The sequence below is a fragment of the Eschscholzia californica genome, unplaced genomic scaffold (assembly GCF_041429995.1).
Source record: "Eschscholzia californica isolate CP2 unplaced genomic scaffold, dmEscCali1.0.p SCAF_5, whole genome shotgun sequence".
Lineage (NCBI taxonomy): Eukaryota > Viridiplantae > Streptophyta > Magnoliopsida > Ranunculales > Papaveraceae > Eschscholzia > Eschscholzia californica.
Genome location: NW_028238472.1, coordinates 38,210,098 through 38,335,430, shown reverse-complemented (window position 1 = coordinate 38,335,430; position 125,333 = coordinate 38,210,098). Strand labels below are relative to the sequence as shown.

At 36.3% G+C, this 125,333-nt stretch overlaps 5 protein-coding genes, 1 long non-coding RNA gene and 3 pseudogenes across 11 annotated transcripts; 4 read left to right on the top strand and 5 right to left on the bottom strand.

The window, feature by feature from the left end:
• Positions 1–11,891: 11,891 nt before the first annotated feature.
• On the top strand, positions 11,892–15,125 carry LOC147539045 (G-type lectin S-receptor-like serine/threonine-protein kinase SD2-5 pseudogene; annotated as a pseudogene). The gene is made up of 2 exons (XR_015225823.1): positions 11,892–12,046; positions 12,115–15,125. The product of XR_015225823.1 is annotated as a G-type lectin S-receptor-like serine/threonine-protein kinase SD2-5 pseudogene (transcript).
• A 13,404-nt stretch (positions 15,126–28,529) lies between these two features.
• On the top strand, positions 28,530–31,291 carry LOC147539044 (G-type lectin S-receptor-like serine/threonine-protein kinase SD2-5 pseudogene; annotated as a pseudogene).
• A 477-nt stretch (positions 31,292–31,768) lies between these two features.
• LOC147539043 (uncharacterized) lies at positions 31,769–33,007 on the bottom strand. Its single transcript, XM_086643059.1, has 2 exons — positions 32,065–33,007; positions 31,769–31,830 (listed from the first exon to the last, which is right to left on the bottom strand). Exons 1-2 carry the CDS (start codon positions 33,005–33,007, stop codon positions 31,769–31,771), a joined length of 1,005 nt encoding a protein of 334 aa, XP_086499185.1.
• Positions 33,008–45,823: 12,816 nt separating this feature from the next.
• LOC147539042 (G-type lectin S-receptor-like serine/threonine-protein kinase SD2-5 pseudogene) lies at positions 45,824–48,658 on the top strand (annotated as a pseudogene). Its single transcript, XR_015225410.1, has one exon. The product of XR_015225410.1 is annotated as a G-type lectin S-receptor-like serine/threonine-protein kinase SD2-5 pseudogene (transcript).
• Positions 48,659–49,543: 885 nt separating this feature from the next.
• Positions 49,544–69,791, bottom strand: LOC147539040 (uncharacterized). 4 transcript variants are annotated; one of them, XM_086641154.1, is made up of 8 exons: positions 69,622–69,791; positions 69,381–69,522; positions 68,022–68,286; positions 67,254–67,344; positions 66,885–66,951; positions 66,735–66,774; positions 57,080–57,196; positions 49,544–49,811 (listed from the first exon to the last, which is right to left on the bottom strand). In XM_086641154.1, the coding sequence occupies exons 3-8, from the start codon at positions 68,149–68,151 to the stop codon at positions 49,666–49,668; spliced, it is 591 nt and encodes a 196-aa protein (XP_086497280.1). In that variant the 5' UTR covers positions 68,152–68,286; positions 69,381–69,522; positions 69,622–69,791; the 3' UTR covers positions 49,544–49,665. The 4 variants fall into 4 exon arrangements, with proteins under 4 accessions (XP_086497280.1, XP_086497279.1, XP_086497281.1 ...); XM_086641153.1 differs by having other exon boundaries at positions 68,022–68,281; XM_086641155.1 differs by lacking the exon at positions 69,381–69,522.
• On the bottom strand, positions 58,358–60,210 carry LOC147539041 (uncharacterized). Its single transcript, XR_015225411.1, has 3 exons — positions 59,367–60,210; positions 59,172–59,245; positions 58,358–58,985 (listed from the first exon to the last, which is right to left on the bottom strand). It is a non-coding gene; the product is annotated as an uncharacterized LOC147539041 (long non-coding RNA).
• Positions 69,792–89,203: 19,412 nt separating the features above from the next.
• On the bottom strand, positions 89,204–89,933 carry LOC147539039 (uncharacterized). The gene is made up of 2 exons (XM_086642165.1): positions 89,633–89,933; positions 89,204–89,534 (listed from the first exon to the last, which is right to left on the bottom strand). The coding sequence occupies exons 1-2, from the start codon at positions 89,799–89,801 to the stop codon at positions 89,290–89,292; spliced, it is 414 nt and encodes a 137-aa protein (XP_086498291.1). The 5' UTR covers positions 89,802–89,933; the 3' UTR covers positions 89,204–89,289.
• Positions 89,934–103,941: 14,008 nt separating this feature from the next.
• On the top strand, positions 103,942–112,390 carry LOC147539038 (putative polygalacturonase At3g15720). Its single transcript, XM_086643466.1, has 9 exons — positions 103,942–104,047; positions 104,826–104,963; positions 105,097–105,255; positions 109,058–109,078; positions 109,523–109,730; positions 110,414–110,495; positions 111,589–111,697; positions 111,791–111,907; positions 112,085–112,390. Exons 1-9 carry the CDS (start codon positions 103,961–103,963, stop codon positions 112,301–112,303), a joined length of 1,140 nt encoding a protein of 379 aa, XP_086499592.1. The 5' UTR covers positions 103,942–103,960; the 3' UTR covers positions 112,304–112,390.
• Positions 112,391–112,950: 560 nt separating this feature from the next.
• LOC147539037 (uncharacterized) lies at positions 112,951–116,318 on the bottom strand. Its single transcript, XM_086643831.1, has 2 exons — positions 115,941–116,318; positions 112,951–115,641 (listed from the first exon to the last, which is right to left on the bottom strand). The coding sequence occupies exon 2, from the start codon at positions 114,589–114,591 to the stop codon at positions 113,107–113,109; it is 1,485 nt and encodes a 494-aa protein (XP_086499957.1). The 5' UTR covers positions 114,592–115,641; positions 115,941–116,318; the 3' UTR covers positions 112,951–113,106.
• Positions 116,319–125,333: the final 9,015 nt, after the last annotated feature.

Sequence of the window (125,333 nt, the reverse complement as noted above, 5' to 3'; positions counted from 1 at the left end):
CTATTAATGTCTTCTAGTTACAGTCGTAGTCTTAAGAATTAACGTAAGCATCATAACATAAATACATTAAATTAAGTAAACGAAGAAAATCCAACTAACTGTCGTTTTCTTATTCTTATTTTTCACATTACTCTTTTATGTTTTGAAATTATTCAACTCAACTACCTAACCTCTATCAAATTCAGTTTAACTGCCTAAACTCATACATGGGCGGACCCATCTGGAGACTAGACCGGGCTCTTCAGGGGTGGCCCTGGGCCAAAGCGAACAAAGCGTCGCTTCGGGCCACCGGTTTTTAGGGGCCACCAAGACATTAATTTTTGTAAGAAATATATAAGAAGTCCAACTCTCTAAAAAAAATTATAAGGGCCCCATTTAAAAAATGTTAAGTAAAAAGGGCCACCAAATTTGTTGATCTTTAAATGAAAGGTGGGCTCAAAGTTTGTTTGATTTATGGGAAAGCAGAGTAGAAAGTGTTGATTCAAAAACTGGTGGAGACAAGTGATGATTACGAGAAGCTTAACCCATTTAAAAAATGTTAAGTAAAAAGGGTCACCAAGACATTAGGTTTCAAGCTCCACAATTACGAGAAGCTTTAGAAGAATTGGTGGAGACAAGTGATGATTCAAAAACAATTTATGATGCCAAAAATATATTAAAACAAGACTTTGAAAATTTTGAATTCCTTTTGATCATGGTTATTTGGCATAATATACTGTTTGTGGTAAACTCTGTTAGCAAAACACTTCAAACTGAAGATATAGATATTGATGTTGCATTAAAGAAATGTGGAAATTGAATGAACTCATTCGTTATCTTGAAGATTATAGAGAAGTGAGATTTGAAGAAGGCATGGTTGAAGCTAAAGAGATTGTCATTAAAATGGGATCTGAAATAACATTTCGAGAAAAACGTATTATTCGAAGAAAAAAAACAGTTTGACGAGAATGCATGTGAAGATCCATCAATGTCACCTGAAGAAGCATTTAGAGTTAATTATTACATATACATATCAGATCAGACTCTTTCTTCATTTAAGAGCAGATTCGAGCAAACTAGAAATACAAAGAAATATTTCGTTTTCTGTTTGAGTTAAAAAAGTTAAACTCCCAAGATGATGGTGATTTGAGAGATTCATGTGTTCGTCTTGAAACTTTTTTCAAGCATAATGAGTCATATGACATAGACGGAATAGACTTATTTTCTGAACTGAAAGTGTTGAAGCGTCTTTTACCAGATGAGATCAAAAGACCAACTGAAGTGCTAGATTATTTGAAATATATGAAAGGTTGTTAACCGAACACATGGGTTTCTTATCGAATTACGTTAACGATTCCAGTTATTGTTGCCTTTCCAGAAAGAAGCTTTCCTAAGTTGAAGTTGATTAAGTCTTATATTCGATCTACTATGTCACAAGAAAGGTTAAACGGGTTAGCTATATTATCTGTTGAGAAGGATATAGCTGACAGTCTTGATTATTCGACAATTATTAGTGACTTTGAAGCGAAAAATTTAAGAAGAACAAAATTTCAGTGATTGTAATTATCAAAAAATTATTTTGTTATATAAATATGATGAAAATATTTTGCGGTACTTACGGTTTTCATGTAAATACATTTATACGTTTTACAATTTGATAGAAAGGGCCACATTTTCAGACCTCGCTTCGGGCCACCGAAAAGTCAGGGCCGTCCCTGGGGCTCTTGCCCTGTCTGGATTTCTTGTGTTAATTAGAATATAGTAACTGATATTTGCATTAATAGGTTTGATGTTCCGGTGGTATGGGGCGAAGTTTGTCATGTTTATGACCCAAGGTCGAATCTCTCCCTCTTCAGTATTTTTTTAGTTTTTTTTACCCACCAACTTTTCTGTTTCACCGAAAAACTTTTTTTTAATATTTTTACCCACCAACTTCCTTTCGAACAAATAATATCTTCCTTTTTAGTTTGTTCTCCCTAATATTTGATGTGTTTTAGGTTCCTTCTAGTCTCTTTAGGCTTGCCCCGACTAACTAAAAATCCTGGTTCCGCCCATGTATGTATATTATATATACATATCTTTTTTTTTTTCATCTCAAACCACACCAAAATCACTTCTCCTCTACTACTATTACTACTACTACTACTTCTTCTCCTTCTTCATCTAATCAAGTATTCAAGTTCTATTATCAATTATGTAAGGATATTTTAAAACAAAATTTTCTTTGGATTTATCAAGTTCGACACCGGAAGTTACAGACTCGACTTTGGCGTTATTTTCCATTCTAACATCATAATCTGTTATGACAATTGGGGTTTAATGTCATCAATACGAGTAATCAAGCAGAAGCAATATGAAATAAAGAACAACCAAGAACAGAACACATAGAGATTTACGTGGTTCGGTTGGTGAGACCTATTCCACGGCGACAACGGCGTGATGATTTCCACTATGATAAGCAAACAAGTTACACAAGAGATTTCGTGAGATTGTACAACTGATATCTCCTTAGGTTTAGTTTATATAGCCACTAAACCTTAATCCCACCGCCTCACCGACTCTCTTTCTAAATTCGAATTACACATGGATACGCTAACACTAATAACCGACATAAGCCTAGCTTCGCATTCCAGCTCTGTCTCGGAGTCCAGCTCTGCCTCGGAGCCCTGCTTCGCATACCAGCCATGTCTCGGTAATTGATGGGCTTAAAAGGTTACCCTAAATAGGTCTACACCCGCAAGTGCACAGGTGTCCAGTTGTAATTTCTCGGTAAGACCGGTTCGTTCCTCAGAGACTAAGTCAAACTTAATTTAATCTTAAAACTATTGTGATTTTCAAAAGTGGTTTGATTGGTAATATGATTCAAATAAAAAGAATAGCAAATATAACTCAAAAGAAAACAAATAAGTTGATATTCAGAAAAGGGGAACCTAGGGTTTTCGAATCCGTCCACATGATAATCCTAAAGACGATGTATTTGCCTTAGTCAACTAAGTTTTTTATTTTACTCGGGTTCTATCACATGAACGCTCTAGAATCCGGAAGATATTATCAGTAAAAGCAATAATAACTATAAAAGATATGGAGATTTTAATCTAAACACTAATTGGCTTGCATATAAATCAAAACGATAACATTCTCATTATGGACTTCATCTAAAACCCTAGATAGACAAGATTTAGCTACTCATGATAAAGGATGGAAGTTTAACTATATAGAATGTGGGAGAAAAGTAGAAAAATTGAGTTTCTTATTGATTTTGCAGCCAAACAGAGCCTTAAGGAAGTGATTTCCTTCTGTTTTTCCAAGAATTCTGCCAAACGCACCCTCTGGGAAAACGATTTTCTCGTCTTCCCGGAAATGGATTCTCCGTGAGAAAACTATTTTCTCATCTTCTTCAACTTTCTTTCTCTCTCTAACTTTCTGTAATCTCTCTCTCTACTATAACTATTCCTTTCTATCTTTCTATCTAATATAACTAAAAAGAATCAAATTATAGTAAGGAAATCATTCAAAATAGATAACTTGACACTCGGTTCTGTCTCTCTCTCTCTCTCTACAATCTCTCTCTCTCTCTCTCTCTCTCTCTCTCTCTGTTTTCAACCTCTTTCTCACTAAGAATAGAAAACAAAAAAGGAAAAGAAGAATCAAATAATAAAACCGAGATCATAAGTTAACATTCTAAACCAAAAACTCTCTGTTATTGTTCTATAAATCGTGATGATGATAATCCATCTCTCTCTCTCTATTGTTCTATCAACCCTCTTCTGTTTTCTTCTTCAAAACCGTCATCCAAATCTTCATCCAATCTCGGCTCAATCCGTTTCTCTCTCTATCTCTCTCTCGGGTCTCTCTCTCTCCTTCTTCTGTTTTAACCAGCTTTTTCTCTCTCTCTACAATCCTAACCACAATATTCTTCAATCCCTCTCTCTCGGGTCTCTCTTGATAATCTGTTTCGATTCCCTCCAAAATCTTCTTCAATCCTTCTCTCTCGGTTTCCCTCTCTAATTCTGTTTTGATTTGAGATGGGAGAAGATACGTACTGACTGATATATGGCTTGGAAAAGAAGGTCAACTCAGTGCTTCACGAAGTAGTATAATATGGTGCAATAACTCAGATCGCGTGAGCGAGAATAACTCCATCTGTTTGATGCACTCGGGCTCACGGAATTACACTGCTTCAGGAACACGGTATCGAAGACGTTAGAAATCCTGTAAACCGTCCCACCGTGACAGAATATGTCCCGCTAGCGATTTGGGCCGCTAGATCTTCTTCGCGTCTGCCTGCCACGTGTATCAGAGAACTCTATGTTGACCTGGTCTAATGATTTTGACTAAAACTTTGACTTCACCTAAATTGCTCTTCCGGACCCCGATTCGACTTCTGTTTTCTCCCACGGACTCGTGATGGACCCCTCTTCTCATTCGAGCATCAACATTATCCAAACTTACCATGCTACCCTTGTCACCAAATGACCAAAATGCCCTTCACATAAATTTCTCCTGATTTCGCCTGTTTTTTCACACTAAACTCCGTAAAAGACACCTGAGAAAGAAAATCAAGCAGTTCATCAGAGTAACGGCTCGATATGGACTAACTAGCTCCAATTAAGAGATTGAAATGAGGCATTTTCATGACTCATCAGTAATCAGCTCCGCTAACAGGTCTAAATCGCCGCCGAAAAGCGGGTTGGCGGGTCGTAGACCGAGTTCGATATCAACTCATATTCGAGTCACTTCCAACATAACCGACTCCAGCACCTCAACCTACTCCAACATTAGATTACTAAGTCATCTCGAATTTAATTTGCCAATTGATTCTAGACTTAGTCTACCAATTTCCAGATATGAATCCAAATATAGGGATGAAATACTTAGACACTATGTTGCAACATGGTTTCAACCAAAGAACCATAATTTTCCTAAAGACAATAATAGAAGACACTTCATGCAACTTCAAGAATGAAATGCTCGTTTCACTAAGAAAATACCGAGTTGCTCCACTGTAATGGCATGTTTGAGTCCATCTTGAGGTTTTGCCTTTTCGACAAAAAGAAGTTGGTACGTCTTGCTAAATTTTATCCATCAGATTTCAGTAGTCTTGACACTATACTACTTAGTTCTCAGCTTGACAATTACTTTTATGATATGAGGCAGAATGATGATTTCTCAAATTTTGATGGGATTGGAGCTCTTGCAAAAACATTTATTAAAACTAAGATAAATAAAACATATCATTTAGTTTGTTTGCTTATCACTTTAGCACTAACTTTTTCGGTTGCAACTGTCTCCATTTTTTCAGTTATGAAGCTAGTCAAGACACGCTTAAGAAATAAGATTAGTGATCCGTGGTTGAATGATAGTTTAGTACTCTTTATTGAAAAAGATGTTTGTAGTGAAATTGACAAGTAATCGATTATGCGAACATTTGAAAACATGAATTCACGTAGAAGTCAACTGTCATATAATAGTTGATGTTTTAATATAATTAATGAACCTAAATGTTTTGTTAATTATTGTGTTTGCAAAAAGAAATTATTGGGCATATAGTTTCGCACCCCTTAAGTGAAAATCTTGGACTCATCCCTGCGTCGCTTAAAAGATGACCCTACATCCCCATCTTCTGACCGATACCACTGATTTTGGTCTTGTGCTTCTTTTCAGGATACCTACTTATGGGCAAACTTATGGGTGTGGCAAATCCTTTAACACTTCACAAGTGACATTACTTGTACTTGAGAGTAAGAAATATGAAAGAGAAAAAAAAAGGATTGATCCATATTGGAGATTAAAATCAATAGTTTCCACTATATCCTACTCAAAGGGGCAAGCATCCAAGTCTCAAACATTCCAATACCCAGGGGTAGAGTGAGGATTTTGTTCGATGCAAGGCTGACTTAAGTGAATTTTTATCTAGAATGTTGCTTGTACAAGATGAAGATATTTTTTGCTCGATCACAATTGCTTCATACTTTTATCATTTTATATAATAAAAATATTTTTTCTACCATCGGACATACCGAAAGTTGAGAAGCGAAAAAGAAAAAAAAAATGGTGTGTCTGGGTTTACGACAAAAGACAAATTTTGAGACGTTGACTCTTTTGTGGTATAAAGTAATTGGAACTATGGTAGACATATGTCACTAATTTCGCTAAGAAGTAGATGATAGGCACGTAGTGGTGATTGAAATGTAATAGAAAAAATAAAGTACAAGACGAAAGAAAAATAAGAGAGAAAAAAATTGAGATTGGAGTCAGTCGACAATCTTTAGAGGCGACTCACAACATATAAACAAATAATAACGAGATCATAAAGTGGAGGAGAGATTAACTAGTAAGAAAAAAAAATATGACTTAGACACGCGATCACAAAATGGGAACTAACTCTTATAGAACTAAACAATCACACACAAGTAAAAAATGAAGAGATTGAATGCAATATTAGCGAATGCTCATCTCCTTTTGTTCGCCTTTTTCCTTAGATTCTCAGTTCCTTCCTTTTCCTTCAATCCTATGTCTTTTTTTGGCTCTTTTTTGTAAATGGTACCTAAAAAAAATGAAATTAAGAAACTAAAAAAATAAATAAAGCAAAAGCGCCTAAGAAGCAAATAACACTAAACTAATGACCAACAAAACAAACGTTATCCAAACTACTAAACCTATCCTCGACAGCGGCGCCAAAAACTTGATGCGCCCAAAAAGGTTGCAAACCCAAGCGGAGGTATCAAGTAGTAACCCGACAAAACCAAGGTCGATCCAAGGATAGGAAGGTAACTTGGATATCGAAGAGTCTTATCCACCGGTCTAGATATCACAAACTAACTTAGACTAAAACGAAAAAGAAACAAAGTAAAAGTGTTGGGGGGGGGGTTTGATCGAATGAGCAACAAAAGAAGAAAATAAGTAAAACTAAACTAAACAATCAAAGTAAACAGGCGAGAGAGATTCCAGAGAAGCATCGGAGGAACAAGAGTCGAGAGACAACAAATTAGTGAGAGAGGTGTCAAAATCAGAGAATCCATTATGATAAACCTATGACTATGTGTGTTCCGATCTAATGTGTCGAAGTAAAATCAAAGTTTGACTCCTAAAATTGATGTCTCTAAGCACTAGGTATATCTGGAGATCATACTTAGTCAAACAAACATCATAATCGGTTAAACACGAGTCGTCGAGGGTGTTGTCTAGTCGCCTAACTATGTGAATTGCATGACAAGACACATGAAAATATGACTTAGACTACCATCGACATCGAATACTTCACTTCATCTATTAACTATGTGAGGTGCATGACAAAACACATGAAAATATGATTGAAACGATAATTAAGATAAATGAACATCAATGGATAATCAAAATATTAAATCATATCAAACAAATGATGGGAAAATCCCCCTTTTTCGATGAGGCGCGTGGCTAAGATCATCGAAAAATATAAGTCTTTAGTTGCAGCTGATCTCCACTTAGCAAATTTTTGGATTCCCTTCAGAAGCGTAAAATAGGTGTCCCCGAGCAAAAATCAGAGTTCCCCATAGCATTCATCATCATCTTCTCCATTTATCACTCGAACCATATTAAAGCTCACTCAAGCTTTCTCTCTCTACAAGTTTCAACTCAGAACCAAACTAAACACCAAGGGTGGATAGACAATGATGAGGGGAGTAAAAATCCTATGGTTTCCGGCCAAGATTATGGCCAGAAAACCTAGGAATCCGGCCAAGATTATGGCCAGAAAACCTAGGAATCCGGCCAAAAAGAAAGCCAGGGTTCGGCCAAAAGTTGTTGTTCAAGGAAGTCTGGTCAGATCCGAGCCATCCCGAATTAGCAATGCGCGTCCCATGACCATCCCTTGCTCGTCCCGTGAAGAACCCATGCCAAGAGAAACCCGAGCTGCCTTGTTCGTCCCAAGCTTCCTTCTCAGCCCGAGTAGCTGGTTTCTTCGTCCCGAGCCTTGGAGATGACGAACACAGCAGCCCAAGTTGCCTTGTTAGCTGCTACCAAGATGCTCCATTCTCGTGGTTGACTGGCCGCTCCCGAGCTGCTGCTCAAACCGAGCCGGTCAAGCTTTGGCCGACACCTCCTCTCTCTTCAAACCAAGCTTGAAGCTAGAAGATCACCAAAAACTCTCAAGAACACCCAACCCTAACCTCTCAAAACTGGTTGTAGAAGATGATAAAAAAATGACCCAAAAAATACTTGGTATTTTTTTTCTTAACCAAACCCTAGGTCCCATGACTTAGTCAACTTATTTAGACTTTGTTTACTTGGACCAGTAAAGAGGAGTGCTCATAAAATCCTTTTTACTCTTGTTCTTCTTTGAGTTTTTGGAGTTGGGCTTTGATTTAGAAATCAAGGAGAGGTGCCTTCATCTTGTATCTCTATATCTCTAATTTCTTGAAAGGACCAAAATACCCTTGGCGTTCTTTTCTTTTGGTTTCACCCATATGTTCATGTGGGAGGAAAAAGTGATGTTATGCTCCGTTTTATTCCAAACGCATCCTTAGCTTCATGTGTTGTCACCTATCATGAAAACATGCATAAGTTATTAGAAATAGCACCCGAAACGAACTAATTAGTCTAAGTTAGGCGCATCAAATGTGACATTTTCATGTCACATCAATATGTTTTGAAACTATCTGAACCTGAGTTAGTCTTCAAATAGATCCAACCCTCCTATACCACTATGTTCGATCACTATTTATGAAAAAAAGAAACACCTATACGTTTATTGTGAAATAGCCCCACATGAGAGAATAAGTATTTAGCAACCAAGCATATAATGCCTAGATCCTCTCCACTCATTCCCAATTAATTTTGAGTTGGATGACCACAAACTTAACATGATATTAGACCTAGACGCACATGTGATTGGCTTAAAAACTACTCGTGTTCCACGTCACTCGGAAAGAAAAAAAACACGTGTTAGGCTGACATACGCCACACATGAAAGGGCATGTGAGAATAGTCTCACACGGGAGAAGAGGTATTTAGCAACCAAACATATAATGTCTAGGTCTTGAACACTCACTACCAATTGGTTTTGAGTTAGATAACCACAAACTCAACATTTAAACCACTATGTTAAATCACGATTTATGATAAATCGAGAGATAAAGTAAAGGACAATCACAATAACAACATTCGGTTACGGGGTCATTATTATGTTTGTTGATATTCATGTCCACACCATATTTCTTATGGGAAAAGAGGACATAAATATTAAAAACATGATTTGAGACTTTCCATTGTCAAAGTTGGACTATCTTCCCAGACCTGACATTTGTTGAACCTTGAGGCCATGTTTGGCGTGCGGGAATGGAATGTGATTCTCGAAAATCACATTCCAGATCATTGTTTAGCTTCCAGGAATAGTGTGGGTCCAGGAATGTGATACCCTCAAAAAGAGACAATAGCAAACCCAGGGGGAGGTGGGTTTGTGATTCCCATTCCCCCTGAATCACATATATTAATATTTATTGACATCCTTAACAAAATATTGAATTACCAATTTTTTTTTAGGATTTGGTATTAATAAGTACTATTTATGTTTATAACAAAATATTGAATTACCAATTCTTTTTTTGTGGGATTTGATATTAATAAGTACTATTTATGTTTATGAACAAAACTTAATTTTAGAAAAAATTTTATTTCGGTTTACGAACAAAATTTTATTTTAGATAAATTTTTATTAAGACATTTATTTATTATCTTTAAATTCTAAGCCTTTGATGTATCGTGTTATTATTTCATATCTACGAATTTGAAAAAATAATACTGATTTTAATATATAACAAAGTTGATGTGTATATTTTATGCTAAAAAAAAAGTTGATGTGTATTTTATGTAGTTTAAGTAGGGATAAAAGTGAACTTTTACAAATATTTACATTCCTATTCTTATACGAACCAAACACCTAATTAAGAATATGTCAGGAATCAAATTCCCATTTATGGTCAAACCAAACATCAAACTACAGTAATCTGATTCTCAGGGATCACGTTATGGGAATGTGATTCACAGGAATCACATTCCATTCCCGCTCGGCAAACATGGCCGGTCTTTTATTTGTTGATGATTTGGAGTAAAAGGGGCCGGTTGGATTTATCACGTAGGTTCTAACTTAGGTACTATATTAAGATTATCTGAGCAAAAATCAATTCGAATTAAGTGGAGAGATATACGTTTAATCATGAAACTTCTTAGTGTTGACAATTTCCACAACCAGAACCTACATCCACTCGGAAAACAATGAATGCTTATAGTTGAAGCCTCGATACATTGTTCATGACGATTGAGATTGTTCCATTATCAATGAATAGGTACACCTCCATGCATAAATTACATACAACATACTTACATTGATTGTTTTTGGCGTAAGACTGAAAAGACTAAAACATCTCTTGTCTTATTCGCCACCTAAGCAAGGGAGTGTACGAGGAGGTCTCTGCATCAGCGTCCTTGTCTTTTCTCATTAACCAAAATCAAATCCTTGACTTTACCTGGTCTTTTTATTTGATTTGGTCTTCTTATAGAGGGTGCTCGTAAAATTCCTTGTCTTCCTTCTTGTGACTTTTGGGATATGGGTTTCGGTGTTGATTTTTATTTAGAAACCAAGGGTGCCTGCATATTTGTTTTTACATCTTCTAATCTCCCGAAAGGTTCAAAATACCCCTCGACTTCTTTCTTCGAAAACTTAGCCATTTGAACTCCGATTTAACTGCCGACTTCGCCGTCGGTTTCACCATTGACTCTACTTTCCATTTGACCTCTGATTATGACCACGATGACCAAAGTACTTCTGGTACATAATGATCAAAATACCTTTGCGCTATCTTTCTTTTGGACGCATGAGATGAAAATGTGATGATTTGTTATTTTTATTCCGAATTACGTGCCTAACTTCATGTACGCCACCTACACAAGAAAAACACATAAATTGTTAGAAATAAAACTCCGGTACTAAACGTTGAATTAAACAATATCTGACTAATCCGTTTTATACTACTCGTGCCTTAGCTAACCAATAATGGATCATTTACTTAGTGGTCCATTTGAAACCTATAGAATAATGTCGTGTAGGCCAAGTAAGTGTCTTCCAATTACAATTTGAATTGCCCTTGGATGATGTCTTTTTTTATTGGTTAATAATATTTAACAATGTTGTGATTGGGTACTTTTTAACATCTAGAAATTGACTCAATCCTCCTAGTAGTTTTTCAAGTCAAATGAGTGCCCCCCACCACACAAGTGCAAATTGCCAAATGGGTTCCTAGAAAGGCACCCATCTTTTTGCTCTTAGCCATGCTCTTATTGATATTTTCATAGGATTTTAGGCTAAGCATACCAAAATGGAAGTATTGGGGTAGTAGTCTAAGGACACTCTGATTGGATATAATCCGTATAGTTCACATCAAACAGGAATTACCCCAGTCCAAATGCCCTTATACTAAAAGAGTAAAAGAGGACCAAACATAAAAAGAAGGTACACCTACGCGAAATTTAACAAAGGTCAACTTGGGTTGGACGAATAAACAAACATATACTAATATCGTTAATGGAATGTATTAGAAGATGAGAAACTTCCACTTTATGGAAGAGCAAACACTTGATAAAGTAGTGTTTGTTATACAGTTGGTTTGGGTAACTTGACCTTTCCTTATCTTCAGCCAACCTGGACTTAAAATCTTCCAACATCTCATTCATTCCAATCTCATCTACCATTCATAAAAATATAGACCAGTTTCATTTCAAATCCTATTTTGGATTTTACCCACCACCTAAAAAATCTTACCACATTATAACAACTCCTTTCTCTACTTTTTATCTTTTAAACCATCAAACACTCAAAAACCCACAATCACATATCAATTCTCCAGCTGTAAGAGAGTGAGAGGGAGATAGAGAGAGAGATCTCCTCATTCTTTATCTCTGTTTTGACATTACTTTTGAAACTATGAAAAAAGACCAAGGACCCAAAACCAATTTGTGTGTAAAACAAAGATTAAATCCATGTGATCTGTTTTCACTACTTGACTTTCTCTCTCCACCTCATTTCTAAGAGATGGTGAGGACCCATATTTTTGTTGCAAAGAACCCATATTTTTGTTTTTTTTTTTTTTTTTGTTGTTGAAGTAGAACCCATATTTTTGTTACTTCATGGTTCTCTCATTCTTGTTTAATTTTACTTGATTTTTTTTTGTGATACTTGGTATATATCAAAATTGAAGCATAGAAAGATATAGTTCAACAATTTCAGAATTCTTTTAGTTGTAAAATGTAAACTAAAAATCTTTTTCAGCCCTACAAGTTTGGGTTTTTCTCATCTTTGATTATAGATATGAATTTTAAAAATGGGTTCTTGGGATTATAGGAAATTGAATTTGCAGCTTCAAGTATCATAATTAGTCAATTTTGTGACTATTTTTCACCCCCTCCTTATTTTTTTCTTCAATTTTGATCCTTCTGAATTGCTTCTTCCAAATTTGGTTCACCTTCTGGTTCTTTACTTAGAGTAGTATAGCAATGAAACCTAGGTTTACCTTATGTCATATTGGATCTGTTTTCTTTATCCTTTTCTTTCTATCTGAAACCTGTATAGCAAGTGTTAGAAAAATAGGCCAGATTCATCTTGGTTTTCAAGGATCTCAAATGAATTGGGTTGACAATAATGGATTATTTTTGTTATCTAATAATTCAAATTATGCTTTTGGATTCACCACAACTTCTGAAGATGTTACTTTGTTTATGTTAGTTGTTGTTCATATTACAACTTCAAGAGTAATTTGGACTGCAAATATTGGTTACCCAATTCACAATTTTGATAAGTTTGTGTTTGATAAGAATGGAAATGTTTACTTTGAAAGTGGAGGAACCAAAGTTTGGTTCACAAATACTGCAGATAAAGGGGCAACTTCAATGGAGTTACAGAACACCGGCAATTTGGTGTTATGGAAAGATCGTTCGTTGATTTGGGAAAGCTTTAGTCATCCAACCGACACGCTTTTATCAGGTCAAGAGTTCAGAGACGGAATGAAACTTACGAGTGCTCCAAACTCTGGTAAGATTAGCTATTATCTTGAAATTCAGGCAGGAGATATGCTTCTTTATGCGGGTTTTGAATCTCCACAGCCTTACTGGTCTATTCGACAAGAGAATCGAAAAACTGTTAATCAAATCGGTGGAGATGTCGATTCAGCAACCTTGGAGTCTAATTCATGGAGGTTTTTTGATCGAAAAAAGGGTCTCATTTGGCAGTTTATCTTTTCATCAAATTCTAATAGTAATGCTACTTGGGCTGCTGTTTTAGGCAGGAACGGGTTAATTTCGTTCTATCACCTTCAACTTCAAGATGGAGTATCAAGTACTGCAGAGAGTACGAAGATACCTCAAGATTCGTGCAGCACGCCTGAGTCTTGTAATCCGTATTATGTTTGTAGTGGTGATAATCAGTGCCAGTGCCCTGCAGTTTTGAGCTCCTACCCGAATTGCGATCCTGGAGTTTTTCCTTCATGTAAGAACTCTATCGGTCAAATGCAGATGATAAATGTGAGTGATAGAGTCAATTATTTCGCTCTTCCATACGTTCATCCTGTTTCTAAATCTGATCTAACAGGTTGCAAGAATGCTTGCCTTGAGAATTGTTCGTGTCATGTGATATTCTTTGACACTAGTTCAGAAAATTGTTATATGTTTGATCAGATAGGAAGCCTGCAATATTCTAAACAAGGCAGCTTTATTTCTTATATTAAGGTTTCAGGGGATAATTATTCAGGACGAAAGGGAGAAGAGGGTGAAGATAAGCGGTTTCCATATGTGATTATCATAGTTATTGGAACGATAATAATTATAGCTGGTTTGATCTATATGGGATATCGATACCACAAGAAAAAGATGAGATTGCCTGATCAAGTACCAGACGATGACTTTGAAGAGGATAATTTCTTACTCAACTTGAGTGGAACTCCAGTTCGATTTAGCTTCAGAGAACTTGAAGAAGCGACTAACAACTTCACTGTGAAGCTTGGGCAAGGAGGGTTTGGATCAGTTTATCGAGGAGAGCTAAAAGACGGGTCTCAACTAGCTGTGAAGAAATTAGAAGGAGTCGGTCAAGGAACAAAAGAATTTCGAGCGGAAGTTAGCACCATTGGCAGTATCCACCATATCCATTTGGTTAAGCTCAAAGGCTTCTGTGCGGAAGGAACTCACCGCCTTCTTGTGTACGAGTTCATGTCAAATGGGTCGTTAGATAAATGGATTTTCAGGAAAAACACTGATGAGAGTTTCATGTTGGACTGGGAAACTAGATACAATATAGCTCTTGGTACCGCGAAAGGATTAGCTTATCTTCATGAAGACTGTGACTCGAAGATCGTTCATTGTGATATAAAACCCGAAAATGTACTCCTCGACGATAATTTCTTGGCTAAAGTCTCAGATTTCGGTTTAGCGAAGTTAATGACAAGAGAACAAAGTCATGTATTTACAACTCTAAGAGGGACAAGAGGTTACTTGGCCCCGGAATGGATCACAAACTATGCAATATCAGAGAAGAGCGATGTTTATAGTTTTGGGATGGTTTTACTTGAGATAATCGGTGGAAGAAAGAACTTTGATCAGTCAGAAAAATCTGAGAAAGCTCATTTCCCATCTTTCGCCTTAAAAATGGCGGAAGAGGGGAAACTGGTAGAGGTCATTGACCCGTGCTTGAAAATTACTGAAGATGATGAGAGGCTTTTTAACACGATTAAGGTTGCTTTGTGGTGTATACAAGAAGATATGTATTTACGACCTTCGATGAGTAAAGTTGTTCAAATGCTTGAAGGTATATGTATTATACCTCAGCCTCCAACAATATCTCAGATGGGTTATCGCCATTATTCAAGTGTTTATAAAGCGATAAGTGATGATGGAACCTCGTCTGGTCCTTCGGATTGTAATAGTGATGCTTATCTTTCAGCTGTTAGGTTATCGGGGCCTAGATAATACATGTTGCTTCTAAAATAGATTAAGATATTCTTCAACAAAAAAAAATAGATTAAGATATAAAAGGTTTTATAGTTTATCCTCCTTGTACCATGTTTAATTTTTCTTCGCTGTACACGGTCCGGTTTATTATAATCACATTTTTGGTGTCATTTGAACAATCCCATTTTTTTCACTCTCAGGCCTAGAAATAGATGCTCTACGAAAACACGTAGACCTAGAGGCTTTACGTTTTGGTGTTGTTTGAACAATCCCATTTCTTTCACTCTCAGGCCTAGAAATAGATGCTCTATGAAAACGCCTAGACCTAGAGGCTTTACGAGAACGCCTCGACATAAAGGCTCTACTTTGCTCGACGTGATGCGGGTTTGCTTCTCAGGTAATGTTCGTTGGAACTGGCTTCTCCTTGACCACCAACCACAATGCATCATGGCATTTTTGGTTGTGTTGCTTTTTTGGTTGTTTTGCTTGCACTCTACTTTTTTCCAAATACTTGGATTGTTAGCTTGTTGTAGATAACCTTTTGAAACTATAAGCCTAAAACACTATAGGACAGGCTTGGCTCTGCCACGCTCGAACTCCAAACCAAACTTCGAGTGTTTTTTTCTTCGTGAAGGTATGCTTGAATGAGATATTTTAGTATTTTTCGAATTGATGCCATCACCGAGTCCAAGTTTTTTGCCTGTATCGGGTACATGAAGAGCATCATCCAAGTCGAGACTCCGCCTTATATAAACTTGGGGTTTCTTGATCCATCAGTGAGATTCGTGAAAATAAAGAACTGAAAAAAGAAAAATCACTTCCCATCTTGTTAGTCTTTTCTTTACATTTGTTACACTTTCTTTATATGGTCAAATTTGAGGGTTTTAGAAGTTCTAATCAAAACCAAGCATCTCAAGATCCCAGCAATACTTGCCCAAAGTTCTTGATGTTATAATTAATTAATTACGCTGACAGTACTTTAACCCATGGATACAGAAGTATTAAACTCTTTTTTTTGTTGAAACACAGAAGTATTAAACTCGGCTTAAAAATAACTCTGGTTTTCCTAGTTCGAGTCCACAAGCGAATATGTTAAATGATGTGGTACAAGAAATACATGGTCAAGGGTAGTCAGAGACAACTACAAAACAGTGATCATAAACCCACGTAACGCTTTCCGACTGCAAGCGCGGTTTTTGATTAATATGTATAATATTCTAATGCTGGGTGTATATTCTGATTATTGTGGTAACTGTCTTTCCAATATATCTACTGTTATTTACAAAATTAAATGCTTACGGTTATCTTCTAAAGCGAGAGCGCACCATTAGTCGAATTTTTCGAATTTAGACTTAAGGTCCGTAATTTGACTTGGAATGTCAACAAAAGTATCTCCCGGATTATCATGCATATATAATTCTTAGCCTTTCAATATTACATGATTGCATGTGATGTGAATGCGGGAAACTAGTATGGCTATAAAAAGAGTTTCTTTTATTCTTGTTTTAAGCACGGATGGGTACAAATTTGTAATTAATTTCGATTTCAAGTTTATACGATCTGCAAATCGTTAGAGTCTTGTTATTAGAGTTTAGGGTCTATGAGGCCATTGAAGAAGCTCGAGGATGAGATCCAAAGGCGAGTGGAAGAAATCAATGGAGGTTCAAAGATGGCGATCTAAGACGAACCAAAGATGAAACAAGAAGAAACCAAAGGAGACTAGATCTTCTAGGTTAGAGGCCGTACTAGGATTCATGTCTGCTTGATTTACTTTCTCGTGCGCATTTACTTACTTATTTACGCTTTATGTCGTGGATGTTAGTTAGGCTAAATAGTTCACTATAACACATGCCAGACTAGCGTAAAAGTCCCTAAAAGTAATTTTGAATAAAATGCCTACCCAGACAAAGACACTCTTGGGACATTGCGAGTAGACTCATGGCAGGGGTCTACACGTCTAAATGGTTTTATTCAACGAGATTAGCAAAAGAGTTTTAGATACTCGAGGCAAAAGGATAGATTAGTCATTCATCAATGAAATCTGTCAACCGAGAGTCATAAGGGTATGATCAGTGAAGTAGTTCGCTCACCTGGAACGACGGAGTCGAGGGCAGGGCCCTAGTCCGCTTTACTCCGAAGAACTGGGATCTTGGAATAACGTTATTCAATCAGGGACGGTTTTATGTTGAATAATGTGGGAAAATTGTATTTTTCCAAAAACCATAACGAGTTTTAAAACTTTGCAATTCTTTTATGTAGTTTTAAGATGACACAAGGAAACGAGTTCAACATTGAGTCACACCTAAGGGAGGTGCTGATCCACTTCCTAGAATGAAAGAATGAATCGGAGAATGGTTCTCAGATTCAAAAGAAAAGTGTACTAGAAAACCCAATCCCAATGTTGACTCATACCGGGAAGGTCAAAAGCCTTTTGCAAGCAATCGTATGACATTCTCTTTGAAATAGTAAAGGATGCTAGCACGACCATTAAGACAAATTGAGGAAGAAGTTCCTACAAACGTCATAAATGGAGAGGTACGAGACCTCCAAGGCACTCTGAAAGTCGTCCTAAGAGAAGACAACAAAATTCATCTATCACCCAGTTCAATGTCGATTGAACAAAGATAGATAAGACCTTAGATGAGTCACTCAAATTGTTACGAACAACTGAGAATAATACACGGGAATATCAAATCTAAGAAATGTTCTTGAGATTTGGTAAAAAGAATCTAAGAAAGAGTTCTTGAGATTCAAAAGGGCAAAGGGTCAGTCAAGAGAGACAAACATTTGATCAAAGAAAAGGCAAGCAGTTGTCGAGTTCATGATCAAGAATGTTCCTCATTACTGTGAATGTTTTTAAACAATGGCTAGACCATTTAATAGGAACATACCCTTAGTACTTGGAAGATAAAAGGAACGGAATTATGAATTCCGGTTCTAGTATCTTTGTTAACAAAGTTAAGCAAGTATCGTAGAAACCCTTCATCAGGTATTTGAGACCGGATGTGCGGCTCAGTAGAGCTCAAGGGAATCACATACTTGACTAAAAGGAGTAAAGATCCAAGAGGGAGCAGAAGCAGTATTGCTAAGGATGCTGAAAGGGGTCGAAGTCTTCTTTTAGACACTAATCTAGCTTAGAACTTAATAATTATTATTTTGCTCTTCTAGAACATCTGATGTTTTAAACCAGTGGTAAATTAACTGATGGTTAACATTGATAATGGCTGAAATCAAGAGGTTGAAGCTCGTTAACTTCAGCATTGTCGCTTAGGTCTCAAGGACCAATCGACAAAGTCACCATTTTAAAAGGCATAGAGACTAGTAATCCATTAGGACTCATATTTGGTTATGCTAGCCTGTAAGTTTACTTGCAGAAACTAACAAGAGAAACTTCAATACGTACTCTGACAACTTCATGAAGTATGAAAACGTACAAATCATAAAGTATCAGTCGGAATGTTTGAAAGGTTCAAACAAAGTACAAACCGAAGTAAATAATCACTTTGGCAAGAGAGTTTAAGCCACCCGATTAAATTTAGAATGGTGAAAACTTGAGTCAAACACTTGAACCATCAAAGGAGTTGAGGAACAGTTTCCCAACTCACTCTATGGAATACAACCGAAGGATGGTGGATTTAGTTGGAATAATCGGACAATGCTATGCATGATTCGATTAATGATGGGTTTAAGCCAGTCTTCCAAATATTTTGGGATATATTCTATAAACAGTCGTTTTCTCACTTTACCTACTCCGTCTAAAGCTAATCATGTGTAAAAGTGTTTTACAAGGATACAAAAATTAGCTAAAAGTCTGGCGCAATTTCTTTAAGAAGAAATTTAGGCTTCTTTCACAAATAAACAAGAGAACAAAGTGTTTCTTGCTCATGATAGTATTCTTCTAATAATTAGCGTAACAAGGTACTAATTATTAGAAGAATAAGTGGGAGAAAAGTACAAGTCCAATTAATTTGACCATGAGAAAAGTCATGAGCAGTCATGAGGAACAATCATGTAAATTGTACAGGTCGATTAAGTTCGACCAAGAGCAACAAAACTGTTAAAAGACAGTTAACCGCGGTTCCTCAAGAAAGGAAATAAAAGGTAAAGATGGAATCTAAACACCTACCGCACAAAGCGAATGAAATTCGCAGGAGAAGTCTCAAGTAGTTGAGAGTATTCCAAATTGTTGTTCAAAAGCCCTTAAGGTCAAGAGTTTATCTCATAAAACTCATAAGATCAAGATTCTTTCTGAAGAGATAAAAGACCTGCGCAGAGACGGAAACCGACTCTAGATTTTGGCATCAAGACAAAACATTAAGGAATCCATATCTCATCAAGACAAGTAGTTGAGAGTATTCCAAATTGTTGTTCAAAAGCCCTTAAGGTCAAGAGTTTATCTCATAAAACTCAGAAGATCAAGATTCTTTCTAAAGAGATAAAAGACCTGCGCAGAGACGGAAACCGACTCTAGATTTTGGCATCAAGACACAACATTATGGAATCCATATCTCATCAAGACTTGTAGCTTGATAATTTAGTCAACGGAAGACCTAAATTAGTTTTTCAGAGAAGAAAACTGAGAAGGATGGAAACATGCGTGTTTCCAAACACTAGACAAGACGAATGAAATTCTTGTAGTCCAGTTATGTCTATACACATGCTTCAAGAATCCATCAGAGGATTAAAGCAAGTGAGAGTTGGAATCTTCGATTCATAGAGGTAATCAAAGAAGTTTGATTCCTGAGGAATGAAGAAATTCTTGAATCACGAAATTTCAAGAAGGTAAGTCGGAGTAACAAACTTTTCAGGTCCGTATGCAGAGTACATACAAGAAATTGAATACGACATAAAGATGTTGTAAAAAAGTTACTAACTGACTCAATAAGGGACCACACACAAAAGGATAAAATGCCATTTTGGGCATCAAAGGTCTATAACATAGATAAAAAATATGATAGAATTAAGAATCCTTGGTACGTCAAAGATTCTTGAAGTCCAAATTCGAAAGATCCATGACTCGGAACAGTTCATGAGAACTTCGACCCAAAAACTCATGACAGAGAGCATTGCAAGACTCGCGCCGATGAGAAAGAACGCATGAGAGAGACATTTATGTACAAAACATAGAAGTCGGTCATGTAGATATGATTAACATTTAGACATCCAGAGCACTGATGTCGACATACAAATTCGGATTGGAGAATCCGAAACACTACTTAGAGTATCCTAGGAGGCTATAGGATGAAGTTGTATAAAGTTGAACAAGTCATAATAGCAAACTTCCAGACATGGAAGGAAAGTAGACTAAAAGTGTTTAGGCCGGGAACTGTTGCAAATACTACATGAGAGTTAAAATCCGTAACTCTAGTAAAGATTACTAGAAATTATCAAGGTTGAAGATAGCAATCTTCAAATTAATTGATAATTAGCAAAGTTTAAAACGGACTACATCGGTAGTCAAACTAAACTGTCACCTAAGACAAAGTATGAGACTCATACACAAGTCTAAAGGCATAGGTACATTTAGAATAGACCTTGACAAGTAAATTGAGCGGGTAAAAATGAGTTTTACGGAAGAGGCTGAAATTTACAAACTCTCGTTATCGGAAATAAAGTTAATTATTTCACAGTTGTCTAAGTTTGGTTTAGTACTTAAACGACATGCCATATATAATAAAGCATTCCGAATAGGTTTGTCAGATACGTGATCTGATGAATGAAACCCTATTAAGTGAACTTGGAATATTTATTATCATCTCCCTAGTCCAGGTCGTTGCATGAACAACAACGATTAAGGAAGACTAGCACGGGATGTCGATGAGATAGCGCAGTTTCATGGGTTATAGAATAGGAGTATTCAATTCGACTACGTGGGTGTGTAAAAGGTTATACACTGGATAACCCTCGATATGAGAAGTACATCACTCGTGATGAACGCCAAAATACTAGTAAAGGTTACTATAAATTATCAAGGTTGAAGAGAGCAATCTTCAAACTAATTGGTAATTAGCAAAGTTTAAACGGACTACATCCGTAATCAAAATAAATTGTCACCTAAGACAAAGTATGAGACTCATACACAAGTCTACGGCATGAGGTATATTTTAAATAAACCTTGACAAGTAAATTGAGTGGGTAAAAATAGTTTTACGGAAGAGGCTCAAATTTACAAACTCTCGTTATCGGAAATAAGTTAGTTATTTCGCAGTCGTCTAAATTAGGTCTAGTATTTAAACGACAGTCCACGAATAATAAAACATTCTGAATAAGCTTGTCAGATACGTGATCTGATGAATGAAACCCTATTAAGTGAACTAGGGATAATTATTATCATCTCCCTAGTCCAGGTCGTTGCATGGACAACAACAACTAAGGAAGACTAGCGCGTGAGGTCGATGAGATAGCGCAGTTTCATGGGCTATAGAATATGAGTATTTGAATCGACTACGTGGGTGTATTATCATCAAAATAAATTGTCACTCGTGATGAACGCCAAAATACTTCTCATTGACAAAATTGGAGAGATTCCTCAAAACATGAGTGTTCCACTCATCTAGTGTAAGGAATGTCTGACTTTGGTTCCGTTAAACACCGCGCCGTAAAAGGAGGTTATAAAGGCGGATAACTGGGTAGGACACGATAGACATGAAATTAAGTGGGAGTACAAGAATGGATTGTGTCATCCTAATTACATTGGGTAAAAGTGTCTCAAGGCCACTTGATGAATTAACAACTGAAAATTCATGGCCACGCTCAAACGGATTAAATGTTAATCGTTTGTCTTTGCCAGTCGTACTTGATGAGACATGAAAATTTCCCTTCTGAATCTCTTAACGAAGGCTGGTTAGTCCAATTCGAGCAGTTACTCTGATGATTTGTTTGTTTCTCTTGTCTAGGTGTCTTCTATGGAATTAAGCGCGAAAAATAGCTAAAATCGAGACTAGGGGTATTTCGGTCATTTGGTGGTAAGGGTCTTCTGATAATTCTGACCAATGTTGATACTTGGATGAAAACTAGAGTTCAAGACGAACTCGTGGGCGAAGACGGAAGTCGAATCGGAGCACGGATGACAAAACTATAGTTAGTCAAAGTTTGGTTCAAAAATCAGTTAACCAAGTCAACTATAGGACAAGTGGCACAGATCTAATGGGAGAACGCGGTTCATCTGGACGTTTTTCGGGCTACCTTCGGTCAGTAAATGATATTCGGGATTTTCAATGAAGGATGGTTCTATGTGACGCGATGCATCATAGGAGGATACTCTCTTCCACAAAGAGCAGGATCCAGTGGCCGAAATCATTAGTGCACACGTTGTCCCATCTGAAGCTGTGTCTCAACTTATTGAACTGGCTCGAGAAACATAGAATCACTTCCACATTGACAGCAAGTCTTTCTCTTATTGGTGCCTAGATTTGAGGCAACTAATACCTTCCCTTTCTCTCTCTCTCTCGTCTTTATCTATGGGAATTATATTTTTACAGTTAGAGAGAGAGAGAGAGAGCTGAGAAAAAAGGGAAAGAAAGATTGATTGGAAATCTTAGAGATAGCTCTCGGATTTGGGTGATTGAGGATTTTCAAGATTGAAAGATTTTAGAAAGACAAAGGAGTCGGATATTTTATGTAGCCGGAACAGGGCAAGAGAGATTGATGGAAGATCATAGAGATTTCGGCTATCTGGATATCTTCTTGGAATTGGCAAGCAGGAGAGGGGTAATTGATTGAGAAAGAGAGATCGAATATTGTTGGTCTTCTTCTCGGGTATAAACATAAACAGTGAGCTGCCATTGAGAGGACATCTCATCTTTAGGGGATATTTCAAATCAACAACAGAGAAGGAAAGAAGACGAAGAGGGATAGAAAGAGAGAGATCTTGGAATGTCCATTATAGGAAGGAGGATAATGCTTCAGCTGGAGATTGGAGGAAAGAATCGTGTGGGCTGGAGAGAAGATATTTGAGAGAGAAAGAAGACTCAAGGTTATTAGTGGATACAGTAGAGAGAGAGGATAAATTCTCTCTTACAACACAGGAGTCGGTCTTCATCATCATGAGGGATCTTTTCTTGATATTAGAACAAGATATACAAAGAAGGCAACAAATTACAGAAGAGAGGGAAAGATATTCTTCTCGGGTATAAACAGGACAGAGAGAGCATCATCATTTTTCATCTCGGTTTGGGGGTCAAAGAGGACCATCTCTAAGCTCAACCAAATAGAAAGATTAGAGGAAGGGAGAGAGAGAGAGAGAGAGAGAGAGAGAGAGAAACACCATTATCTTCATCTACTTCTTTTCTTCTTCTTCTTATTCTGTAATTCTTTTAGTGAGAGAAAGAAATTATAAATTGAGAAAGAGTGATTTGTAGAGTGAAAAAGAGAGAAGAAACAGAAAACAATAGACATTTGATTTTCGGTTTTATTTATCTATCTTCTTTTCTTCCTCTTCTTCTTGTTGTTATGGTTCCTGTTGAGAAAGATAGAGAGATTGAAAAGAAAAAGAAAGAAGAAGTGAGAAAACAGTAGAGAGAGAAAGAGAGAAATCAGTTGAGGAAGACGAGAAAACTAGTGAGAAAATAATTTTCCCACAGGGAAATCGTTTCCGAGAAGATGAGAAAATCGATTTTCCTAAGGGTCTGTTTGTCTGTGAAACAGTAAAAAAGAAGGAAAACACTTCCCTTAGGGTCTGTTTGGTTGAAAAGCAGCAAGAAAAGTTAAATTCTTTTTTCTCTTATACTTCATATTTATTATTGTTAATCTCTTTAATCATGATTAGCTAAGATTCTCTATCTAGGGTTTTACTATGAAACCATATTTGACCTTTTTAGAAACATATTTTTGATCGATTGATTATCTCGATTGTGCTTGAAAGTTCGATTTGTTTTAATTCGTCAAATCGATTTTCTTTTCATTGTTTATACTTTTAAATTTGATATATCATGCTTAGGTTAGATTCTTTGATGATATATGCTTATTGATTGATAGACAATAGCTTAGAGATTTATTTTTCGAAATAAACAATAACATTGTTATACAGTATCGATTTTAAACGAAGACATCTCCCGGAATTAGGATAGTTCATTATCCGAAATTCTGAGTTATAGGAAAAGAGAATTGATTAGATATTGATTCTAAAAGTGATTTTATTGTGTGGATTCCAAAACCCTAGGCTTTCTCCCCCATTTGAGTTCATTTTCATTCCTGTTATTTTATTTTAATATTTTATCACCAAAACCAAAATCAATACCAAAAAAACCGTGATACTTCCAAGTCTTAGAATAGGTTTAACTAGTCTCTGAGGAACGTACCGGTCTTACCGGAACTATCAGGTTTTACTACTTGACGCCCGTATACTTGCGGGTGTACTTTTTTGGACTCATCAGTACTCGGATATCAAGAAAGTCAAAATGACATGACGTATTAGATGGGACACAAATTGGCACGAGAATCGAGAATTGCACTTGTTCTAAGTACAAGTGGGAGTCTGAAGGAGATGTCCTTCGCCCAAAGACTGAATGCGAGCAATTTGTCGAAAAGGACAATTGATGAAGAAGAACATCAAGTCCGGTTGATTTAGGGGTCGTAGTGTTTAGCTAGAAACCAACTACGATAGTCGAATTACGAAGTAATTCGCGTCTAACTTCGACTGGATCCTACAACGGGTTACACATAAGAATGACTATTTAATCGGATGATATGACTAGTGCGAGTGAGATGTATATTCATGGGAGAGTCCCATAAATATGTCTCATAGGCCTAAAACAAGTTTAGGCAAAGATAGCAAAAAGGCCCGAAAAAGGGGTTTTAGGCCTAGAGCCAAAAAGGGACTTTTTCGACTCGGATTGGCTGAAAATTGGAGGGTCAGTTCTCCTAATAGGGAAGATAAAATCGACCAATTTTGGCTGGGTTTGGACGTCACCTCCTCATGGAATTGAGAAAATATCAACAAGTTGTTATTTTCGACTATTTCGTTGATCTTATTCAAAACGGTGTTTTAGGAAACTAAATTAGAGGTGGACTCTTATTAGGGTTCTATATAATGACTCTTAGGGCAGTGAATAAGGCGTGGAATTTCTCTAAGAGCTTTCTTACTATACAACATCAAGTAGAGAAGAGAAAGTGAGCTAATTCTCAAAAGCTATCAACTAGTCATTCAAGAAGAAGTGTTCTTCTTATCAATCTACCATTGGAGTTCTAGCTAGCTTTCAAGGTGAGAGATTAAGTAGACCATTCGGTGTCCCAAGTAGAAGAGCTACAATTGGAGCTATTGGTCTTCTAAAGCGATTGGAAAGGTTCGAGGGAAACTAGCGATTAAGGTAATCTTCTAGACTCTTACGTAATCATTAGTTTAAGCATGATGATCTAGGGATCATACTAATGTTAGACATGAGATGTCTGAGATTCCGCTAAACGACCTTAGTAGACACCACCATAACCCAACATATACCTCACATGTTTGGTGGAGATGAACAAACTTATATAGTTAATTTACGTGATGAAATTGCCAATGGACTTATGCGATCTACTGCTTAATCGATCGACTCTGATAGAAGATAAAAGTCTAGAATCCGACAACAAGGTAGACATGTTCACTTTAACTACTCTATTCTAATTCGATTTGCGGTCTAGTAATTTGTTTTCATGTATTTATATTATATATTATTTGCTTTCGTGTATTTAAATTCTGCTCATTTTACATTACATATTATTGCTTTGTTTCGCTTCACTTTGAACTCTACTATACTACTCTACTATCTGTGGGTGGATAAGAAGTATTATGTTGACATTGACATGTTTTAATTTGTATATATTGGGTATTGGTTGTAATTGGATTTTACGAATGCTTATTTCTTTTGGTTGTCGTTTGTGTTTGTAGTATCTGAGCATTAAATTCCTTAAGCGAGCAGTGCGGATATGGAGGTGGTTCCGGGAGGTTTTTGTGGAGGCAACACAGTGAAATAACTTCATCAATTCAAGGTTATTTCAGATTCATCTTGATCTTCACCAAATGAGTCTCTTGGGGATGTTTCGAATTTCATTTTTTTTTTGTTTTTCTGGTAGTTGGTGTTGTGATAAGATAATTTTACAGGAAGTTAGGTTTCCTGTAACATTTATCTTAAAAGAAAAGAAACTTACTAGTGTTCATTTTTGGGAAAAGAATTTAAGTTTCTAGTTTGTGTAAGGAATGGTTCATCTACTCGTAAGGGTATAAATGTAAAAGATTAATTTTCAGACCTGATAATTCAGATTAAAAAACAAACATGCTAACTTGTCAAACGATTCAGCAAATTCAGTTCAGCAAATTCAGATTCAGCAAATTCAGTTCCAGACAAAAAAAAAGAAAAATAAACAACACCTAAGAAGTAAGATTATACCTTGAAACAACAGGTTTTCCTTCCATTATTGTCTATGAGTCCAATCATGAAGAAAACAGTATATAAGCGCACTAGCAGTATCGTACCATAATTGAGAAATTTGTACTTTCTGTCTCTAGAATTCTTTCCGAAATACTAACTGAAAACCATAAAAATCAACTTCAAACACCAAATACAGAGATTCAAAAAGCTAAAAATAAATTAAATTGACGATTTGATAGACAAAAATCGATTGAAACCCTAGAATTCAGCTCCCCGAACTATCGACTAGCTTTCCCACTTTCCCTCGTGAAAGTCTCTGAACTTATAAACTATGAAATTTTAAATCTTAGGGGTTCTTGAAAATCGATCTAGATACAAAGGTCAATTCAGGCATAAAAAATGAGAGAGGTTTTAGAATTGTCCTTCAAGCCTATTTCCAAACTTGCTATGGTGCCTAAAAGAAAAAAGATAACTTGTCTGTTTGACAAAGAAAAAACAAGAAATTAGACCTCAAACCCAATTTCCTGATTCATAAACTACATTGAACATACTTACGTTGATAGTGTTTTTGGTGTAAGACTGAAATTTTTCAGTCTAAAATACCTCTAATCTTATCTGCTAACAAAGCAAAGGAGTGTACGTGGAGATCCATATATCAACGCCCTTTTTCTTTTCTCATTTACCAAAATAAAACCCTTGACTTGGTCTTTTTTTATTTGACTTGGTCTTCTTAAAGAGGGTGCTTATAAAATCTATTGTCCTTCTTCTTTGGACTTTTGGGCTCTAAGTTTGGGGTTTGAATTTCGTTTACAAACCAAGGGGTGTCTTCATTTTATAATCTCTCCAAAGGGCAAAAATGACCCTCAATTTCTTTCTTCGATAACTAGTTTGTTTGAACTACAATTTTGCCGCCTACTTCGCTCTTGGGTTCACCATTGACTCTACTTTTCATTTGGCTCCCTGATTATGACCAAAATGATCGAAGTACTTCTGGTACATAATGACTAAAATACCCTTGCGATATCTATTTTCCGTTTCGAGCGCATGAGATGAAAATGTGATGATTTGTTATTTTATACCAAATTATGTGCTTCGGTTGATGTAAGCTATCTCCACAAGAAAAACACATAAATTATTTGAAATAAAATCCAAAAAGAACTAACTGTTCGAATTAAACAATCTAAACGTGGCATATTCACGCGACATCAAAGACTAATACTCTCTTCTTAGCCCACCAATAATTGATCATTTAGTTAGTGGTCCATTTGAAACCTATAGAATAATGTCGTGTAGGCCAAGTAACTGTCTTCCAACTACAATTTTTTTTTTGTTGAAATTTCCAACTACAATTTGAATTGTCTTTGAATCATGTCTTCTATTAACCATCCTTTTATTGATATTTTTACATGTCTTTGAAATTTCCAACTACAATTTGAAATGTCTTTGAATTGTCTTTGAATTGTCAATCCAATTTTTACAATGTTGTGATTGGGTACATTTTAACATCTAAAAATTGACTCAAACCTCATAGTTTTTCAAGTCAAATGAGTGCTCCCACCACAAAACTTGAAATTTCCAGATCAGTTCCTTGAAAGGCACCCATCGTTTTGCCCTTAACCATCCTTTTATTGATATTTTCGGTGGGTTTTAGAATAAGCAGACCCAAGTCGACCTATTGGATTTCAACAAAAAAAAAAATCAACGTATTAGAGCAGTCTAAGAGCATCTCCAATGCAAAACTCAAGAAAAACTCTAAAAATCCTATGTCTGTGATAAATGAATCTCTAAATGGTCTCTTTCCTATTTGTCCATTTAGAGACATTCTATTGCAAAACCTTCTCCAATGCAACACTCAAGAGGAACTCTAAAAAAACTAATTGATTTGCTTATGTGGCACTTAGAGATTCTTAAGAGGGCACTCTAAATTTAGAGTGCCCTCTTAAGGATCTCTAAAATAACTACTGCCTCCTCATTTTAGAGATTCAAGTTAAGTGTTGCATTGAAGATTGGTTTTGAAGAAAAACTCTAAAAAAACCTATGTGGCTCTCTCAGATTAAGAGTTTGAGTCTTGCATTGGAGATGCTCTAAGGGCAATTGAGCCGAACTTAGTCTTTGTTGTTGACATCAAACAGGAAATGTAAAATGTAAAATGTAAAATGTAAAAATGTAAAATGTAAAATGTAAAATGTAAAATGTAAAAATGAGTTCTTATGATTATAGGAAACTGAATTTGGAGCTTGAAGTATCATAATTAGTCAATTTTGTGACTATTTTTCACCACCTCCTTATTTTTTTCTTCAATTTTGATCCATCTCTGAATAGCTTCTTCCAAGTTTGGTTCACCTTCTGGTTCTGTTCTTAGTAGTATAGCAATGAAAACTAGGTTTACCTTATGTCATATTGGATCTGTTTTCTTTATCCTTCTCTTTCTATCTGAAACCTGTATAGCAAGTGTTAGACAAATTGGCCAGATTCATCTTGGTTTTCAAGGATCTCAAAAGAATTGGGTTGACAATTATGGATTATTTTTGTTATCTAATAATTCAAATTATGCTTTTGGATTCACCACAACTTCTGAAGATGTTACTTTGTTTATGTTAGTTGTTGTTCATATTTTAACTTCAAGAGTAATTTGGACTGCAAATATTGGCCACCCAGTTCAGAATTTTGATAAGTTTGTGTTTGATAAGAATGGAAATGTGTACCTAGAAAGTGGAGGAGTCAAAGTTTGGTCCACATATACTTCAGATAAAGGGGTAACTTCAATGGAGTTACAGAACACCGGCAATTTGGTGTTGATCGGGAAAGATCGTTCGTTGATTTGGGAAAGCTTTAGTCATCCAACCGACACACTTTTATCGGGTCAAGAGTTCAGAGACGGAATGAAACTTACGAGTGCTCCAAACTCTGGTAAGATTAGCTATTATCTTGAGATTCAGGCAGGAGATATGCTTCTTTATGCGGTTTTTGAATCTCCACAGCCTTACTGGTCTATTAGACAAGAGAATCGAAAAACTGTTAATCAAATCGGTGGATATGTCGATTCAGTAACCTTGGAGTCTAATTCATGGAGGTTTTTTTGATCGAAAAAAGGGTCTCATTTGGCAGTTTATCTTTTCATCAAATTCTAATAGTAATGCTACTTGGGCTGCGGTTTTAGGCAGGAACGGGTTAATTTCGTTCTATCACCTTCAAGATGGAGTATCGAGTACTGCAGAGAGTACAAAGATACCTCAAGATTCCTGCAGCACGCCTGAGTCTTGTAATCCGTATTATGTTTGTAGTGGTGATAATCAGTGCCAGTGCCCTGCAGTTTTGAGCTCCTACCCGAATTGCGATCCTGGAGTTTTTCCTTCATGTAAAAAATCTATTGGTCAAATGCAGATGATAAATGTGAGTGATAGAGTTAATTATTTCGCTCTTCCATACGTTCTTCCTGTTTCTAAATCTGATCTAACAGGTTGCAAGAATGCTTGCCTTGAGAATTGTTCGTGTCTTGTGATGTTCTTTGACACTAGTTCAGGAAAATGTTATATGTTTGATCAGATAGGAAGCCTGCAATATTCTAAACAAGGCTCAGTCAGCTTTATTTCTTATATTAAGGTTTCAGGGGATAATTATTCAGGACGAAAGGGAGAAGAGGGTGAAGATAAGGGATTTCCATATGTGATTATCATAGTTATTGGAACGATAATAATTATAGCTGGTTTGATCTATACGGGATATCGATACCACAAGAAAAAGATGAGATTGCCTGATCAAGTACCAGACGATGACTTTGAAGAGGATAATTTCTTACTCAACTTGAGTGGAACTCCAGTTCGATTTAGCTTCAGAGAACTTGAAGAAGCGACTAACAACTTCACTGTGAAGCTAGGGCAAGGAGGGTTTGGATCAGTTTATCGAGGAGAGCTAAAAGACGGGTCTCAACTAGCTGTGAAGAAATTAGAAGGAGTCGGTCAAGGAACAAAAGAATTTCGAGCGGAAGTTAGCACCATTGGCAGTATCCACCATATCCATTTGGTTAAGCTCAAAGGCTTCTGTGCGGAAGGAACTCACCGTCTTCTTGTGTACGAATTCATGTCAAATGGGTCGTTAGATAAATGGATTTTCAGGAAAAACATTGATGAGAGTTTCATGTTGGACTGGGAAACTAGATACAATATAGCTCTTGGTACCGCGAAAGGATTAGCTTATCTTCATGAAGACTGTGACTCCAAGATCGTTCATTGTGATATAAAACCCGAAAATGTACTCCTCGACGATAATTTCTTGGCTAAAGTCTCAGATTTCGGTTTAGCGAAGTTAATGACAAGAGAACAAAGTCATGTATTTACAACTCTAAGAGGGACAAGAGGTTACTTGGCCCCGGAATGGATCACAAACTATGCAATATCAGAGAAGAGCGATGTTTACAGTTTTGGGATGGTTTTACTTGAGATAATCGGCGGAAGAAAGAACTTTGATCAGTCAGAGAAATCTGAGAAAGCTCATTTCCCATCTTTCGCCTTAGAAATGGCGGAAGAGGGGAAACTAGTAGAGGTCATTGACCCGTGCTTGAAAATTACTGAAGATGATGAGAGGCTTTTTAACACGATTAAGGTTGCTTTGTGGTGTATACAAGAAGATATGTATTTACGACCTTCGATGAGTAAAGTTGTTCAAATGCTTGAAGGTATATGTATTCTACCTCAGCCTCCAACAATATCTCAGATGGGTTATCGCCATTATTCAAGTGTTTATAAAGCGATAAGTGATGATGGAACCTCGTCTGGTCCTTCGGATTGTAATAGTGATGCTTATCTTTCAGCTGTTAGGTTATCGGGGCCTAGATAATACATGTTGCTTCTAAAATAGATTAAGATATTCTTCAACAAAAAAAAATAGATTAAGATATAAAAGGTTTTATAGTTTATCCTCCTTGTACCATGTTTAAATTTTCTTCGCTGTACACGGTCCGGTTTATTATAATCACATTTTTGGTGTCATTTGAACAATCCCATTTTTTTCACTCTCAGGCCTAGAAATAGATGCTCTATGAAAACGCCTAGACCTGGAGGCTTTACGAGAACGCCTCGACATAAAGGCTCTACTTTGCTCGACCTGATGCGGGTTTGCTTCTCAGGTAATGTTCGTTAGAACTGGCTTCTCCTTGACTACCAACCACAATGCATCATGGCATTTTTGGTTGTGTTGCTTTTTTGGTTGTTTTGCTTGCACTATACTTTTTTCCAAATACTTGGATTTGTTAGCTTGTTGTAGATAACCTTTTAAAACTATAAGCCTAAAACACTACAGAAGGGGCTTGGCTCTGCCACGCTCGAACTCCAAACCAAACTTCGAGTGTTTTTTTCTTCGTGAAGGTATGCTTGAATGAGATATTTTAGTATTTTTCGAATTGATGCCATCACCGAGTCCAAGTTTTTTGCCTGTATCGGGTACATGAAGAGCATCATCCAAGTCGAGACTCCACCTTATATAAACTTGGGGTTTCTTGATCCATCAGTGAGATTCGTGAAAATAAAGAACTTTTTGCCTGTATCGGGTACATGAAGAGCATCATCCAAGTCGAGACTCCACCTTATATAAACTTGGGGTTTCTTGATCCATCAGTGAGATTCGTGAAAATAAAGAACTGAAAAAAGAAAAATCACTTCCCATCTTGTTAGTCTTTTCTTTACATTTGGTACACTTTCTTTATATGGTCAAATTTGAGGGTTTTAGAAGTTCTAATCCGAACGATATTTGATTTTGTAAACCCACTTACAACCAATGGGTTTCTTGCCAGGTGGCAAGGAAGTCAGAGACCAAGTATTATTAGTCTCGAGGGCTGAAATCTCTTTAGTCATCGCCTCACGCCATTCTGGAGAAGCAGATGCGATTTTGTAAGATTTAGGTTCTTCCGTAGTGATGACGGAAGTTAGAAAAGCCTTATGAGAAGGACTAAAACAGTCGAAACTGATATAGTCAACCAGTGGATAAGGAGTGCGCGAAGACGTCGTTTCTGAACTAGAAAGGATATAGTCAGCCAAATAAGCAGGCGGATTCCTAACACGAATAGGTCGTGTAGGATTATCAGATTCCTCGGCGGAAGAGCCAAGTGATGAAGTGTCACTGGTTGTAGAAGGTCGAGGAGAAGCGGAAGCAGGAATGTCTGGAGAAGATGCACTATCAGAAGAAGCTATAGGCACCTCTACAGGAGATGGTGAAGATAAATCTTTGCTCAAATCAGAGTGAGTCAGAGGCTCAACCAAAGTAGGAGGTGATGGCTCTATAAAAGGCATACGAGGAGAATCAACCGAAGCCGGGGGCGAAGACTCCGTCAAAGGTGGAGGTGGAAAAATTTTGGGTCGCGGTAGAGACCGGGAAGTGTGGGAAAAAGGCACGGGGTCGTCCATAATATTTAAAGGAGTAAAAGTTTGCGAGTCAGAGGAAATATCATTAATCGACTCAAAAGGGAATTTATTTTCAAAAAAAGTGACATTTCGAGAGTCATAGAGGGTTTTAGTCTCTAGGTCATAAATGGTGTAACCCTTCTTTCCATAAGGGTACCCGATAAAAATTCCTGGTTTAGCTCGCATATCAAATTTAGTAGTGACTTTGACATTATGAGCAAAGCACAGACACCCGAAAACACGGAGGGACGAGTAGTCTGGTGGAGTGTCGTATAAAACCTCATAAGGTGACTTCAATGATAAAATTGGAGTTGGCATCTGATTAATTAAGTAGGTTGCCGTTTTTAAACACTCACCCCAAAAACTAAGGGGGAGATTAGCTTGAAATCGCAAGGCACGAGCGACATCCAGTAAGTGTCTATGTTTGCGTTCAACGACCCCATTTTGTTGTGGAGTATGAACGCAACTGCGTTGGTGGATTATACCATTCGACTGAAACCAAGATTGTAAGTCCTTGGTGAGAAATTCAGTACCGTTGTCGGAACGAAAGGTCTGAATAGGGCATGTAGAGTGAGTTGCCGAATCAGAAGAGATGGACTTAATAGTCTTTTGATATTGTTTAATTGTGAAATTGAAGAAATATTCTAAATATTTCTTAGTCTCAGACTTGGACTGCATAAGAAATGTCCAAGTATATCTGGAATAGGCATCAACTAAGGTGAGAAAGTATCGCTTATTTGTGTGCGAAGGAACAGGAAAAGGTCCCCAAATGTCAGCATGAACTAATTGGAAAGGAAAGGTACTAACAGAAGTACTTTTATGAAAGGGCAATTTAGATTGCTTGGCCATAGGACAAATTGTGCAGTCATGCGAGTAATCAGAGCGGATGAAATCAAAACACTTAGATAAGTGTTTGAGACGATCTAAACTAGGATGTCCCAATCGTCTGTGCCAAATGTCAAGCGACTTATGTAGAGTAAGTGCTGTAGAGTTACGACGTAAAATATATAGGTCGCCAACCTCATCAGCCTGTCCAATCAGGCGGGTTGTCAAAACTTCCGTAAAGACACACTGGGAAGGTGAGAAAGTCGCAAGACAATTTAAAGATTTACATAATTGTCGTACAGAAATCAAATTAAACTTGAAACTAGGAATATGATAAACATTTTCGATATGTAAAGAGTCAGAAAAAACTATTTTACCGATATGTTTAACAGGAAGGGTACTCCCATCAGGAATTTGAACGTAAAGTGATGGAGGAGCAAGTTCGTACGAACTAAAACACTGTAATGAAAAACAGACGTGGTTCGAAGCACCGCTATCAATAATCCACGATGTAGGATGGATGGAGAGAATAGTTCCCGAAAAAAGTGTTATAGTTGTAGGGCTAGGGTCACCGATAGCTGTGGTGGGAAAAAGAAACATTCTCAAGGGAGGAGAAGGAAAGAAAATCCGGACTCGGCACAAAGTAGTTGAGAAACTCGAGAGAATAACTTTTAAGAATTTTGTAATGAAGTCACGACATACCGTAATGTTCGTAGCATCATTTTTGAAAAGAAAGTCGTAGTTAGGTAAACTAGAAAAGTCAAAAATGAAGAAAAATAGGGTCAACAAAAGTGATGTAGTTATGCTTGACAGGAAATGCATTGTCGAAAAAGCATAGAACGAGAAAGTACCGAAAATAGGCTTAAGAGGCAACAACTCATGTGATGTTGTCGTTATAGTCGACAAGAAGATCCTTATCAAAAAATTGTCAAATATTGACATAATGTGTGACAACAAAAACAATGTTGTTGTGTTTGAAGTCGACAAGAATATCATTGTCGGATATTGAATGAATAAAAGAGTCTCAAAAAAATGAGGCTAATAAACACTACCACGGTTCTGTACAAGACAGAAACGTGACAAAGTGTCTCAAAAAAATATCAGTGAAGGATAAACTCTGAAGGACACCAGAGAGATGACTGAAATGTGGTATTGGTAAACTTATTAGGGAATAGTTCGATTGAGCAAGATCCCGGACTAGGATGTAGTCGGCTTGGAATCGATGAGAGACCAAACCAGAAAAGATCTAATGATGGTCTGAAAAGTCTATCTAAGTCGCAAATCAGACCGGATTGATAGCTCTTGGTCAATGGTACTAAAATAATAAAGAGAGAAAGTAGAATTTTAGTGGTTGGTAAGAGAACCTTTAGTTCAGTTCACGATAAAGAAAATGGTTTCGAATCACCGTGAAGGGTCGGGATCCTTGTTCCAAGTCTCTGTGATAGGTTGTCACTGTTTTTTTTTTTTTTTTTTTTTTTTTTTTTTTTTTGAATTGTGATCGTGAATCAAGATAGAAACTAATCTCTGTGAATCAAGATGGAGTATGTGATTAGGTGAGTGTAACCATGATTATAGTGTATCTCTGTGAATCAGGGGTAATTTATGGTTGTTTCGTATCAACTAAACCAAAAAGAAAAATCAAACAACAAGAACAGTCAATGGCGCAAGAGAGGTAGAGAGAGACAGGTCTGCCAAGCTGCTAAGATTGTTCGGTCGGGTAAAAATTGAATTCACTGATCCAGACGTTGGTGAGTTGGATGAACGTCGGCTAGGGGTTGCAGTCGCCGGCAGCAGCAGGGAACCCTAATGTTCTCGGGAAGAAGAACAAAGTTGTTCGTGCCGGGTGGCTAATGTTATTGGACTACAGGAGTCTGATTTTCTTAAAAAAAAATCAGACCTATTCAGCCACAAGAGTCTAAGAACAAAGCTAAATCAGACCTAATTGGTCGAATAACAAAAATAAATCAGACCTAATTGGTTGGATTAGGTCTCCTGGATTGGTCGAATAACAAAGCTGAATCAGACCTAGTTGGTCAGATCCGGTGTAGTGTCTCAGATTTTGTCTAAAAAATAAACAAAATTGAAAATTAAATAAATAATGATGTTGAAATAGATAGGAAGACTGACCTTTGAGTGTCGATAAAAAAAAACGTAGAGATGACGAGAAGAATTCCAAAATAATGATCGAAGAAACAATGAAATCCTTAAGCTCGTGATACCATGTTAAATCAAGAATTCCGACACAACTAATAGAGAATCAAAGGTAATTTTATTGATAGTAATGAGCAAGTATTTATATGTTTGTACAAGGAGAAAACTTTACATGATTAGAAATACGGAAAAGGGAAATATATTACAAAGATGCTAAATTGGAAGGAAACTAAATAATGAAACAATTATCTTCATATATTGTAGTTGATTGATGGAAGAAGGGAGATATTCTTCCTTTATTCTTGATATTACTTCAATAGTTCTTGATGTTATAATTAATTAATTACGATGACAGTACTTTAACCCATCGATACAGAAGTATTAAACTCGGCTTAAAAATAACTCTGGTTTTCCTAGTTCGAGTCCACAAGCGAATATGTTAAATGATGTGGTACAAGAAATACATGGTCAAGGGCACTCAGAGACAACTACAAAACAGTGATCATAAACCCACATAACGCTTTCCGACTGCAAGCGCGGAAAGATTAGCACAAAATACATAAACAAATTTTAGGCAACAACATACCAATGATGAAGCAAGAGAGGTTTTTGATTAATATGTATAATATTCTAATGCTGGGTGTATATTCTGATTATTGTGGTAACTGTCTTTCCAATATATCTACTGTTATTTACAAAATTAAATGCTTACGGTTATCTTCTAAAGCGAGAGCGCAACATCAGTCGAATTTTTCAAATTTAGACTTAAGGTCCGTAATTTGACATGGAATGTCAACAAAAGTATCTCCCGGATTATCATGCATATATAATTCTTAGCCTTTCAATATTACATGATTGCATGTGATGTGAATGCGGGAAACTAGTATGGCTATAAAAAGAGTTTCTTTTATTCTTGTTTTAAGCACGGATGGGTACATATTTGTAATTAATTTTGATTTCAAGTTTATACGATCTGCAAATCGTTAGAGTCTTGTTATTAGAGTTTAGGGTCTATGAGGCCATTGAAGAAGCTCGAGGATGAGATCCAAAGGCGAGTGGGAGAAATCAATGGAGGTTCAAAGATGGCGATCTAAGACGAACCAAAGATGAAACAAGAAGAAACCAAAGGAGACTAGATCTTCTAGGTTAGGGGCCATACTAGGATCCATGTCTGCTTGATTTACTTTCTCGTGCGCATTTACTTACTTATTTACGCTTTATGTCGTGGATGTTAGTTAGGCTAAATAGTTCACTATAACACATGTCAGACTAGCGTAAAAGTCCCTAAAAGTAATTTTGAATAAAATGCCTAGCCAGACAAAGACACTCTTGGGACATTGCGGGTAGACTCATGGCAGGGGTCTACACGTCTAAATGGTTTTATTCAACGAGATTAGCAAAAGAGTTTTAGATACTCGAGGCAAAAGGATAGATTAGTCATTCATCAATGAAATCTATCAACCGAGAGTCATAAGGGTATGATCAGTGAAGTAGTTCGCTCACCTGAAACGACGGAGTCGAGGGCAGGGCCCTAGTCCGCTTTACTCAGAAGAACTGGGATCTTGGAGTAACGTTATTCAATCGGGGACGGTTTTATATTGAATAATGTGGGAAAATTGTATTTTTCCAAAAACCATAACGAGTTTTAAAACTTTGCAATTCTTTTATGTAGTTTTAAGATGACACAAGGAAACGAGTTCAACATTGAGTCACACCTAAGGGAGGTACTGATCCACTTCCTAGAATGGAAGAATGAATCGGAGAATGGTTCTCAGATTCAAAAGGAAAGTGTACTAGAAAACCCAATCCCAATGTTGACTCATACCGGGAAGGTCAAAAGCCATTTGCAAGCAATCGTATGACATTCTCTTTGAAAGAGTAATGGATGCTAGCACGACCATTAAGACAAATTGAGGAAGAAGTTCCTACAAACGTCATAAATGGAGAGGTACGAGACCTCCAAGGCACTCTGAAAGTCGTCCTAAGAGAAGACAACATAATTCATCTATCACCCAGTTCAATGTCGATTGAACAAAGATAGATAAGACCTTAGATGAGTCACTCAAATTGTTACGAACAACTGAGAATAATACACGAGAATATCAAATCTAAGAAATGTTCTTGAGATTTGGTAAAAAGAATCTAAGAAAGAGTTCTTGAGATTCAAAAGGGCAAAGGGTCAGTCAAGAGAGACAAACATTTGATCGAAGAAAAGGCAAGCAGTTGTCGAGTTCATGATCAAGAATGTTCCTCATTACTGTGAATGTTTTTAAACAATGACTAGACCATTTAATAGGAAAATACCCTTAGTACTTGGAAGATAAAAGGAACGAAATTATGAATTCCGGTTCTAGTATCTTTGTTAACAAAGTTAAGCAAGTATGGTAGAAACCCTTCATCAGGTATTTGAGACCGGATGTGCGGCTCAGTAGAGCTCAAGGGAATCACATACTTGACTAAAAGGAGTAAAGATCCAAGAGGGAGCAGAAGCAGTATTGCTAAGGATGCTGAAAGGGATCGAAGTCTTCTTTTAGACACTAATCTAGCTTAGAACTTAATAATTATTATTTTGCTCTTCTAAAACATCTGATGTTTTAAACCAGTGGTAAATTAACCGAAGGTTAACATTGATAATGGCTGAAATCAAGAGGTTGAAGCTCGTTAACTTCAGCATTGTCGCTTAGGTCTCAAGGACCAATCGACAAAGTCACCCTTTTAGAAGGCATAGAGACTAGTAATCCATTAGGACTCATATTTGGTTATGCTAGCCTGTAAGTTTACTTGCAGAAACTAACAAGAGAAACTTCAATACGTACTCTGACAACTTCATGAAGTATGGAAACGTACAAATACTAAAGTATCAGTCGGAATGTTTGAAAGGTTCAAACAAAGTACAAACCGAAGTAAATAATCACTTTGGCAAGAGAGTTTAAGCCACCCGATTAAATTTAGAATGGTGAAAACTTGAGTCAAACACTTGAACCATCAAAGGAGTTGAGGAACAGTTTCCCAACTCACTCCATGGAATACATCCGAAGGATGGTGGATATAGTTAGAATAATCGAACAATGCTATACATGATTCGATCAATGATGGGTTTAAGCCAGTCTTCCAAATATTTTGGGATATATTCTATAAACAGTCGTTTTCTCACTTTATCTACTCCGTCTAAAGCTAAGCATGTGTAAAAGTGTTTTACAAGGATACAAAAATTAGCTAAAAGTCTGGCGCAATTTCTTTAAGAAGAAATTTAGGCTTCTTTCACAAATAAACAAGAGAACAAAGTGTTTCTTGCTCATGATAGTATTCTTCTAGTAATTAGCGTAACAAGGTACTAATTATTAGAAGAATAAGTGGGAGAAAAGTACAAGTCCAATTAATTTGACCATGAGAAAAGTCATGAGCAGTCATGAGGAACAATCATGTACATTGTACAGGCCGATTAAGTTCGACCAAGAGCAACAAAACTATTAAAAGAAAGTTAACCGCGGTTCCTCAAGAAAGGAAATAAAAGGTAAAGATGGAATCTAAACACCTACCGCACAAAGCGAATGAAATTCGCAGGAGAAGTCTCAAGTAGTTGAGAGTATTCCAAATTGTTGTTTAAAAGCCCTTAAGGTCAAGAGTTTATCTCATAAAACTCAGAAGATCAAGATTCTTTCTGAAGAGATAAAAGACCTGTGCAGAGACGGAAACCGACTCTAGATTTTGGCATCAAGACAAAACATTATGGAATCCATATCTCATCAAGACCTGTAGCTTGATAATTTAGTCAACGGAAGACCTAAATTAGTTTTTCAGAGAAGAAAACTGAGATGGATGGAAATATTCGTGTTTCCAAACACTAGACAAGACGAATGAAATTCTTGTAGTCCAGTTATGTCTATACACATGCTTCAAGAATCCATCAGAGGATTAAAGTACGTGAGAGTTGGAATCTTCGATTCATAGAGGTAATCAAAGCAGTTTGATTCCTGAGGAATGAAGAAATTCTTGAATCACGAAATTTCAGGAAGGTAAGTCGGAGTAACAAACTTTTCAGGTTCGTATGCAGAGTACATACAAGAAATTGAGTACGACACAAAGATGTTGTAAAAAAATTATGAACTGACTCAATAAGGGACCACACACAAAAGGATAAAATGTCATTTTGGGCATCAAAGGTCTATAACATAGATCAAAAAGATGATAGAATTAAGAATCCTTGGTACGCCAAAGATTCTTGAAGTCCAAACTCGAAAGATCCATGACTCGGAGCAGTTCATGAGAACTTCAATCCAAAAACTCATGACAGAGAGCATTGCAAGACTCGCGCCGATGAGAAAGAACGCATGAGAGAGACATTTATGTACAAAACTTAGAAGTCGGTCATGTAGATATGATTAGCATTTAGACATCCAGAGCACTGATGTCGACATCCAAATTCGGATTGGAGAATCCGAAACACTACTTAGAGCATCCTAGGAGGCTATAGGATGAAGTTGTATAAAGTTGAAGAAGTCATAGTAGCAAACTTCCAGACATGGAAGGAAAGTAGACTAAAAGTGTTTAGGCCGGGAACTGTTGCAAATACTACATGAGAGTTAAAATCCTTAACTCTAGTAAAGGTTACTAGAAATTATCAAGGTTGAAGATAGCAATCTTCAAATTAATTGATAATTAGCAAAGTTTAAAACGGACTACATCGGTAGTCAAACTAAACTGTCACCTAAGACAAAGTATGAGACTCATACACAAGTCTAAAGGCATGGGGTACATTTAGAATAGACCTTGACAAGTAAATTGAGCGGGTAAAAATGAGTTTTACGGAAGAGGCTGAAATTTACAAACTCTCGTTATCGGAAATAAAGTTAATTATTTCACAGTTGTCTAAGTTTGGTTTAGTACTTAAGCGACAGTCCATAGATAATAAAGCATTCCCAATAGGTTTGTCAGATACGTGATCTGATGAATGAAACTCTATTAAGTGAACTTGGAATATTTATTATCATCTCCCTAGTCAGGTCGTTGCATGGACAACAACGATTAAGGAAGACTAGCACGAGATGTCGATGAGATAGCGCAGTTTCATGGGTTATAGAATAGGAGTATTCAATTCGACTACGTGGGTGTGTAAAAGGTTATACACTGGATAACCCTCGATATGAGAAGTACATCACTCGTGATGAACGCCAAAATACTTGTAAAGGTTACTAGAAATTATCAAAGTTGAAGAGAGCAATCTTCAAACTAATTGGTAATTAGCAAAGTTTAAACGGACTACATCCGTAATCAAAATAAATTGTCACCTAAGACAAAGTATGAGACTCATACACAAGTCTAAGGCATGAGGTATATTTTAAATAAACCTTGACAAGTAAATTGAGTGGGTAAAAATAGTTTTACGGAAGAGGCTCAAATTTACAAACTCTCGTTATCGGAAATAAGTTAGTTATTTCGCAGTCGTCTAAATTAGGTCTAGTATTTAAACGACAGTCCACGGATAATAAAACATTCCGAATAGGCTTGTCAGATACGTGATCTGATGAATGAAACCCTATTAAGTGAACTTGGAATAATTATTATCATCTCCCTAGTCCAGGTCGTTGCATGGACAACAACAACTAAGGATGACTAGCGCGTGAGGTCGATGAGATAGCGCAGTTTCATGGGCTATAGAATATGAGTATTCAAATCGACTACGTGGGTGTATTATCATCAAAATAAATTGTCACTCGTGATGAACGCCAAAATACTTCTCATTGACAAAATTGGAGAGATTCCTCAAAACATGAGTGTTCCACTCATCTAGTGTAAGGAATGTCTGACTTTGGTTTCGTTAAACACCGCGCCGTAAAAGGAGGTTATAAAGGCGGATAACTGGGAAGGACACGATAGACATGAAGTTAAGTGGGAGTACAAGAATGGATTGTGTCATCCTAATTACATTGGGTAAAAGTGTCTCAAGGCCACTTGATGAGTTAACAACTGAATGCGTGGCCACGCTCAAACGGAGTAAATGTTAATCGTTTGTCTTTGGCAGTCGTACTCGGATATCAAGAAAGTCTGAATGACATGACGTATCAGATGGGACACAAATTGACAGGAGAATCGAGAATTGCACTTGTTCTAAGTACAAGTGGGAGTCTGAATGAGATGTCCTTCGCCCAAAGATTGAATGCGAGCAATTTGTCGAAAAGGACAATTGATGAAGAAGATCATCAAGTCCGGTTGATTTAGGGGTCGTAGTGGTTAGCTAGAAACCAACTACGATAGTCGAATTACGAAGTAATTCGCGGCTAACTTCGACTGGATCCTACAACGGGTTACACATAAGAATGGCTATTTAATCGGATGATATGACTAGTGCGAGTGAGATGTATATTCATGGGAGAGTCCCATAAATATGTCTCATAGGCCTAAAACATGTTTAGGCAAAGATAGCAAAAAGGCCCGAAAAATGGGTTTTAGGCCTAGAGCCAAAAATAGACTTTTTGGACTCAGATTGGCTGAAAATTGGAGGGTCAGTTCTCCTAATAGGGAAGATAAAATCGACCAATTTTGGCTGGGTTTGGACGTCACCTCCTCATGGAATTGAGAAAATATCAACAAGTTGTTATTTTCGACTATTTCATTGATCTTATTCAAAAGGGTGTTTTAGGAAACTAAATTAGAGGTGAACTCTTATTAGGGTTCTATATAATGACTCTTAGGGCAGTGAATAAGGCGTGGAATTTCTCTAAGAGCTTTCTTACTCTACAACATCAAGTAGAGAAGAGAAAGTGAGCTAATTTCCAAAAGCTATCAACTAGTCATTCAAGAAGAAGTGTTCTTCTTATCAATCTACCATTAGAGTTCTAGCTAGCTTTCAAGGTGAGAGATTAAGTAGACCATTCGGTGTCCCAAGTAGAGGAGCTACAATTGGAGCTCTTGGTCTTCTAAAGCGATTGGAAAGGTTCAAGGGAAATTAGCGATTAAGGTAATCTTCTAGACTCTTAGTTAATCATTAGTTTAAGCATGATGATCTTGGGATCATACTAATGTTAGACATGAGATGTCTGAGATTCCGCTAAACGACCTTAGTAGACACCACCATAACCCAACATATACCTCACATGTTTGGTGGAGATGAACAAACTTATATAGTTAATTTACGTGATGAAATTGCCAATGGACTTATGCGATCTACTGCTTAATCGATCGACTCTGATAGAAGATAAAAGTCTAGAATCCGACAACAAGGTAGACATGTTCACTTTAACTACTCTATTCTAATTTGATTTGCGGTCCAGTAATTTGTTTTCATGTATTTATATTATATATTATTTGCTTTCGTGTATTTAAATTCTGCTCATTTTACATTACATATTGTTGCTTTGTTTCGCTTCGCTTTGAACTCTACTATACTACTCTACTATCTGTGGGTGGATAAGAAGTATTATGTTGACATTGACATGTACTAATTTGTATATATTGGGTATTGGTTGTAATTGGATTTTACGAATGCTTATTTCTTTTGGTTGTCGTTTGTGTTTGTAGTATCTGAGCATTAAATTCCTTAAGCGAGCAGTGCGGATATGGAGGTGGTTCCGGGAGGTTTTTGTGGAGGCAACACAGTGAAATAACTTCATCAATTCAGGGTTATTTCAGATTCATCTTGATCTTCACCAAATGAGTCTCTTGGGGATGTTTCGAAGTTCATTTTTTTTGTTTTTTTGGTAGTTGGTGTTGTGATAAGATAATTTTACAGGAAGTCAGGTTTCCTGTAACATTTATCTTAAAAGAAAAGAAACTTACTAGTGTTCATTTTTGGGAAAAGAATTTAAGTTTGTAGTTTGTGTAAGGAATGGTTCATCTACTCATAAGGGTATAAATGTAGAAGATTAATATTCAGATCTGATAATTCAGATTAAAAAAACAAACATGCTAACTTGTTAAACGATTCAGCAAATTCAGATTCAGCAAATTCTGTTTCAGACAAAAAAAATAAAAATAAACAACACCTAAGAAGTAAGATTATACCTTGAAACAACAGGTTTTCCTTCCATTATTGTCGATGAGTCCAATTATGAAGAAAACAGTACATAAGCGCACTAGCAGCATCGTACCATAATTGAGAAATTTGTACTTTCTGTCTCTAGAATTCTTTCCGAAATACTAACTGAAAACCATAAAAATCAACTTCAAACACCAAATACAGAGATTCAAAAAGCTAAAAATAAACTAAATTGACGATTTGATAGACAAAAATCGATTGAAACCCTAGAATTTAGCTCCCCGAACTATCGACTAGCTTTCCCACTTTCCCTCGTGAAAGTCTCTGAACTTATAAACTATGAAATTTTAAATCTTAGGGGTTCTTGAAAATCGATCTAGATACAAAGGTCAATTCAGGCATAAAAAATGAGAGAGGTTTTAGAATTGTCCTTCAAGCCTATTTCTATTCTAAACTTGCTATGGTGCCTAAAAGAAAAAAAGATAACTTGTCTGTTTGACAAAGAAAAAACAAGAAATTAGACCTCAAACCCAATTTCCTGATTCATAAACTACATTGAACATACTTACGTTGGTGTAAGACTGAAATTTTTCAGTCTAAAATACCTCTAATCTTATCTGCTAACAAAGCAAAGGAGTGTACGTGGAGATCCCTATATCAACGGCCTTTTTCTTTTCTCATTTACCAAAATAAAACCCTTGACTTGGTCTTTTTTTATTTGACTTGGTCTTCTTAAAGAGGGTGCTTATAAAATCTATTGTCCTTCTTCTTTGGACTTTTGGGCTCTAAGTTTGGGTTTTGAATTTCGTTTACAAACCAAGGGGTGTCTTCATTTTATAATCTCCCCAAAGGGCAAAAATGACCCTCAGTTTCTTTCTTCGATAACTAGTTTGTTTGAACTACAATTTTATTGCCTACTTCGCTCTTGGGTTCACCATTGACTCTACTTTTCATTTGGCTCCCTGATTATGACCAAAATGATCGAAGTACTTCTGGTACATAACTAAAATACCCTTGCGATATCTATTTTCCGTTTCGAGCGCATGAGATGAAAATGTGATGATTTGTTATTTTATACCAAATTATATGCTTAGGTTGATATAAGCTATCTCCACAAGAAAAACACATAAATTATTTGAAATAAAATGCAAAAAGAACTAATTGTTCGAATTAAACGATCTAAACGTGGCATATTCACGCGACATCAAAGACTAATCCACCTTATACTACTCTCATCTTAGCCCACCAATAATTGATCATTTAGTTAGTGGTCCATTTGAAACCTATAGAATAATGTCGTGTAGGCCAAGTAACTGTCTTCCAATTACAAATTTTTTTTTGTTGAAATTTCCAACTACAATTTGAATTGTCTTTGAATCATGTCTTCTATTAACCATCCTTTTATTGATATTTTTACATGTCTTTGAAATTTCCAACTACAATTTGAATTGTCTTTGAATCATGCCTTTGAATTGTCTTTGAATTGTCAATCATATTTTTACAATGTTGTGATTGGGTACATTTTAACATCTAAAAAATTGACTCAAACCTCATAGTTTTTCAAGTCAAATGAGTGCTCCCACCACAAAATTGGAAATTTCCAGATCAGTTCCTTGAAAGGCACCCATCGTTTTGCCCTTAACCATCCTTTTATTGATATTTTCTGTGGGTTTTAGAATAAGCAGACCCAAGTCGACGTATTGGATTTCAACAAAAAAAAAAGTCGACGTATTGGAGCAGTGTAAGAACATCTCCAATGCAAAACTCAAGAAAAACTTTAAAAATACTATATGTGAAGTGTGATAAATGGATCTCTAAATGGTCTCTTTCATGTTTGCCCATTTAGAGACACTCTATTGCAAAACCTTCTCCAATGCAACACTCAAGAGAAACTCTAAAAACCTATATTTTGGTTAAAAACTAATTGATTTGCTTATGTGGCACTTAAAGATCCTCAAGAGGACACTCTAAATTTAGAGTGCCTTATTAAGGATCTCTAAAATAACTACTGCCACCTCATTTTAGAGATCCAAGTTAAGTGTTGCATTGGAGATGGATTTTGAAGAAAAACTCTAACAAATCTTATGTGGCTCTCTAAGATTTAGAGTTTAAGTCTTGCATTGGAGATGCTCCAAGGGCAATTGAGCCGAACTTAGTCTTTGTTGTTGACATCAAACGGGAATTACGCCAGTCTTTGTTGATTTTTTTTTTTGTGATACTTAGCATATATCAATCAGTACAGAATTTGAAGTGTGGAGCTTGAAGTAAAATGTAAAATGTAAAAATGAGTTCTTATGATTATAGGAAATTGAATTTGGAGCTTGAAGTATCATAATTAGTCAATTTTGTGACTATTTTTCACCACCTCCTTATTTTTTTCTTCAATTTTGATCCATCTCTGAATAGCTTCTTCCAAGTTTGGTTCACCTTCTGGTTCTGTTCTTAGTAGTATAGCAATGAAAACTAGGTTTACCTTATGTCATATTGGATCTGTTTTCTTTATCCTTCTCTTTCTATCTGAAACCTGTATAGCAAGTGTTAGAAAAATTGGCCAGATTCATCTTGGTTTTCAAGGATCTCAAAAGAATTGGGTTGACAATAATGGATTATTTTTGTTATCTAATAATTCAAATTATGCTTTTGGATTCACCACAACTTCTGAAGATGTTACTTTGTTTATGTTAGTTGTTGTTCATTTTTCAACTTCAAGAGTAATTTGGACTGCAAATATTGGTTACCCAATTCAGAATTTTGATAAGTTTGTGTTTGATAAGAATGGAAATGTGTACCTAGAAAGTGGAGGAGTCAAAGTTTGGTCCACAAATACTGCAGATAAAGGGGTAACTTCAATGGAGTTACAGAACACCGGCAATTTGGCGTTGATCGGGAAAGATCGTCTGTTGATTTGGCAAAGCTTTAGTCATCCAACCGACACGCTTTTATCGGGTCAAGAGTTCAGAGACGGAATGAAACTTACGAGTGCTCCAAACTCTGGTAACATCAGCTATTATCTTGAAATTCAGACAGGAGATATGCTTCTTTACGCGGGTTTTGAATCTCCACAGCCTTACTGGTCTATTCGACAAGAGAATCGAAAAACTGTTAATCAAATCGGGGGAGATGTCGATTCAGCAACCTTGGAGTCTAATTCATGGAGGTTTTTTGATCGAAAAAAGGGTCTCATTTGGCAGTTTATCTTTTCATCAAATTCTAATAGTAATGCTACTTGGGCTGCTGTTTTAGGCAGGAACGGGTTAATTTCGTTCTATCACCTTCAAGATGGAGTATCGAGTACTGCAGAGAGTACGAAGATACCTCAAGATTCGTGCAGCACGCCTGAGTCTTGTAATCCGTATTATGTTTGTAGTGGTGATAATCAGTGCCAGTGCCCTGCAGTTTTGAGCTCCTACCCGAATTGCGATCCTGGAGTTTTTCCTTCATGTAAGAACTCTATTGGTCGAATGCAGATGATAAATGTGACAGATAGAGTTAATTATTTCGCTCTTCGATACGTTCATCCTGTTTCTAAATCTGATCTAACAGGTTGCAACAGTGCTTGCCTTAAGAATTGCTCGTGTCTTGTGATGTTCTTTGACACTAGCTCAGGAAATTGTTATATGTTTGATCAGATAGGAAGCCTGCAATATTCTAAACAAGGCACAGTCGGCTTTATTTCTTACACTAAGGTCTTAGGGGATCATTATTCGGGAGGAAAGGGAAAAGGGGGTAAAGATAAGCGATTTCCATTTGTGATTACCATAGTTATTGGAATAATTATAGCTGGTTTGATCTATACAGGATATCGATACCACAAGAAAAAGAAGAGATTGCCTGATCAAGTTCCAGACGATGACTTTGAAGAGGATACGTTCTTACTCAACTTGAGTGGAACGCCAGTTCGATTTAGCTTCAGAGAACTTGAAGAAGCGACTAACAACTTCACTGTGAAGCTTGGGCAAGGAGGGTTTGGATCAGTTTATCGAGGACAGCTAAAAGACGGGTCTCAACTAGCTGTAAAGAAATTAGAAGGAGTGGGTCAAGGAACAAAAGAATTTCGAGCAGAAGTTAGCACCATTGGCAGTATCCGCCATATCCATTTGGTTAAGCTCAAAGGCTTCTGCACAGAAGGAACTCACCGTCTTCTTGTGTACGAGTTCATGTCAAATGGGTCGTTAGATAAATGGATTTTCAGGAAAAACACTGATGAGAGTTTCATGTTGGACTGGGAAACTAGATACAATATAGCTCTTGGTACCGCGAAAGGATTAGCTTATCTTCATGAAGACTGTGACTCGAAGATCGTCCATTGTGATATAAAACCCGAAAATGTACTTCTCGACGATAATTTCTTGGCTAAAGTCTCAGATTTTGGTTTAGCAAAGTTAATGACAAAAGAACAAAGTCATGTATTTACAACTCTAAGAGGGACAAGAGGTTACTTGGCTCCGGAATTGATCACAAACCATGCAATATCAGAGAAGTGTGATGTTTATAGTTTTGGGATGGTTTTACTTGAGATAATCGGCGGAAGAAAGAACTTTGATCAGTCAGAGACATCGGAGAAAGCTTATTTCCCATCTTTCGCCTTAAAAATGGCCAAAGAGGGGAAACTAGTAGAGGTCATTTCCCCGTGCTTGAAAATCACTGAAAATGACGAGAGGCTTTTTAACACGATTAAGGTTGCCTTGTGGTGTATACAAGAAGATACGTATTTACGACCTTCGATGAGTAAAGTTGTTCAAATGCTTGAAGGTACATGTATTATACCTCAGCCTCCGACAACATCTCAGATAGGTTATCGCCATTATTCAGCTGGTCCTGCAGTTAGTAATAGTGATACTCATCTTTCAGCTGTTAGGTTATCAGGGCCTAGATGATACATGTTGCTTACAAAAATAGATTAAGATATAAAAGGTTTAATAGTTTATCCTCTTTGTACTATGTTTAAATGTTATACGCTGTAAACGGTCCGGTTTATTATAATCACATCTTTAGTGTCGTTCGAAGACTTCGGACAATCCCATTTCTTTCACTCTCAGACCTAGAAATAGACTCTCTGAGAACCCCTAGACCTAGAGGCTTTACGAGAACGCCTCGACATAAAGGCTCTACTTTGCTCGACGTGATGTGGGTTTGCTTCTCAGGTAATGTTCGGGAGCTTTGGAACTTGCTTTTCCTTGCTCTCCTTGACTACCAACCAAAATGTATATTGTCATTTTTGGTTTTGCTACTTTTTTGGTTGTTTTGCTTTTTATACTTTCTTCCAAATACTTGGATTATCAGCTCGACGTGATGAGTGTTATTTTTTCTTTGTGAAGGACTGAAGGTATGCCTGAATGAGATATTTTAGTATTTTTCGAATTTATGCCATCACCGAGTCCAAGTTTTTGGCCTGTATCGGGTACATGAAGAGCATCATCCAAGTCGAGACCCCGCTTTATATAAACTTGGGGTTTCTTGATCCATCAGTGCGATTCATGAAAATAAAGAACTGAAAAAAGAAAATTCTCTTCCCATCTTGTTAGTGTTTTCTTTAAGTTTGTTACACTTTCTTTATATGGTCAAATTTGAGGGTTTTAGAAGTTCTAATCAAAACCAAGCATCTCAAGATCCCAGCAATACTTGCCCAAAGTTCTTGATGTTATAATTAATTAATCACGATGACAGTACTTTAACCCATCGATACAGAAGTATTAAACTCGGCCTAAAAATAACTCTGGTTTTCCTAGTTCGAGTCCACAAGCGAATATGTTAAATGATGTGGTACAAGAAATACATGGTCAAGGGCACACAGAGACAACTACAAAACAGTGATCATAAACCCACATAACGCTTTCCGACTGAAGCGCGAACAGATTAGCACAAAATACATAGACAAATTTCAAGCAACAACATACCAATGATGAAGCAAGAGAGGTTTTTGATTAATATGTATAATATTCTAATGCTGGGTGTATATTCTGATTATTGTGGTAACTGCCTTTCCAATATATCTACTGTTATTTACAAAATTAAATGCTTACGGTTATCTTCTAAAGCGAGAGCGCTTGCTTGGTCTGTCATCATTACCTCCATCCGTAGCACAAGCCCAAAAGAAAAGAGACATCCAGAAAAGAACAGCAAAGAAGATTTGTGCTTGGTCTTGGAACTTCGACAATGCTTCTTCTATACCTGTTTCAAAGAAATTAGACAAAATGATCATCAATGGCCTAAATGATTCTACAGCCAGGTGACAACATGAAACATATGGGCTAAAAAGTTCCGAGGAAATAGTTGTATAATTGCCTTTCAATGAAAATGATAAATTACTATCATTTCCACAAAATTCAACTTAAACGATAACTGCTCTCAAGCACTTGACGAGACTCAAATACGTTTAGCATTATTTCTAGGAGAAGCATATATTGTTCTGTTTTTACGCCTAAACTTATCTTAATCAAGAAAGACCTTTATCCCTTAGCTTAATTCTTTATTTGTAGCGGTGCCCTTGGTACCATGGTTGGAGATTTAAGGGCAACAGATGTACGGGCAAGAATTCTTTTCCTGGATGATGACTCAATCCTCTGCATAATAACATCCAACCCTTATCCCCTGGTTTTTTCTAAAAACAAGCTATTAGGCATTTAACTCAAATATGGGAAATCAAGTCTTAAGGAAGAATCTGCTGCTCTCTCCTTCCATAAAATGCGCAGAACAACAAAGGCATAACGGGTGCTCTTTCTCCAAGAAATGACGAAACACAGACAAAGAATATGATAGTGAAGTGATTGGCGAGTATATCTAAACACTTGTAAAGGCTTTGCTCTTCTTCCTCTGCTCCAACTCCTTGATTTAATGCCTTCTTTAGTCTTTAGTGGAATTGTTCCAATTTGGTGTTTGGCGGTCATATAAAAATACATTATTTATGTTTTGATTTTTTAAGGACACTTAAAATCATTAGATCATATGGCATGGATAAATCAGAGAATGGAGTAGACATATAACTACCATCAAGGTTTTAAAATACATTTTTACGCCTCAAGGCGGTTTGCTCTCACAAGGAGAGGCGGTACGTCGAGGCATAAATATGAAAAAAATTTGATAAAGAAAATGACATCAATTATTTAAAAACATAGCATACCAAATGTTTCTACTTTACTACCACAGTATGCAGTCTTAAGTGAAAAGCAAAACCAAAAATTCTGAAGAGTTCTTCTTCTCAGTAGTATAAGGTTCTAAAATACGTACGCCGTGAAACATCATTACATCATATGTGATGTAGGACAGAAATGGGAAGTTGGAAATAAGGAAGAAAATAGCTTGATTATATTATAGATATAAGAAATAACGCACTAGTATCACACCAGTACAAACTAGGAATCACTCCTAGAGCCCTTAGGCATCACACCTTTGGGGTATTTGCATCACACAAACACATAAAGCTTAACTAGCTGCTGGAATACTCTCTGTCTGTCTCAAACAGCAGAATTACATGCCTTATATAGGCCTAAAACCCACCTTTGCCATCTTTACTTGTAGACTATTGAACTTCTAAACTCCTAGAGCACTAAAAGACATTATAAAGGACATTTAAGACATTAAAGAGACACTATAAGACATTAAAGACATTAAAGAGACACTAAAAGGCATTAAACATTGAGCAAGGTGGAACCATTTTGGATTAGGCCCACATTATTCAAGATTCCAGGTGGGCCCTTCATCTAAGACATGCCAAATCAGAATTTGGGCCTTAGAATCTTTCTTTTGACGCCTCCGATACACCTTTTGTGGTTGTTGCTGCCATTCATCTCTATCAACTCTCCCTGGCTTGAGAAAACTCGACCCCGGCGAGTTAATTGCATGAAACTTCTCATAAAGGTCTTGGTCGAGTCTTTGAAACTCATCATCTCTAATCCAAGTACAATCCGAAAGTGGGCGTCCCCTCCATTTAATCAAATACTTTTGATAACCACCTGCCCTAGTTGAAACAATTTGATGATCCACAACGTCTTCAATTTCTTCTTTTGAATGTGGGGCTGCTGGTAGGCGAATGACAGGATCTTTGTCAACTACATAGCTGTCGTGTTCATGGTACAAAGTAAGATCCTCAATGTTGAACACATTACTTATGCCCATATCTTTGGGTAAGTCGAGAACATATGCATTAGAGCTGATCTTCTTAAGAACCATATATGGACCAGCACTTCTAGAGTGAAGTTTCTTAAAAGTACCTTTTGGGTACCTTTCGGGTCTGATTCGTACCATAACCATGTCTCCCTCGTTAAACTCGATAAACTTCCTCCTCAAATCAGCATGTGCTTTATAATTTTGATTGCTGATTGCAATCTTTCGCCTTACCTCATCATGAATGTCCCGAATGTGCTTACTAAAAGCATCTGCTTCAGCACTAGGGCGTGCTTCAATTGGTAAAGGAACCAAATCAATAGGCTTCTTTGGCAGTATACCAGTTACTATTTCAAAGGGGCTGCGACCAGTAGATCTGTTCACTGAACTATTGTAAGCAAATTCAGCCATAGGGATGACCAGATCCCAGCTAGGAGCATGGTCACCGACTAGGCAGCGAAGTAAATCACCCAAACTTCGATTAACAACTTCTGTTTGACCATCCGTCTGTGGGTGAAAAGAAGAAGAAAACTTCAGCTTTGTATTCAGCATTTTCCATAGAGTACGCCAAAAATAACTCATAAACTTCACATCACGATCCGAGACAATGGTTGTAGGCAACCCGTGAAGTCGAACCACTTCTTTAAAGAAGAGCTTAGCAACAGAGACAGCATCAACAGTCTTTGTACACGGAATAAAATGTGCCATTTTCGAAAATCGGTCCACAACCACATATATGGAATCATGGCCTCTTAGGGTTTTTGGTAACCCAAGGATAAAGTCCATGCTTAGGTCTTGCCATGGTTCATGAGGGACAGGTAATGGCATATATAAGCCGGTATTTTTCCGCCTTCCTTTTGCTGTTTGACAAGTTCGACAACGAGAAACGACTTTGGCAACATCTCTTTTCAAGCCTGGCCAATAAAATCGATCTTCAACCATCACAATAGTCTTATCTCTTCCAAAGTGACCTGCTGCTCCTCCTGCATGTAATTCCCATATTACTTGCTCTCTAAGAGACGTGTCGGGTAAACAAAGTTGAGTCCCCTTGAACAGGTAGCCATCGTGTATAGAAAATTCAGTATGTACTCCTTGCTGTCCAGCCAACAAATCAGCATAGATGATGCTGAAATCTTTACAAGAGGGGTAGTCCTTTTTTAGTAAATCAAAACCGACAACTTGGACTTGCATGGAAGAGAGGATATGAACTACTCGACTTAAAGCATCAGCAACCTTGTTTTCAGTACCTGCCTTGTGCTTGATAACAAAAGCATATTCTTGTAAGAAAGAAACCCACTTACCATGACGACGATTTAAATTCTTTTGAGAGTTTATGTATTTGAGAGCCTCATGGTCAGAGAATAGCACAAACTCTTGAAAAATAAGATAAGTCCGCCAATAACGAAGGGCTTGAACAACAGCATAAAATTCCTTGTCATACGTGGAATACTTTTGCTTTGCCTCATTCAGTTTTTCGCTGAAAAATGCGACTGGATGTCCTTCTTGACTTAAAACACCTCCAATTCCCACATGTGATGCATCACATGTCACTTCAAACACCTTTGAGAAGTCAGGAAGGTGCAAAACAGGAGCTTCCGTCATCCTTTTCTTTATCTCGTCAAAAGCTATTGATGCTGCCTTCGTCCATACAAATTGCCCGTTCTTCAAGCAATTAGTTATAGGTGCCATGACAGTACTAAAATTCTTGATAAAACGCCTATAGAATGTTGCCAAACCATGAAAGCTTCGTACATCATGTACCGTACTCGGAGTTGGCCAATTTGTGATAGCTTTTACCTTATCCGGATCGACCTGTACACCTTTCGCTGAAACAACAAAGCCTAGGAAAACAACATGTGTGCTCATGAAGGAACACTTCTTCAGGTTAACATAGAGCTTCTCTTGGCGTAAAAGCCTCATAACTCGTTGCAAATGGACAAGGTGCTCCTCTTTTGTTTTGCTGTATATAAGGATATCGTCAAAGTAAACAACCAAAAATTGACCAATAAAGGGTTGTAATACCTGAGTCATGAAGCGCATGAATGTGCTAGGGGCGTTAGACAAGCCAAAAGGCATGACTAGCCATTCATATAGACCATCCCTCGTCTTAAATGCAGTCTTCCATTCATCCCCGGGCCTGATGCGTATTTGATGGTAGCCACTTTTGAGATCTATCTTGGAAAATATTAGAGAACCAGCCATCATGTCTAATAGATCATCAAGTCTAGGTATTGGGAAACGATACTTGATGGTAATCTTATTGATAGCACGACTATCAACACACATACGCCAAGTACCGTCTTTCTTTGGTGTGAGCAACGCGGGGACAGCACAAGGGCTTAAACTTTCACGAATAAAACCCTTGGTTAACAACTCTTTAACCTGCCGTTGTAACTCAGTATGCTCACTTGGATTCATGCGATAAGCTGGAAGATTAGGTAGTTGTGATCCCGGAACCAGGTCTATTGCATGTTGAATAGTACGCATAGGAGGCAATTCATCAGGTAGTTCTTCAGGTGCCACATCAGAAAAATCAGCCAATAACTTCGACACTTCCGAGGGAATCGAAGGGGCATGGACAGCAGCAGTTTTATCAACTTCTTTCTGCACTACAATATACACAAATCCCGATTCTTTGCTGTCTAATTCAAATTCCTTCCTGGTAATCATGTGAAGGGACTTTTTATTGCTTGCAACAACAGTTTTGGGCTTCTTTTCCTTGTATTTTTCAATTTCAGCTGTACTCATAGGCTTCAAAACAACGTTTTTGTTGTTGAATGTGAAGCTGTATGTGTTCTCCTTCCCGTGATGGTGCACATCACGATCATAAAGCCATGGGCGCCCCAGAATTATGTGGGCAACTTTCATAGGAATCACATCACACCAAATCGAATCACTGTAAGTACCACAAGAAAGTGAAACGAGGCAGCGATGACTTACCGGTATTGAGGTATTGTCTATCCATGCCACTTTATAAGGATGTGGGTGCGGTTGGGCAGCAAGCTTAAGGTGTTCAACTGTGGTTGCTGAAACAACATTCATGCAGCTCCCACCATCGATAATTAGCTTTTTAGCTTGGTCACCACAACGAACCAACATTTGGAAGATTGAAGTACGTCGCCAATCTTCTTTCTCAACTTTTGGAGATGCTAGGATGCGCCTAACAACAGATAAATGAGACGTATCTTCTTCATCTTCTTCTAAGTCATCGGGGTTATATGTCCCGTAATCAAACAAATTTTGATTCTCCTCATCTCCTTGTATGCCGGCCTCCGTTTCGTCTTCTATACCAATATGTAAGTTCTTCTTAGGGCATTGGTATGCCAAATGACCAGTCTCCCCACATTTGAAGCACTTATTTGCTGAAAAGGGTTTGCCGTTGGCGTTATCTCTTGCAGAAGAACCCCTAAAAACTTGAGATTTGTTGGCCTGTTGATTTGTTGCTGTCCGAACTCCATAATTAGCATCATTAGACCTCCGATTTGCTGTTTCCATGGTTTGACTCCCAAACTTCTTTGTTATAGGGTAGCTTAGGTACTCATCCATGTCCAACGCAAGTTGGAAAGCATGTTCCAGATTGTAGATTGGATGTCGAAGTAATTCCCTTCTAATATCAGCTCTTAGGCCTGCTTTAAATCGAGCAAGGGCTTGTCGAGGATCTTCCACCACTTCACTCCTAGTTTTAAGCTCATCAAATTTCTGCATGTATTGTATCACTGACATGCTGCCTTGCTTTAAGTTAATAAGTTGATCACACAATTTGTCATGATAGTTTGCTGGCATGTATTTCTCTCGTAGTTTAATCTTCATTTCTTGCCATGTGTCAATTGATGGCAGTCCCTTTCGTCTGATGTCTCCTTCAACACCATTCCACCACACTTTTGCTAAGCCCACCAGTTTCATCTTAGCAAATCTAACTCGTCGCTCGTCAGTCATATCAAACCAATCAAAGTACTCTTCGATTGATGTAAGCCAATCTGAAAATAGAGTTGGATCAACCTTACCTTCAAAATCTGGTACTTCAATCCTTACTTTCTTTGTAATATCACCAGCTGCATCATGTTCTGGTACCCTCATGTTTCTTAGTGGTTCAAAAACACGAGTCCTACGTCTTGGGGGACTGTTTTGGGGCTGATCGTCTTGATTTTCCTCCTCATCGTTACCAACTTGGTCATCTTGTCCCGCAGTTTCCGAATTATTACCTGGATGGCGTGTTCGAATTTCCATCTCTCCTAGTCTGATTTCAATATCATTGAGAGTATCTACAATTCTGAAAAGGATCTCGTCACGCTGGTCATCAGTTATTCTTCCTCGCAAATTTCTTCCAGATCTATTTGCCATACGTAACCTCGCTCTGATACCAAAATGATGTAGGACAGAAATGGGAAGTTGGAAATAAGGAAGAAAATAGCTTGATTATATTATAGATATAAGAAATAACGCACTAGTATCACACCAGTACAAACTAGGAATCACTCCTAGAGCCCTTAGGCATCACACCTTTGGGGTATTTGCATCACACAAACACATAAAGCTTAACTAGCTGCTGGAATACTCTCTGTCTGTCTCAAACAGCAGAATTACATGCCTTATATAGGCCTAAAACCCACCTTTGCCATCTTTACTTGTAGACTATTGAACTTCTAAACTCCTAGAGCACTAAAAGACATTATAAAGGACATTTAAGACATTAAAGAGACACTATAAGACATTAAAGACATTAAAGAGACACTAAAAGGCATTAAACATTGAGCAAGGTGGAACCATTTTGGATTAGGCCCACATTATTCAAGATTCCAGGTGGGCCCTTCATCTAAGACATGCCAAATCAGAATTTGGGCCTTAGAATCTTTCTTTTGACGCCTCCGATACACCTTTTGTGGTTGTTGCTGCCATTCATCTCTATCAATATGCCATTCATACACTAAGAGGATAAAATAAATTACATGAGACGAATCTAGAGAGCACCACAACTTCCGAGTCTTGAACTCCCACCTTTCGTTATATTAGAGCTATGCACAACCCCTAGACCACAAACTCATTTGCATTTATCTTTTGATTTTAACTACTAATTTATTGCCATATTCTATACACTTCGCACCTCTGATAACCTAGCTCCCTATCAAACTAGTAAAGAATAGAAACTAGGGCAAGAAAATTTCATGTCAACAAACTTTTGGGAAGAAATGTTGACCAATACTAAGTAGTTCTATTTTCTAAGCAATTTTACAATTTTTATATTTGATAAATAAATCAAATCCCTAAAAGGGATTAATCAAAATTAAAACCAGAAAATTGACAGATATATATATATAAATAATTAATTTCAAAATTACCTATGATTGGAGCAGAGTCATCTTCAGTAGAATCAGATTGTTCCGGTGACGGAGGTCCAGGATTGGAGCTAGCTTGACGACGACAGAACTTGTTGAGTGGGGTTCTTGAAGGAAACCCTAGAAACGAAGAGCGAAGAAGATGAAATAGGGAAGAAGAAGAAGAAGAAGAAGAAGAAGAAGAAGTAGAAAAGGAAGTGTGTCTGGTGGGATTGATGATGAGGGAATGATGAGAAAGGGATGATGAGAGTAATGGCGGGTGCTGGGTTATATTGTGTACCGGAAGAGGAAGGAGAAACCCCATTTTTCTTAGAAGTGTTTGGTTGGGATATTTTTCGTCAGTTTTTTCTTAGCAGATACTGTTCCAGTGTGGAGTTGGAAAGAGTGAGGAGAGCGTGAGCCAAATTAGCAAAATATCTACAACACCGGTGGGATTTTAGCCCATCAGATAATCGGACCGATGCCCAAGTGGTTGATAGTTTTGACATAAACTCCAAAATTCTAAAAGTTTTACGTTCGATTTCCAAAGAAGGTGAAATCTATAGTTATTGAATTTGAATTATTGAAGGTATAAATAATAAGTTTCTTGGGCTTTAGACTTGTTAATATGATGTTATTTTAAGACTCTTTCATTATTGGTTAAACTTAAACGATTATCATGATTATCACATCTTGATGATGTATCAATGTCATGTAATAACTAACGTAGATTGTAGTCCATTTCCAAAAAAATGACTATATGCCAGTCCGGCCGACCCATCTCTGCAGGAGAATTCAGGCGGGCGAGATCTAGAGAGAAAGTTTTTTCTCTCTAAATCTCGACTGGCTACGTTACCCAGTCAGGATTCACCTAGGAGACGATTCAGGAATCCTATCTTTGTTGTTTCCAGTTGGCTCCCTAAAAACATCTCCAACCCTACATTGTAACACTAAAAATTTGGTGTTCGGCGAATTCTCTTGGGACATTATTCATCCCACCAAAAGAGCTCACCCCATTCGTTTGGTCTAAATGAGTGGAGTTTAATTACAATTTAATCTTTTTTATATCGAGTAGTACAAGAATTACCATCGCAAGTAAGTGTTCCAAAAATCATTTTAGACTAAAAAAATACTATTTTTTTAAAATCATTTTGGACTAAATTTAATTACAGTTTAAGCTTTTTCAAAATACCCTTGGGAGCCCGATGAAGTTATCCCCTAAAAAAACATAAACACATTAATCTCCACATCATCAACCCTTCTCTCTTCCACTTCATCCCATTTATCCCCCACTTCCTCTCTCCACCTCACTCTTCTTCTCCGGCCAAAAGTCATCTGTCGACAACCTCCAAACTAAAAGTTTTCTTTAATTCTTTTTGTTCTTATATCTTCTTCTGTCTCTCTACTTTCTCTCTGGCGAAGGGGATGAGCACCTACCTTGGAGGTCAGGTTTCCAAATCCTGTCAATTAGTGTGTCTATCTGCAATCGTCGAATATGGGTAGTTTCGTTTGGATTTATTTTGCGGCTTACTGCAACTGAGTTTTGAATTAAGATTCTAACTTCTCTAGTTGAAATTTCATGGTTCTATAATGTGATTATGGGTTAAAAGAATAAAACTTATTATTCAGTTGATAAAAGTGATTATCACTTTCACTTTCTCTTCTTCTTTATTGAGAGCTAAATATCTAAAAAGTGAGAAATTCTTGAAAAATGTAAATTCTGGAAAAATGTCGCAGAAGTATTTGAGAACTAGGGTTTCGACTGAGAGAGAACTAGGGTTCGGCAGTAAGAGAAATGGGAAGATTAGGGCACGTTCTAATCTTTTATATGGTCAACACCAAAGACCAGTCAAGTTAAGTAAAGAGAAGTCAGTCAACATGTCAAAAGCCCGTGAACTCAGCCCAAGCTCAAGTCCTATTACTCCATCACCTGTTAAAGGCAGCCACAACAAATAAAGAATTAGTTAGTTTTCTGTTATTAGTTAGTTTGTCTGTTATTTCTGTTATGAAAACAGATTTCTGTTTTCTCTTCTCTATGAACTCTATATAAAGGAAAATGTAATATGAAAAGAGTGAAGTTTGGAAAATAAAATTAGAGTCAAGTGGAGTTTCTTACATGGTATCAGTTAGGTTCGAAAGATCCAGCAAGCTAGGGTTTCTCCTCTTGAGCTCAAGAACAATCATCACCATCTCATTCATAACATTGAAACAACCAACAAAAGATTAATATTCAAGAAGATTAAAGATCACAAGATTTCTCCATATTACGAATTCAATTAACAACATTAAAGAAGATTAAAGAATCACATACTGTTTTTTCGTGCTGTTCTTCAAATTTGGTCTTCTTGTTTTCATCATGGCAGCACAAATACAAGGTAATCTTCCTCCCATTTCATCTGTTACTAGCTTTATTACTGAAAAACTTGATGACTCCAACTATTTGATGCGGAGAGATCAAGTTGAGACCTTGCTAGCAACTTATGATCTGTTAGGGTTTGTCACTGGTTCTATAGAAGAACCTCCTCAACTTAGAATAATTCAAGGTATAGAACAAGTAAACCCAGATTATCAACTTTGGAGATCAAAAGAAAGTTTTGTAAAATCATATCTTAAAAGTACCTTATCAAAATCTGTGTATTATGACACATATGGTCTGAAAACTGCTAAAGATATGTGGGATTATTTAGACCTCACAAACAATGAGGGTCTTGAGTCAAAAAAGGATCAATTAAGAAGGAAATTGCAGACTATAAAGAAAGGCAATGTCTCTATTGCTGAATATCTTAGAGAATTAAAGCAGATTGCTGATGCTTTAATTTCTGTTCATGATAGAATAAGTGAGCCTGAATTGGTAAGGCTGGCTATTCCAGGTCTAGGGTCTGATTATGATCAGTTTATCATAGCAATAAGAGCCAACAATGAACATTTAACACTAGCTCATCTCAAATCAAGACTTATTCAGCATGAACAGTGGTTACTTCAAAAGGAAACTGATCAAGAAGCCTATTATGTTAGAAGAATAAACCCAAAACAGTATAATAGACCACCAAATAAGCCTGCACCTTCTTACTACAGGAATCAAGCTTATACAAACAATAATGGGCCTTCTATGACAAATCAGGGTAATAGTAGTTCTATGACTAATCAGGGTAATACAAATCAAGGAAGTAATTTCATGAATAATCAGCAAAAGGGTAAGAGAGCTGATGATTTTGATTTCTCATCTGTTCCCTGTGGTTTATGTAAAAGATGGGGACATGTCCCTAGTGTGTGCTATTTCAGATATAGACCAAATAAGTTTCAATCAGGATATCATACTGAGTCACAAGATCATCAAGAAGAAATAATAGAATGTGACAATGATAATGCAGCTTTCAAGTCCTATCTATATGAGGAAGAATCTATGTTAGAATGTAATAATGCAATTCTACTACCACATGAACACAGTGATGATAATGATGATTTTCATGAATGTCACACTGCCATAGTTATTGAGGATAAAGCAGAAGATGATATCTTTTATGACTGTTTATCAGATTGTGAACAGTGTTATGTATCTACAGTCTCAAATATAACAACTATCAAAGATAAATCATGGCTTGCTGATACAGGGGCAAGTAGTCATATGACCCATAGTGAGGAGAACCTTAGTTCTGTTCAGCCTTATATAGGAAAAGAGGCTGTTATGGTTGGTAGTGGTAAATTCTTACCTATCACTAGTACAGGAACTTCTAAACTTGCAACTTCTACACATGAATTTGGTCTAAGTATGGTTCTCTGTGTTCCTCATCTAAAGAGGAATCTATTATCTATATCAAAGTTCACAATGGACAATTCCTGCTCAGTAAAATTCCTACCTTGGGGTTACAACATCAAGGATATTCATTCACAGAAAATACTAGCTGAAGGACCTATCAAAAACAATCTATATCCTATTGAGGTTCATGTTCCTATGTTACAAAATAGGACTATATCTGCCAATTTAGCTCAAACAGGAACAACATATGAAACTTGGCATGCAAGATTAGGTCATACACATAGTGGAGTAATTAAACAACTATCTCATGAAAATAAGATTGCTATATCAAACAAAGTTGAGAATACATTTTGTCAATCTTGTGAACTAGGAAAAAGTAAATGTTTACCTTTTGAGAGTTCTTCAACTACAACAACTACTCCTCTATATTTAATTCATTGTGATATTTGGGGACCAGCCCCTATATCAACACCTAATGGAGCAAAGTACTATATTCTGTTTCTAGATGACTATAGTAAATTCAGCTGGATATATGCAATGAAGGTCAGATCTGACAGCATTAAGTGTTTTACTCATTTCAAGGCAACAAATGAAAATCTCTTAAAAGAGAAAATTGTCTATTTTCAATCTGATGGAGCTCCTGAACTAAAACAAGGAGACTTCAGGGCTTTTCTAGACAAGAATGGAATCATTTTCAGATGTTCCTGTCCATATACACCTCAACAAAATGGAAAAGCTGAAAGGAAGCATAGACACATCACTGAGCTAGGTAATACACTGTCCTTTCATTGTTCTTTACCTAAAAGTCTATGGTTTGATGCATTTAGCACTGCAGTTTATGTCATAAATAGGCTACCCACAAAAACTTTACAAGGAATATCACCATTTGAAATCATATTTCATGTGTCTCCTGATTATTCCAATCTCAAAGTGTTTGGCTGTGCATGCTACCCTCATCTTGGTGAACTTAAAATTGATAAACTAAGTCCCAAGAGTATACAATGTGTGTTTCTAGGATATAGTAATGAACACAAAGGTTATAGGTGCTATGACCCTATATCCAAGAGACTTTATATTTCTAGGCAGGTGATTTTTGAAGAAGACAATTTTCCATATGTCAACCTCTCTCAAAAACAGCCTAGTAGTGATCAGATAATGAAACCACATATTTCATTACCCCTGCCACCTATATGTCATTATCAAGATAGTACTGAATTTGGGACACCTAGTATGCATACTAGTTCACCAGCAAATTCAGAAAACAGGAGGTCTTCTACAAGTGTTTTGGGCATTACTAATAATAGCACACCAGCAAATTCACAAGTACAGAGACATCCTATATCATCTGATCAAATAACAACAAGAAGCAGGAATGGTATTGTCAAGAGTAAACAATTACCTAGTGATTTTGTGGCACATTATACATCACCTCACATTTTAAATGTTGCTTTTCTATCAATTTTGCAACTACCAATTGAACCCACATCTTATAAGGAGGCAGCAAAGCATGCTGAATGGGTAAAGGCCATGAATGAAGAATATCAAGCTTTACTTGATAATAAGACATGGTCTCTAGTTCCTTATGCAAATCATATGAATATACTTGGGTGTAAGTGGGTTTTCAAGATAAAACAGAAAAGTGATGGCTCTATAGAGAGATATAAAGCAAGATTGGTAGCAAAAGGTTTTCATCAACAAGAAGGGGTTGACTATGAGGAGACTTTTAGTCCAGTGGTAAAGGCAAATACAATAAGGATGGTTCTCACTATTGCAGTCACAAATTCTTGGCATATTAAACAGCTTGATGTATCAAATGCTTTCTTACATGGGACTCTTGATGAAGCTGTCTATATGATACAACCACCAGGCTTTGTTCAACAAGGGAAGGACAGCCATGTTTGTCACCTTCATAAGGCTTTGTATGGACTCAAACAGGCACCAAGGGCCTGGTTCAACAAATTTGCAACTTTTTTATTGGAGTATGGGTTTTAGAAGAGTAGGTCAGACCATTCCATGTTTGTATATCACAAAGAGACAACCAAAATGGTCCTACTTCTATATGTGGATGATATCATCCTCACAGGCAACTCAATGTCCCACCTATCAAGTCTCATAAAGGATCTAGACAAGAGCTTTAAGATGAAGGACTTGGGTCCCTTGGCTTATTTTTTAGGGATTGAAGTTACACATGATCAAACCTAGGGTACATTACTACTAACACAGAACAAGTACACATTGCAACTACTACAGAAAGCAAATCTTCTAGATTCAAAACCCTCAAAATTGCCAGTATCAAGTGGAAAAAGGGTTTCACTTACAGAGGGGGATGCTCTTTCTAATCCCACTGAATATAGAAGTCTAGTAGGAGCACTTCAGTACCTCACTCTGACCCGTCCAGATATCTCCTTTGCAGTGAATTATCCAGCTCAGTTCATGCATCAACCATCAACAGTACATTTGGTCATTGTAAAGAAGATATTAAGATACTTGAAAGGGTCAATGGGGTCTGGAATCAACCTTTCAAAAGGTGATTTGTCTGTTCTTACAGCCTATTCTGACTCAGATTGGGCTGGATGCCCTGACTCAAGAAAGTCGACTGGGGGATATTGTATTTTCTTAGGCTCAAGTCTTATCTCATGGAGTTCAAAGAAACAGGCGACAGTAGCCAAATCATCAACAGAAGCAGAGTATAAATCTCTATCAAATGCAGCCACTGAGTTAGTTTGGATATCATACCTTATGGATGAACTCGGTTGTGCTCTTTCTCGTCCTTTTAACCTCTTCTGCGACAATATCAGTGCGAAATACCTAGCCTCAAACCCTGTTTATCATGCTCGCACAAAACATATAGAGGTGGACTTTCATTATGTTCGTGACTTAGTGTCGAATGGATCGGTGAAGATATCTCATATTTCCACCACAGAACAGTTAGCAGATATCTTCACGAAAGGTTTATCAGAGGATATCTTCAAGAAACTAAGAGACAAACTGATGGTTTTTCGTTCCTCATCACCATCGGTTTGAGGGGGGCTGTGAGAACTAGGGTTTCGACTGAGAGAGAACTAGGGTTCGGCAGTAAGAGAAATGGGAAGATTAGGGCAAGTTCTAATCTTTTATATGGTCAACACCAAAGACCAGTCAAGTCAAGTAAAGAGAAGTCAGTCAACATGTCAAAAGCCCGTGAACTCAGCCCAAGCTCAAGTCCTATTACTCCATCACCTGTTAAAGGCAGCCACAACAAATAAAGAATTAGTTAGTTTTCTGTTATTAGTTAGTTTGTCTGTTATTTCTGTTATGAAAACAGATTTATGTTTTCTCTTCTCTATGAACTCTATATAAAGGAAAATGTAATATGAAAAGAGTGAAGTTTGGAAAATAAAATTAGAGTCAAGTGGAGTTTCTTACAAGTATGATGGAGATGAAATACTTTATATAAGAAAGAACGTGCTACTTCGGTCTGGAGATAGTTTGAACAAGAGTTGACCATTTCGGATATATATAGAGTTTCTTGATGGATCACAATCAAGTAGCCCGACATCGAACTCTCCTGGGTTATCATTCAACGTTGATCTTAAAACAAATGATAATCCAACTAAAATAGATAGTCGACCCACCGGAAGAAAGGAGAAAGAGGGTAAATGAGGACCACACGAAATTACTTTCTCATATGTTCAATAAGAACGACGAAATCGCTCAAACATTTATAAGAAGAGAAGCAGAAAGATGTGAAAGGTATGCTGTTGTTGAAGAAACCATGTTCATTGGAAGTCGAGGTGCCGTCATCTGTTTAGATGGATACATTTTTTTTTATGAGTTCTCCTAGTTTCTTGGGATTTTCGGTATTCTTGTCAGCTCGATGAAGGAATCTCGAGATTTTTCTCGCCACAAACTCCCTTGCTTCCTAAAGAAGAGTTCCAACAATTGAAAAATAGCAGGAAACTGAAGTTGATATGCCAGAGCTTGCAAAAGGACAGTTAGGGATTTCATCTGTTTTTTTATAGCATAAAAATCGTTCTTGTTCCAATTAAAGAGATCCGATCTCAACTCTTTGAGTTTGTGTTGAATTTGTAGATTTGGAGTGATTTCGCTATGCATTGACAATAAATTGATGGTATTAGATGAGACATCTAAGTTCGAATGAATTTGAAAGGTCTAGTTGTGGTTTGGAGTCAACCGATTATGAGAATATGGAGATCAGTAAAACCTAGTGAAATATTTATATTTCCAGAGGGGTCGGAATTAGTGCAATGAGCATGAAGATGTTTACCATGGGATACGGAGGCGGATTTCTTGGCGCAGGGTAGTTGAAGATTTCCTGAGAGGTCAGTTTGTAACCATCTCATTTGAACCAAAGCCCAAACCAAAAGCCGTGCATTGATATATCTCGGAAGCAATAGACCGAGCTGTTTTATAATATATATATAGTCATTCATCTGCATACTCACCCTACTGCCCTTCGGTTCCCTGTGCATGGACCAAACAAAGTATAAGACACCTTCAAATACGTTCAACATGAAGTTCTGCTTTGACATTAATATCTACATATGCATACACCTATTTCTGGAGATAGTTTGAACAAGAGTTGACCATTTCGGATATATATAGAGTTTCTTGATGGATCACAATCAAGTAGCCCGACATCGAACTCTCCTGGGTTATCATTCAACGTTGATCTTAAAACAAATGATAATCCAACTAAAATAGATAGTCGACCCACCGGAAGAAAGGAGAAAGAGGGTAAATGAGGACCACACGAAATTACTTTCTCATATGTTCAATAAGAACGACGAAATCGCTCAAACATTTATAAGAAGAGAAGCAGAAAGATGTGAAAGGTATGCTGTTGTTGAAGAAACCATGTTCATTGGAAGTCGAGGTGCCGTCATCTGTTTAGATGGATACATTTTTTTTTATGAGTTCTCCTAGTTTCTTGGGATTTTCGGTATTCTTGTCAGCTCGATGAAGGAATCTCGAGATTTTTCTCGCCACAAACTCCCTTGCTTCCTAAAGAAGAGTTCCAACAATTGAAAAATAGCAGGAAACTGAAGTTGATATGCCAGAGCTTGCAAAAGGACAGTTAGGGATTTCATCTGTTTTTCTATAGCATAAAAATCGTTCTTGTTCCAATTAAAGAGATCCGATCTCAACTCTTTGAGTTTGTGTTGAATTTGTAGATTTGGAGTGATTTCGCTATGCATTGACAATAAATTGATGGTATTAGATGAGACATCTAAGTTCGAATGAATTTGAAAGGTCTAGTTGTGGTTTGGAGTCAACCGATTATGAGAATATGGAGATCAGTAAAACCTAGTGAAATATTTATATTTCCAGAGGGGTCGGAATTAGTGCAATGAGCATGAAGATGTTTACCATGGGATACGGAGGCGGATTTCTTGGCGCAGGGTAGTTGAAGATTTCTTGAGAGGTCAGTTTGTAACCATCTCATTTGAACCAAAGCCCAAACCAAAAGCCGTGCATTGATATATCTCGGAAGCAATAGACCGAGCTGTTTTATAATATATATATATAGTCATTCATCTGCATACTCACCCTACTGCCCTTCGGTTCCCTGTGCATGGACCAAACAAAGTATAAGACACCTTCAAATACGTTCAACATGAAGTTCTGCTTTGACATTAATATCTACATATGCATACACCTATTTCTGTAATTTTTTATGTATTGGACAAGAAATACACAAGGAAGTGAGCCAGCAATCAAATTACAAACCCCCCCCCCCCCCCCCCCCCCCCCCCCCCCCCGACAATCTCCGCACTAAAGAACAACGAAAACAGTAGGAGGTTTCTTTGTGACTATTTTTGATGCTCGATTTGCTTTCGTTCCAAATTTGTATATAAGTTCCACAATTTGCAAAAATTGTTAGAGGTCGTCGGCTGACTTCTCTCACTTAGTCATACATACCTTCCTGCTCCCAAATATCCACAAGAAAATCAACCATTTCCTGCCAAAGGAAAACGATCCAAATTAATCAAGAAATAAGAAACTAACCACATTCTTTTGACGGTAAGATTATAAATCCCGTAAACAAGAACACCAGGAGAATATACATACAGAGAGAGGGACTGGCTGAGAAAAGGGTCTATTGGTCCCAAGTAAACTGTCATAGGTTGCATTCCAACTGCAAAAGCCGTAATTTTAACAATTATAATAAGTTCCGTCCGAAAGCTACATTTAGAAAAAATTTAAGTAGAAATATTTGTAATTTGAGATAACTATTGGCAAGAGAACTGATTCATGTCCACTATACTATTCGGAAAAGAATGTGAAATCTGAAATAAGATTTATAGGAGTTTTCTTTTGCAGTTCTTTTTTAAGTTATTGAAACACGGACGATGATTCTGCTTCCATAAGAATGAATAATTTGTGCTTTCGGGCCTAGGATATGCACTACACAACCCTGGGAAGAGTGAAAACACGGACCTTAATTTGGCCTCCCGATCCTGATGTTGCCGGTGCTTGGACTTCTTATCGCCCACCCATTGCTCCCTAATTTGAGTCCAAAGATGAAAACCTATAAAAGGAAAATTCGAAGTTAGTGCTGCCCCTGCTACCTGGGAAAGTGCCTGGTTGTCAAGGTTCTCACAAACGAGACGTAATTTTACATAGTAACAAGTATGTAAATAACAAACATCACCAATATAATATAACAGGTATGCACAAAGAAGAAACATATAATTAATTCCATACACATAAATGAATTGATTATGCATGGTCATTAAATCGAAAGCAACTAAATCACGAGAATGAGAAAGAAATGGAAACCCTCACAAAGAAAATCTTATAGATGCCTATGAAATGAACTATCAGTTTCTGACACAAGTAGAAGGTGTCACAAATGGTGAGCGAAAAGGTGCAACAAAAGATGGTTATAGCGCACAAACTCTCTCTTGTTTCTACATAATTATCATATAAATATATAATTTTTCAATTGCATGTTTTACTTCTGAATCTTCCATTATAACATTATGTAAAACAGAAATAACCTACAGACTACAGTAGAATTTATGGTCCTGCAACGATTTTGTCAAGTACACATAGGATGCACATAAAGATCTCACATTATACTCGCTAAAATGACTTCAAATGTCCGATGAGAGAATCTGATTGACACGGCAAAAAATATTAAAACAGAGTATCCACGTTATGTTTGTTAAATCAAAAGGACCAGTTAGCAAAATATACACTTGCCTTGGTTCAGAAATTCAACAGGATTGCTTGTGCTACCAGCTCCATTAGCTGCATCGGAAATTCGATTTGATGTGTTTTTCAATGAGAAGCTTCTTTGAGATTGAACTGCACCATAATCCATATCGCACATGCTTGTTGCGCTCCAAAAATCTTCCAAAGTGCTAGGGTTACTCTCAGGAATGTGTTGTACTATTACTCCCTTAGCTTGGTCGTCAATAGCAGTAGTGTGCAAGGGAATACGATAGCATCCAACACAACCTCTGCTCTGTTGCGAAATTGGTTAAACCACATAGATGATTAGTACAAAATGAACAATGTGTGGTTTCACTATTCAGCATAAAATGTACAAAAAAAAAATACAAAAACAGATAACCTGTTAGCTGCAATTAGACAAGGAGAAGTAGTCAAACTATAGAATTGTAACTAGGACAAATTTTTAAATTTGCCAAAGTTTAGATTCAGAATTTTTATTTTAATTATTGCTATTATACTCAAAGTCTGTGTTGGTTTAAAATAAAAGAACTTTTTTTCTTTGAGATAATTCAAACTTGCGCGCATAGAGGGGAAAAAAATAGGTTGAGTTAATTAGTTGAGTTGGTCAAGTCGGACGTGGGTCTGGGACTAGTTGATGTCTGGACAAGACAAGTTAAGGTCTCCAATAAAATAGGTGCAACATTTCGATATACAAGAGTCTTCGAAATCAAGATAGATTTCAATAATGTCAACGTCAATTGTCTAAGAGACATGAACACCCTTAATGCTAACAAATAACGTAATAGTCATCTTTCGGGAGACAAATTCTAGATGAAACATTTCTATGAGAACCAATAAAGTATCAAAGTACAATCCAATTATATTCATTGCATTGAAAAAATGGTCAATTTTGTTTATGTTAGAGCCAATAAGACCTAACTCTCCTTGGAAAAACTGGCTTTGAAGGGAAGGATTTGCCCAAGACATTTGTAATGCTTAGGTATATGGGGTAATAGTAATATCTCTCTTTAAGGCAAAGGGTTAAAATCCCTCAGCACTTCCCTCCATGCCGGGCTAAGGTTACAGAGTCCTTACTTATCCATGAATACTAGCTCAGATATCATGTTAGAGCACATTGGGCTTAACTAGCTCTAAACGAAAGGATTGCCCAAGGACTTACTTATCAAATGCCCAAGCGATGTGGGATAATGCTAATAGTTTAGAGCACTAAGTAAGGCGAGGAGACTCGCATCATAAGACCAAATAGTTTCATTATGACATATCTAGAGGAGTAGAGGTCTACAAAAAAAATACTCATGTACAAAAATAAAGAACAGATGACATATCTAGGTTTAGAAAATGAATGAACATGAAGCAATACTTTACCCCATGTATTATTATGTATATAATAATCTGACGGATCAAAGAAGTGATTGATCGAAGAAATAAAATATATTTGGAAATATACAATCAAATTACAAATCTCTGTATTGAAGCATCGAATCCAGGAAGGAAAGAAGTCAAAATACTGCAAAATTTCAGAAAGAAAACAAAAAAAAAAATACATCTGAGTTATATATATTGTCATCAGAAATGAAAATCATACATTTCAAGATAAGATTTTTACCTGTCAGACTCCATTTCTTTGTCACACGATAACAGAAAATGGAGGAGACTCTCTCTCCTTCCTGAAATTGATCGCCCTCCGGTTGCTACAAACCAAAGGGCTCTCTTCTCTGTCTTTCTCTCTATTTTCGATCTCTTATTTCCTAACAGTTTTTATTGTTGTGGAATAGGAGAGAGTAGGCATGTAAACGGTAGCTTATTGGATCGGATAGAGGCATATCCGTATCCGATAAACTATCCGAATATCCGAATCCGATAATTATCCGACGGATATTAGAAATCAATATCCGAATCCGAATCCGATAATATTAACGGATATCGGATAACAAAATGTCAAAATTTTTCTTTAAATTTTTAACCATTAGATCTAAATAATCAACCATACATTTTATATATTATTATGAATAAATTTAAATTTTTATTAATTTTTTATATTTTTATCGGATACGGATACTTATCGGATCGAATATGAGTGTATCCGTATCCGATATTCGATAAGCAGATATCCGATAAGAAATATCCGAATCCGTATCCGAATCCGAAATTTCGGATAATTTTTTTTAAATTCGAATACGGATGCGGATCGGAAGTCGAATATTCAGATATCCATTGACAGGCTTAGGAGAGAGGGCGGGAGTTGGGAAGGAAAGAGGAGACGGAGCCCCGACAGCCTAATCATATCCGAATTAAGGGCCCCTTTGCCTTTGGTAGGGGTGGGACTCGGTCCGGGTCAGGCCGGTCGGGTTTTGAAACTCTCTATCCATTCGGGCTTTCGGATTTAATCGGACGGGTTATTCAAAAAGTCCTAGTGTCCAAAACCCGTCCAAGTCCATCAAATTTTTCGGGTATCGGGCGGTCGAGTATCGGGTTCACCAAAGTTTCAAAATATTTTGGTCAAAATGACCAAAATATTTTATTTCGATGGTATCGAAACTAACATTTAATTATGTTTCTCTTAACAATGTTGTGTCAAGAGCACTCCGCACTTGGACAACAATATATGTATATATATATATATATATATATATATGTATATTATACATTTCAAATACTTTAAAAATACTCTATATATATATATATATATATATGTTATGCATGCATACATAAATAAATACGAGCAAGCATACATATAATGCGCATAAGTATCATAGAATAAATGGATGACATTATTAAGCGGGTTATGTTGGGTAAAGATTATCGGTCGGGCGGGATGCCGGGTAGCACTTCAAAACCCGTACCCTTACCCGACCCGTTGATTTCATCGGGTCGGTCGGGCTAAACCCGCCTTCGGGTTTCGGGTACCCGCAGTGCTAGCGGACTCGGGTATGCGTGACGGGTTTCGGGGTTTGCAGACTTTTTTCCCAGCCTTACCCTTTGGTACGGGAAAGGCTGGTTTAGAGCTAGGAATCGGCCCAGGGCCATACAGTACCTGGCAATAACTTCATCGGATTAGATATATAATGTTGGTGACCACCTATTTAGTTGGGCGGTCTTGGATAGTCATATTCTTAAACTGTAATGCTTGAAAAGCAATACAAATTTCTAAACAATGATCCTTAAACTGTAATGCTTGAAAATCAATGCTCAGAAAATGCTCATGACTAATGTGTTTAGTTTGCTGAATTGCCATGGTATTTATAGGGTTATTGGCAACACTTCATATGGGTGCCTATAGACGAATGGATGTTTCCAACAGTCATAGTTGACGGTTGGATTTCAGGTTTAATTTCGACCATCAAATCTCAATGGATCGAAATCTCAATGGATCTATCTAGATCCTACCTGTCGAACGCCTACCGTTAGATCCCTAATGGATCTATTAACCCGTCGATGCGCATGTGCGGAGTGCAAACTGCGTGCGGGCGCCTCTAAAGCGCCTTATACGCACCACGCAAACGACGTAAAACACCCCATCGTTTCAAAAAATCTACTATTAGTATGTGAAAAAAGTCTATATAAGGATGTAGAACTTTCCGTAGTTTTCCAATACGGTACTAATGATAAAACTACACGGTGTAGTTATCCTCATACTCCAAGTAAATCGATGATATCTCATTCATATGAAATCGGATTTTGAGAAAATTAGGGTCTAAATTCAATAGCTTGATGAAACGAATCCAATGGTCCGTCTTGATTCTGATTTGGACAACGTTTGGTTGTCCAAATTGGACAAAAATAGATCCGGTTTTTAAAGGAGGGAGGTCGTCGGATCTGGCGAGGGTCATTGTGATTGAACCATTGCTGGAACTTTGCCATCTTTGGTAATACAGAGTGGATCTTAAAACTTCTTTCACGAGTTTCTCTCTTTCTAAAATATTTTTTTGCAGAGAGTACCATACAGATCATCGATTTCCGGCGGAAGGGTCCCTTCACCGGAGTCTCCTTAACCATTGAAGGAGAGTTTCCCTATCTTAGTATTAATTTAGTTTTTCTTTTGTTTTTTACATCTTTCTTCGCCTTTTAGTGATGAGAAAGGCGGAAAAGAGGCAGTTATATGGTGGCGGTTCTTCAATCTTCATGGGGTTCTTCTTCTTCCATTTCACCAAATTGAAGATGTCTTACAGAAAGAAAAGAGTGATGGGCATCATACAACAACTTTGATTTGATTTTAAACGAAGATTCGTTTGTGGCGGTGCGATCTGTTAGAGGGTTTCGTTTGTAGTGATGCAATCTGATTTTTGGTGGCGCGATCTGATTTTTGGTTGTGGTGGTGGTGCTCGGGTTGTGGGGGAATAACCTAGTGTATCTCATACACCTAATTGTCTAGTGTTGGTAGCGGAATCTCAAACATCATATGTTTAACACTAGTTTCCAGGATCTATACATGAACATACCAATGAACTAGATTGGAAAGATGATTACCTCTTAATCGCTTTCCCACGAACTAAATTCCGACCAGTATTCGGAAGATAAGAGCTCCAAGTGTTGCTCCTCTACTTGAGACACCGAGTAATGACTTGAACTCCCTCCTTTCAGTCAGCTAGGACCTTCTTGAAGGTTGAGATGAAGAACTCCTTCTTGACTAGATACTTGAGAAAACTCCTTTTCTCTCTCTCTCTCTGAGATGTATATTCGGAAACTCTTTCAGACACACACAATTCTGTCTCTGAATTGCCTCTCAGTTGTGTGTGTATTTAGGTTGTACAATTAGATATATATAGAAATCCCTAGAAGAGGTGTTAGACTCAAACTAGGATTCCATAAACCTAATTATTAGGCAACACCCAAAATACCCTCCATTGGGTCTCTTTAAGGTGGCCGACCAACATAGCCCTTTATGGGCTTCCTTGGCCGGCCCACTTAGGGCCTAGCCGGCCATCACATGGCCGACCCTATTTCCTGGGCCGACCATCACATGGCTGGCCTCCCTAAAGCCATTCCGGGCCTCCCTTTTGGGCCCGGACCTGTTTATCTCTTTCGGACTTCTCCGAATCTTCCAGGACTTACCAATAATAGATCCAATCCACTTATTTGCCATTATCCATCTAGTCAATTCTCTCCGTTCAAATCACTACTCTGTTGTGTAACCCTTGTAGGATCCGGTCTATGTTAGCCGCGAATCAACTCTTGATTCGACGATCGTAGTTGGCTTCTAGCTAAGCATTACGACCCCTAATTGGACCGGACTAATGATCTTCCGAGTAAGGTCATTAAGATCCTATTAGCCAAATTGCACGCATTGCATCCTTGGTCGAAGGACACTCCTTCGGAAGGATACCATTCCTTCAGACTTTAGGCATTATATCCTTCACGGGTGTGGTGGTGTTTTCTGTGGTGGTGGTGGTGGTCGGGTGTGGTGGTGTTTTCAGCGGTGGTGGTGTGTCTTGGGGAGGTTTTTAGAGGAGGTGGTGCTTTCAGTGGTGGTGGTGGTCGAGTCTGGTGGTGTTTTCAGTGGGGGTGGTGTGTTCTGTGGTGGTGTTCTCAGTGGTGGTGGTGTGTTCTGGGGTGGTGGTGGTGGTCAGATCTGGTGTTTGTTATGTGGTGGTGGTGGTCGGGTCTGGTGGTGGTTATGTGCTGGTGGTGGTCGGGTCTGGTGGTGTTTTCAGTGGTGGTGGTGTGGAGGAAGGACATCATTCATATTGCGTTTTCAGGCTCTGATGTCACAACAGGCATGGAGAAGATGAAAGGAAAAGAAAAGGCTGATTTATCTTCACTCAAGAAGATAAAGTTATGAAATAACTCAATCTTCATCTTTAAAATCAATGTCAATGTCTCCGGTGACATTCATAATTCTCCCCCGAGAAACTTGGTGGTGTTCTTGATGCAACCGTCATTCGTCTCTACTTGGTGCATCCTTCTTCATTAAGTATAATAACGTTCACAACCTTTAGGGTCTTCTCATTCGTGACCTTTAGAAACCTTTTATTTATGACCTTTAGGGCTTTCTATCTTATTTTTGCAATATTATACTGATTTTGCTTCATGTTGTTTTTACTTTTGTAAGTCTCATGTTGTCATTTACTTTAATAAATTCATTGTACTCAATGGAGTCAAAAGTCTCAAAACCATGTACTGTATTGGATTGAATTCCTACGTATGAATGAAAATTCTGGTTTATTCTACAAAAAAAAAGTAATAGATAGTGATTGTTGAGGGAGAGAATGAGAAAGAGACAGTGCTTCTTTTATGGCATTGTTTTATTTGTTCAGAGGCAAAAATAGAAATTGGTTCTTTTTTTTATAAAGAAAAAAATGAGTGAAAAACCCAAAAATCTAGACCCTAATAAGAAAAAAAACCCACTCAAAAATAATAATGTCAAAAAAACCCATTTTTTTTAACATTTTTCAAAATGTTCACAACATATGTAATTATGTTGTTAACAAGGCAACATATTTTTTTCATAATTCCATTTTTACTCTTATATGTTGACAACATATATCATTGTGTTGTTATAAAATGTCCCGACTTATTATAAAATGTTGGCGTCATATATAATTATGTTCTTAACAACATATATAATGTATTAGTCAAAATATTATTTGTTCGTTAACGGATTTGTTAAATACAAAGGATAATATGCATAACATTTTAATTTTTGTAAAGGACAAATAAAAAATGCTTTAGTCTTTATATTTATGTCGAAAGCAAAACAGAAAATGCGAAAACCATTTATTTTTTCACAAGACAAATCGAAAAATGTTGTAGCCAAAATGTTTGTGTTTGTTTGTCTATGTAAAATGCAAAAGAAAAAAATGCGAAATATTTTGGCAAAACAATGTCTAAGCAAAAACGAATTTGTTCAAAAATTTACAAATTGTTGAGACAAACTAAGATTTGTTCAGAAATTTACAAAATTGTCGAGAGCAAACCAAGAATTGTTCAGAAATGTTCAGAACGCTAATTTGGGCGGAAAATTTCATTTTGGAGGGTAAAATTGTATTTTTACCTACTGGGTTTTTTCCTCATTATTATTTAGTATTGGGTCTGATTCTCTTTAACTTCCCCATTTTGGGCCTTATAATTACCGGCCCTTTTATAAACTCTCAGTGAACGGTATAAATGTCATTAACTTAGTTTTGACTCAATGATTCAGAATTAAATAACAAACATCAAATTTGTAAAATGATTCAGCTAATCTAGTTCAGCCAATTCAGGTTCGAACACATAAAAGAAAACACAACTATAATTTAAATTCTTACTTGATCCACTTGGACAGAAAAGAAAATCATTAACTTAGTTTTGACTCAATGATTCAGAATTAAATAACAAACATCAAATTTGTAAAATGATTCAGCTAATCTAGTTCAGGCAATTCAAGTTCGAACACATAAAAGAAAACACAACTATAATTTAAATTCTTACTTGATCCACTTGGACAGAAAAGAAAAACATCTTTAGTAAATTAATTGCACATAAAATAAACGTATGGTCAAAGTTTAGATTTAAGAATTTTCAATCTAATCCTTTGGGAACTTGAAAAACTAGTCATGGTTCATAGATACAACATGTCCACCTGACATAAACAAATAAAAAGTTGTTAAAGGCTAAAGTACAGTCCAAAAAGTAGAATCAATGTTTTTTTATATATAAATATAAATCTATATAATAAGGGAGGAGGGTATATTCCCCTTCCTCCATTTGGTCCAGATCTCTTCTCACAGGTTTTCATTTCGCCCTTTAAAGATGACTAACTCGTTAAAGTAGTCCTCTAAAGATGACCATCTTTCCAAATGGCTCTCCAAATGGCTCTCCAAATCTCATTTTTGATATATTTTTTTCATGACATTGTAATGTGGATTCCAAATTAACCTTTACTTGTCGTCTTATTGGATTTTGTTTGTCATATTGCAAAGAAAGAAAGCTTCGTCGTCTCGTCATTTTCATCGCCACCAATATCACTTCATCTTTACCACCTCACTTAATCTTCACGTCTTCCTCCTTATTGAGTGAACTAGATCAATTTGATTTGACTTTTGGGTGAAGTTCCCCTAAACCATTCTAGTTTTGAGGAAGCACCCAAACTATTTTGAAGGGCAGATGCAGAAGTATCAGTGGAGTTTTTTTCTTCAAAATATAACGAAGTAAAAAAATCTGATATAAATATGAAAGTTTGAATTTCGAATTCAAATTACATATCATCACAAAATCCAACAAAAATATAATTTAGAGATTCCATTTGGAAGTAAATAATCTTTAAATGGTTAAATTGATTATTTGGTCATCTTCAAGGGGTCAAAAGAATTATTCCAATATATACCTGGAATATTCTTTATTTTACCAACTTTTCAAGGATGCCAACGTCATGAGTGCAAATAGGAAAAGAAGCTTATATTAGTATTATTGTAATATTTTAACTTATCCTAGACCACGCCATCAATCTTCTTTACTCAATAGTCTTGAAGAGAATACTATATTTTAAGATAGATAACCATTCGCATCCAATGATCTTATTTTTTTAATCGAAAACACAACCACATAATGTGAGGTAAGATTTCATTTATAAGACATTTTCGTATTAAAAAACCTTGTTTCTAATATAGTAATATTCAAGTTGATGTCTACAACATCAAAGTCGACAAACTTGCTAAATGGGTGCGACTTCAGTATAAATCAAAAAATTGGAGTACCAGATCAGCTTTTCTGTAGTCCGTTTTTTTCTTTTTGTTTTTTTTTCCTTTCTTTTTAACGCAGCAGAAAATTCCGTAACGAATTAGATCTTCGTCTAACACTTCTAAACCTTAGAAAAAGTCTTCTCTTCAGATCCTCGTCTTAAGACTTATAGAACCAAAACTGACAAGATTAAACTGAATTACTGAACTTTATTGATCAAATTTGATAAAATAAAGGGTTATTTTCCTAATAGCCCCAAACTTTGTGACCAACTTTCTGCCTAGCCCCCTACTTGATCAAAAAAACCCAGATGACCCCCTTTTTCAGATTCCGTTATAACACCGTTAACTAGTCATCACCTCTCTCTCATCCAACTCATCGCCTCTCTCCACCTCATCTTCTCGCCACCTCATCATCTTCACCGACGAAGGTCGTTGACTGGCCGACAACATTCAAACATTAATTTTTTTTTTAACTCTCATCTCTCTCAGTGACAAACTTACTTGTAATGCTTTACTACAACTACAACTATAAATGCAAAGATTGCTTATAGTAGTGAGAGTGTGCAATCTACTAGATAGATCTGTCCGTTAATTATAATTCTAAATAAAAGCACCTTCCTTGCTAGACGGCTGAAAACACAATTAGACTAGGTGTTATAAAATTTTTATTAAGATAAATAAAATTAAGATATGGTGACTTGAAACGTGTATTAGATACACTTTTCTTAACCAATATTTACTTCTTCTCTCTAATTGAGATTACTTATAGGTTGCGGTTTTGGGAATAAAGAAAACTTTCCGGGGCATAAAGCTTCGTGAATCAATATTGGCTTAGGAGGTATATCTCTCTTTTACCCCAAAAATTTACTTGATTGCGAATTGCCCCCTAATCCTCACCTTCTCCACTTCTAGAACTTCCGACCGATCACCTCACACACTCTCTGTCACTCATTCTCATTGTTTCTCTTTTCCTGCTTTCTCTCATTATCTCCCCCTCAATGTAGATCTCTCTTTCTGTACTAAAGATCTCTCTTTCTCTCGCTATAAATCTTTCTTTCTCTGTAGATCTCTCTCTCCTTCTCTGTAAATCTTTCTGTCTCTCTCGACTCATCTCGGTCTCGCTAAGTAGTAGAGAGAGAATAAGAGATAGATATAGTATGATAGGAAAGAGATCGTGAGAGAGTGCTAGAGAGATAGTGGCAGAGAGAGAGAGCTAGACAAAAGGAGAACGTGAGAGAGATGGTGATATAGAGAGAGTGAAACAGAGAAGTGTAGAGAGATAGAAAAGATGAAAATTAAGGGCATATTTCGATCAAGTCAATTTTTGGACTAAAAAGTAAATATGCCCCTTAAGTCAATGTTAATTGAAAAAGTCTTAATGTCGTAGAGAATTTTCTTTAAGCCCCACCACCTACTTATAAGTTTCAAGTAAACTGTCTCTCATGATACGACAAGTCTTATGCACGTAAAACAACACAAAGTTATAATATGTGAAGATATACTTAAGGAGCACACGGATAATTAGGATTTGGCATATTATATTTGTTGCAAAACAAAAAGAGAAATTTTTTGTGCGTTTTGATTTGGCTACAAATTGACCTATTTGTACGAGTAAAATAAAAGTTTTAACGGTTCGAGACAAATGTGACATTAGTAACAAAAGTACTAACTTTCCAGAAAGTTGTATCCTTTCACAAAAAATGGTTAAAATTTGTGGCTGACATATTTTAAGTTTAAAAATGACTGCGGTACACTGGCTTCTGAAATAGTCTGTGATGCATAAAGACTCAGTTAATCAAAATTTACTTAGGGGGCACCCTTATCTTCATCCTCACCTCCACCACCAAAAATTTCTACCTCCACTGCCATTTCCAACCACTGATCACCACTCACCACCGCCAATAGCTGAAAACCCGAATGTATGAACTTTACGGATTATTTTATTTGATGAAGAATTTGAACTCACAATAGGAAGTACTAGTTGAGAACAGAAAAAGTTAATCCCTTCAATATTATTCTCATTAGATGATTTCAGAGTTTGTGCGTCCATTTTAAGATTAACCCACGTTAACAAGCACTTAAAGAAAGATAAAAAAGAAGATCCTAGCTTGTATTTCTCCTCTGTTTCTCAAACCCTAATAGAGAGAGAGAGAGAAATGGTTTCGATAGAAAATAAAAAAGAAAACCGCAAGTTGAAAAATAAATTTATTTTCACAAACTTGCTTCTTACGAAATTCCTTACACACATTATTTATTCCCCTTTGTGGAGTTTTTGGGGAACCCTAGTGCTGACAAGAAGACAAAAGGGAAAATCACTTCGTCTTCATCATCCTAGTAGATCTCAGATCTGTTGGATTTTAGAGAGATGAAAAAGGAAGAAAAAAAGAGGGTGAGCAAGAAAATAGAGATCTAGTCTAAAAACGCAACTCAATGCACAAATACGGATCTCTAAGATATATATACTTTCTAACAATTAATCCTCGTAATAACGTTCAATATAGATTTCAAAAACTATTTTCTATTTCATAAAACCATAATCTCATCCACTCTCCCAAAACTTAGTTTTTTCTCTCTCTATGCAACCTCTCCATCTCCTACTTATTCATCTTCTTCATTTGTTCATCTTCAACCTTTATCTTCTTAAGATTCTGGTTCCGCCATTAGCGGTTACTTCATCTTCAAGCTTCTTCATCAAGCCCCGATTACCGATTGGTTCGTCTGCACAACCCCTATGGTCGATTGCTTCATCTTCTACATCTTCAAGCTTCTTCGTTCTTCATCTTCAAGCTCCATTAATGTTTGGTAATGCTCATTGGAAGCACGTGAGAAGCTTCATTTTCATGTTCAAGCTTCATGTTTTTTTTTGCTTTCTTTACGCTTTCTTCTTTACCATTTCATCTTCGAACTTATGTTTTATCATCTTTATCTGTTTCATCTTCAAGCTTACATTTCAGATCTATACCATTTCATCGATTGTCTGTTACATAACCCATTTTGCTACATAATTCGTTGAATGTGTCTGCCCCAAGATACTCATGAGAGCTATGTTTTGTTCCTTAACTTAGGCGAGTTTTCATCAAAACGTGTTTTGCAAGAAAAATATTAGATATGTTTGATATATTCTTCATCCACAAATTTCAAATGTTTTGTAAGAAAAAATTTGAATTGTTAGAAACATAATTAAAAAAAAAAAGTATGAAGCAAAATGCATTATGCGATGCATTATTCCAAACAAAACACATTTTGCATCAATGAACAAACCCAACTTATGACCGACCATAACAATGATTGGACCGTTAGAAAATGTATTTTGCTTCAAAAAAATATAAATTATTAGTTGAAAGTAACCTCTTTTATCACTATAGTTGTACACTTGGACGCTTTTGTCGGAGTAGGTTCCTCCGCTGGACTTTTCGTTTTCCTTGGGTTGAGTCTAGTATGAGTTGTCTCTTTCATCTTCCATTTTGTGTGTGGCACTTGAGGAACCAAATGCAACTACAACAAAATAAGTTTTTGCCCAAACCCAACATCATTTCGTACAAGTTGTGATTGTATATGCTTTCAAAATTACATACATTCCAAACAAAACATATTTCGCAATGAACATAGCCAATTAGTGACGGTCCATAACAACGAATGGGTGTTAGAAAATATATTTTGCTCCAAAGGTCAAATCAAGCGCCTGATAGAGACATGACGCAAATTTTTCTATTCAAATCGTACAAGTAGATTTTGCTCCAAAGGTCAAATCAAATTTTCTATTGTGGCAGCAACTGTAACTTAATTGTAAGGCTCTGCAAGGTGTTTGCAAGGCACTACAAGGAGTTTGCAATCTATTCAATATATGTAAAGACAATATGAAAATTAAAATACAAAAACATTGTTCAAAATGTAATTATCATATATACCTTCAATATCACAAACAATCGACAAAATATTAACAAAAATATTCATCCACTCATCAAAATATTCATTCATTCATCAAATATTCATATCCAAGAGACAAATTCAAAATTTTTTTTTCTTATTTTGGACAACAGTAATTCTCATCAGCAATTATATCAACAACTAACTTTCCTCTAGGTTTTGTCATCTCAGATGGTTTGATCTGCATTCCTTCAATATCTCCACCCTTCGTAATATTTGAAATATACTAGTACACGTATAAAGCACAATCGACTCTGTAAAGAAAAGACAAGTCATCGAGTTGATAAATAACCAAAAATATTACTTGCTAAAATAAAAAATGATGATTTTATACTTAAGAAGTTTCTAATTATTGTGGACAGTTTACTTGCATTCTCGTTATTCGTGAAGGAGGTTTTGGACGCAAATAGTTGCTATTATAAGAAAAAATAAGACCGACATCTACAACATTTATCTACAATATAAAAGAAATACTTAGTTTTCAAGGCTCTGCAATCACTTTGCAAGGTTCTGCAATCACTTTCCAAGGCTTTGCATGGACTCTGCATGACTTTGCATGGACTCTGCAAGGCTCTGCATGGAGCTTTGACTTGCAATGAGTGTGCAATCTATTCAAAACCTATTGTAATGACAAACATGAAAACAAAAAGAAGACAAGCATCAAGAGTTGAAATTTACCACTCCCTTTGCATACGTGTAGAATTGTCGATTTTTCTCTTACGATTCTCATTGTTTGGCATCGTGGAGTTCAAGTGATACCATTTCCAAGGATTCATTGTGAGTAGTAAAAGTGACCAATGATAACCACTGAGTTCTTTCTTTGACTTCAGATGATTGATTGAGAATATCAACATTTCAGAGGAATCATCAAAGTTTGATAATTTTGATTTCAGTCTTTCGATTATCTTCGGAAACTATTAAAAAAGATTAAAAGAAACTTGTAAGTATTCTGTCATTATTTTTCCAACTCTATGAAATCAATTCAAAAAACATTTTACAACTGAGATGTTTGTGGTACAAGTTGTTTTCCACTTAGATGCAAAGGCTATGCAAAGTGTTTGCAAGGCTCTGCAAAGTGTTTGCAACGCTATGCAAAGTGTTTGCAACGCTATGCAAAGTATTTGCAAGGCTCTGCAAGCACTTTGCAAGCTAATGCATACATAACTTTTTAGTATACATGAGAACAAATATGATTATAAATCAAGTGTACTAAAAGATAGTAATAAAAGATTTAAAGTTACTCACACAATCAAAGTGGTGGACGTATGTGAACTTCTTCTTAGTTTCTTTTTTCTTCAATTTCCCAGCAAAAAAGTCTATTATGGATCCATTTACAAAAGAATTTGCGAGAACTTCTTCTAGTTGTTCAACAGATTTGCAAAGGCCTTTCAAGGTCGTGCAACAATTTTGCAAGGCCTAGCGACAACCTTGCATGGCTTTGCAACACCATTGCAACATATCAACACTATTGAGGGCAGCATCATATAATCGCATCACAAATTTAGAACGAAAAGAACAACAAAATGCTTCTCATCTAGAGAGATTATAAACCTAACAAAGATATTATAGTATTGTCTAATTATAGAACATAAATTAAACCTAACAAGCTGTTTGCAAGGCAATGCAAGGTGTTTGCGAGGCTTTGCAAGGCAGTGCAAGGTGCTTGCAGGACAATGCAAGCTCATTGATTCGTCGAGCAGGTCTTGTGCATCATTTAACGACTTGGTTTAAGCAAAACCTAAACAAAAGCCTTGCAAGAGACCTAAATAGCGCCAGAAAATAGAGATTATAGATCTAAATACAACAAAATTATGCTAATCCACATTAACAGTAGCTAAAATCAATATAGGTGTTTAATACATTAAAACGTCTATGAACAATGGCTAAAATGTTACCGAAATATATCAGAACATGCTAGACCTAACTAAGATGGAAAAATCATTTATAGCTTTTATCAACATAGATGGTTTTAGGGTTCGAGCGATGAAAAAATAGGTTAATCCACATTAACAGTAGCTAAAATGTTACTGATTAAGATCATAAAATGTTAAACCTAAAGAAAACATCTGAGAGAAACCTGTAGAGAAAACATCTAAGAACAAAACCTAGATGGTCCAATCGTTTCTGAAACTATGTTAAACCGTTACTGAAATTATACTAAATCGTTATGAACAAAACATCTAGGAGAGAGATTACCTTGTTGTTCAAATGAAAACCGTCGTCTTAGTTGGTTTTAGAGATTGGGTCTTCGGTTTAGAGAGAGAAAGGGTGAAAATCGTGGGTTTAGTGCGGTTTAGAGAGAGAAAGAGTGAAAAAATGGATGAAAAATTGTTTTACCTGGAATAAATTTAATTATTTCGACCAAAGGTTAGTTTGGTCGTTTTACAAAAATAAAAGTTACTTAATTGCAACAGGGAGTTGTAGCCTAAAAAAGTTTAATGAGTCTTTTTTAACTAAAATTCAATTTTTTTTTTTTTAGAGAATTTTGTCCAAATTCTCGCTCCTAACTTTTATTAGGATTATTAATCTTATCTGACCCTCACACTTTTTGTGATGTAATAAGAGAAAGCTAGGTTACCTGAATGCAAAATTACGGAGTGATGTATTACCATTGTTGCTTGATTAGCTCCAAAAGAATAAAGAGAGAACATGTGAATTAAAAAAGTGGTATTAGTTTAGAAGATTGGGCAGATTGCCTCTTCAATACTACTATGGACCAATGAAAAATAGATAACCCTAACCCATAAAGTAAACTGATTTGTGATATATATACTGAAAAGCCATTTCATACGTAAGATGGTGATATAAGCAAGTAGTTTAAGTGTATCAATGGACAGAGTGGCTAATGAGATCTTGCACATGTCATGTTCTTTTATTTTGATGTGTAGAATGAAGGCCAGTAGAGAGGATTGACTTTTTTTTTTTGTCTTGCCTCCACTAAGTTGGACATTTTATTTTATTTTAAGCCAGAGGTTAGGACATTTTAGGTACAAAATATTTTATTTGTTGAGGGGCTTAGTAGATTGACACTCCATCTTCTTTTTAATTTAAATTTTGGTTTTTGAAATTCCATAATGAGGAATTATATTTAGTCGGGTACGGGGATAGTGTAATTTTGTATTTACTTACACTAGAAAAATAAATGATTCAAGAGTTGATCTCTTCTCTATGAATGAGATAAAGACAGAATAATAAAAATGATTTCCACCCAATAGAAGAATGAGTGAAAGTAGACTTCGTGGTGGAATAAAATTCTGAAAAAGTGAAATTTTAACACATAACGGTGGTAAAATCGTTTTCTTACTCATTCTCAGTCTTGCATTCTCTCTCTCCTCACCTTTGCGCTCTCTCTCCTTACCTGTGGTTTTGAATTCACGATTACATTATTATCGGAGATACATGAACATAAATAAAGAAAATTATAATTAACAAGGTTCAGTCGGATATGTAGAAATTCACGATAATGTGAACACCATATTTAAGGAGGTTCAGTCAGACATTCACGACATACATCCTCGGAGATAGCCAGAATGACTACATACTTTATTAACCACAATTGTGGTGATTCGTTACAATGATTGATTAGTAATCGAATGATTTAATCCTTAGAACCCTTTTCTTATTTATAGAGAAATTAGGGTCAGGGTTTCCTAGTTTCTCCTAACTAAACTAAGAAACAATATAAAATATATCTAATAATAATAGTAGATATATTACAAGAAATATTTTAAATATATGAAACTAAATATTCTTGATCTTCACATATCTTCAAATATCTTGGAATAGTCTTGATCGTCGTATCTCCTCATCTCGATTCGTCTCTTATATCACGTGTTTACACACGCATCTCAACAGGATATTCACGATCTGCATCCTCAGATAAAGCCATAATTACTACATACTTTTTTACTCACAATTGTGGTGATTAATTCGCCACAATAATCGAATCTAAACTAATGTAGTAGAATAATCTAATTCCTTTTCTCCACCATTTTTGGTGGTTTATCCCCTTTTAATTTACAGTTATCACTTTTTAGGCAGTTTCTGGGTCTTGTTGTTTACCGGAGGAGGGATCCCTCCTCTGGATTTTCCTTTTTTTAGTTTGTTTTATTATTTAGATCTATAATAAGAAAATTGGTATCTTATATCTTTCTGGTTTTTGTGAGACGTCATAGACCGGATCTGAAGAACATATTTGAATCAACCTACAATGGAGGTGTATGATTTAGGTTTCATAATCATTCTAATCATGATTGTGATTCGCGGAGAGGAAAAAATGGATTTCGGTAATGGTTTGTATATGAACACCAATGAAGATTTGGTGTTGTACGTGGTGTGTTCCATGGCGGTGACGGCGACGGAGGCGATTTTCTGGTGACGGCAACGGTTTTTCGGTAACGGCGACAATGATTCTTTTGGTTTTTTTCCTGTTATTTTATTGACCCTTAGGGTCCTTTCATCCGTGATCTTTAGGATCCTTTCATTTTTCAACCTTTGGGGTCATTTTATTGAGTCGGTGTCTAGTCCCATTTCTTTCTTTTCATGAGGCACTTTGCATTTAAAGGTATGTAACTCTCATGAAGTTTTCAGAGGAGAGAAATAATTATGATCATCCATGTAACATTGTGATTTTATTACTTATGAATGAAATATTGTTACGCGTGGTTTCAAAAAAATAAAATAAATATCTTCCGTATCTTTTATATCTTCTATTATCTTGGATTCATCTTGATCATCAGATCTCTTCATCTTGATTCGTCCCATATCTCAATACCCCCGCAAGCCGGAGCACATAAATTTTGGAGTGTCCGACTTAGAAAAAAAACATATATTTACTCTTCTTAGTCTTTTTCTTGAAACTCTCGGATTTGGATGCTTGGTAAAGATTATTGAAGATGATTAAGTCACAACCAAACATTGGAAAAAGTAGAAGCTTGAACAAGAAGCAATGACAACGAAAGCAATGATATAGTTGTCATGTATGAGAAGATAGTCCGTGTATAATAATGTGAAACAAAATGTCAATAACAAAAAAGTGTTATGAAGATAAATGTCGACAAGAAAGTAATTGTTGTGTGAAAATAGTCAAGGATTGACCGAATAAGTGACAACATAAAGAAGAAAAAATTGTGTCGAAAGTCGACAAGATAGACATTGCTTAATGACGAACAACAAAAAAAAAGGATGTTGTGTTGAAAATCGACAAGAAAATCATTTTTCGGATGTAAATAGTTAAGAAGTGACCTAATGAGCGACAAAAAAAAAACTATTGTTGTGTTAAAAATCAACAAGAAAAAATTGTAGGAATGCCAAAAAATTGTTGCATAAGTTACAACTGAAATACTGGTAATGTTAATTGTTGACAAAAGATGCATTGTCGAAAAACATTGAGAGTGCCGAAAACAGGCTAAAGGAGTAACAACACAAATAATCTTGTCATTATGAATGATAAAAAATGCATTATCCGGAAAAAAAAGATGAATGAAAAATTGTCAATAATTGACTTGAGAAATAACAACAAAAATAATGTTGTTCTGTTTAAAATCGATAAGAAATTCATTGTCAAAAATTTCGAAGTCACTGGTTGAATTCTGGTAGAAAAGATCGTCACAATCTGGATGTTTCGGGGACAACAAATATGCGTCAAAAATCCAGAGAGGTTGTTGAAGTCAGCAACAGCTGTGACTGTGACAAAAGTTCTCACAAAAGTCTGGTGAATATGCGTCACAACTACAACTAGTTGGTTATAAGTGACTCAAAACGAAAAACTGTCACAAAAAATATACTATTGCCAATAGAAAGATGTAGTGTTGAAAACGCTATCGCAAAATGTCAGAGAGGAAAAGGAGCATCAGTGACAATATATGGACTATTGCAAAGGTTTGGCTTCGGTTAGGGGAGATTTGTAGGTCTAGTCACGATTCCTATCACTGTTGGATGTCCGATCGTGTTAGGATATTGCGAACATAAAGATGTTGAGGTCTGAATTGTCACCTCTGACGATGTATTCTAAAGGGAGGGAACGGTCGTCGGTTGAAAAACTCGAGAAGAAGAAATGATGCAGGGGCACCCGGCGTGGAGACTTTTTCCATGACCGAACCCGATCATGGGCCAACCGGCCATAGAGAGTAGTTTTAGGAAGTCCCAATTTTAGTATGATTATTAGAGAATTTAGGTTTAGGAAATTATGTTATTTTAGTATTTCCAATAATTGGAAAGGTCCAGATTTGAGTCTAGTTATTTAGGCAGTTGCAGTATTTTAATTATTTAGGAAAGTCTAATTCAAGTCTATCTAGGAAAGTCCAGAATCCTACAAAAGGATATCTAGTTGGTCCATTATTCTCAGATTGAAGAGAAAACCCAATTAAGTTTAATCAAGTTTAGAGTTATTTAATCGTTCTTTATCGTTATTTTATTGTTCTTCGTATTAGTTTATTTTATTCTTAAATTCCGATGCGTTCTACATCATGTGGTATTCAGAGCCACCAAAGTTTTGGGTGAATGATTCTGAATTTTTTTTTCCAGACCAGTTAAATCAGTATCGATCGTATTCTATCCCGCAAGAAGATTATAATCAACCAGATTATACTCATCAAGAGATAACGAATCGATGCTCATGCTCATCATGTTTATATGCGAATAACGACTCGTACAATTATCATTGGAATCCGGGAGAAACCGTACGAGAAAACCCTCCACAACCGTCTCTTCGTCAATACCAACCGTCACCACCACCAGTGTTTCATACACCACCACCTCCATCTTATTATCCGACACCATCCTCACTGCGTTCTACATCAAGAAACTAATATATGTGTCACCGATTGAGATAAAATTGATAGTGGGTTAGTGGAACTTGTCCAGAACGATGGGAATTATCGATCGAAAAATCGGTCGACAAAACAGTCTTGGGTGGTTATGCAAAGAAGACGACTCAGGCGAGGGTAAGCGCGATCAAATCGCTTTGACTCGGCCAATGGTCAATCAAGGGCATTAGACTTTGGTCAAGGAAAACCCCAGAGTTCTCGAGTTGAAGGCAGGTGAGACTTTTAATAGAAATCCTAGAAAATTTCCCATGTGATTGAAAAGTAGAATCACAAATAAAGAAAATCGTTTGAAATAACAGACGCAAAAAAAATTCGATGAAATTGGGTGCATAAACCTGCTCATGATGCCATGTTAGATTCACGTTTATATTACAATCGGAGATAGATGAACAACATATTTAACGAGGTTCAGTCGGATATTCACAACCTACATCCTTGAATAAAGCCACAAGGACTACAGACTTTGCTACTCACAATTGTGGTGATTCGTTACAATAATCGAATGTAAATTAATGTAATCGAAAGATTTAGTTCCTAAAACCTTCTCTTATTTATAAAGAAATTAGAGTTTAGGGTTTCCTCGTTTCTCCCAAGTTAACTAGGAAACTAGATTTGCTCTATTTAATATTACCATTAAATAGTTACAAGAGATATCGTAACATAAGAAAATGTATATTCCTCATCTTTTCCATCTTCCGATATCTTGGACTCACCTTGATCGCCAGATCTCTTCATCTCGATCCGTTTCATATCTCAATACGTGTCTCTCTTGCCCACTATCTCTCTCTTCCTCTCCCCCTCTCTCTACTATTCTCTTTTTTTTTTGCAAACAATCAAACAAAAAATTCTATAATTGATACAAATGGCTCTTTGTCTTCACCTCTCGATAAACAACAAATTTTGACTCAAATTTCACCTAAACAATGTACATGATAAATTAATACGAAAAAATATTCTCTAATTCTCAAACAAATAAGTTATAGAATTTTCTTTCTATCTGATTGTTTTTAAATTTACTTCTCTGTTCGACTACCTCAAATTCTCCTTCATCGGAAGGCAAGCAAATCAAAGGACGGATAGACTAGTTAAAGAAGCGAGAAAATATGTAACAACTATTTGTTTGGATGAGACAAATCCAACTGATCACCTGATTGTAATTATAAATAGATCAAATGAATAAAAGTTGATTATTTCAAAAAAAAAATTTACTTTCTCTGTGGGAGATTCCTCTAATAACCGTTTCTTGGATGTGAGAGATTTTTCTAGTTTTCAAATAGGGAAATGATAAAGCTACAAAAGATTTTGACAAAAAAAGGTTCCCAGCTGATGTGGCGGGTGTGGTTTCAAACTTTGACCAAATATGGGCCGTTGAGAGATGAAAATCACAACCGCCACATCAGCTGGGAACTTTTTTTTGTCAAAATCTTTTGTGATTCTAGCATCTCTCTTTCAAATAAATAAGAAGTTTTATATCTCTACTTGTAATTATTGAGAAAATAGGTCAAATTTACACTAAATAATGTACATGTTCAACTAAAACAAAAATATTCCTTAAATACAAAAAGTAATTTACAGTAATCAGGTGATTAAGTTAGCTAATCAAGAAGACTTCAGACCACAAAAACCAAAAGCATAACTTCTCTGATCAGTTTATAAAGAGATCTATAAAGTCTTGATCTTGACTTTCCAAAAGTACTTGAAATATATTCACAAATAAATACTATCAGATTACACCCAAGAACAAGTACATTATCTAGTTTATAAACAAACTTACCTATAATTTAAATTTCTAATTAAGTCTATATTTCACAAACTCTCATCCAAAATAAAGGGAAAAAACACTAAAAATTATATAAAATACATTCAACAAACCGATGAAAAAGTCGTTCGATGTATACGATCACGTAAAATTCCGTTATACAAAGCCATACGATTTTGTGGAATATCTCTAACTTCCTTTCGTTCGGATATACGATTCTGAGATAATTTATATGATGATAATGTCTTTCTATGTTCCCTTCTAAAATCCTCACTATTTCCAGTTGGATCAACTACATCTTCAGCAAAATGAACCCTTTTCTTGGCCTTCTTTCTTTTCTTCTCTTCTTCTACAAAATAAAAAAATTAGTATAAGCAAGAAAACCAAATACATATTCATTTGTTATAAGAATACAAAATTGGCCGGAACATAATATTTTTCACTTACTGGAATATATACACGATCGTAGATTTCGTATGTGAGACTCAGAATGATCGGGCGAGAGAGTAGACGAGAAAAATGGTTTTTGTCGACAAAAGGTGAGGAGAAGTACAGTGCCGGAAACAGCCATAGCTGTTGCTAGTGCCATACCTTGAGAACTCATAAGATTAGACATAGTTAGATCAATGATGAAAGAGAAATTCAGAAGGAAAGAAAGAACATAAAAATGAGAAGTCTTTGTTGGTTTGCTGTTTTCTTAAGTTTGAAATGGAAGGGTAGCTTGACAATTACTAATATACTAAAAAATCAATTTTTGATGAGAGTGGCACAAATAATTAAATAGTATTATTAAAATGAGATCTGCAAATTGGGGTTTTTTTTTTGTTGAAAGATCTGAAAATTGGGTTAGTTTGAATGGAATAGAAAAATGGGAGATCAATTATGTATGTAATTAATATTAAATAGAGAAAAGGGGACAGAGCCATCTGGATTCCTCGAATGATGTCTGCTTATGCTCGTGCACTCCACGGCAAACAAAACTTGAGAGAAGTTTCAGGACTGACTTTACCTTCTCTATGTCTCTTCCACTGAAGATGGGAAGCTCCTATAGCTTTTATATATATATATAATAAGGGATGAGAGTAAGTTCTTTTTAGAATATACATCCTGTTCAATACTTAATATTACACGTCTCGAACTTTTTTTCAAGATTGAAGTTACATCTCTCATCTTTATCTTCTGTGAGAATAGTCTCACATGGGAGAACTGCTATCTAGCAACTAAGAATATAATGTGGAGGTCGTCTCCACTTATTGTCAATTGGTTTTGAGTTAGATGACCACAAACTTAACATCTTCAAACCTTCTTCAATTGCTAATAATACATCTCTCAAACTTATCTTCATGCCATCTTCAATGGTTAAGGTCACATCTTTCAAACTTATCTTCGATGTTGAGATTACCTATTTGATAGAACCGTCGGCTTGTACCCCCGTGTGTGTGTGGGTGTGTGTATATACACATTAAGAAACGGTGTACGATGAAGGGACGTCCAGACCCACATTAAGAACAAACTACTTTCTAGCTTCTACACTTCATACGTTGAAGAAATCAAGAATAGGACATAAATTTATAGATTAATTTGACATTGACCCCCATTTATTTAGTGATATTAGGATTTCACTCCCAAAATCAAAAGTGTTCTAACGTTAACCCCCAATTAGCATTTTTCCGTCATTTTCTTGTTAAATGGTTGGCGTGTGAAACACACGCGTGATTTGTGACGAAAATACCCCCATCTAATCCAACGACTAAAATTTCAGAGTGAGATTGATCTTCATCTTCTTCCCTTTCTTCCCTTTTCTAAAACCACCACCGCAACCATCTCTCTCTCTCCGTTCACTACTAGATTTCTCTCTCTAATGCATCAATTCGACCTTCCCATGGCTATCAAGTATTTCAAGATATAATTGCTAAAGAGAGATAAAATTGTTCAAATTTGAAGAATCCAGATCCTACAAATGGCCAAACCCTAATTACATCAATGTGTAAACTCTAGTATCAAATTGGGGATTAAGGTTCTTAAATTTAGGTGAAATTCGGACGGACAAAACCATGTCGATATAAGGATTATACTAAGTTTACTATTGAACAAAAACTCATTGCATCACACACACAATCACTCTCTCTTTCCCTCTCCTCTTTCTCCCTCCTCTTTCTCTCTCTAGGAAAGCAAAAGGGGGTGAAATTGATCAGATTTCTTAATTGATCTGACTAAGTTTATGGCTATTTAGAGTTGATCGTCAACACCAATTTTATATAGAAAAGAAGGAGGGAAGAATCACAATTCATCGAGAAATTCATCTTCAAATCATCATCAAATATTAGTGAGGAATTTTATATAATGAGACGTTGCCTTACACAGTGCTTATTTGCTCGCATGAACAAAGGGTTAATTTTATATAATGGTGACAATTTGTTCTACCATATCCCTTGCTTCATTTAGTTATTTTCATCCATGAAAATCTATCATCATCTGTAGAGATCTCTTCCTTCGCTTTCAATGTCTCTAATTTGGTTATTTTTACCCCCACGAAAATTGAGGTAATACCCTTTCTCTATAAGTAATTACTCGATACAAGAATTGATTATCAGATCAAGATTGGTGATTTGTTTTTTGTTTAAGGGTTCTAATCGGGATCCCAATTTCTTCTTTCGTTCTTGTGATCTTTCTCAATGAAATCACAGATTCTTCTTATTCAAATAGTTGATCGCTTTTCAATTTACCCACAATTTCATCTTCTCCGATAGAATTTGAATTTAGGATTAGATGGGGGTATTTTCGTCACGAATCCTGCGTGTGGGTTAACGCCACAACACTTTTGATTTTTGGGGTGAAGTCCTAATATAACTAAATAAATGGGGGTCAATGTCAAATTAACCCTAAATTTATTCAGAATTTTCACGTAACTTCTTAATGAAGATGTTACCTTACTATTTAGAAAGGGAAATGGAAGAGAGCTCAGAAATTGTGTTAACTATATTTAGAGAGAGAAAATAACATACTTAACTGTCAATTAATTTAAAACCGTGGGAAAAGTTCATTTCAGACGGACTTCTACATTCATTGGGAAATAGTATGCGGGACGACTTTCTACCTAAACTATGGAGAAAACATTCATGGTACAGCTAATGAAGTGTTGGCGGGATCTCAGCATAAAAAAAAAGTGTTGGCGGGAAACATTTACTTTTGACGGCATGGAATTGCGCCCATAGAAATGCTTGAAGGAGCATGTACCCTGTGAATGAATTGACAAACAACCAAAAGTAAAACAGAGACCAATTAAATTTTTCAAGTTCTACAGTTTCCACAAAAAATTTACAGGAAAATTGGCGGAAGATAATCGCGCCATGAAAATTTTTCCAATTTCGACAGAAACTAATTTCTCGCCATCGAAAATAGGACTTTTTTGCAAGGGAATCTTGGGATCCTGTTCCCTTGGACAAGAAAATGTATTTGCTATAAACCTTGCCTTTAAAGGGCAATTACAAAATGAAAGACATATAAAGCTAACAATAACTTCTGTGTAGAGAGCAGTGTTATTTCCAAGTTTGAAATAATGGTTAAGCATCGGTGGACTCATATTTTATTGTGTCCTTTATACAACAGTAAATTGGAATTTGTTTGTGTTTCTCCCATTTCAGAAGTTGTAGCCACCACGTAAAGACGTGGAAAGCCAAAAATGATAGAATTCTAGACATGGCAAGCAAAACAAAAAAAAGGAACAAAGTGAAACATAAGTCTAGATCATACCTTGTTTGTGAAACCAGCCATGAAGACTTTACTTTCCTTTTCTTTGTAACACCGATGATAAATAATCACAAGATTAACTTGGGAAAAGAAATCGACAAAATATCGATTATTGAATCACAACGATGTATAAAAATAATCATTGGAATATGATAATCACAAGAATAACTTGGGAATTAAATGGAATCGTCAAAGTAATTGATCGATTATGTCACAACGAATAAAAAAAACGTTGAAAATTTTGCGGAAGCTTAAATCAAGAACATTAACTTGCTCATGATACCATGTTAAAATCACGATTATATAATAATCGGAGGTATGGATATAAAGTAAAAGACACGATAATTTAACGTGGTTTGGTCGAATACTCAAGACCTACATCCACGGAGAAATAATTCCTATTTTGGATTTTAATTCCGGAATTCAACCTGCGAAATTTTCATAATCATAATTTTCTTATGATTGTTTTATTTCTTCCAATTATATTTTGGATTTTCCCACCACAAATAGAGTATATCTATTTTGACCTTTATTTTCCGATTCTCCCGTGACATTTTCCAACTCATACTTAATCTATGATGACTTGTCTTTCCTACCAAATAACATTTTGGAATATTTCTCCACCAAATAGAATATCTTTTCAATGAATAGAATATCTCTATTTTTTCGGAATTATATCGATCTTGTATTTTTTTGGCAATGAATTTAATGTCGACCGTCTTTTTGGTTGTTTCTTCTCCAATATTTTTTTGGCAATTACGACAGTGATTTCTTGTCGCACAACATTATTTTTTTGTCACTCCTACAGTTCATACTTGATGTTTTTATACGACAAGATATTGATCATCACAACCTTTTAGTTGTTGACATTTTCTTCATACAATGACCAACTTTACATACATGAGAAAAATACATGTAGTTTCGTTGTCATTGATTTTCGCTCAATTTTTTGACCGCAACTACCAACCTTTTGGTTGTGACTTAATCATCGTTCAATCATCTTCCGACGCATCCACAATCTAAGAGTTGCAAGAAGGCTAATACGACGAATCAAGAAGTAATTCATTTTCTCTCTCCAAGTCGGACACTTCAAAATTTACGTGCTCCAACTTGCGGGGGGGGGGGGGGGGGGGGGGGGGGGGGGGGGGGGGAGGGGGGTAATAGGATACGTTACATAAGACGAATCGAAATAGGAGATCCGGCGGTCAAGATAAGTTGCAGAAATAATATACGCGTGTAACACGTGTATGTACGTGACGGATCGAGAAGACGAGATCCGACGATCAAGAAGAATTCAGAATATTGAAGATATTTAAAGATATATTGAATATATATTGAAGATATGTGACGATTTAGTTTCTTATATTCAGAATATCTCTTGTAACTATCTAATAGTAATATTAGATAGATTTTGTATTATTTCTTAGTTTAGTAGAAACTAGGAAACCCTAAACCCTAAGTCATATATAAATAGGAGAGGGTTCTTGGAATCAAACTCATCGAGTTATGTCTGACCAATGTAACCGATCAACCCACATACAATTGTATGTGGTGATTATTAATAAAGAATTATTTCTCCGTGGATGTAGGTCTTGAGTATTCGACCGAACCACGTTAAATTATCGTGTCTTTTACTTTATATCCATACCTCCGATTATTATATAATTGTGATTTTAACAAAAATCCTCAGAATCCGACCTGACCCACTATGTCCAGCATTAGCGGAATTCTGGTTCATAGTTCGCCAATAATAACCAAAATTTCCAGAGTTTATACTTTATCCCTAATAGAGTACTCTATTCTCTCCACAATTAACAAATTTAAATTAGCAATGGATAAGAGTAAAAGCAAAATATCACGTCAAATATATGTACACATGTTTATATTTACTACATTAATGATTGCTAACTCCTTCATTTTTAAGTACGAATACAAAAGGCAACATATAATAGAATCAAAGAGAAAATATTGTGGCTAAAAGAAAAAAATGTTAATAATGTTCAAAGATTTGTATGTTACCCTTACCCCATTCAATAAGAAACATTCAGAAGAACTAAAATTTTTTTTCTTGCAAAATGGATGGGACCATAATTTTACCTTGAAAAGAGACAAAAATAATTGTGGGTTTTAACAACGAAGAAACTACATGACACAAATTACATAATGGGTCCGTGGGTATATAGCCCAAAATAATGTTAAAAAAGGGTTTAGGGTCCAATCTTCCCAAAACATGGATTTTTAGTCCTTTAACTCTTCGGTCAAAAACCCTTACCATCTCTATTTTATTTTCAGTTATGTCCCAACTCTATTTACACGGAATTTCTAAATGTGGGGCCGAGCGAATCTTGGTAACGGTTAAATGAAGCGTGATTTTTGGATTATTTCCGTTTACAACAAAATCTCTTAATCGACTTTCTCTCTCATCAGTTGTACTGTTTAGGCAAAAATCACAACTTTCCCAAATTGAAACGCTCCAAAATCCTAACAAGAAAATTGAATCGCCATCTTCCAGAAGGTAAGAAACCGGCTTTATTCTTCAACTTTCTTAATCTTTCAAGATTCCGATTCAGTTGAAGAGGTATCATCGCCATTAAAACGAAAAGGTTTCTCGATTCGTTTGGGTTTCGAACCATCATCACTTTCAGGTGAAAATCTATATAAAACCGAGTTTGCATGGTTATTTTCATCATAAAGCAGTTTGTTTCAACGTTATGGTGAGATTTTGGGTTGATTTTTATGATTTTTTCTGTTGTGACATAGTTTCTGATGTTCAAAGCTTTGTCATAAATCAATTTTTAGAGATCTGTTTGATAAATTATGTTAATTTCTGCCTGGTATAACTTAAACTACTGTAAACTATGTATAATTTATTCACAAGTATCCGTGATTTACCACAGGATTCGGTAATTTTTGATAAATAACCAATGATAACAGCAAAAATTTAAAAGTTTTTAATTGATCAAACCTTGTAATTTCTGATAGTGGTCATTTATATAAAGGAACTTATATTGTATACTGATATACAATAAGTATGTTTTACAATGGGATTTAATGATGTACAACAAATTATGATATACTAATGATAAAGTATAATTTTAAACGTTATATACCTAAACTGTAAATACAGTATTATGTATAATTTACAATAAATTATGCAAACTTTGTGAAAAATAATGAGACATTTATCACAAATAATGAAATCATGTTTCATTTCCATGTCTTTCAATATGAACATAGAATCGCATTTCAATGGTGCCCATCCATGCACTATCCATTTGCAATCTTCAACAGGACACACAGCAGTAACACGCTTAAAATCATTCTTTATGAATTTGAAATCATGACCGGTGTTGATGCTATATTGCCTAGGAGCATATCGAAAAGCATTTGCACCCCAGGAAATAACTGTCCTGGTTCTGTAAATATCTTATCCCAACCATCTGATTTCAGTTTGATTTCCTTATTTTGATTTGATGATTCTGCCTGGAACTCCATCTGTGATAACAAAGTGAGATAGATTAATTCAAATAAATTATATATACAAGTATATTATTTGCAGTAAATTATATGAACATTTGAATAAATTACATGTACTTTACAGAAAAGTACACAGGATTTACATATGTAAATCAAAGATGTTCTAATAATAAACGAGAACTGTTTTGATATTAAATCATACATAATGTTCCATAAATTACGTATGATTTACACAAAATAATATAATGTTAATGTTATTCGTGAAAAATTTGCAGAACCAGAACATATCATGTTCTCAATTTGATAAACATCGTAGGGAAAAGTTTATATAATTTACCTTACATTATGGTAATTTATTCTAAAGTATATAATGTTAATTCTGTTATGAGTAACCGTGCGAAAGAATCACGTTTCATCAATCTGTACGGAAAAAAAATCAGATCCGAAGAAATTTGAATATCATACTTTGCATAAACTCCAAATCTATTGATAACTGATATGACGATTGATTGCAAATAATAAGTAAACTCGATTTGTAAGATTTAGAAATGAAATATTAATCTCATCAAGATCGTGATCATTAATACAAACTTTAGAGAGAGAAAGACAATAATAACTTTCTTGATCTGAAACAGAATCATCAAATAAGAAAATTGTTTACCTGATTAACAATTGAGATGATGATTTTGAATAGATCTAATGATAATGAAAAAGTTAATGGAAGATTTTCAATCGAAACATAATCAGAAAACATAAAAATTTGATTTGAGTTTTACCTGAACTTAGAAACTCAGTTTTCTGTTTTAATGGAGGATATTTTCAGAAGATGAAGATGTAGAGAGAGAGAGAAAGATAGGACGAGAAGGTTTCGGTTACAAAGTTTTCTGTTTTAATGGAGGATAGTTTCAGAAGATGAAGATGTAAAGAGAGAGAAAGATAGGACGAGAAGGTTTCGGTTACAAATTTAAGGACGATAACGATTTCTTTCTTCCTTTAGAGCCGGTAATTGCAGAGAGAAACAGGGAGATAAAAAAGGGAAACGAATATTGGTTGTTTTGAGCTTAAATTAGATCTTATATATATGGAAGGTTAGTTTAGGTATTAAAAATTATTTGGTATTCTAGGGATTTGTGTTTTCTCTCTAGATGACCAAATGGACAAGATATCCATTTGTATTATTTTTTTGGTTTTGAAACCCTTTATAGGATTAGAGAGGACTAAATGTCTTATTAGGGTCCGTTTTTTGGGCTATAAACCCAAAAATTCTTACATAACCTAGCCAATTTAAACACATCTTGAGAAAACAACTCTTATGGAGCAAGTGTGAGGCATTAACTTTCTTTATTTTTATCCCTTTTCACTCGCACCAGGTCAAGTCTTATTCAGTAAATTGATGAGGGAAAGTGATGGGCCTAAAAGGTTACCCTAAATAGGTCTACACCCGCAAGTGCACGGGTGTCAAGTTGCAATTTCTCGGTAAGACCGGTTCGTTCTTCAGAGACTAAGTCAAACTCAATTTAATCTTAAAACTATTGTGATTTTCAAAAGTGGTTTGATTGGTAATATGATTCAAATAAAAAAAATAGCAAATATAACTCAAAAGAAAACAAATAAGTTGACATTCAGAAAAGGGGAACCTAGGGTTTTCGAATCTGTCCACACGATAATCCTAAAGACGATGTATTTGCCTTAGTCAACTAAGTTCTTTGTTTTACTCGGGTTCTACTACATGAACGTTCTAGAATCCGGAAGATGTTGTCATTAAAATCAATAAGAACTTTAAAAGATATGAAGATTTAATCTAAAAATTGACTTGCATATAAATCAAAACGATAACATTCTCATTATGGACTTCATCTAAAACCCTAGATAGATAAGATTTAGCTACTCATGATAAAGGATGGAAGTTTAACTATATAGAATGTGGGAGAAAAGTAAAAAAATTGAGTTTCTTACTGATTTTGCAGCCAAACAGAGCCTTAAGGAAGTGATTTCCTTATGTTTTTCCAAGAATTCTGCCAAACGCACCCTCTGGGAAAACGATTTTCTCGTCTTCCCGGAAATGGATTCCCTCTGGGAAATTTATTTTCTCATCTTCTTCAACTTTCTTTCTCTCTCTAACCTCCTGTTTCTTTCTTTATCTCTTACTTTGTCTCTCTCTCTCTATGTTATCTCTTTCTCTCTCACTAGAAACAAGAAATAAAAAGAAAGAGAAGAAGAAGAAAACCGAGATGATAATTGATTTTCAAAACTCTAAACAAAACTCTCTGTTATTGATCCCTCTACAATCTCTCTCTCTGTAATCTCTCTATCTCTCACAAACAAAGAGATTACAATCGAAAAAGAAAAATATAATGATTAGAGTTTAAAAAACTTCTCTCTCTCTCTCTACTGTTCTATCTCTAAAACCGAGAGTCAGCTAAAGGAATCTCTCTGTTCTCTTCTAAAAACTTCCCCAAAAAATGTGATCCTTTTTCAAAACCGTCCTCCTCTGTTATATAAGCCTGAACCCATCAAATCTCGGCCAAAACAAGTTTGATTTCTTCCTCAATCTTCTCCCAAATTATTACTCCATTCACGTTAAAATTAAGATTAAAGTTGGACATACAACAAGCGAAAATCACATCTTCAACTTCGTCTTATATAGAAGAAGAATAACATTCGAAGAACCTAAACGACTTTTTGAGAGACAAAGTTAGTTTTGGTGGTTAAGGATATTTTGAAAATTAAAAAGTAAAGAATGTTGTGAAAAATAAAAGAGGGAAGAAGAAAGATAATGAAATATATTAACCAAGAGATTGTAGACAAGAAGAACTTGATTTGTATTTATATGTTTGTAGAGAATTTCTCTACTTTGGTACATTGGTATATTGAGTACTATGATACATTGGTTTGATTCATCTTCTTCATTAGCAAGTAACCTCTTTATTTAGATATTTAGCTAGATGAGTTATTCCAATAGGCACACAATAATGGAGCTTGAATACAAAGTAATGGTGGAAAACCTATGGTGGTGGGAGTTACAATTGGTGGTGGTCATCCACCATAAATCTAATATTTATAACACTCCCTCTGGATGTCCACCACATCAGAAATTGTCTCGTTAAAAGCTTACTAGGAAAACCCTATGGGACAAAACCATAGTGAAGGAAAAAGAGTACAAATTCTTTGTTCGTGTACATCTTTTATGTACATATAATATGCCTCATTAAAACCTTGTTAAGAAAAACCCCGTGGGAAAAAAAATCTTAACGAAGGAAAAATAGTACAGTGTGAAAATATAGTATGCAGTGTTTTCATAAACTTGCTCCCCCTCATGAAGGTTGAGGGCATTGGTCAACTTTTATCATCAACTTCCTTTTGATATATATACACAAAAATATAACAAGCAGCATTTGACATTTCAAGTGCCATTCATATAATGCTTTAACTTTAGGCACACTTTAGATTGAAGCTTGTTAAATCCTTCAGGGATTTTCAGTTGAACTCACTTTCTAGTGATCCATATTTGTCATATACATCGATAAGATAATTATAATATTTTGTGAAATTAATGTACTAATGACATTTCAATGTGCATTATAAATTTTACGCACAATCAACCTTACACACATAATAGGTGTTAAACTCATCATTCGATGACTAGTTGTCTCGCCAAAACCTTCTCAGGAAAATCTAACGGGAAAACCTGAACGAAGGAAAAAAAACTACAACTTTTAAACAAATTATAACAATTTTCAATACGCATAGTTGCCTCGTTAAAACCTTGACAAGGAAAACCCGATGGGACAAAACCTCGAAGAAGGAAAAAGAGTACAACGCGATTGACATTTTATATATGAATGATGGTTGTTTTCTAAAACAACATTACAACACACAAAATGTATTGTCTGTACTATATTAGGTACTTCAAGACCTGAATTTTCATGACATATGATAAGTTAAGACAATATGAGTTGCTTTGAAGCTTATAGCCGTTTAGTATTTCAGAATATGTTCATTTTCAAGATTTTCTTTACTCGAATAATCTTTTTCAATACTCTACTGTCAAACTTTGATAAACTCTTCAAGAGTCACAATAGGATTTTTAAATACTTCATAATATAATTCGGAGATTTGTAATTCATATTGAAATTTTATAAGTGGACGTCAAATCATTTATAGACTAAAGGACATTTCTTACACATGTCTACTTTATTACCTTCGGGGTAATTCTTAATTGGTGCTTCGACTTCATGTTTGAAGACTTAATTATTTTGTAAGAAAATCCAAAAGTAATGAAGTATCTCGTCAAAAGTTGACCAATATTACTTAGAGTAATTCCGGATCAATATGCTCCCAGTAGCTACTATATTCAGAAATACATCGTCTGAAATGATTTATTTGATTTTTCAAATTTTTACAGCATCCATAGTTCAGTGATCTCATATATGTATCTACCTTTGTAAAAGGTCGGTGTCTCTTTTTACACATATCCTCTTCAAGGGATTTTATTAGGAATATGAATCACATTCATTTCTAATTTGATAGCCGCTTCAGGAGGAAAAATTATTCCTTCAGTGTCAAAGAATATATGTCAGTTTGATCAACTCTGATAATTTTCCATTACCTTTATCTGGATATAAGCATATTAAGCTCTGAAAAATATTAATATCTCGAGGTAGCAAGTTTCCCGTATATTGATTCCAAATGAGAGAAACTCGATCATTTTCAAGTATTTTACGACATTGAATATATGACTTCCTCCCCCTAATGTCGATAGATTTCCGTCTTATTTATGAGCACATACTTCAAGGATGTGACAAAGACGAAGGAAAAATCAATTGCTTTAGGCAAATTTGATTTTTATTTTCATATCATTTTTTCCTTTAGACAAAAATTACTATCTGATCACAGCTTCAAGTGTGAGCAATTTGTTATAATATCACAACTTCGGGTGTGATTAATTACATGTGAGATATATCATCTTCATGTAATTTTATTTTATTTTATTTATTAAATCCATCATCACTTTCTCTTTGGTTATTACAACTTCAGGTGTAATATGAAATATGATAATCAAACAATTTTATTTGTCAGGAATTTACAACTCATCACTGTCTACAGACACGTAAGAAAATATCATCATCACCTGAATAGATATTTTGGATTTCGACTTAATATATGATGAGTTTCACAAAAATTGGTTACATTCCACGATGAAGAGCTTTGCAAATTTAATCAAAGTATATGTTGGTATAGTAAAATGAGATTCTCAATTTTGTCACTCTATTTCCAATCTGAAGTCGGTGTAGGATTTTTCTTATCACCGTCTAATTATAATCCTTGCATAATCAATGGAAAATAATTTCACTAATGAAAAATTAGCATTTGTCATTCTTCAGGAATGCACATATAAATTTGTTTTCTCAAGGGTTTATCCTTTTTGGTGACAATTTACCAACTTATAAGGGATGTATCTTTTCATCTTTTGAGATTTTTCACTCCAATAATAATTTTACAATTGTCTAGATTTGGAGAAGTATATACACCAAACTTCAGGTTTGATAATCTCCTAAAGATGATTCAATTTGATTGACATCCAAATCTGATGGGTAAATATGAGATAATCCATCATCCTTAAGATGATATTCATGTTTGTAACCCTTTCATTAGTTATGAGAGTTATACCAATTTAGTTTGGAGGAAAAACTTACCTTGACCTTACCATTGAATAGATTGCGTTGATACTCATGTTTGTAACCCTTTCATCATTATCATCTTTTTAGTTCTTATATTAATTTGGTATAGTTTATTACGTCTCAAAAAAAAACATAAAATCAATGGTTAGAGGCAAAGAGAAATAGTAAGAAAATTTGAGTGTACAACAAATAAATATCCAAATACCTTTTGACTTACCAATCATAATTGACCAAACTTACCAATCTTTTATTTATTTGTATCTTGATCAAATAGTTGATAATTTCCTCTTCCCTTTAATCATAGAGCAATTCGTGCTGATAACGTGTTGTGAAAAATAAAAGAGGGAAGAAGAAAGATAATGAAATATATTAACCAAGAGATTGTAGACAAGAAGAACTTGATTTGTATTCATATGTTTGTAGAGAATTTCTCTACTTTGGCACATTGGTATATTGAGTACTATGATACATTGGTTTGATTCATCTTCTTCATTAGCAAGTAACCTCTTTATTTAGATATTTAGCTAGATGAGTTACACATCCAATAAGCACACAATAATGGAGCTTGAATACAAAGTAATGGTGGAAAACCTATGGTGGTGGGAGTTACAATTGGTGGTGGTCATCCACCATAAATCTAATATTTATAACAAAAAATTAATTGATTGCTAATTGGTGATAGTATTACCCAGCACATGAATGTCAGATACACATAATAATCTCGATGCTCTTAGTAATTTCAGAAAATAACTTGTTTAATTTTTTTCTTAGTATGTAAACTAAGTTGACTCAATCACTTATTTTCTAAAAGCAAAATATCCTTACAAATTGGAATGGATAAAATGGACATAAGTTTGCAAAAGAGCATATCATGGTGATATATAATAGTCCCTCCGTCCAGAATTAAGAGTCCTATATTGGTAATCCAACTGTTTTTCACAGTTTTTCTACTTCCAAGTTTACCCTTATTTATTTGATAACTTTTGTTAGAGTGATTCAAGGATTATCAATCAAAGTTCACCATTAGTCATTTAAAGTAACTATATTAATCTAAAAGAAAGAATTTGTTGATTGGAAAAATCAATTTTTATATTGGAAAGTGTCAAATGCTTTAATTAGCTTAATTAATGCACCACATATGGAAATATTAAAGAAAGGGTATTCATGGAAAAATAAGAGATTTTATATGATATATTAGGAATGGGACTCTTAATTTGGGACATCCCAAAGAGGAATAGTGGACTCTTAATTTGGGACGGAGAGAGTAATAAATATTTTGTAGTACCATTAATGTATATCATTGCATAATTAGTCAAAAAGATTCTCAAGGTGATATCAAATGACCTGTCAACCAAAAAAAAAGAAGTTGATATCAAATGATAATTACTCCTAATTTGTCTTTAAACACAATTTAATGATGTTTATCAATCCCTTTCTACATATATATAAATAAGAGTTTAACAAATACCAATCCTAATTAAACTTACACAACTCTAAAGCCTTTTGAGTTGATCTTACTACAGTAGAGAATGGCTCTATTATCAAGAGATGTGGTAAGAACTTTTCTTTATACCTTGCCCTCAGTGAATTTTTATGATTACAAATTTTATTTAGATAGGGAGTTTTTGTTTGGAAGTAAAGATATTTTAAAATTAAACGCACTCTAGAATGATTTTTGAAAGAGTTATTTTACAAATTAGTCAAAAGAAATACCAACTGACGTGTTTGCACGTGTTTGTGTTTTGACATTTTATTTGAATTGGTGACAAGAAATAACTCTGATAATTAAATTTAACATGAATTAATTTGGACTAATTTGGGTTTGTTCTTTTTGGAGTTTTGGCAGAATTTGGTAATTGTTGTTTTGATGGTGCTATCAAGTATAGCTCAAAGTGATGTCTTCAATGTTGTTGATTATGGAGCTATAGGAGATGGAATTGCAGATGACGCCCAAGTAATTCTCTTTTTATTCTAATTTAATGAGTACCCACTCAAACATCACATTACCACAAACAATCTAATTTATCTTTTTTTATGGTTCAGAGGGAATGAGTGAAAGTAAAATTTTTGGTACCAAATTTTAAGTTGGACAAATTAAAACTTCATGACTAATATGAGCCCAAAGGGTAAATCTCTTGATAATATTATGGTAAATTTGACATTGGACCTCAATTACTAGTAGCAAATAGACATATTCATCTCCGTTAATTTTAAAACTCGAGATATCGATAAAGAAACCGTCAATACTTAACAAAATAAATCTAGTTCTGGATTGACCGTATCACAAAGTAGATTAGAAAACATTATTTTAAAAATAAATTCAGTTTGAGATTTACCATTGAAAGTAAATTATAAACAACGTCATTTTAAAAAGTCATTCTCACTTTTATCTTGAGGACACATTCAGTTAAAAAAAAAAAAACTTTTTTCTATTTTTAACGAGACAAATTTTAATTCACTTACGTGGTTGTATCTATTCTAATACCTATGGTTAAAAGAGAAAATAATTTATGTCTTTGACATGTGGTTTAAAATCACACCAAATAGATTCCTATTTTAAATAAATAAAAATTAAAAGAACATCAACCCTTTTTTATAAGATGATTAAAACATATTTGAATTTGGAGACATGAATCTCACCATTCACAATTTCACATTTCTTTAATGAAAATAAATCCTAAGCATGAAATGTTTAATTTCTAAAACCCTAATGGTTGGTCTAACTTGTGCAGGCATTTCTAAGAGCATGGGCAGATATGTGTAGGTCAACTACACCTACCCCAACTCTTTTGGTAGAGCCTGAGAAGGTTTTTCTTTTGAGCCCAATCACCTTCAATGGCCCTTGCTCATCTCCTGATCCTCATTTTCAGGTACATTAAAGCAGAAATTAGTTGTCCCATTTGTTATTCTTTTTCTTCTCATTTTCTAATGAAATCTTGCAAAAACAAATCCTACAACCACATATCTTTACATTTTAATTCGTGTAACTTATTTTGATTGCAGATATTAGGGAATATTGTTGCACCTGGCACAACATCAGCATGGTCTCCTTCGCAATTAAATCAGTGGTTGGGTTTCTATGGAATTGATGGACTCGTCATTGAAGGAAATGGTCAAATCGACGGCCAAGGTCCAATTTGGTGGAACGGTCCATGTCCTGATGTGAGTTTATTAGCTATGAGCTGACCCTAATGGTTTAATTCGTCCCTAATTTTAGTGCCCCCAACTGTTTGTTGGTGCCCTATACCTCGTATTCCCTCCCAAAATTTTACCTTGATGGGGCAGTAACACTTAGGCCCACCAATTATGCCTCGTATTCCCTCCCAAAATTTTACCTTGATGGGTTAAAACATTTTCTTTTTCTTCGATTCATTCGGTAATAAATAATCTGAAATAGATATGGGGTGCCCTGTATAGGACTTTCCAACGCAGTTTTGTACAAAATGTCCTTTATATTTCCAATATTTTAAAATTTGAGGTTTTTGTTGATTTTTGAGACACAGTTTTCCTCTAGTAGTTAAGATTTTCGATATTTAAAATTTTCGGTTTTTGTTAATTTTCTTTTCAAAATTGAATACAAAAGTGTTTTTTTTCTTTTTGAGAATTCGACCACGATCTGCGTTAGTCATTATAAGGTATTGATACATCATGAAGATGTGATACACATGATAACCGCCTAATTTAACCATAAATGAAGATGGTCTAAAGCCCGACAAATATATTAAATTATTTACTTCTAAATTACATGGGATAAATCTTGATGGCAAACTGCATCCACCGAGACTCGGTCCCTGGACCTTGTGGGCTTAAGAGGGGAGTCCAACTACTGCACCAAAGGCTGGTGGACAATACGAAAGTCATTATAAAGGCATTGATACATCAAAATGTGATAAGCACGACAACCACCGAACTAAAACTTTAAAGAAACGGGCCTAAACCCTAACTAAACTACTGACCTGAAGTCTATCTAACTACATTATTTATATCTTTGTAACTTAAGTTGAATAAACCACTAATTCCACATCCGTTTGGAATCGAACCTGGGACTTCGAAGGTTTAGGAGTACATGGCTATCCAACTGAGCTGTCAGTTGTTGGCTCAATCAAATATTAATAAATTAGTGAAATTTAATCTTATCGTCAATAAGCTTTGCAAGCGTAGAAACTTTCCAAGCGTACATCGGTTTTGAATCAACTTTTTTTTTTTAATTTACACAGAAGGGGTAGTGTTTGAGAGATCTTGATTAATGCATTCTAATTATGTCTAATTAGGGGAATTTTGTCAAGTGAATTTTTCTTTCTGCCACCATTCTTCCCATCTTTTATCAAAATCGCCGGCACAGGAGTCTACAAATTCATCAGCATGGAAGTATATTCGCCAACTCAATGGTGGACCCAAAACATTTTCTTTGTGGGGGCACCCAATGGCAGACTAGTTTCTTTGTGGGGGCACATTTGATTATGTTAAATAATAAACAAAAACGATACCGTCACCAATAACGAATTGTCGAGCATCATTAAAAACTTTTATCGAAATTAGTAAGTGAATTATTGAAAAATAAACATTTCGAAACTAAAGACCCATGTATATCATAACAATACTCTTAGTTAGTTAAGCTGCGAAAACTAAATATAAACAATTAGTGTTAAATTATACAAAAACAAATATATACGAATTATATGTTAATAAAAGCACCCTTTATCTTTAAAAAATCCTCACAATTCATATTTTGTAAAGATTAAAGAAGAAGGGAAAGAGAGATAAGAGTGAATTTAAAAAGAATAATGGAAGAAAATAAACACAAAAATGAAGAAGATATATGGGTACTACGGGGATACAAATAGTTGTACTAGAGATTAGATGAATTCTAACCGACTCAGAGGGTCAACCTTGAATTTACAAAAGAATATGAGCAAAAAAAATCTGACCACAAAGTGTTATTGGAGTTCCATTTCTTCATACCTTCTAAGATGGGCGCCATGAACACTTTGATGGGGCACCTTTAAAGTTACCCAAAACAAATTATTAAGTAAAGGTGGCCAATACGTGGACAACTGTTATTTTTATATGGACAACTATTTTCGGGTCCGGTGCGAGTCAATTATGCTTGACTTAGTTGACTTTGATTTAATAAGGGGACAACTTCATATAGTCTTAAATACTAACAGTTACTAACGTGTGGACCATTAACAAAATAATAGTTCAAAATTGAAAACCTAAGTTGTCTTCTTCTTCATCATCTTCTTCTTCTTCCTTCTTCTTAGTCTTATTCTTATTCTTGTACTGCTACCAAAAGTAAACTATAGTTTTTACCACTTCCTTTTGTTTTTTTATCAAACCCTAGATGAATGAAGAAGATAAAACTCATCAATCTCCACTTCCCTTATTCTTTAGTAAACTATAGTTTCTATCACTTCTCTTTGTTTTTTAGTGAATTATAGTTTCTACTACTTCCCTTTGTTTTTTATCAAACCCTAGATTGGTTTTAATCAAACCCTACATTGATAGGTTGTGAAAGAATACAAAACGATTTCAAGGCAAAAAATGGAAGTGAAGAAGAAATTCCCAGAATTTCGTGGGAAATCTACGAAAATATGCTAGATTTTCGTGGCAAGTTTCCTCCTGTCTTGTCGAATTTTCGTAGGAAATCTACGAAATTGGCAAGTCAGTTTTTTTTTTTTTTTTTTTTTTTACAAAAACTCAGAAATTAAGATCTCTCGTGTTTTGTCGATTTTCCACGAAGCACGAGCAACTCTACTTTGTAAAAAAATCTAGGGTTTTGAAATTTTTGATTTCTAGGTTTTAAAAGTTTAACGGGGTTTAGGGTTTTTAGATCTAATCTTTCTGGTTAGGAATATCCTTCAACAATTCCCTTTCCTTTGTTTGATGTCATAATGTTCTCCAAAAAAATTATCTCTCTAGAATTTTGGGTTGATGATGAAGATGAAGTAGTAGAAGAAGGCTAAACTTACTTAGGGTTTATGAGAAAAAATGGAGGTGTTAAAAGAATACATCTAATTCTAAGAGGACTTGAGCTAAAATAATAGAGAGTTGTCCCCTTAAAAACTGGTGTCCATATAAAAAAATTAATTATTTTGGTTGTCCACATAAGATAGTTGTCCATATAAGAAAAACGGTTGTCCACGTATTGGTCACCTAAGTAAAACATAAGGGAAAGAGGGACTTGAACGGTTGACCTCGAACGCGCATGACTAGGCACCTTACCGCCGGGGCACCTCGAACACTTTGATGGGGCACCTTTATGGATCTGGCGCTCGACCGTCAGATCTTTAGTGAACCCGCGTGTTAGTCGCGAGCTTTACAAATCTGGGCGTGCTTGCTCGCCAAAATGGCCCCCAAATGAATTCGTCCCTTTTGCCGTTTAGTCCCTAGCTCGAATTTCTATAAGCTTTAAACTTATTTCTCATTCACCCAGAATTGGATTCGAGTGATTCTTAGTTATAAATTGAAGAACTCGGCGAGAGGAATGCAATGACGTGCTCTGTTTCTGAGTTTGATGAGTCACATGAAGCCAAAATCCGCTCCAATTGTAACACGTACTAGGTTTCTTAATCATAAACAACTTCTAATCAAAGGAATTTCTAATGGAACAAAATTGCAAAATCTCAGAAAAATTGAACCTATAGAAAATATACATAATCCCAAAAAATTGTCGAAATGTTGTTTCACATTAACGGTGAGTTTTGCAAGATTCTGCGGTCAACAACTTCAGGTTCAATACTTTTACGCTCTTTTCACTATTACTGGTTGCATCAACTTCTTGCATAAATCTACCAAACAAAATTTTACGTCAATAAACTTAGAATCTACTGCCCAGTCATGGATAAATCATCGTCATAGATAAATTTTTGGATAGTATTCAAAGATTTGTAATTCTACTCCGTACTCAGCAATATATTCATTGGTAATTTAGTTTTCTAACTGTGTTTCTTTAAATTTTCAGCCAAGCTGCACAAAACCAACGGTGAGTTTTTATTTTCCTTTTTCGATTTTTTTTATTATAGAAACCTATGAGATGCAGACACTAAACTAGTATACATACCCAAAAACACCATGGGTTCAAACTTCAACTCGGAGCATGTTTGGATCAGATAGTGTTCAAACCTTGTAAGAATTTCGAACTTGTCTTAATCGACAAAGAAAAGAAATGTCTGCCTTTTATAATAAAACATAGTGCCTGAATTTTCGTCGATAATGCTAAATGCAGAAAGGAATTTGACTTAATTTATGACTTAATGACTCACCCGACTAAAAGCACAGTCTAGATCGCAGTCTAACTTCAAATTTTTTTTACATTTGTTTTTAGTAAAGGTGAGTCATCAGGTAAAAAATTAAGTATTCGATTTTTTTTTATTTTTTTTGTAGCACTCTTCTCCTAACATAGTTGCATGAAACCAATGTACAACAGGCTCTAACATTGGGTAATTGCAACCGTCTTCGACTGATAGGAATACGACATTTGAATAGCGCGAGAAACCACATCTCAATTGTTGGATGCAATGATGTTCTTATATCCAACATTAACATAAATGCCCCTGAAGATAGTCTCAACACTGATGGGATTGATATCTCTGGTTCCTCCCATATTGAAATCAGAGACTCATTCATTGGAACTGGTAACTATTTTTTATCCCTTTTAGCCCTTCCTTGTGTTCTTTGTTTCCTTTTCTTTCTCCCTTGGCCAAAAGATCAAAATCCCTTCGAACCAAGTTAGAGAAAAAGTATGATGTCTTGCTCATTTTTATTCCAAAACTCATGCCTTGAGTTATGTAACGATTTACTTTATCAAAATTCTATTCATCCCTCCATCCCTCCATTTTGGTCCCTCTCCCAGTCCTCCGCTGATGTGGAGACATATCACTGGAGTATATTTTCTCACCATTCTCCCTCCAATTGCTCTACACTCAAGTGATATGTCGTCACACACTTTATAAAGAGTTGGAAACAAAAAATGGTTAACTCATATAACTAAATTGGGCCACTCTAATGTTGTGTTTTAGCATTACATCATGGTGGCGAAGGACTAGGAAACACAAATATTAGATCCCATAAACAATGAAGAATAACTTTTGAAACAACAAGTTAGGAACAAAAGTTCGTATCAGATTAGCAGTACATATTTCTGTATGAACACCCTGAAATCTAAACAATATAATTACAAATAAGAACATATCAACTGTTAAATTTTCGAAAATGATCCTGTAATTAAAATTGTCATCAAAAGGGTAGGTAGATAAGACGGGCCGTTTATAATTTTCCTTAATCTTACAAGTTCTTTTCCTCTCCATCATTATTGCAGGTGATGACTGCATTGCTATGAATGGAGGAACGTCCTTTGTTAACATCACTAACCTCAATTGCGGACCAGGACATGGCATAAGGTTTGTTTAAAAAACTTGGCAATTTTAGAACCAGGGAATAAATTAGTAATATGTTAATTGTAGCTAGTTAGCACTACGCCGGTACGAATAATACCTTTGAGAGGGCTCTTTCTGTTGGTTTCGGTCTACCGATTCAACGCGTTAACTCAACGAGTCACTTAACTGAGTTATTGCTGAACTAGTTCTTACTTTTATTTTATTTGTAAGTGAACCGAAAAACATGTTCTTCCAAATTAAAGGAGAAATACTGAGGGAGAGAACAATCCACTGTCCTTTGTACTTTCTAACCAATAGTGTCTGTTATTCAGATTAAATGATTCGTAGTCGAATTTCACTATCAATTTAAGATTGAAAAGAGGAATTAACGGAGAAAGACTTCCTTGATTTGAAAGATTATAATGTCTTTGATGTGGAAATCAGATAACGCGAAATTAGAAAACAAAGTAGGGTTAATTCAGTTTTGACCCTCAATTTGTGACCAGCTCACTACTTTGACCCCCATAAATGTTTGATAGTTTGATTTGGCCTCCAAGGGCCAAAACATTTTCAACTTTTTCGGAACTACCCTTGGGAGCCAAAATGGAATTAATTCCAAAAATTTTGAAAAAACATAAACGCCACCTCATCTCTCTATTTCTCATCCACTTCATGACCTCCTCTCTCCTCCATCTCATGTTTTCCTCTCTGCCTCTTCTTCGGCGGGAAGTCGTCGGCCGCCAAAATTCCGGTCGGCGATCTAACTAAAAAAAAAATAAAAAAAATTTCTTCATCTTCTTTCTTTTTGTCCCTTCTTTTTCTCTCTCTTCTTCTTCTTTTCTCTCTTCTCTCTCTCTCTAAACACTACGGCGAAGGAAAACCTCGAAAATTTGGAACATAAATATTTTTTAGTTGATATACAAATTAATAAAATCAAAATAAGAACCAGTTTCATCAGGGACTCGGTTAAGTGACTTGCTGAGATAACTAATTGCATTGGTACACCGAAAACCAACATCAGCGTTTTGTTTTTTACTAAGTATCACAAGTCATTTCATTCATTAGTCATCATGGTTCTGTCATTATCTCAGTTTGAATATGATTCTTGATCTTGTAGTGTGGGGAGCTTAGGAAAAAATGGAGCTCAAGAAACAGCAGAAGAAATACATGTACAAAATTGCAATTTCACAAGAACAATGAATGGAGTGAGGGTCAAGACTTGGCAGGTAATGCTAGGTCTCTACATAAAAATTCTATATTGTTTATTATTTGAAAACCATGCAAAACAAACTTAGAGATATCTATTTTTGCTTTCCAAGGGTGGGAAGGGATATGCAAAGACGATTTCATTTCGCCAAATTCAGTTTGTCGACGTTATATATCCAATCGTTATTGACCAGTTCTATTGTCCCTCTGGTCGTGGTTGCAAGAATTATGTAAGATATCTCAACTTACTTGAAATTTTCCAAATTTTAATTCTTTAATTTGAGGTTTCTTTCTATATATCTATTGTTTGAAAACCATGAAAAATGTCTTGTTATTATTACGTATTTTATATTTTATTTTTTACTAAAACTAATCATGATTACTATTTGATGTAAAATTTTGCAAAGACATCTGCTGTGGAAATTAGTGACATTACATACGAAGGAATTCAGGGAACATCATCGCAGCCTAAAGCAATTAAGTTGTTGTGTAGTCAGAGTTTGGGTTGCAATAACATCATAATGAACAACGTAGATATCAGGTCCAACACAGAGACTCTCTCGGAATGTTTCAATGCTCATGGTAGAGCTATATCTACTTCTCCTTCTGTTCCCTGTTTGTCATAATCAAAAGATTACAACTCAAAATATTAATGCAGTGTCTTCTTTGTAATCCCAACATTGATATGTCATGTAAACACAAACTTGAATGTAGTTCCAATCATTTTGAGAATTTGTTAGTAAAAGATAATTATATTCAATTCACATATTCATATATTTGTCTTATTCGTTTTTTTAATATGATAGAGTCGTTACATCATTACATGACATACATACATCATGAACTGGCTAAGTTCAATAACTATCGTCTCAAAGACATCTTAGACCCTCATGGCCATATATTGTTGTAAAATTTATCCATATATCATAATCTATCATGCTTCTAAGACGATTATGATCAAACAAAATAACCACCATAAACATATAGCATAAAATCCATTACATTGAAAGAGATTAAAGAAAACATAAGCGGAAGCGTACCTTTTGATCCGTAGCCTTATGTAATTGAGTTGTTTGGGTTGATAAGATCTTCCATTTGGTTCTTCTTCTCTTTGGAATCTCTCTTATGATCAGGGGCGTAGCCAGGATTTCAAGTTGACCTGCGCTAGCCTAAATTTACTATAAAGTAAATTTTTACTTAGGATGCACGAATTTGCATATTGTAACTTAAGAGTAAACCTTCTAGTTCAACAACAAAAAAATATGAGTAAACCTTCTTGACAAATAACTTCGTTGAAACAAACAATCAAAATACCATTAAAAACGGTGTTGTTCTCTACCGCATTTATGGACAAAAGAGATGGTATAACTACGTACAAAAAATAAAAATATCATTCAACCATCAAAAGAACACCAGATATATAAAAATACTACTTGAGGTGTGCCCTACGATCCTTCAAAGAGTAGAAATCTTCAATTATCAAATCCGAATCAATTTTTTCTGCAAGTTCTCTTTCAATATGTATCATCATGCAGTCTCTTAGAAGATCATCTCCCATTTTGGTTCGAAACTTAGTTTTGACAAGTTTCATCGCCGAAAATGCTCGCTCAATAGTTGCTGTAGAAACTGGTAAAGTTAACACCAAACTAATCAACCTGTAAATCAGATAATAAACCTCTGACTTCTTTGTTTCAACCATCTTCTTACATAACTCCGACATAGTAGACAAGTTCTTTAATTCGGGATGAATAGGCACATCAAGCTCATAATGTGTCAATTGACATCTCAAAGAAATTATCTCTTGATTGCTGAAATCTTGGGAATAAAACTTTTCAGCAAGATGACAAATTTCATCAACTTTAAATGATCTATAAGCATCTTTTGGATCCAAAGATGAACTAAGAACAAGAAGTTCTATTGTTTCATCGGTAAATCTAGTATTCAGCTCCACTAGTTGGAAATCGATTGCAGCATTAAATATATCAATACGGTAATGATGTTCTAATGTGATATGGTCTCGTTGTTGACAAGAGCGTTGTGTGCCTATTAGATAGCGATCACCCATATTTGGTATTACTAAATCATGTTTCTTGCAAAATAATTCAACACTTTCTCTAAAAGCATCCCAACCATTTTGTCTCAATTTCTGTAGAAGAGATTTTGTAGTTCTTACCAAATTCATAGCATTGATGATGTCTTGGGACTTTTGTTGTAGAGCTTGACAAAGCATATCGTTGATGTCCATAATCCTCCACATTAAGTGCAATATAAAAACGAACTCAAATGATGTCATTCCAATGTAAAGATCTTGAGACTCTCCACGCAAAGTAATGTTTGTCGTATTTTGCATAATATCTCTAATAACCACACATGTTGCACCATACATATCGATCAAGCTTTTGACTGAACCAAAATGAGAGCTCCAACGAGTAGCACCAGACCGTTGCAAGTTACCTATTTGGTTAGCCCCTCTCCCTGTCTCAAGCTCACCAACATCTAACATTTTTGCAATTTCATCTGCTTGAGAAGATTTTAACTCGTCCCGTCTAAGAGGAGAAGCAGTAACAAAATGTACTATGGCATTCAACATGGAATAAAATCGCCAAATATCTCCTACTTCTTTAGACGCTCCAACTAATGCTAGTTGTAGTCTGTGGGCAAAACAATGCACGTAATAGGCACTATGAGACTCTTTAAGAAACAAAGCTTGCAATCCATTGAAAGCTCCTCGCATATTGCTAGCACCATCATAACCTTGACCTCCCATATTTTCAACATGAAGATTGTTACGAGCAAAGACATCTTTTATCGCTTCTTTAAGAGTCAAAGAGGTAGTATTTTGGACATGCATAACATCAAAAAATCTTTCTTTAATAGATCCTTCACTATCAACAAACCGTAAGACAATGCCCATTTGCTCTTTACGGGATTCGTCTTGTGCTTCGTCAATAAGAATACAAAATTGGAAGACCCAACTTCATCCCGGATCTTATTCCTCACTTTGTTAGCAAGAATAGATAATATCTCTTTTTGAATTTCAGGAGATGTATATTTAGCATTTTTCGGAGCATTTTCCAGGACAACTTCTGCAATTTTATCATTCACTGTAGCTAAAAGCTTTATCAACTCAATAAAATTGCCGCGATTCAATGAATTTTTGGATTCACCATGCCCCCTAAAAGCACATGTTTGATAAGCAAGATATCGTAAACAATCAATTGTCGTTCTGAGCCTTAGCCGATTTTCTCCACTACTTCCTTGGATTGTACATTAATCAACTTGTTGATATGTCGCGATGCAGTCCCCAAATTTCCACAAGCCCTTACTGCCAACATATGTTGAGATTCATGGTCACCCATGTGTGTTATAAAGGCACATCTAGACCCATTATTTACACTCCTCCATCTTGTAAATCCTTGAACTGTAAATGTTGTGTGATTTGGTGGATTTTTCTCAAAAATAAAGCACGGGTAACAAAATACTGCATCTTTTGCAAGAGAGTATTCTAACCAAGGAAATGAAGTAAACCCCCTCAACAAAAAAAAAAAAAAAGGAAATGAAGTAAACCAAGAGCTTTGAAATTTGCGAAATTGCTTTCCACATTTAGTTCGTGGGTACTCTTCGAGAATAGGTTGATAAGGTCCGACATTGAGATATGCACGTCGAATCTCATCTCGTTTGTTGACCGGATATTCCCAAATTTGCAAGCGCAATCCCGGATCATGTTCAACAGAAGTAACGTCCACATCTTCTGATGACTCAATTGGTTTCTTCCCGTTTCTGTCTTCTTCAACTTTTTGAGGTTCGACGATATTTGAAGTGTTCAGAGAAGGTTGTTCATCAGCCAATGACGTATTAATATTAGATCCAGAAGCTGCATTAGTTTTGTTGTTGTTCTCGGTAGGCTTAAAGAAAGAATAAATTGTTTTGCGTTTCACTACTCGAGAATCTCCCGACATTTTACCTACAAATGCAGAGAAGAAATATAGCTTCAAAATATGGCAATACATACATAGAATAATCTATGATACAAACCCACTATGATACATACATAGAATTAATTTGTATATCCAAAGTATTAAACAATAACAAAACTAGGTTAAATAAACAATGGTTATTATGACAATCACAAATTTACAAATATCAAAGTTTAGGACATACCAACAATAATCATATCAATTATCAACAACCTAAATAAATAAATAAATAGCTAAATAAGAGTGAAAACCTTCTCAAAGTAGATATCAATGGAAATTTACTTACAGTCTTATCTTCTTACTAATGTGGTGATTGCTAGATGATTTCTACTCTTGAAATCCAAGAAATCGTTTTGAGTTGAACCAATAAAACCCCCAAAATCAAAAACCCTAAAAAAATAGAAAATATCCCCAAATTTGTTGTAGTTCTCTCTATTCTAAATTTTTAATCATCCAAAACTCTTCATAATCTGAGTATAATCATTTCCTAAGAGTTTAAGGCAAGAATAAATTAAGAAACATCACATATCCATGGAAGAAAATAGGGTCTCCACTCTCCAGCCGTGTTCTTCACAAAATCCCTCTCTCACTTCATTTTGTTTTTGAAATTAAATAATGGTCACCTAAACTACCAAACTACCCCTATTCCAAATAAAATATTATAAATTTTGACCATGGCTTACTACCAAACTATCCCTACTCTAATGAATAAATTACAAACTTTGACCCTGGCTTACTACCAAACTATCTCTACTCTAATGAATAAATTACAAACTTTGACCCTGGCTTAAGCCAGGGTTAGTCCACACTAAGCTCCGCCCCTGCTTATGATGAAGGGATATCATACAAATTAGAGAGTTTGAGAAGAAACCCAAATGGGGACCGTAACCCCTATTTATAGACTTTTATTTCTAAATTGGCCCCTCATCAAATTAGAAATCACTTAATGATCTCTACACGTTTATTCCATGACACTTTGATACATTTGGATAATAGTTAACCGTATTAGATCACCATTTGACTTGACCATACTTTAAGATAGCCATACACACACCTTTACATATGTGAGTTCACATATGTTGGATTTTTCCAACAATCTCCCACTTGGGCCACATATGTTATATGGAAATGTGTACATCCTTATGAGCTTAAAATGCGTTATCATATATCAGGTATCATAAACAATTTGGTCCATTAGTTGTGGTAGTATGGATTAAAGGGACTTTCATAACATTCAATCGTCACTAAATCTACCAGCAGTCACACATACCAACATAACCAAATGACATAGATCAATCATGGACGCGTAGCATGGAAATTACATGCAATGTGATCTTACCATGCTTATTTCCAACTGGTCCTCCCTTAACTTTAGTGATATCGACCTTAACATAATAGGACAGAGTGTAAAATAACTGAATACCTTATGTCTGCAGAAAAATATCCAAATCTCAAAACATAGAGCAATGTCAGAATAACAACAAACCATATTAATAGAAACTCCCACTAAACCTTATTACGAAACAGTGAGATAATACCAATGAGAACAATGTCCTCATTAAGCACCTTAAACAAAGGAGCTAAAGATAAATCTCCAAAAGACGAAGACAGTTGGAAGAATTGCTCATAGAAGAAGCTTAAACACAATGAGGCTATTTATAGCAGAAGAAGAAGAGCAAAAGCTTCCCTTAAATATAAGAGAAGGCGTCAAAGAAAGGACAATTAAATCATCTCGGTAACTGGCGAAGTCATCGTCGATGCACAAAATGTTCAGACGTTGACTAACGTTCGAAAGTAAGGCCTGGACCTGAAGTCCAACGGGTCAACCTGGCTTAAGGCAGCAGAACAGCTAAGCCCTCGACGCTCCGCCACCTACACCCCTAACTGGGAGGTCGGCTAGGACAAGCGAAGAGGCATCAACTCTGTTTCGCTCTCGGCACAGACAAATCAACCTTGGAATCCCTAAAGGAATGAGGGGGGTCCATGTAAGTTACGCCTCTGTCTCACACCCTAAACTGGCAGGCAGGAAAGAGCCTACAACTTACCGACTCAATCCCGGAATTTTTCTAAAAGATTCCAGTCGGTTATAGATCTTAAGTGTTTGAGCAAGCTTAGGCTTCAAGAGTCTGAGAGTAGAAAGTGTCTCCCCAAAGATCGATCACTTCGGCAAGATATCTACGAAGTATCCTTGAACTTAGGAACTTCCACTTATCTAAGATACGAGATAGACTCTAAGGGAAACCCTAGATACTCATATGAAGAAACTTCTCTAACGGTTTGACGGTGACCGCCTCACCACAGCCACTAATCATAGTCGGCCTAACATCGCCTATAAATAAGCCCCCCCATCGTCTTCCACAAAACACCTTGAACTGACACGATATCCCTATGGAAATCACCACTTTCTCTGAGTAACACGTACTTCCCCCCTCCCCCCCCCCCCCACACACACACACAAAAGGTTCAATCAATATTCAATCTTTTACTACAAAGTATACCCTGACTATCTTGAGCGTCGGAGTGGTTTTCGAACCCTTTGCAGGTTCCCCCCCGGAATCAAGGAAGCAGGAACAAGAAGGAGGAGCTGGAGCTTAGAGCAAGGAGCAGGAGCGAGAACCAGAGCTGGAGCGAGGAGCAGACAGAATGACCATACTCAACCCAACAAAATATTCACACATAACAGAGGCTGTCATGCATCAACTCCCTTTTTCATGCTGATGTAACGGAAGGTCATTTTTTGATATCAGCATTTGGCGCTAGAAGGAGGGGATCTCTCCAGCAACTCTATTAATTCGGTAACCCGAATTCTCTATTTCGCTATAAAAACTAATTGTTTTTATTAGCCCTTCAGGCAACCATGTCATCACACGAACATACCCCTCAGAGGCCTCAAAGCGGGCTCCCTAACCCGATCGTGCTATTGACGAAAATCGAGCAACTTAAAGCCGATCACTTACAGAAAGAAGAAGAAGTGAAAAGGCTGCAGGAAAACCTTCGTAAAGTAAAGGCGGCAAGGAGAGAGCCCTCAATTGAAGAAAGGCTGGAGACGATCAGGAATCGAGCCCGCTAGCTCTTCTCAATACCTACAGGTCCTTTCTCTACTGGCCTATCGTCAAGCATGGTTAAGCCAGGCGACCAGATATATCTAAAAAAGTGTTGGACGACGCTTGAGCACTGGACCCAAACCGGTCGAAGCCCCCAGGATCAGGCCCGGCAAAAGGAGAAGGAAAATATGTCGTCAAGAGCCATAATCAACATGCCGCCCCTTTGCAAAAAGATCTTGGAACCCAAGAGGGCCAAGAATTTCAAATATCCCGTGTTGGAGCATTTCCACGGGTTGAAAGATCCGGTGGTCTTCATAAGAAACTACGTCTCGGTCACGAATCTTAACACAACCGATCAAAACATATGGTGTGTGGTTTTTGCCACCATTCTAGAAGGACCAGTGAAAGCTCGGTACCAGGGCCTGGAACCAAGATCAATAAAATCCTTCGAAGAACTCGCACATGTATTTTGTGACTCCTTCAGGGACAGCGTCACGATCAAGAGAAAGACTGACGACCTTTTCAACATCGTCCAAGGAAAGAACGAATCCCTCGCGGCCTACTGGCAAAGCTTCTGAAACCTCATGTGCAGATTCCAGACCTCGAGCGAAAGGTTAGCTTCTCCGCCCTGAAGTGTCGCCTTAGGCAGGACGACATCTTCCGAGAAATTGCCAACAAAGAGCCTGAAGACCTCAGAGAGTTAATAGAGAAAGTCGATCTCGAAGTTTCTTTTCAACACCCACGAGCATGCATCTGACAGCACGCGCCGGTGAACAATCGACATCCGATCTGAGCCCAAGGCACGAAGGGGTGAATGAAGGTCAAACAGACGAACCATCTTTCAACGAAATATTAGTGTGACACTCATTAGAATTAACCTGAAGCACGACCGGAGATCAGAAGTCCCGCCCGAGGAAGTCCAGGAACGTCAGGGTGATAGGGATCGACGACCCCATCATAGGGAAACAAGTGCTTCAGGAAGAGAGAGGCCCACGAAGATACCCCTCCCCCTTTTGTCCCCTCCAAGAAAAAAGCTAAAGGAATTGGAAAATATCCCTAGGTGATAGGCAAAGTCAACACCATCACTGGAAGCTTGATTCCCAATGAAAACATCAAGAACGAACAGAAAAAGAACACTGTTAGTAAGAAAGAACTGCAAGCTCAGCCCAAGCTAGAGACACCTTCCATCACATTCACGGGCAACGAACTGACAGGAATAACAGTCCCCCACGCGGATCCTTTGGTGATCACGAGGGTCATAGCTGGAAAGAACATTGGGCGAATATTAATCGACTCTAGCAGTTCGCTAGAGATCATGAGCAAAGAATGCTTCCGGCGGCTCCCTGTAAGGGACGAACACTTAATTGGCCGGCCGGTGACCTTGTCGGAGAAGACGATGAGGTGGCAGAGAGAGGCGATGAGATGGAGTAGAGATAAATGATGACTGGTTAACGAAAAGTTAACGGTAACTGAAAAAGGGGGCCATATGGGAATTATTGATAAAGTAGGGGGCTAGGCAGGAAGCTGGTCACAAAGTTGGGGGCCATTTGGGAAATAACCCTATAATTTTAGGGAGTAACTTCCTGAGAAAATACCGGGTTGTCATCTCCATGAACCACTTGATGATGAAATTCTCAGTCCCGAGAACGAGTCTCGTAGGAATAATCCGGGAAAATCAGGGGATAGCTCGGGAGTGTTATCTGGCCTCAATACAAAGTGGTGGAAAGAAAGAAACAACTCAGGTCAGCCCGGGAAACGAAGGAGTTTTCTGCGACGAACACACTGCAGGCACGCATGAGTAAAGCATAAACGCCTCAGTACAATGAGCCATTTTATTTTTCAGTTTATACTACAATAAGGCCGGTAGGCCAGGATGTGGCAATAGCTGCAATATCTATTAATAAATAATACTTTTCGAAAACGAGTAGTATTCAAGGAGGAGTCCTAGTTAAACTCAGTTTGCTTCGGCAGAACGGATAACCCTGTTAGCGAAAGCAACGATCAGGGGCCCTAAGGAGGAGTCCTAGTTAAACTTACTTTGCTTCGGCAAAACGGATAGTGTTGCTAGCGAAAGCGACGACCAGGGGCCCTAAGGAGGAGTCCTAGTTAAACTTACTTTGCTTCGACAAATCAGATAGCCCTGCTAGTGGAAACGACGACCAAGGGCCCTAAGTAAGAGTCCTAGTTAAACTCACCTTTATGCGAGCAAAACGGATAGCCCTACTAGCGGAAGCAACAACCAGGGAACCTAAGGAGGGGTCCTAGTTAAACTCACTTTGCTTCGGAAAAATAGACAGCCTTGTAGCTAAGGCCACGACCAGGGGCCCCAAGGAGGAGTCCTAGTTAACCTCACTTTACTCAAGTAAAACGTGATCCCTCACTAGGGATCCCAAGGAGAAGTCCTAGTTAACCTACAACCCTGGTAGCGAAAGTGACGACCAAGTGCCCAAAGAGAAGTCCTAGTTAAACTAGTCGGGCTCAAGCAGACGAAACAACCCTGGTAGCTAAGGCCAGGACCAGGGGCCCGAGGAAAAGTCCTAGTTAAACTAGTCGTGCTCAACCCGACGAAACAACCCTGATAGCGAAAGCCACAACCAGGAGCCTAAGAAGAAGTCCTAATTAAACTAGTCGTGCTCAAGCCGACGAAACAACCTTGGTAGCTAAGGCCACGACCAGGGGCCCAAGGAGAAGTCCTAGTTAAACTAGTCGTGCTCAAGCCGACGAAGCAGCCCTGGTAGCTAAGGCCACGACCATGGGCCCAAGGAGAAGTCTTAGTAAAACTAGTCGTGTTCGAGCTGACGAAACAACCCTGGTAGCTAAGGCCACGACCAAGGGCCCAAAAAGAAATCCTAGTAAAACTAGTCGTGCTCAAGCCGACGAAGCAGCCTTGGTAGCCAAGTCCACGACCAGGGGCCCGAAAAGAAAGTTTCAGAACAAACTTCGAAGGTGCTAAAAAATTATTACACAGAGCTAACTCGGGCTCTATTTTGCAAGATGAAGTAGTAAGATTACGACATGATATCTAATCTTCTTTATTTTTGTAGAGACGGTCATATGGAGCATGCGTAGTAAGTCAGGAAATTGCATTAGTAAGATTAGGTCACAAGTAATCGTTCCATGTTTAGATATGCATGCAGATATAAACAGAACCAAGAAAGAATTTCAAGAGATATACATCATCAACCATTTACATAATGGAAGAAAACTAGAAACAAACACAACAAAACAAGACTGCTAAACAGCAGGAGAAAAAAGAGAAGAAATAGGAGGGTCAACAGCACCACTCGAATTTCAAGGATATCGATAAAACTCTCATCTTCAACCTCTACAAAGAGATCTTCAATGGTGGCGTTGTCATCATTAAGAGTCATGAAAAAGGCAATTCGAGTGGTGCCACCAGAAAGAGTCCCACAGATCGCTAAGAGAACCATGACAAAAAATGAAATCATTCTCTCTTTGGCCCAAGGGCCATTTATAGAGAATGTCGGGAAGACGAGGTGATCAGACATCGCGGTCAAAGAAGCGTTACTGAGGCAACCAGTATTAAAGACGAATCGGCGCTGCTTCACAAGAAGGCTGCCGATACCCAGAAAACAATAGACGATAAAGGGTGAGCAACAACAGATAATTTTGTTCATTCAACAGAGTGTATTACAGAAGAAATTACAAATAAGAACACCGAGATGATTGTGGACGATCGGGTCTATTACAAAATAAATTGCAAAAATAAAAAGAGGATTAACACTCTAAAAAGCCTGAGCGAAAGAAAAAGAAACAAGAAAGGATATAAAACCAACAAAAAGAAATAAACCGAAGACCCAAGCCGAGAGAGATAAGCTGGGAAAGCCCTCAAGGGGAAAGATTTCCAGTTGCAGCGCACCACCCGAGAGAGAGAACCCAGTCGACGTCCCGATCACCTCTACCTTGTGGGTCGGACCCAATTGGTATTCTGGGCCGTCGTCTCCGTCATCAGGTGCACTACCCTCTTCTAACAGTATGCCCCAAAAGGGCACAGGGCGTCGCCACCCCAATCGTCAGAAGCTCCGCCTTTCGCCACCACCATCATCAGAAGAATGTCTTTTGAAGGAGCACCAAGTGTGAACTCAAACAAGGGTATCATCTTGAAGTCAGCAAAGAAATGGAGCAAACGATAAAAAGCAAGAAGACAGAACGATTAAAGGAATTGTTCATGGAAAATCTTAACCACGAAGCGGCTATTTATAGTGGAATAAGAAGATCAAAAGCCTCTCTAAAACAGAAGAAGGCGTCAAAGAAAAGAGGAATTAAAACCCCTCGGTGACATGCGAAATCATAATGACAAAGTGTTAGGGTGCGACTCAAGACTGACTGGGTCAGAGGAGGAGTTAATGATCAACAAGACTTACTCGCCCATCCAGTTGCAAAACACCATGTGCCAACGCATGGTAACAAGGGTGGCGTGGGAAGTTACCGAAACGACCAATGTGGCACTATTACAGTTATCTCATCGACGCACATCTGATGTCTCTTCGGGCATTGCTATTTCAAGCCCTCTTGTTGCTGCTGCCGCTTCTACTGGCACCATGGCCTCTCTTGTTACCTTTTCTTGTCCAAGCACCACACCTCCTCTCTTTTTCTTCGGATGTTATACATGCCCCTTCGGATCTGATTCCTCTTACATGCCACATCAAACTTGGATATTCATTATACCCTTACCGATTATCTCTCCATTGATAGCCTTTTGGCTTCACACAAGATTTCCTTAGCGTTTCTGTAGGGATTTAAACCCTTATACTAGTGTTTATACCGAAAATAAGACATCTAATGTCTACACTAGTATCCCCAGGATCACATGCAAAACTAGTAATTAAACTAATGGAGATAGTAGATTACCTTAATCGATTTTCCCTCGAACTAGTTGAATTGATTGAAGAAGACCAAGAGCTTCAAGTGTAGCTCCTCTACTTGGGACACGAGCAATCAATTTGATCTCCCACCTTGTTGTATAGCTAGCACACCAATGGTGGTTGGAAAGAAGAACACCTTCTTCTTTGACTAGATAGATAATTAATGGGAATTAGCTCACTTTCTCCTCTCTACTTGATGTGGTAGAGTAAGAAAGCTTAGAGAGAAATTCCACACCTTATTCTCTTCCCTAAGAGTGTTTATATAGAACCCTAATAAGAATCCACCTCCTTTTAGGTTTCCTAAAACACCCTTTAGAATAAGATTTAGGGAAATAGTCGAAAATAGCAACTATTGGTATTTTCACAATTCCCTAAGGATATGACGTCCAAACCCAGCCAAAATTGGTAGATTTAATGTTCATAACATAAGGAAACGTCCCTCCGAAAATCAGTCCAATCCGAGCCCTAGAAGTGCCCGAATCGGCTAAGGCCTAAAAACCCTGTTTTTGGCCTTTTTGTACTATCTTTGCCTAATTCCTTTTTAGGCATATGAGATATGTTTATCGGACACTCCCATGATTATATCTCACTCCCACTAGTCATATCCTAGATAAATTTGACACTCTTATGTGTAACCCGTTGTAGGATCCGATCGAAGTTAGCCGCGAATTACTTCGTAATTCGACGATCGTAGTTGGTCTCTAGCTACAACTCTACGATCCCTAAATCAATCGGACTTGATGATCTTCCACATCAATTATCCTATCCGACAAATTGTTTGCATTGTCACCTTGGTCGAAGGACATCTCCTTCAACTCCTTCATCAACTCCTTCAGACTCCCACTTGGACTCAGAACAAGTGCAATGCCTCGATTCCCGTGTCAATTTAGTATCTCATCTGATACGTCACGTCATTCAGACTTTCTTGATATCCGAGTACAACTGTAAAAGACAAACGATTAACTTTTAATCCGTTTGAGCGCGGCCACGCATTTTCAGTTGCTACTCATCAAGTGGCCTTGAGACACTTTGTACCTAATGTGATTAGGGTGACACAATCCATTCTTGCGCTCCCACTTAACTTCATGTCTATCCTGTCCTTCCCAGTATCCGTCTTTATAACCTCCTTTTACGGCGCGGCGTTTGACGGAACCAAAGTCGGACATTCCTTTCATAAGATGAGTGGAGCACTCATGTTTTGAGGAATCTCTCCAATTATCTTTATGAGAAGTATTGACGTTCATCATGAGTGATGTACTTCTCATTTGAGGGTTATCCAGTGTATAAACCTTTTATACACCCACGTAGTCGAATAGAATATACTATTCCTATAGCCCATGAAACTGCGCTATCCCATCGACTCCCGTGCTAGTCTTCGTGAGTCATTGTTGTCCATGCAATGACATGGACCAGGGATTCGATAATAAATATTCCAAGTTCACTTAATAGGGTTTCATTCATCAGATCACGTATCTGACAAACCTATTCGGAATGTTTTGTCATCAACGGACTGTCGTTTAAACACTAAACCAAATTTAGACGACTTGTGAAATAACTCTATTATTTCTGATAACGAGAGTTGTAAATCTGAGCCTCTTCCGTAAAACTCTTTTTACCCACTCAGTTTTACTTGTCGAGGTTTAAAATTATACCTCATGCCTTAGACTCGTGTATGACTCTCATACTTTGTCTTAGGTGACAGTTTAGTTTGACTACGGATGTAATCCGTTTAAACTTTGCTAATTATCA

Excerpts from the sequence above, each read along its gene's own strand:
- LOC147539043 (XM_086643059.1), bottom strand. The coding sequence starts at position 33,007 with ATGCCAACTCCAATTTTATCATTGAAGTCACCTTATGAGGTTTTATAC. Across the intron at positions 31,831-32,064 it reads ACCTGGCAAGAAACCCATTG|GCAAAAAGTTCTTTATTTTC; the intron begins GTTGTAAGTGGG and ends TACCCGATACAG.
- LOC147539040 (XM_086641152.1), bottom strand. Across the intron at positions 66,775-66,884 it reads CTCAGCCAGTCCCTCTCTCT|GAAATGGTTGATTTTCTTGT; the intron begins GTATGTATATTC and ends TTCCTTTGGCAG. Across the intron at positions 57,197-66,734 it reads GGATATTTGGGAGCAGGAAG|GGTTTCCTTCAAGAACCCCA; the intron begins GTATGTATGACT and ends CTTCGTTTCTAG.
- LOC147539039 (XM_086642165.1), bottom strand. The coding sequence starts at position 89,801 with ATGTCTAATCTTATGAGTTCTCAAGGTATGGCACTAGCAACAGCTATG. Across the intron at positions 89,535-89,632 it reads ACGATCGTGTATATATTCCA|AAGAAGAGAAGAAAAGAAAG; the intron begins GTAAGTGAAAAA and ends TTTATTTTGTAG.
- LOC147539038 (XM_086643466.1), top strand. The coding sequence starts at position 103,961 with ATGGTGCTATCAAGTATAGCTCAAAGTGATGTCTTCAATGTTGTTGAT. Across the intron at positions 105,256-109,057 it reads GGAACGGTCCATGTCCTGAT|CCAAGCTGCACAAAACCAAC; the intron begins GTGAGTTTATTA and ends TTAAATTTTCAG. Across the intron at positions 111,698-111,790 it reads TGAGGGTCAAGACTTGGCAG|GGTGGGAAGGGATATGCAAA; the intron begins GTAATGCTAGGT and ends TTGCTTTCCAAG.
- LOC147539037 (XM_086643831.1), bottom strand. The coding sequence starts at position 114,591 with ATGGGCATTGTCTTACGGTTTGTTGATAGTGAAGGATCTATTAAAGAA.